The 121,896-nt window shown below is 41.4% G+C and overlaps 4 protein-coding genes across 7 annotated transcripts in view; 3 read left to right on the top strand and 1 right to left on the bottom strand.

Annotated features, from left to right (window-relative positions):
• Positions 1-11,801, top strand: part of LOC139459906 (uncharacterized) — a 17,557-nt gene extending 5,756 nt beyond the window's left edge. The window contains exons 2-9 of the mRNA XM_071241630.1: positions 1,779-1,971; positions 3,150-3,282; positions 3,537-3,644; positions 4,723-4,899; positions 6,654-6,814; positions 7,664-7,907; positions 9,032-9,128; positions 9,933-11,801. Coding sequence (XP_071097731.1) covers positions 1,779-1,971; positions 3,150-3,282; positions 3,537-3,644; positions 4,723-4,899; positions 6,654-6,814; positions 7,664-7,907; positions 9,032-9,128; positions 9,933-11,049 — 2,230 coding nt within the window. The 3' untranslated portion in view covers positions 11,050-11,801. The remainder of the gene's footprint in view (positions 1-1,778; positions 1,972-3,149; positions 3,283-3,536; positions 3,645-4,722; positions 4,900-6,653; positions 6,815-7,663; positions 7,908-9,031; positions 9,129-9,932) is intronic.
• A 7,123-nt stretch (positions 11,802-18,924) lies between these two features.
• On the top strand, positions 18,925-26,104 carry LOC139459319 (uncharacterized). Its single transcript, XM_071240773.1, has 4 exons — positions 18,925-19,009; positions 22,748-22,929; positions 23,986-24,099; positions 25,479-26,104. The coding sequence occupies exons 1-4, from the start codon at positions 18,934-18,936 to the stop codon at positions 25,527-25,529; spliced, it is 423 nt and encodes a 140-aa protein (XP_071096874.1). The 5' UTR covers positions 18,925-18,933; the 3' UTR covers positions 25,530-26,104.
• Positions 26,105-43,887: 17,783 nt separating this feature from the next.
• Positions 43,888-59,696, bottom strand: LOC139458691 (cation channel sperm-associated protein 1-like). Its single transcript, XM_071240104.1, has 3 exons — positions 59,567-59,696; positions 44,453-44,801; positions 43,888-44,155 (listed from the first exon to the last, which is right to left on the bottom strand). The coding sequence occupies exons 1-3, from the start codon at positions 59,694-59,696 to the stop codon at positions 43,888-43,890; spliced, it is 747 nt and encodes a 248-aa protein (XP_071096205.1).
• On the top strand, positions 49,869-105,988 carry LOC139459321 (uncharacterized). 4 transcript variants are annotated; one of them, XM_071240775.1, is made up of 3 exons: positions 49,869-50,035; positions 50,753-50,828; positions 104,140-105,988. In XM_071240775.1, exon 3 carries the CDS (start codon positions 104,298-104,300, stop codon positions 105,963-105,965), a length of 1,668 nt encoding a protein of 555 aa, XP_071096876.1. In that variant the 5' UTR covers positions 49,869-50,035; positions 50,753-50,828; positions 104,140-104,297; the 3' UTR covers positions 105,966-105,988. The 4 variants fall into 4 exon arrangements, with proteins under 4 accessions (XP_071096876.1, XP_071096875.1, XP_071096877.1 ...); XM_071240774.1 differs by lacking the exon at positions 50,753-50,828; XM_071240776.1 differs by lacking the exon at positions 50,753-50,828 and having other exon boundaries at positions 49,869-50,026.
• The last annotated feature ends 15,908 nt before the right edge of the window (positions 105,989-121,896 follow it).

Below are 121,896 nucleotides of genomic sequence, written 5' to 3' on the forward strand. Positions count from 1 at the left end.
CCATACAACATAATCCGTGTTATCAATCCCTTGTAAACACCTCGTGTTTTTCATCTTAACCTTGTGGCGGGGAAGCCTTGCAGGTAAAACGTTCACTCGTCACGCTGAAGGTCCGGGTTTGATTCCCCACAACGGTAAAACGTATGAATCAATTAGTTTCCCCTGTCGTTATATTGTTGAAATATTGCTAAATCACAAAATCTCACTCATCTTTACAGTTGTACTGGATCTTATGAGCATGTTCGGGCCGAACTTGGCAATTTTGCTTGGGGCATATGAGCTTTGTATGTACTGGAGAAAGCACGATGTATTAAGATTCCCATTGTTTCCATAAATGATAAAAACGTCAAACATTAGAGTAAGCGAATCGAGTTGGAGCTGCTTTTACTGAAATATTAACCATATAATAACCGAACAGTGTATGACAATGAGCTATCAATTCGTTATCTCGATAACGGATGTCTCCTTGTCAAGATGATCTCTCTACTACAGAGTTCTCCTTGTCAGGGATATCTCTATCACGGATCTCTCCTTAATTTCATGGAAATCTCTCTGTAACGGATCTCCCCTTAATTTCAAGGAAATCTCTCTATCACGGATCTCTCCTTAATTTCAAGGAAATCTCTCTGTAACAGATCTCTCCTTAATTTCAAGGAAATCCCTCTGTAACGGATATCTCCTTAATTTCAAGGAAATCTCTCTGTAACGGATCTCTCCTTAATTTCAAGGAAATCTCTCGATAACGGATCTCTCCTTAATTTCAAGGAAATCTCTCTGTAACGGATCTCTCCTTAATTTCAAGGAAATCTCTCTGTAACGGATCTCACCTTAATTTCAAGGAAATCTCTCTGTAACGGATCTTTCCTTAATTTCAAGGAAATCCCTCTGTGACGGATCTCTCCTTAATTTCAAGGAAATCCCTCTGTAACGGATATCTCCTTAGTTTCAAGGAAATCTCTCTGTAACGGATCTCTCCTTAATTTTAAGGAAATCTCTCGGTAACGGATCACTCTGTATTTTCAAGGATTTCTAATAAAGAAGTTCTCTCTATGACTCATCTCACTTATAAAGGAGCTCACTCCATCACTCCCTGTTTCTATCAAGGCGTTCTCTCAATCATGGCTCTATCCTTATCACAGATTTGTCTTTATCACGGATCCCTCTTTATCACGGATCTCTCTTTATCACGGATCACTCTTTATCACGGATCTCTCTTTATAACGGATCCTTCTTTATCACGGATCTCTCTTTATCACGGATCCCTCTTTATCACGGATCTCTCTTTATCACGGATCCCTCTTTATCACGGATCTCTCTTTATCACGGATCTCTCTTTATCACGGATCCCTCTTTATCACGGATCCCTCTTTATCACGGATCATTCTGTATCAAGGGGTTTTCTCTTTCACGGATCTCCCACTCTTTTACAGATCTCCCCCGCACTGTCGCGGGTCTATCCCTATCACACGAGTCTTGACATGTATTGTCAGAGGTGACAAGGTAGATCCTGATATACCAGCAGGAAGTATCGTTACAGATCCACCACATATTTGAAATCAAACCATAGCTTTCTAGCTTAAACCCAGATGGGAACGAATTGACCAGCTATTCCCTGGCTATGCTTACCCAATTGTCAATATTAAGAAGACACTTTACTACTGCTTCGTACTCATGCATTGTACACACATTAGAGTTTCGCAACAGGTGTCCCCTGACTGACGATATATGATTGACCTAGCTATACATGATATACATTTTACTGTGTTTCCTGTTTGCAGATGGGCACTATTCTTCGTGACGCTGCTGCACACGGGCTCAGGGCACGCTCACTACCGAGATAAAATACCCAACGGTCACAATGTCCCCAGCCCCTGCAAGCCCGGGGAGACGTGGGCAGGGGTGGGGCACAAGCTGATGGCGGGGGGCGGGGTCAGGAACACCTTCGGACAGGATTTTGCAGACAACGGCAAGGTGAGTGCAAGTTGTCGATGAAGTCCTGTGTGTGTGTGTGTGTGTGTGTTTTGGGGCCTGTGTGGGGTGTGGGGTGTGGGGGATGGTGGCAGTTGTGTGTGTATGTGTGTGTGTGTGTGTGTGTGTGTGTGTGTGTGTGTGTGTGTGTGTGTGTGTGTGTGTGTGTGTGTGTGTGTGTGTGTGTGTGTGTTTTGGGGATTAGGTGGGGGTGGGGGATGGTGGCTGTGGTGTGTTTGTGTGTGTGTTGGGGATTGGGTGGGGGGATGGTGGGGGTGGGGTTGGGGTTGGGGTTGGGGTTGGGGTTGGGGGCGAGACTGGTGACTTGCTGGGATGTTAGATAAAACATATCCCCATCCCACACGATGATATTAAATCGAAGGCCCCTAAAGCATGTATGATCGTCACAACATGCCACACAACCATTTGACCTACCCATAGTGACTTACAGATTATATTTCAGCACAGCTTCATTTGATTTCCATGACATGTTTGTTTTTGCAAGGTAGACACGGTTTGCCTCTGGCGGGTCTTAGGAAACTCGATGTGTACATTAAACATACAAAACACACACAACGCATCAGGCACCCATGGTTCGGCCGGGAAATACACACAGATATAAAAACAATTCAGACATCCAAATACCAGCCAAATATTCCTGACCCAATACGCTATGGTGACAATTATTACACTCACACCCGTCTTTATACCACTTACATTTCGGCCTCCATAATACCCGGGTCTATGCCAGCGACACAATTATGTAGTTTATTAGTGAAATATATAAGTCGGCGGGAATGAAACGGAGTGAATGAGTGAGTTGGCTTTAACGCCGCTTTATAATGGAGTGTCAGCTTAATGTGGGAGGAAAGCCCGAAGTGATGGAGGTTTCAGACGTTTACCACTTCAGTGAATCGTACGAGTACGGCTATGGTGCCAACAAACCTAGATATATAATCGGGGCGAACCGGGATTCGAACCCAAGATCATAGGTTTCTGGCGTGCCCAATGGACGCAACTCTGCACAGCGAATTGTGGCGCCTTAGACGACTCTCCTGCCCCGTGTATAAAAAAACTCTCTTCATAAGTTTAATTGCATTCCACATTGGTAAATTTTGAAGTTAGAGGATTCGTAAACCAAGCAATAAAACATCCAGTAAAAACGTTTTTTTTCACCCCAGGAATGGACAAGAGCGTTGTGTGAGAAAGATTCGGACAGTGACGGATTGACCAATGGTCAGGAACTGGGCGACCCCAACTGTACCTGGTCTCAGGGAATGACAAACCTCACCGGTTCAACGCTATCCCACCCAGGTGAGTGTGAGAGGTGTCACAAGACCTCGTTAAGGGGGTTGAAGCCTACCTTGAATCCCGAATACTATCTAATTTGTAACTCTCATTGCTCACCCCTGAATCCCGAATCACTTAACACAAACATCATAAGCAATGAGAAAAGGCTGCGATTCGGTGTTAAATTTCTCCCAAAATTTCGAAAATGAAAACATTATAAAACATACTTAAGCATACACCATTAAGTTGTTTCATATATTGAATCTCCGTACCCCCAGGTGTGTGTGACCCCTGGAACGACCCCAAGTGTCTGGCCAGAGACGAGAGTTGGGTACTGACGGCTTGTCAGGCTTCGGACTTCACCTGCAACGGCATCAATGACGTCAGTACGTATCCTCCCCACAGTTGGGCGGGGAATCAATTCTATATTTCTGCGGATGTTTTTCATCTCCCGACAGTCCTGTATTACCCTCCTGATCATCCTCGTTATTCATGTATGCACCCATTCATCCCGCTTGAGTATATACCACCCCACTCTGGAAGGAATAAGCAATGTCCATGCCACCCATTTGTTGTTAAGTTGATGCGATGATTATTATGACCCATAATATGACATGCTTTAGACTGACTATGGGCCCCATTCCACAGAGAGGTGTTATTGCTTCACCGATGGCAGCTATATTTCTTTAAACAGATTATGATATTCGTAGTTTACAACCGCTTCATTGAGTAGAGTGTTCTACAGGGTTATGTACCTTAGTCCTACCAAGATCTGCTTTCGTGGATTCTTATCAACACTCCAACACACACTGGTATACCTGTTCTCGTGGGTTTTACAAAAGTGGTACATCATCATTTTATTTTGGTGATAAGGCTTGAGGCCCTCACAGTTGTAAATAAATATTGGGGTGCCTGGGATTTTGTATTGAGATTAGATATTTGTTCAGCTACAGCTCCAAAATCCGATATCTAGAACTATGAGCCTCGAATGTTTGATTAAGAAATACACCTTGTAGTAAATGTTATTCTTGTGCAAAGCATTTTTTTTTTAACAATCTGAAGCATAATCATAAGTCCCAATCTTGTACACGCGTGCACCCGGTTACAGATACCTCCCCTTACCAACTTGAACACCCGTGCACCCGGTTACAGATACCTCCCCTTACCAACTTGAACAACCGTGCACCCGGTTACAGATACCTCCCCTTACCAACTTGAACACCCGTGCACCCGGTTACAGATACCTCCCCCGAACAACTAGTACACCAGTGCACCCGGTTACAGATACCTCCCCTTACCAACTTGAACACCCGTGCACCCGGTTACAGATACCTCCCCTTACCAACTTGAACACCCGTGCACCCGGTTACAGATACCTCCCCTTACCAACTTGAACACCCGTGCACCCGGTTACTGATAGTTTCGGAACATGCTTTGTAACATTGCGACCAATTTTCCATCTAGACGTGCGTAACATGGATTTGAGGATACCCAGGACTGCCGTGCCACCAGTTGAAACAACCTACATGTGTCAGATCTTCTCCATCCCCAACGACACCGACTACCACATCATTGCCAGCAAACCCATCATCGAAAACGTCAACATCATGCACCACGCCGTCATCTTCGGCTGCACTGAAGGTAATAATAAAGTCAACTAGTTTATTAGAGTGAAAACCGGGACAATGCGGGTTAGACAGATCCCAGCAACCTAAACTTGTCAGGAGTCAGGAGTTTAGCTGTGGGGCTTGTCAACTGATTTACATTCTTTTGGATTGTTAGTGTCGTATCACACACACACACACACACACACACACACACACACACACACACACACACACACACACACACACACACACACACACACACACACACACACACACACACACACACACACAAACGCACGCACGCACGCACACACACCAACACACACACACACACGCAAGCACGCACACCAACACACAAAGATACACACACACACAGATATACACACACACACACACAGAGATATACACACACGCGCGCGCGCGCGCACACACACACACACCAACACACACAGATACACACACACACAGATATACACACACACACACGCGCGCGCGCGCACACACACACAGATACACACACACGCACGCACACACACACACGCACAAACACACACACACACGAACACACACACACAGACACACACACACAGACAGACACACACACACTCACTCACTGACACACACACACACACACACACACACACAATCCACCGATTGTAGTCTTAGAACATCCAAAACAGACTTAGAAAAGCGTTCGAGAAACAATTATCTCTGTACACCCAAGCCATTTGAGCCATATTAAATACTGGTCTTAATCAGTAAGGGGGCATGGGTGGCCCAGTGGTCTAAGGCGCCGTGATTCGCTGTGCAGAGTTGCGTCCCTTGGGCACTCCAGAAACCTATGATTGTGGGTTCGAATCCCGGTTCGCCCCGATTATGTTTCTAGGTTTGTCAGCACCATACCCGTGCTCGTGGGTTTCACCGAAGTGGTAAACGTCTGAGACCTGCATCACTTCAGGCTTTCCTCCCACATTAAGCTGACACGCCGTGATATAACTGGAATACTGTTCAAAGTGGCGTTAAACCCAACTCACTCACTCACATAATCTGTAAATCAACCATTTGGAACAATACTCCAGGTGAAATATTACGCTGTTTAATAATTGTGTTGTGTGTGGATATGGCCTTCCTGACTTTAGAGAACTGACAGTATCTAACCGAAAAATGTATACTCAAATAACTATAGTATGTAGAGATACCTTGACAGATAGACCCCCAGTCAACGTTTACCAACGGCTGCAGCCAATCCTATTCCCTCTCACAAACACACACACACAAACACACTCTCTCTCTCACAACAAACTCCCTTTCTATCACTCACACACACACTCACACACACTCCCTCTGTCTCACTCACACTCACACACACAGAGGAAACATACCCACCGAGAGACACATACACAGAGGCACACACACAGACACACACTGAGACACACACACAGACACACATACACAAACACACCCATACACATTCACACTCACACACAGAGGCACAAACACACAGACACTCACACATACACACAGAGACACACATAGACAGACACATACACACACACGAACACACAAAGACACATGCACATGACATACACACAGAGACCCACACAGAGACACACATACAAACACACGTAACCACACAGACACACACCCAGTGACACACACCAAGACACACGCAGACAGACACACACCGACAGACGCACACACAGTCGCACAGACACACGCACACAGACAGACACACACACACGCACTCCTTCTTCATGAAGGAGGTTTGACCGTCTACTCCTCTTTCAGACGAACCTGAGTCCCTTGCCCCCTTTACTTGCGGCATGCTTCCTGGTGGGAGCTGTCGGGCCGTCACAAGTATCTGGACACTGGGCAGTTCAGGTGACTGCATACACGAGTCCGTGGGATTCAGGATGGGGGTACACGGCTTCAAGAAGTTAGCTGTTCAGGTAAGTTGCAGCTACTGCCATCTGTTGATAGGATATGTATATGCAATACTTGAATGAGTAAGTGAGCTAAGATTACGCTGCTTTGAACAACATTGCGGCTAAATCACGGCGTGTCAGGTCAATGTGGGAGAAGAGCTGGAAGTGGACCAGGTCGTTTACAACCATAGTGAAACCACTTCAGTCACTTAAAACACAAATTTCATACACAATAAAAGACACTATAAACCTTTCAAATAATATTGATCAAATGTATTGTTATTCCCTGGACAATGCAGTCCTCCTATTGAAAGAACAAGAAGTGAACATATATACCCGTTATTGTAAAAATGAATTATTCACTTCAAATAGAAGTAATATGTATTTCCCCCAATGAATCGACCGATCCAAACAACTCCGATCCTTGCCAAATATATTGAAAACAATATTGTGCTACGCAAATGTATTCATATTTATATTTCGACCCAACCTTTTAGAGAAGCATAAATCGGTAGAACATAAAACACAAATTGTAGACTGGTTCGGGCAGCAAGCTTGGCGCTTTGTGACATATCCGGTTTAAGGTGCGCATGCGTAACGTCCTTAATTATGGAATGTAAGTAAACATGGAAACATGTATCTTTGCTAGGGGCGAGAAAGCATAAACTTCTTATATGATATTAATTTTGGTCCAAACTATTTTACTTCACTATTTAACAACTGACAAACGATTCGACACTGAGAACCAATGAATGCCATGTTCAGTGTCATCCAGTCGCAGCCTACAAGAACTCGGCCAATGCCTACTTTTGTGCAGGTAGACCAGAGACCAGTCAACTGTCATTCTTTCTAACTCATTCACACTTTTCACAGCTGCATTGGAACAATCCCGAAAAGAGGAGTGACTATTTCGACCAATCAGGAATGACGATCTACTTCACCCCGGTCCTGCGAACTTATGATGCAGGTATCCTGACAACTGGCCAAGTGAACCTGCTGATCCCACCAGGAGAACCTAGTGTGAAGACCCTGGCCAGAACCCCCGGTGCATGTACCAACCGTTCCTTCACAGGGAGAATCTATGTAACAGCAACCCTGAACCACATGCATTACCTGGGTATGTGCTGTTATAATAATGATAATAGTAATGCTGATAATATTAATGCTTCAGATAAGGATGAAAATAACATCACCAATAGTAATATAAACAATGATGATGATAAGGAAGAGAATTTATGGATGTCGACTTCTTTATAATGAGGAACACAACGTTTCGGAGTATACATGTATGCTTACTCCTTTATCATCCTAATGAAGGAGTAGGATAGACTACGAAACGTTGTGTTCCTCATAATAAAGAAGTTGACATCCGTGAATTCCTTATGTGTATCACTTCTAAATGCCTTTCAAAGACTTGATAATGATAATAGTAATAAGAGTGATAAGAACGATGATGATCATAAACATAACGTTATCAGCAACAAACACAATATTACAATAGTTTCATAATAGCGGTGCGTACTCTACCACAAAATATTACAAAGGTCGCATCATTTTCTCTGGGGATCACTGAAGTAGTTCAAATATTATGTTGAAAAGTAAAGTAAACAAATATGCAGAATAAACGCGATCTTCCCTGATAACTCTCTTCACAGCTGAATATATTCGGCTACACCGATACCGCATCACTAATCTCGCTATAACGAAAGACTTCGCGCTTGTTTTGTCATTGTGTCGTTGTATCAGGCTCAGTTTTAAATTAAATTTATAAATCTCGAATCTACGTTTTAAACCTCCAAATTGAAAAACAACCCACTAGGTTCATCTTCTAAGTATTTGTTTGTAATTTGTTTTTGACGAACATATTTTGTAGTACTTTCAGAAACTACTTATAAATATTTGTGATGTATGTCATTCTGTATGCACCTCCATAATGGACAAGTGTGGTGGCCCAGTCGTTTAAAGTGCTGCAATTCGCTGTGCAGAGTTGCGGCCCTTTGGCGTGCAAGGAACATATGATCGTGGGTTCGAGTCCCAGTTCGTGCAGATAATGTTTATAGGTTTGTCAGCACCATACCCATGCTCGTAAGGTTCACCAAAGTGGCAAACGTCTGAGACCTGCATCACTTCGGACTTTCCCTCCACATCAGGCGAACATATATATCTGATACATCTGATACACTGTTCAAAATGGCTTTAAACCCAACTCACTCATTTATGTGCTAATTTGTAAATCGTCAGGAATCTCCCAATCTCTGGAGCTGTACAGGAATGGTGTCAAAGTCCGAGATGTTGCAAGTGACCCAAAATATAACTATGACAACCCACTATTTCACAAGTAAGTGATCACGTATGACTAGTAATTTAACTCTTTCAGATAATCAGTTTAAAAGTTAACACAGTGAAATGAAACCTCCTTAATTCAGATTACAGTGCCAATTAATTAGTCCGGTTTAACAGTTATCCGGAATAACGAGTTTTCGTTTCAGAGGAAGTTTCCCTTTTAACGTGCAAGTTCAGGCTCCATATACGTAACGTTCACTGGACCATATGGCTGCTGTTGGTCTCAGTTAAATCAGTAAAACAGAAGAGAAATGTTTGTTTTGGGCTTTCTTCACAGTATCTGGTACTTTTCCTTTAGCAAACATAATTTTTATTTAGTGTATAATTATAACTGATATAGCAGGGTAGTCCTAAGATGTTGTAATTGTAAGTAGTCCCTTAGGAGTGCCGGGATCCGCGGGTACCAAACCCGTGCTCAAGGGTTTCACTAATGTGAACTTACTAACCATGGTATAACTTAATACTGTTGACCCCAACTCATGCCTGTTGTCAATGGATATACTTCACAAGGCGATTATATTCTGGTATCTTTAGAAAAATGTGTAAAAACATAACAAGAAATCCTATCTGATATGATGAGGATCCGATAACCCAAATGACTCTAAATTAAGGCGTCGACCGTCAGTGTAAGTCGCTGTTGGGGATAAAGCTAATAGCACACATGGACGTAAATACCAAACACTGCTTTCGCGAACACCCCGTTAACACCACTGATTTTTGGTGATCCAGTCATACAATTTTCACCACCATGTCATCACAATATAAATGATATTGTTGATTGTAAATGTTTTATGAACAGATTCAGTGAACCCATTGAGATCCGACCTGGTGACGAGCTGAGGACGCATTGTGAGTTCGCATCCTCCAAGAAGTCTACGACAACAATGTTCGGTGCTGCGACGTCCGACGAGATGTGCTACAGTTTCATCACCTACTACCCTCAACAGAACTCCAACAGACCATTCCTCACCAACTTCAAGAGCATTCCGTACTGCATGCTTGACATTGAGGACACGTACGAAGGTTGTGCTTGGAGGACGATTTTAACCGACCCCGAATTATTGCAGCTTCATGGCCTTGTGGACACAAATTGCAACTTGTTTGAGAAGTGTTCGCCCGCATGTTACAACGCCATTCAGACAACAAAGCAGCACAAATGTTTCCAGGGCGATATATGGAAATATAACATCTATACACTGTTAAGGGCCAAGATCACGGTCACGTTTCTCATGAAGTTACGGTCGTGTGAGTGTGAAGACGTTGCACCCTCCTCAGCACCCCCTACAGCCCCCGACGCGGTCTCCAAGCCTGACAACAGCACCTGTGACTGGGCAGGCTTATATGTTCCATCGGTTAGAAACCCACTCGACACAATCTTCATCAACGTCACCGGCAGTTGTGCTGCTACGGGCGACTGTCTCCAGGAGTGTGTGCCTGCTGTCAGGGCTGCGAGGGAACATCCGTGCTTCCAGGGAGCTGAGTGGGAACACGGACGGCGCTACCTCTATGAAAGATCAAACTCCAAGACTCTGGAGTTTCTCTTGGACTTTGAATCCTGTAATTGCGAGTTGGGGATCGCTGCTACACCCCCTACTACACCTGCTACTACACCTCCTACTGAACCTGCTACTTCACCTACCACTGAACCTCCTACTTCAGCTGCTACTACACCTGCTACTACACCTGCTACTACACCTGCTACTGAACCTGCTACTTCACCTACCACTGAACCTCCTACTTCACCTCCTACTTCACCTGCTACTACACCTGCTACTACACCTGCTACTACACCTGCCACTACACCTGCTACTGAATCTGATACGAAACCTACAACGGGTGCAGTTTCATTTCAGTATAGTTATCATCACTTTGTTCTGATAACAATCATTTCCATCGTCAGTGTTCTTGCTTCGTGAAGAGATACGATAAACCAACTCGATATACCTGTAATGAGATCCAGTGACTAACCAAATGAGGTTATCTATCCAGATCTTTTTTCGATGCCATGCCTTCTATTTCCTATTTCCTCTTTCACGACATTCTTCAAATGCTGGTTGTTTACGTAAACAAGCTTGGCTTCATATAAACTGTGTAATACACATAATGACGTCCACACATCGTGTTTTATATATTACTGTAACGTTGTAACCACCCGCTTGTCAACTGCTGTTGTTACTGTAACTTCTTTCTCCTACCACTACAACTACTATTGCTACAACTACTACTACTGCTACTGTTACTACAACTACTACTACTGCTGCTGCTGCTGTTACTACATATTCTTCTCCAACTTCCTCTGTGACTACAACTTCTACACTTCTTTCTCCTACCACTACAACTACTATTGCCACAACTACTCCTAATACTCCTACCGCTGCTGCTGCTGTTACTACATACATGTATTCTACTCCAACTGCTACTGGTACTACAATTACTACTACTCCTACTGCTGCTGCTGCTGCGGCTGTTACTACATATTCTACTCCAAATGCTACTGTTACTACAACTTCTACTCCAGCCACTACTCCAACTGATATTAGTTTCACTCCTCATCCTCGTCCTATTACTACTGTCTACTATTTCTGCGACTACAACATCTCCTACTACTACGGCTACAGCAACTACTACTACTTCTACTATTATATTTTGTAATAAATATAATGACGTACATGCATGGTATTATCGTAATTACTATAACGTTGTCATTGCCAACGTGCCTTAGTAGTGATTTGAGATTCTCACACTCGCAATTTGCTTGTCCTGGACAAAAAGTTGGCATTGTTTGATCAATGCTCTGAAGCAATATCACGACACCGGAAATGGGCTTCACACATTGTACCCATGTCGGGAATCGAACCTGGGTCTTCGTCGTGACGAGCGAACGCTTTAACCACTAGGCTACCCGACCGCCTCTTCACAAGAAGTGGAACGGTACTGACATGAACATTTGGAAAAATGAATTGGTTTGTCATAAGATCAGTTGTGAACAAATGACTGTGCACATTTTCTCCCTGCACTTTTAATCTTCAGAAAGGCACGTGTGGCACTTGTAATGGGAGGCGCGTCGCTGGTAAGAAACTTTTTTAAAGTTCAAGGGCAATAGGTGATTCAGTTGATGTCTCCTTCTTTCTTGCTCTGGCAGTGAGGAGATCATGTAAGCATGCGTCCATTAACTGCTTTCGAATCATTGCCAAAATGTTCAGGGCGATCTGAAAACTCCTCATTCTGAACAGCGAGTGCTTGTCCTCATCTTCTACCACCTCAGCATCTTCTATTGGGGGACATTGAGAGTAAAGTCACATGTGATGACAATCTTTGTCTTATCGTTGTCATAACCTCTTTCAGGGGCGGACTAGTGGTTAAAGCGTTCGCTCGTCACGGGTTCGATTCCCAGCATGGGAACATTGTGTGAAGCCCATTTGTGGTGTCCCCAGCCGCGATATTGCTGGAATATTGCTAAAAGCGGCGTAAAACCCTACTCAATCACTCACTCACTCAATCAATCAGTCAGTTGGAGGTGCTTAAGCAGCAGTAGCGGAGAATCAGCCTGAGGCGCCACAGCATAAACGAGCACTTAAACTGGATTCAGCATTGGGTTCAGAAAAACCTGCATTATTGAGACTCGTTCGAAATAGAGCCTATGCCAGGTCAATTCTGTGATAATAAGTTGGATGGTGTTGTCATATTTGCTCTGTTCGTCTTTGCATTTCTTATGAAGAATGTTATGGTTGAGAACTTGTCAGAGATCCTTCACACCAACATATGCTGAACACATAACCTGTTGTTATGGAATGAGCTGCACGTGTAACCGCGCTGACCAAGTATTATTGGTTGAGTTTGTGAATTTTGTCGTTACCACCTAAAAACTATTGATGTGTTTTCCAATTATCTGTATTGGTTATTTTTATAACTTCTAGGAATAGTCTTACTTTTTTTATATTTACCAGAATAACTTATCACCTGTAAGTATTATTGGGTTGATATCTTGAAAGGTATACTTCAGAAATGTTTAACTTGACAAATGTCAGAATATAGACAGAAATCTGTCGTCACAGACGGCGATAGAAAAGCACCAAATTTAAATAAATAAAAGCGACACAATCACTGGCCATAACCATACGAAATCCCTCGTGAAAGCACATTGCCAAGCAATCATCCCATTGGAGATGGCGACATTTTGACGCTGAACTTTATTGGTGTGCGGGGGTCATGTGTCATTCGTACTTCAAATGTAGCTTTTTGACCTGCTCCCTTTATGTACCTACCGTCAGCTTGGTAACCTGATCCGGAGACATGTAGGTAAGGGGCACGCCCGTTTTGAACTTGGTGTCCATTAATGTGCCTATCTTGGCAATGTCAATCTTCATGCGCCACTCGTCTCCGTCACGTGACAGATGGAAGGTGTAGCTAAAGTTGCGAGTCATCTCCCTTTCTTCGTCACTCATACCTGGCATGGAGGTAGGGGAGACAATCAGTGAACCAAAACGTCACGCTTGATACACCACAAACACATGGTTCTTGGCGGTGGTGGTGAACATTATAGAGAAATACATACCTGGCATGGAGGTAGGGGAGACAATCAGTTAACCAAAACGTCACGCTTGATACACCACAAACACATGGTTCTTGGCGGTGGTGGTGAACATTATAGAGAAATACATACCTGGCATGGAGGTAGGGGAGACAATCAGTGAACCAAAACGTCACGCTTGATACACCACAAACACATGGTTCTTGACGGTGGTGGTGAACATTATAGAGAAATACATACCTGGCATGGAGGTAGGGGAGACAATCAGTTAACCAAAACGTCACGCTTGATACACCACAAACACATGGTTCTTGACGGTGGTGGTGAACATTATAGAGAAATACATACCTGGCATGGAGGTAGGGGAGACAATCAGTTAACCAAAACGTAACGCTTGATACACCACAAACACATGGTTCTTGACGGTGGTGGTGAACATTACAGAACCATACATACCTGTCGTTGTATTGCTCACATAGTGATACTTAAAGAATATGATGTTCATGTAACATGTCATTGATTTTGATATATGATAAGTTAATGTTGTACGTGTATGTGTATATTTTTTTCTCGAAATTCTGGATTCGCCTCTGAGTTAATATTCGTGTTGTGTGTGAGTGTGATTTTTGTGTGTCTTTGTCTGTGTGTGTGTGTGTGTGTTTCTGTGTGTGTGTGTGTGTGTGTGTTTCTGTGTGTGTGTCTGTATCTGTGCCTGTGTGTGTATCTATATGTCTGTGTGTATGTCTGTGTGTGTGTGTGAGTGAATGTGTGTCTGTGCTTGTGTCTGTGTGTCTTGATGTATGTGTCTGCGAGTGTGTGTCTCTGTATGTCTCTTTGTGTGCGTGTCTGTGTGTGTGAGTGAGCGTTTGTCTCTGTGTCTGCGAGTGCGTGTCTGTGTGTGTGTCTCTGTGTCTGTACGTGTGTGATTGTGTCTTTGTGTGTGTGTGTGTGTCTGTCTGCGAGTGGGTGTGAGTAACATGAAATTTCGTTCTATGAATGGAGCCGAACAGTTTCGTGTGATTTCAAAACACATTTGTTTCAAAGAATCCGTTATGTCCAACAATGTGTTTTTAATTGTTTTTGTGAAACCTGAGGACAATTTGTTTCAGGAACGAATTATATTGTCCCAGCATTTTTAGTGCAAGGCCAAGGGTTTAGCTCTAATGATGTTTTGCACTCTTACATGCGTTGTTGGGCTGGTTTTCTTTCCTTCACATTCGCAGCGTTTATCATATAATGGATACGTTATCGATACAATACACCATTCCAATAATCGTGGCATCATGATCCGATAAGTATGCACATGTGGTTATCTAAATACTCTGTGCAGAGTTGCGTCCCCTGGGCACGCCAGAAATCTGTGATTGTGGGTTCGAATCCCGATTCGGCCCGATAATGTTTCTAAGTTTGTCAGCACCATACCCGTGCTCATGGGTTTCACCGAAGTAGTAAACGTCTAAGATCTGCATCACTTCGGGCTTTCCTCCCACATTAAATTGGCACGCCGTGATATGACTGTTAAATATACTGTTAAATACTGTTAAAAGCGGCATTAAACACAACTCACTTACTCTCTCACACATCTAAATACTTGAAAGCTTCATATATGGATGCAATGGATAGGCTAACGTTCCCAATACGTTCAGATAGAGGCTTCCCAGTGTGTTGGAATCTGTAGACAAAATGTCTGCAAATAATTTGTCAATTGGCACTGTGTGATTAATGGTGCAGTTAACTTAAACATCGGATTCAAACGGGGTTACTAAAGTTACTGTTTTGAGTGAAACTACGTCTTGAACGTCGCGTATATTTAGTATGACATTAAATTGTTTTGTTTGTTTCTTGTCTAGCGCCACACCTAGCAATATTCTAGCTACATGGCGGCGGTCTGTAAATAATCGAGGCTGTACCAGCTTGTGACAGGCATCATGAACATCGACCTCCGCTACTGGGATACGACGACATGCATCAACAAAGCCACCCACCCTGACCACCCGACCCCGTTAGTCGCCTCTTACTTCAAGCATAGTCGTCTTTTACGGCAAGTATGGGTTGCTGAAGACCAATTCTCATCCGGTCTTCGCGGTTGACATTAAGTTGTCACCCTCGAGTGGTTCCGTGTAGTAAATATACTATATTAAGTATACAAAGGCTGGCGTTATACAAGTTATATTCCTCATATATCATATTTACGATACCGAAACACACTCGACTCATATTCTCACAATATCACACAAAATTATCATTTGAAATTGTGCAAACGGTTAGGTCTGACAGAGATGGGCTTTTGAACAGATATTTTCGGTGCGAGTCATCTAATGTGTAAACCCCAGAGTTGCTACCATCAAAGGGCCAGTCGGAAAGCAAAATCTTGAATTGATAGAATACCACAAAACTAGTGACTAAGTAATACAAATACATGTGTTTACCAAAGACCGATTTGAAATGCATCATGAATCACTATAATATCTTGAATCAATATTCACCTGCACGCTCGTGTCTATAATAGCAGTACAGTATAACGGAAACCTACCTACAGCTTCAGCAAACTCATCATGACCAGTGGTCAGCTCGGGCACCAGTGTCCAGTCTCCCACCATGGTCTCCATCTTGAAGGTATTCGGATCAACTGCAGTGAGTCGCTGTCTACACAGTTACCTCCCTTTATACCCGGGCTGCTGCTTATCAAACCATTGTCTCCACGCACTAATACCACGTGACTCACTCTCCCACCATGGTCTCCATCTTGAAGGTATTGAGGGTACATTTTGAAAATAATAAGAATGAAGTTCTGTATATGTTCAGAATACGTATGTATATTATTAAGAAGATAGATAATATATTGTTACAGGCCAATTAATTTAGTTCAATTGCATATGGTTTAATGATGAGCCCTTTTACAAGCCCATGTTTTAATATATATACTTGTTCATAAGAACTCCACAAAAGCTACACATTGGCGATACAAACTGTGCCAGCACCAAGGAAACCAATAATAGATTTTGCAATGCAAGAAACATATAATTACTTAAAAGTTAAAACATTTATCTGAATAGTAACTTTTCAGGTTTAAAAATATACACTTCGGACATTTTTCCTATTTGTTTTCGTTGGTAGAGAGAAATAGTGACAGTAGTGACTGGTATCTGGTGGGTGCAAACAGGTGTCGAGTCGCTGTCTCAGATCGCTTAGATTACATGACTCTAAAGATCACGACGGCGATACAGACCCAGTCCCTGAACCATATATATTAATTTCCCTTCAGCGCAGTCCTTACTGTAATTCTTTAATCCCAAATGAAACAAGCCTAGATGTTCAACAGGATCAGGCTTAAATTTCTTCTTTTAACAAAATAATATATTATATATATACTCAGAGACTAAGCTTTAGTCTCACCGTGAAGTACAACTACCCAAATTATCCCATGCAAGTCTAGATTTCTTCAGATTTCCTCAGACAGACTCTCTATGTTGCTATCGATATATATATCAAAAGACAATTCCGATTTATTTTTAAATATAGCGATTGTACGTGCGCATCAGAGGTTTGACGAAATCAGAGGCTATTCAATTTTAGAATGGCTACCTTTTGTTTGATACAGGAAAATTTCAAATGCTGATGACATAACTGCTCCTAAAGATGACAATAAACTGGTTGCCCAACGTCAGTCCCGATTAGCTAAAAGGTGATGCAATCGAAACTCACTCGACACACACATTTCAGAACGAAATGTTTCTTATTGGTGATGTTTATCTGTTTCCAACAACTCGCTGTACACACAGCCATTCGATTCACGAGGTGTAATCGCAAATAAAAGGTTCGCACGCAGTAGACAGAATACCACGCGCATCACTGGCACTACAGCTCACGAGATGAGGGGTGGGGTGTATGTAAAATCATACCCTCTGAAAAGAAATACTAAAAAATAACTTCGGCTATAATTTTGTGCCACATTCCCCGGGCTCACCCCCGACGCAAGGGAAGTATGTCAGAACATAACGTTACTGGTTTCCGTTATATTTAACAGCGGCGGTAATCTTGGTGTCATACGACTCGTGCACACGTGCGTCATCATGGTAGCAACACTCAAGGCTTTAGTAAACTCTCGAATGGTTTCAGGGTAGACATTTTTACGCCCCAGTTTAGTTTCTCACTTGTTCCCCGGTTTTGTTCAGGTGAATAATTGACTTGCCTTTGGGTGTGTTTGTGACGGGTGCCATGGTGGACAGGATACGCTCGCCTTTTCGCGGACACGTGATGTTATCACTATTTGATAGTGATTCATAGCACATGCTTTCAGCAGAAACTGTCAATGATGATGGAAAGGATTGTGTCGCTTTTATTTATATACAGATACTCTTAAAACCCGGGGCTGACGTTCCATCCACTAGACCACTACATTATGTGAAGCGAGGCGGTCGGGTAGCCTAGTGGTTAAAGCGTTCGCTCGTCACGCCGAAGACCCGGGCTCGATTCCCCACATGGGTACAATGTGTGAAGCCGATTTCTGGTGTCCCCCGCCGTGATATTGCTGGAATATTGCTAAGAGCGGCGAAAATAAAACTCACTCACTCACTCACTCACTCACTCACTCACTCACAATATGTGAAGCAAATGTCTGGTGTCACCCGCCGGGATAATGCTGGCCTAAAGTGTAAAACTCAACTCACTCACTCACTCACTCAACCAGCCACCCACTCAACCAGCCACCCACTCATTCATTCACCAATGAAGCCATTGAAAAAGTTTTAACGTTTTAGTCTTATAAGTTTTTTTGTTGAAAATGTAAGTCTTCCCAATAGATTCACAAAGTTGTCTCCCTTTGAAAACCCCAGCTGTTGCGCTGGACCCATTCCCTCCCAGTTGACGGCTTCATTACATAAAAAGGTATGTGGCAATGAAGCAAAACGCAGTTTTATGACACAATGGCCACACTGCTAATTTTAGTATTTAATGGCAGAAACACCTGTTGGGAAGTAGTATATATCTCGATAAACTAGACACGTTATTAAAATCAAATAATGTCGTTTCTGTGTTTAATGAACTCTGAATGTGTCATGTGGTACTAGAGAGTAGAAACAATGTATATCTCGGTGAAACTGGACAAGTTATTAAAATCAAATAAATACGTTTCTGTGTTTAATTAAATCTGAATGAGTCACGTGGTATGAGAGAGTGGAGACAATGATTTGATCAGCAGCAGCCCGGGTATAAAGGGAGGTAACTGTGTAGACAGCGACTCACTGCAGTTGATCCGAATACCTTCAAGATGGAGAACATGGTGGGAGACTGGACACTGGTGCCCGAGCTGACCACTGGTCATGATGAGTTTGCTGAAGCTGTAGGTAGGTATCCGTTTTACTGTACTGCTATATGTTTACATATTAGATGACTCGCACCGAAAATATCTGTTCAAAAGCCCATCTCTGTCAGATCTAACCGTTTGCACAATTTCAAATGATAATTTTGTGTGATATTGTGAGAATATGAGTCGAGTGTGTTTCGGTATCGTAAATATGATATATGAGGAATATAACTTGTATAACGCCAGCCTTTGTATACTTAATATAGCATATTTACTGCACGGAGACACACGAGGGTGACAATTTAATGTTAACCGCGTAGACCGGATGAGAGTTGGTCTTCAGCAACCCATACTTGCCGTAAAAGACGACTATGCTTGAAGTAAGAGGCGACTAACGGGGTCGGGTGGTCAGGGTGGGTGGCTTTGTTGATGCATGTCGTCGTATCCCAGTAGCGGAGGTCGATGTTCACGATGTTAATCACAATCTGGTCCAGACTCGATCATTTACAGACCGCCGCCATGTAGCTAGAGTATTGCTAGGTGTGGCGCTAGACAAGAAACAGACAAAACAATTTAATGTCATACTAAATATACGCGACGTTCAAGACGTAGCTTCACTCAATAAAGTAAATTTATTAACCCCGTTTGAATCCGATGTTTAAGTTAACTGCACCATTAATCACATAGTGCCAAATTATTTGCAGGCATTTTATCTACAGATTCCAACACACTGGGAAGCCTCTATCTGAACGTATTGGGAACGTTAGCCCATCCATTGTATCCATATATGAGGCTTTTAAGTATTTAGATGACCACATGTGCATATGTATCGGATCATGATGCCACGATTATCGGAATGGTGTATTATATCGAAAACGTATCCATTAAATGATAAACGCTGCGAAAGTGGGACGGAAAGAAAACCAAACCAACAACGCATGTAAGAGTGTTTTGCAAAACATCATTAGAGCTAAACCCTTGGCCTTGCCCTAAAAATGCTGGGACAATATTATTCGTTCCTGAAACAAATTGTCCTCAGGTTTCACAAAAACAATTAAAAACACATTGTTCGACATAATGGATTGCTTGCAACAAATGTGTTTTGAAATAACACGAAACTGTTCGGCTCCATTCACAGAACGAAATTTCATGTTACACCCACACCCACTCGCAGACAGACACAGACACAGACACAGACACAAACACAATCACACACGTACAGACACAGAGACACACACACTCACTTACACACCCACTCGCAGACAGACACAGACACAGACACACACACAAAGACACAATCACACACGTACAGACACAGAGACACACACACTCACTTACACACCCACTCGCAGACAGACATAGACACAGACACACACAAAGACACAATCACACACGTACAGACACAGAGACACACACACTCACTTACACACCCACTCGCAGACAGACACAGACACAGACACACACACAAAGACACAATCACACACGTACAGACACAGAGACACACACACTCACTTACACACCCACTCGCAGACAGACACAGACACAGACACACACACAAAGACACAATCACACACGTACAGACACAGAGACACACACACTCACTTACACACCCACTCGCAGACAGACATAGACACAGACACACACAAAGACACAATCACACACGTACAGACACAGAGACACACACACTCACTTACACACCCACTCGCAGACAGACACAGACACAGACACACACACAAAGACACAATCACACACGTACAGACACAGAGACACACACACTCACTTACACACCCACTCGCAGACAGACACAGACACAGACACACACACAAAGACACAATCACACACGTACAGACACAGAGACACACACACTCACTTACACACCCACTCGCAGACAGACATAGACACAGACACACACAAAGACACAATCACACACGTACAGACACAGAGACACACACACTCACTTACACACACACGCGCGGGCAGACACAGACACAGACACACACACAAAGACACAATCACACACGTACAGACACAGAGACACACACACTCACTTACACACACGCGCGCGGGCAGACACAGAGGCAAACGCTCACTCTCTCTCTCACACACACACACACACACACACACACACACACACACACACACAGAGAGACAGACACACACACACACACACACACACACACACACATACACACACTCGCAGACACATACACAAAGACACAATCACACACGTACAGACACAGAGACACACACACTCACTTACACACACACGCGCGGGCAGACACAGAGGCAAACGCTCACTCACACACACACACACACACACACACACAAACACACACACACACACACACACACAGACACACACTCGCAGACACATACACAAAGACACAGACACAAGCACAGACAGAGGCACACATTCACTCACTCACACACACACAGACATTCACACAGACATATACATACACACCCAGGCACAGACACAGAAACACACCCAGACACACACACAGAAATACAGAGACAAAGACACACACAAAAATCACACTCACACACAGCACGAATATTAACTCAGTGGCGAATCCAGAATTTTTGAAAAAATATACACATACACTCACAACATTAGCTTATCATATATCAAAATCAATGACATGTTACATGAACATCATATTCGTTAAGTATCACTATGTGAGCAATACAACGACGGGTATGTATGGTTCTATAATGTTCACCACAACCGTCAAGAACCATGTGTTTGTGGTGTATCAAGCGTGACGTTTTGATTAACTGATTGTCTCCCCTACCTCCATGCCAGGTATGTATTTCTCTATAATGTTCACCACAACCGTCAAGAACCATGTGTTTGTGGTGTATCAAGCGTGACGTTTTGGTTAACTGATTGTCTCCCCTACCTCCATGCCAGGTATGTATTTCTCTATAATGTTCACCACAACCGTCAAGAACCATGTGTTTGTGGTGTATCAAGCGTGACGTTTTGATTAACTGATTGTCTCCCCTACCTCCATGCCAGGTATGTATTTCTCTATAATGTTCACCACAACCGTCAAGAACCATGTGTTTGTGGTGTATCAAGCGTGACGTTTTGATTAACTGATTGTCTCCCCTACCTCCATGCCAGGTATGTATTTCTCTATAATGTTCACCACAACCGTCAAGAACCATGTGTTTGTGGTGTATCAAGCGTGACGTTTTGATTAACTGATTGTCTCCCTTACCTCCATGCCAGGTATGTATTTCTCTATAATGTTCACCACCACCGTCAAGAACCATGTGTTTGTGGTGTATCAAGCGTGACGTTTTGATTAACTGATTGTCTCCCCTACCTCCATGCCAGGTATGTATTTCTCTATAATGTTCACCACAACCGTCAAGAACCATGTGTTTGTGGTGTATCAAGCGTGACGTTTTGATTAACTGATTGTCTCCCCTACCTCCATGCCAGGTATGTATTTCTCTATAATGTTCACCACAACCGTCAAGAACCATGTGTTTGTGGTGTATCAAGCGTGACGTTTTGGTTAACTGATTGTCTCCCCTACCTCCATGTCAGGTATGTATTTCTCTATAATGTTCACCACCACCGTCAAGAACCATGTGTTTGTGGTGTATCAAGCGTGACGTTTTGGTTAACTGATTGTCTCCCCTACCTCCATGCCAGGTATGTATTTCTCTATAATGTTCACCACCACCGTCAAGAACCATGTGTTTGTGGTGTATCAAGCGTGACGTTTTGGTTAACTGATTGTCTCCCCTACCTCCATGCCAGGTATGAGTGACGAAGAGAGGGAGATGACTCGGAACTTTAGCTACACCTTCCATCTGTCACGTGACGGAGACGAGTGGCGCATGAAGATTGACATTGCCAAGATGGGCACATTAATGGACACCAAGTTCAAAACGGGCGTGCCCTTTACCTACATGTCTCCGGATCAGGTTACCAAGCTGACGGTAGGTCACATCTTTGTTATATAAGTACATAAAGGGAGCAGGTAAAAAAACTACATTTGAAGTACGAATGACACATGCCCCCCACACACCAATAAAGGTCAGCGTCAAAATGTCGCCATCTCCAATGGGATTATTCCTTGGCAATGTGCTTTCACGAGGGATTTCGTATGGTTATGGCCAGTGATTGTGTGGCTTTTATTTATTGAATGGCAATGATTCATGAACCTGCTGAATGAATGAGTTTGGTTTGACGCCGCTTTTATAAATATTTCAACAATATCATGACGTGGATAACATGAAATGAGCTTCACACATTGTACCCATGTCGGGAATCGAACCCCGTCCTTCGGCGTGACGGGCAAACGCTTAAACCACTCGGCTGCTCCACCGCCCCTAAAACTGCTTATTCAGCAAAGATTTTCAGGATGGTAGTTGACTGTTTTGTCCCACTCGTTTTGCTTACGATGGAGATGTCTTGTACAATATGTGTTTTTTCAGATGAACACTTGACTTGCCTTTGCATGTGTTTGGGAAGGGTGCCACTAGTGGTACACCTGGTATCATCAGTATTTGATAGTGATTCATGAACACATATTCTTTGAACCACTCAGTGGACTATTCTTTTAGTGGAGATTTGTCATTATTATGTCGCTTTTCTTTCATTTTCTGATGACAAATATAACTCTTCTGAGCTGTTATTTACTGGAACTGAAAACCCCCTGACAAATTTTCTGTGTAAACACTAGAACCTTATGCGTTCCCCACCTCCACCCTAAATATTGAATGGTATGTCCCTAACGAGATGATACCAAAACGAGTGAGTGAGTATGGTTTTACTCCGCTTCAGCAATATCAAGGTGGGGGTGCACTAGAAATATGCTTCACACAATGTACCTATGTGGGGAATCGAACCCGGGTCTTCGGCGTGACGAGCGAACGCTTTAACCACTAGGTTACCCCACCCCCCGTATACCAAATGTAAACAGCTAACTTCAGCGCACGAGTTGTCAGTCCCAGCAAACTGCGGGCCCCTAACATGTATGTGGTCTTCTCCAGGACGTTATAACGGTTCGGAACGGCCACCTCATGGAGAAGATGACGTCAGAGAAGGGCGGCCTGATCCGCCAATGGGATGTCGACACGTATCGAGAAGGGGACTTTCTCGTTGTGGTAAGTCAGCTGTTTCCACTTCCCTGTGGTTTGAATTTCTTTCTTCAAACAAGATTTGAGGGCACAGTGGACCAGTCGTGTGAGACATTGCAATTCACTGCGCAATAGTCGCGTCCCTTGGGCACGCCACAAAGTCTATTTGGATTCGAATTCCAGTTCTCTCAGATTATTTTCTAGATTTGTACTCACTCACTCACTCACATAATATTAGAGACAATATTGCCTTACCCAGGCAAACTTTCAAAGGTTAGTTAATGAGTAAGATAATACTGGCGTGTTTTTCCCCAGGGAAGTCTTGCCTAGGCAAGAGAGATAACTGACTATAAAAGTCCAGTTTCCAACCTTGCTAAACTAGGCTGGAATTATTGAGTAATATTTTGGTTGGTCTAACGAGTCTGCATGGTCCAATCAAAATCGACTCGATTACAGGATTTCCAGGGCACGCGTACTGACAACTGGGCAGGTACTTTCCAAATCCTTTTTTGCTTTCAATCAAGGTGCTCAAGTGATTTAATGCACTTCGTGAGGTAAGGTCATTTTATTATAAGGATCGTGATTTTTTATCAGAACGTCTTGACTGGGCGCCGCCATTTTGATATGAGAGAAGGAATCTAATTGGTGAATAGGAGAGACAGAGAAGGGACATAACCCGTAATCGCCACTTGTGGCGCTACGATCGAGGAACGAAAATCCTGCCCAGTATGGCAAGGGTGGAAACGGGACTTTTACAGTCAATTAACTCCCTTGCCTTGGAAAGATCCAGAGCACCGATCCAAAAAGCGATCTTAGCGCTACGACTATCTTAAGCAAGTGTTAAAGTATGGGAGTTACGATAACCTTAGCGCTAAGATGTCTTTGTGGAACGGGGCCCAGGCTAGTAAGTTTGACAGAGAATATTGCTCTGTATCAGCAAGTTTCAGTGGTTAGTTGGTGCGTTACATTATAGTGCTTCACGTCGATCAGGTATCCAAGGAAGGGGAAAATATGGTCTGCCTTCGCTGGTGATTTCGGGAAATCGCTAGAGCCTATGTGTTTGTCACATGAAGAAACCATGGCCTATGATTGCAATACATACCTGGTTTGTCATTTTGTCATTACCATGCCGTTCAACGATGCTCACACTATCGACCACATGTTTATGGTGGGACCGTGTAACAACGCTGCGTTTTGGACTTGAATGGAGTTGAGTCTATGAATACACTTACCGGTTGCACTATTTATTTGTTTTCAGGTTCAGTGTTTTGGACTTGAATTGAGTTGATTCCATGAATACACTTACCGGTTGCACTATTTGTTTGTTTTCAGGTTCAGTGTTTTGGACTTGAATTGAGTTGAGTCTATGAATACACTTACCGGTTGCACTATTTGTTTGTTTTCAGGTTCAGACCAAGGACGGCAAGTCCAAGACACAAAAGCTGAGACACCAATGATGTAATCCACAGACGCCTATGTCCCTAACCAACGTCTTGTGTAACGATGACGCAACGACAACAACGACAACGCAACGCTGACTCGGTTCAACACCAATAATTATCCTTGCGCTGACAATACTGTCACCAGTAATCACATATTGTGAGGATAATTCATTCACCAAAAGATTATATATTTGATGATAATTACTGAGTTTAGGTTTGACTGATAACTATGATCTGTCCAAATTCAAGATCCAGCAGCAAATAAGTAATGGTTGACTTATGGAACGAGTGTAGTGTAGTAGAGACTTGAATGAGGTGTGTTGGGACTGCCATTGTGTCTGAGCATACTCCCCCTGTAAACGCTTAAATCTAAAATTACAAAAATCTATGCTATTTTGAAAGTCCTGATATGCAAAACCACGAACGACATTTTTTATCGTCAGAATGGGTCAACTAAATATAGCATCTTCGTCTCGGCTCTGAAAATGCGGATCCGGAACCTAACCAAACATGCAAACATATGTTTAATTGTAACAAATGTTATATTTGGGAAACAAATAAAGTAAAGTACAGATTCTTGTACTTTTGGGGGTTGAACCCACACTTTCAGAGTGAGGCACCTAATCACCAGCACACAAAGTCAGCGACCTAACCCACTCAGCCACCGAGACTTCCACAGAAATGAAAGGCCGACAACTGGTAGTCTAGATCGCGTACTTTGTGTACCCCCTCTGACAAGCGTAAATTGGCACGGCTCCCATGGCAGAAAGCTATAAACACACAATGCCATTTAGAAAGTGATCAAATTTAACATACGTTATATTTGGGATAATACTTTCTTAGTAAAGTACATATTTTCGTACTTTGTGTGCTGGCGATTAGGTTCATCGCTCTGGCAGTGTGGGTACGAATCCCGGACGGGACTCAACCCAAAAAAGTACGAGAATCTGTACTTTACTAAGAAAGCGTTAACCTAAATATAACATTTGTTACATAATGTGTATAGTTCATTCCGTATCAATGACTTAAGTGACTGCATCACGTGGTTGCTATGAGACACGTGTGGCCGTGACAATGATAGGTGCCATTGGTCGCTGCGGGCATTTCTAAAATAATTGACGACATTACTTCCGGTTTGTATTTAGATGTCACCCCCTTGCTGAGCTGTGATTGTTCTAGTTGAAATAAAATCTTCATTTCTCAATAAAACTCAGAGTTATAATATGTCAGCCATCAATAGTCCTCGCCACTTGAAATATTAGGAGCCGGTGAGAATAGGTTCATTAAACACAGAAACGTCATTATTTGATTTTAATAACGTGTTTAGTTTCACCGAGATATATAATACTCCCCAACAGGTCATTAAATACAAAAAGTAGCAGTATGGCCATTGTGTCATAAAACTGCATTTTGCTTCATTGCAAGAATACCTTTTTATTTAATGAAGCCCGCAACTGGGAGGGAATGGGTCCAGTGCAACAGCTGGAATGTGAGTGATTGAGTGAGTGAGTGAGTGATGGGTGAGTGAGTGAGTGATTGGTGAGTGAGTGAGTGAGTGATGGGTGAGTGAGTGAGTGATGGGTGAGTGAGTGAGTGAGTGAGTGAGTGAGTGAGGTGAGTGAGTGAGTGAGTGAGTGAGTGAGTGAGTGATGGTTGAGTGAGTGAGTGAGGTGAGTGAGTGAGTGAGTGAGTGAGTGATGGTTGAGTGAGTGAGTGAGGTGAGTGAGTGAGTGAGTGAGTGAGTGATGGGTGAGTGAGTGAGTGAGTGATGGGTGAGTGAGTGAGTGAGTGAGTGAGTGAGTGAGTGATGTGCCTTCGACGTGACAAACGAACGCTTTAACCACTGGACAACCCCACCGCCCCATGGGAGAGGGAGAATTATTTATACCAGAGATTCTTCTTTTTTTTGCATGCATCATTACAATACCTTATTGCGTTTAGTAATAGTACATTCCTGAACTCATCAATAATGTCATCCTCTAAATCACTTTGGTGCTGTACCATCCAAATGTTAGAACGCCTGTCCAGTGGGCTAGTGGTCTAGTTGATAGAACGTCAGCCCAGGGTTTCCAAAGTATCTGTATATAAATAAAAGCGACACAATCCTTTCCATCATCATAGAAGTTTCTGCTGAAAGCATGTGCTATGAATCACTATCAAATAGTGATAACATCAGGTGTCGCGAAAAGGTGAGCGTATCCTGTCCACCATGGCACGCGTCACAAACACACCCAAAGGCAAGTCAATTATCCACCTGACAAAACACTGGAACAAGTCAAAATGCTAAACTGAAGCGTAAACAATGTCTATCCTGAAACCGTTCGAGAGAATAACTAAAGCCTTGAATCTTGTTACCATGATAAAAGAACTTTGTGCACGAGTCGTATGACGCCAAGATTACTGCCGCTGTTAAATAAAACGGAAACAAGTAACGTTATGTTCTGACATACTTCCCTTGCGTCGGGGGTGAGCCCGGGGAATGTGGCACAAAATTATAGCCGAAGTTATTTTTTCAGTATTTCTTTTCAGAGGGTATGATTTTACATACACCCCACCCCAACATCTCGTGAGCTGGTGTCAGTGATGCGCGTGGTATTCGGTCAGCTGCGTGCGAACCTTTTATTTGCGATTACACCTCGTGAATCGAATGGCTTAGTGTACATCGAGTTGTTGTACAGGTAACAGGAAGGTGGATGCAGATAAACATCATCACCAATATGAAACGTTGCGTTAATCATTCGTTCTGACATGTTTGTGTCGAGTGAGTTCCGATTGCTATCACCTTTTAGCTATTCGGGACTAACGTTGGACAACCAGTTTATTGTCATCTTTAGCAGAAGTTAGTAGGGTCATCAACATTTGAGACTTTCCTGAATCGAAACAAAAGATAATCGTTCTAAAATTGAGTATCCTCTGATTTCGCCAAACCTCTGATGCGCACGTAAAATCGCTATATCTTTAGCATTTTCCGTAAACTGACCATTGCGATTGAGAGAATGCAGGACAATGTTTCTTGTCAGATAGTAAGTTTTCTTGATTGAATAGAAAGAAAGCATCGTTTTCCTGAGTGAGTGAGTGAGTGAGTGAAGAGACAGCTAACTTTATGATACATCAGTCAACACAATTTGTGTCATAAGATGCGATTATCATAAACAAAATGACAACATACAAACGAGAGGGGTCAGTCGGAATTTCATTGTCGTATAAAATCGTATAAAACATTGTGTTAAGATTGAAATATGTGAGTGGTTCTCAGCTGAATCTCCACATATACAGGTGACAATGTGTGCTTATATATTCACGACAGGCTGAGAAAGTTACTTTTCTACATACCATGGAAGTCAGAGGAGAACGACCCGTGAACATCGATCCGTAAGATGTCGTAAAACATCTTGTCGAAAGAGGCGCCTAATAGGATCAGGTGGTCAGACTCGCTGACTTGGTTGATGCATGTCATCGTATCCAAACTGAGTGGATCGATGCTCGTGATGTCAATCACTTGATTATTTTACAGACCGCCGTCATGTAGCTGGAATATTGCTGAGTGCGGCGTTAAACAACAAACAGAGGGAGAGCGGCAGAGGTTGGCACACTCTTGGCACGGGGAAGTATTTGAAGTCGCCCAATAGACAACCATATACAAGATATGCACCAGCTGGCGTTATGGGATCGTTTGACACGCATCAAACGCATGCAGCATGACTTAGCCATACGATATGAAGAGTTGTCTACCTTAGGCCCTAGACAATCCAAGTTTCGCCCCGATACAATCCCATTAAAATCAGATCTTAGTTCTCGCAACCGCTAAACAAAGATCTGAAGACATCCCATTAGGGGTCACGTCAGAACGACCTTTCATCTGACCAATCAGAGCGTCGCTTACCAGATTATGAAAGTGACAGTTGTAATGTGATTTCTAATCATGCAACTTCGAAAACTTTAACACGGGGTATTCCGAACGATAGTTACGGGTTTAACGAGTGAATCCATACAATCTAGACCATCTATTAGCCATGCCAGAATGTTCTTTTGTTCAGGTTTCAAATTTGTAATCGAGAATTTGTCAAAATATGTTTCGAAGCGTAGTCGCCAATTTGAAATTAGTGCCGTAAAGCACGAGAAAGCTGCCTTCTGATTGGTCATTTCATTGGTCGGTCAAAGTTCGCGCAAGGTCGGTCTGACGTGACACGTAATGGGCTGTCCTCAGATCTTTGTTTAGCGGTAGCGAGAACTAAAATCTGATTTTAATGAGATTGGCCCCGATAATGCTTCTAGGTTTGTCGGCACCACAACCGTGGGTTTCATCAAAGTGGTGACCGTCTGAGACCTGCATTATTTCGGGCTTTTCTCCCACATCAAGCTGACTCGCTGAGGTGAATATTGTTTCAAACTGCGTTAGACCTCCTCAGCATCCCCGTGACGCGACATTGTGGTTATCAACGGCTTAATGTTCTGTGGTGTACATCAAACACTGCTATCCATTTGCTGCCAGAGGAACATGTTACTGAGGAAACACCACATATTTTATAACCAGATTCAGTGTGGTTCAGAACAGAACCTCCTCAAACTCTCAGAAGTCAAGCTTGCGGAACGCGTTCCCCATCCACCTACTCTCCACCGCCAGCGTTGCTTAACTTCATCTGATGACTACACACAGGACCACGCCCACATGTACGTTACAGTTGTATCATTAACCGAGTCTAGATATTGGGATGGAAGAGAAACATTTGAGGAACCACATAAATGCCAGTTACATGTAACAGACCCCGGAAGTATTACGGGTAAGAATAGGCGAGTAGGTGGATTTGGTGGTTAGGCTCAGTGACTTTGGTTGATAGCATGTCATCGTACTACTTCTCCAACGACGTAGAACGTTGCTCAGAGTATCAACCACTGGATTGTCTGGTCCAGACTCGATCATAGGGGTGTCGGGATAAATCGAAATATCGATAAACTGCTATTGGTAAGAACTTTAAGTCAATAAATCTATTGTTAAATCAGTTTCCGATCATTAGTTACGATTTCAGTTGTGAATATCGATAGTTTCGATTATATTTACAATATCAATAAAATACATGCAATGCTGTTCAAATTTGTTTTTCTTTTGATCCTGTGTGGTAGTAATTTAAAACATGGTAAAGTGGAAGTTTATTTTTCTTAAATTATTAGGCTAAAGAAAAAACAAATCAGTCATATCTCAAACTTTACTTCTTTTCTGTTTGGTTACCACATTCAAAGGAAACTTTAGTTCCAAAGTTTAATTCAACTCTAAAATACATATAAAATGATACACTGAAAACTATCGATATTTATCGGAATAGTTGCTTGCAATATCAATAGTTATCGCAATAGTTTCTTTCAATATCAATAGTTATCGCAATAGTGATTTCCAGACCAATGGTCACCCCTACTCGATTATTTACAACTCGCGGTGATATAGCTGAAATATTCAATGCAATAAATAACAAACAGACTCGCTTGACCAGGGACAGAGTAGATCGCCATGGTCATCGTCTCATCTGGTGTTCAGGGACCATTGCTCCACCTACGTTATCTAAAGGTCCCGTGAAGATCCGGGGTAGAATAGGTGTTCAGCAACCTATGCTTGCCGTAAAAGGCGACTGTGCTTGTCGTAAAAGGCGACTAACGGGATCGGGTGGTCAGGCTCGCTGACTTGGTTGATGCATGTCATCGATGTCAATCACTGGATTGTCTGGTCCAGACTCAATTATTTCTCAGACCGCCGCCATATGGCTGGAATATTGCTGAATGCGGCGTTAAACAACCAACCAACCAACCAACCAACGTTATCTTAAGGCGGACGTTGACATCACATATCGTTGCATTCAGACCATAGCCTCTTTCAGCCTTGCGTAATTTCATTGAAGACTGAGATTGAATCAGGTTAAATATTCACTAACAAGTTGACATCAAGGGTTGCAAATGTTAACAATATATGACATGGTCATGCAGGGGGTTCCAGGTTTTAAGGCTAAACGGAATGTCATGTTGTGTCTGATTTGTGCTCCCTCTTGATGTAGCACAAGCAAGCTATTGGTAAATTTAACATATTTCGTTCGGGTGATATCCCGTGGTTTTTAATCTTCAGAAGACCTCGAGCTACTGATATAAGTTCTCATAAAATCTCCTTTGATCTTTGTCCACGTTATTCAGCTAGTCACGTCCTACTGTCTCCTGAAGAAGATGAAATACTGTCACGTGTACGACAATAAGACATACTGTCCTCAAGTTGGTTCAACCATTAGGGCTGCAAAGATACAGGAAGGTCACGATACGATACGCATCTCGATATTCTGGTCACGATATGATACGTATCTCGATACGCAATGATAAAACAAGGGTTAAAGCATGTCAAGATTGAACCTTTCATGACAAACACAAGTCCAGATATACAATGAACACGTTTTAATAACAAGATAGTATAATGATGGTATTGAATTGCGTACTTCAGTTCGGATTTGCTGACTGGTATTTCCTGTGTTATGTGCTTGCGGTGATCAGCTGATAATGTTTTTTGTGATGGAGAAAAACATCTGTCAGTGTAAAACCTGAGCTTATTAAAAATGTAAGTACGTTTTTGTGAGCCATGCGTTACCGCGTGCCATAACCAAGTTAGCTGTTTATTGAAAGGCGATGAAACGCTGTATTTGAGATTTGCGTTCCGTATTGTAGTCGTATCGATAAATGGGCCCACGTTTATCGTATATCGTATCGTAGGTCAAGTATCGCGATGCATCGGAATATCGGTGTAACGGTACCGTTTTACCCTTATCAACCATACAGTCTTTTTCAGCATTGTTAAAATTAAGATAACGCTAGAAATTATCACAACGTTAGTGAAACGTGTGGTAATAAAGGTCTCCTCCCATTAGTAAGACAGCCCAGTTGTGAGACACCTCAAAACAACAATGTCATACCTGGTTGCACATGTTAATCAGGTAATTAACCCCTATCATGAAAATGGACTTGTCTTATTATAGACAAAAGAAATTACTCAAGATGCTTGATACCCTCTTTTACTTTATTTCATTCAACATTTTAATTCATCCATCCCTTAAATCCATTGTTTTAACATATTCGCCACTCGCCACTATTTCAGTTAAAGTTAATATCACAGTTCACATCACAGTTCACATCGAGGTCGTCACACTGACACAACCTTTATCCATCTTCAGAAGTTTGCCAACAGCATCCAAGAACTGGAGTGGTGTCTTGACACCCTGGGATAGCTGATCCTTCAGTCTGGAAAGTCGATTGTCGATTGCAGTGGAGCTACACCTAGGTCTAACTGAGATAGCTTGGTCTTCTCAGATTTCTCAATCTTCTTGATGATCTCGATGAACCTGTAGAGATTAGGATGACGATGATTCAGTGATGCATTGAGGCGATTGTGGAAACCCTCCAGGTTGTTGTTGGTCCTTGGGCAGAATGTCTGGTGATGGTTCCACAGCAAAAGAAGGAATCTGGCTTCATAATCCACCCAGTTTGTGACTATGTAGTCGTTGAATTCGTCAGCATTCGGTACATCGGGAGACTGGTTCATGGAGTCAATCCATGCATCCTGAACCTGTTGAAGAGGCAGCAGAGGCAAGGCAGCAGCTCGTCGGATCCACTGGAAGAAACACCCCGGAACACGCCGACTGAGCTGAAGGAGGGAAATATAGCTGCAGCCTCCGGATCATGTCTCAAGACCTCGTCGTTGTTGAGGGCTGGCATAGGAGTGGTTGGTTCTTCTCTTGCTCTCTTCCTTAAGCTGCCAAGGAACTGGATTCTGCTGGTGTATTCTGGTGGGTGGTTGTGTACAGTGAAATTTCTAACAAAATTTCCAACTGTTGTACATTTGCCAATGCAGGTCTTAACGGTACATCGCCAATGAGTACCAGTTTGTCTTACTTTGTTCTTGTAGTGGAGATATCCCTGAAAGAGGACCTGGAGAGTACCTCTTTGACTGCTAATGAACTCAACCTGCTGCAAACCTGCCATGATTGTGCATGAATTGTTCACAGACTAGGGGGGATTTATATGTGTAATAAGTAAGTTTTAACAAAACATGCATCTTCTCCTACTCTTATTAATTAATCCGCTAATCATGGGCTGTGACCATTGTTAAGTGGGTAGACTGGCTGTTTGTTTAATTAATCCCACCTACTCCACTGTCTTACAATGGGTGTCTCACTAATGGGATGTCTTACTAATGGGATGTAACCGTAATAAACCTTGGTTCATAAGATGCGTTCCAATAATTTATAGCTTTATCAAACACAGGATTGCTGACACACAATTTATTAAGATTTATGATTTCGAAGGCGCCGCGATTCGCTGTGCAGAGTTGCGTCCCTTGGGCACGCCAGAAACCTGCGATTGAGAGTTCGAATCCGGTCGCCCCGAAAATGTTTCTAGGTTTGTCAGCACCATACCAGTCCTCGAGGGTTTCACAGAAGTGGTAAACGTCTGAGACCTGCATAACTTCGGGCTTTCCTCCCATATTAAGCTGACTCGCCGTGAAATAACTGGAATACTGTTAAAAACACACTCATGAATTCGTACCACGGAACATGGCATACATGATAAAGTTGGCGTCAGGGGAATCTTATGTTACTTTTTGTAACTTCCACAGTGTACAGTGGCACATCACCTGGTTGAGCATCATCCTTAAATCGACACAGTTTCCTCCCCAAGTCTAGGGAGCAAAGTACCCGAACACCACTACAGCGTGTTTTGTTTGTTTGTTTGTTTGTTGTTTAACACCGCACTCAGCAATATTCCAGCTACATGACGGCGGTCTGTAAAATAATCGAGTCTGGAACAGACAATCCAGTGATTGACATCATGAGCCTGATCCACGCAATTCGGATACGATGACATGCATCGACCAAGTCAGCGAGCCTGACCACTCGAGCCCGTTAGTCACCTCTTACGACAAGCATAGTCGCCTTTTACGGCAAGCATGGGTTGCTGAAGACCTATTCGACCCCGGGTCTTCACGGGTCCACTACAGCGTGTACGGTGGCACTACAGCGTGTACGGTGGCTGAGCATAAACCGGGATTCGAACCAGCTTAGACTGAGCACCAGTCAGTAATAATCCCAGTATGGGTGCAGTCGAGTATATATACTAAACTGCTGAACATCCCCAGTGGCAGTGTTTGGCATCCTGACATTAACAATACGTAGCATCCACAACAAGCCAGATGCTATTATGTACAAATAATAAATGAAGGGAGGAATAGCCCCTGGAACATTATGGATTACCGTATTCGACGTAAACGCTCTCAAAATTAGAAATAGGGGGCTATTATTAGAATATTATTGTGGTAAAAATACAGAGCTGAAATATAAATTTCGTCTGACAGCCTGAAATGTTTATGTACGACAGATATATTTTTCCAGAATTTAATTGCCCATAATTAAGGGTGCATGTAACACACGAGTGCGTATTATACGCGAATAAATGAGTCTTGTGTACATCGATCAATCGGAAGCGGTGCAAATTGTGATTGTTCACTAGCCAGTATATTAGCAAATATCGCCGTGGGCGCTTATAAGAGCGGGGCGCTTATTACGTCAGTTACGAAACTGAGAAACCCTGTCCCTAGAGACGGTAAAAGGTTGTACACAAATTGTTTGGTAAAAAGACAATATAAGCAGTGAGTGATTTCAGAGTTCATTAAACACAGAAACGTCATTATTTGATTTTAATAACGTGTTTAGTTTCACCGAGATATATAATACTTCCCAACAGGTCATTAAATTCATAAATTAGCAGTATGGCCATTGTGTCATAAAACTGCATTTTGCTTCATTGCAAGAATACCTTTTTATTTAATGAAGCCCGCAACTTGGAGGGAATGAGTCCAGTGCAACAGATGGAATGTGAGTGAGTGAGTGAGTGGGATTGGGTGGGTGAGTGAGTGTGATTTAACACTGCTTTAAGCAATATTCCACGGCGGGGGACACACGAAATGGGCTTCACACATTGTACCCATTTGGGAAATCGACGGGTCATCGGCGTGACGAGCGAACCACCAGGCTACCCCACCGCCCCCTTAATCAAAGAGGCTACGAGCTGTCAGGAGGTGGTGTTGAGAGAGGAGGTAGAATATTCTCAGCTCAACAAAAATCCTAACTAGTCGATAACAATATTGCAATTGCGCATGATCGGAAATGCCAACTATCAACAAAAGTAACTAAAACGGAGACTGCTTCTCAAACGGAAATAGCATGCGGAAAATACATATGCGTTTAATATGCAAATGATAAACAAGTAAAAGATCCATATATGCAAATTGATCATGTGTTCCATAACAATGGAGCTGCTGTCACTTATATGTGTTACGCTATGCTCATAACAAAACGGGGCGGTCGGGTAGCCTAGTGGTTAAAGCGTACGCTCGTCACGCCGAAGACCCCGGTTCGATTCCCGACATGGGTACAATGTGTGAAGCCCATTTCTGGTGTCCCCCGCCGTGATATTGCTGGAATATTGCTAAAAACCATACTCACTCACTCACTCATAACAAAACGGAGATTACTTGGCATTAAGTTCGTACATGTCTGAAACAGATTACTTTTATAGACGTGGCACCTTCTAAAACACATCCACCTTCCCTACCCCGACAGATTTGAAAAAACAGTCATGAGAAACCACGCTCACATGATCCTGACGCGTCAATTCAAGTTACGCAACTCTGTGGCAAGTTTGACGCTGTGCAGAATGACGCCCGGCTAGTTGTGTTTGTCGATACAACATTCCCCGACTGATGTGAATCACCTGTCAGCACCATACACGTGCTCGTGAGTTTGATCAAAGTGGTAAACGTTAACGACGTGTGCCACTTCGGGCTTTTCCGCCACATTAAGCCGGCTCGTATCTGTCCGTAATTTTATAACAAGCTCGCAGGTTTGACGAGTAGACTGCACGCCTCGGTCGCATGTCCGTTAATTCTAGCTAATTGCTTACAGTGAGACACAGCAAAAACATGAAAAATGTGTTTGATTATTAACGACTATCAGAACACGTTCTTTGCATAAAGCTGTGGCATATATAGATTTGTTATGGTGAAACGCTTTGGTCTTAATCAGTATTCTGAAATATGATGGCTCTCTCATCCAGAAGTAGGGTGTGTATTGATTAATCTATGTATAGCCTAACACGGAGCCTCTCACAGCCTTTGATTGAGAAACATTCCAGGCATCATCATGATATCCTTTGTAACAAGTTGTCAGATAACTATCATCTGCCAGGTCACGTGATTTCACTTCACAATGCACGACAGATGAATCAGGTCACAAAAGGCGGCTTACTTGAAGATAATTTCACGGTTTCATCATCGTATGTTACGCGTCTCCATGGCAACAGATTAGAAGGAAGATCAAGGAGGGGGGTGGGGTGGGGGGGGATGTTCAATAATTCACGTTCACTTCATATTACATTGTCATAAGGTGGTCAGTTGCTGGGAAAATAGTCTTGAAAATAGCCAAGAACGGAGGGCGCGCGTGAGATTGAAGGCGATTATTACATTTGTTTCATCAATGATTGATAGGAGAAGACGACCGCATGCAACAATATTGAACTTGTGCTACTTAAATCTGATTGTTCTCAGGGAGGTGTTATGGTTAGACAAAATCATATATATACTTTCCTCTGAGGAGTTTTTTTCATCACTCAGCTGTCAATCATTTTTTATGCGACCGAGACGCTTGTGGCTCCGTTTCCTAATTAGGACAAAAACAACAACATTACGTTAACATAACACTGCGTTATCGGTAAATTCTAGATCATATATTTGATGGGATATGTTATAGGTCATTAGCCCACCTGATGTGGTGGAGTTGTGTCCCTGTATATTGCTGCTGGGATGCACTGGTTCGGTTTTTTGCGACGTGACACGTCTTGCTGTCGGCGTGTTTCAGCCAGGTGATGTCTTCGTGTGTTCGACCTCATTGAACTCATATCTTTTACTCTGATGAACTGCTCTCCAGTTGATATGACTTTCTCGTTTCCTCAGCTTGGCAACTTAAGATCAATACAAAAATTTACTATTGTGTTTATCAAGCACAGTGTTTCCCAAGAACCGTCTAATACAAACAGCTGACACTAAGCAGCATCGGTCATGAAACCAAACAAAAATCTATAAATTAATGATCCTCCGCCACTTCAATCAAAGCTAATTTGTACCACCTTGTCAATGTTTGATGAGCAGGCCCAGGATAAACATAGCCAGCGCAGCTGAAAATAGACCAGGCCTTACTATGTATAGGATTGCGTAAAGAAAGACACGCACACTACAGGCTCTCGCAGTAGTGCGCTCACTCGACACGGGTTCGATTCCCCACATGGGTACAATGTGTAAAGCCCATTTCTGGTGTCGATAGTGCTTGAATATTGATAAAAGCGACGTACTACCATACTCACCCACTCCATAGACATGAGGTCAGTGATTTCTTGTGGGATGACTGGGCTTCTGTCTACATATCAAGTAGACATGAGGTCGGTGATTTCTTGTAGGATGACTGGGCGTCTGTCTACATATCAAGTAGACATGAGGTCGGTGATTTCTTGTAGCATGACTGGGCTTCTGTCTACATATCAAGTAGACATCAGGTCGGCGATTTCTTGTTGGATGACTGGGCTTCTGTCTACAGATCAAGTAGACATCAGGTCGGCGATTTCTTGTAGGGTGACTGGGCTTCTGTCTACATATCAAGTAGACATGAGGTCGGTGATTTCTTGTAGGATGACTGGGCTTCTGTCTACATATCAAGTAGACATTAGGTCGGTGATTTCTTGTAGGATGACTGGGCTGCTGTCTACATATCAAGTAGACATTAGGTCGGTGATTTCTTGTAGGATGACTGAGCGTCTGTATACATATCAAGTAGACATTAGGTCGTCGATTTCTTGTAGGATGACTGGGCTCCTGTCTACATATCAAGTAGACATTAGGTCGGCGATTTCTTGAAGGATGACTGGGCTCCTGTCTACATATCAAGTAGACATGAGGTCGGTGATTTCTTGTAGGATGACTGGGCTCCTGTCTACATATCAAGTAGACATGCGGTCGGTGATTTCTTGTAGGATAACTGGGCTCCTGTCTACATATCAAGTAGACATGAGGTCGGCGATTTCGTGTAGGCTGCCACTGAACATACCATTCGTTGGTTCTGGGTATCGAATGAAAAGCGAAGAACAACCAACGTGAAATTTGTTCGTAAAATAATATTGCTCTGATTTCGTGGTTACAATGTGTGAATCTATGATGATCACTGCGTCGTTGATCTAGGGTTGTCATGCTATCAACCACTGACTTGTCTGACTCAGTCTCGATTATGTAAAGGGCGTCGTGATATAGCTGGTATGTTTCTGTTTCCCACCTTCGTGAAAACGTGTAAACTTCTCCTATTTCAACCTTACCAATGCAATGTGTGTTGTACATGTAAGTACCAAACGTCGGGTAGCCTAGTGGTTAAAGCGTTCGCTCGTCACACCGAAGACCCGGGTTCGATTCCCGACATGGGTACAATGTGTGAAGCCCATTTCTGGTGTCGTGATATTGCTGGAATATTGCTAAAAGCGGCGTAAAACCATACTCACTCACTCACCCACTCACCCAAACGTATTTGTTTAAATTTACAATGTCTCATTTTCATTTACATCAAAATATCTTATAACTGTCGTTATAATTTGTATTTTTTCCAGGTTTTATGTGCTTATCCCCTGTGCTAAAGATGGCCCTGATCGTGCCGTTATAATTTTAGCATTTATAGGACTCTCGTGTATTGCCACATCGGCAACGAAGATCGTCACTTAAATATGTTTTATGACGTCACTTATCACCGATTTATGTCGGGCATGCGCACCTGACCTAGTTGTTAGGGGTCGGCTATTACTTGAACGACGTGTTTACATAACCGTCAAAAACTTGCATGTTGGCCATGGTTTACAGCAGCGTGAATGACTGAAGTGGCCATCTGCTGACTGGAAGCAACACATGTTTGAGATATGATTCTAAATAACACCACAACAGTCCGAGATATGTGTCCTCTTGCCTGGTGTGGACCGAATGTATAAAAACTCAGGAATTGTATAATGTTTCAAATAATGATGCTGTGCGTGCGTGCGTGCGTGCGTGCGTGCGTGCGTGCGATAATGCTGAGTAATGCCGATTTTATAGCGCTAGCCCACTGAGATACCACATCGCAGTTTAACAGGAATACCCCACTCTGAGCAATATAGTCCTTGTTTTATCCCCTTGATTCAATTCTTTTGACGAGGGGGCACGTGTGGCCCAGTCGTCTAAGGCGCCGCGATTCGCTGTGCAGAGTTGCATCCCTTTGGCACACCAGAAACCTATGATTGTGGGTTCGAATCCCGGTTCGGCCCGATTATGTTTCTATGTTTGTCAGCAGCATACCCGTTCTCGTGTGTTTCACCGAAGTGGTAAACGTCTGAGACCTGCATCACTTCAGGCTTTCCTCCCACATTAAGCTGACTCGCCGCGATATAACTGGAATACTGTTAAAAGCGGCGTTAAATCCAACTCACCCACTCACTCACTCTTTTGACGACTTTTGTTATGACCCGGTCGGGGATCGAACCCCAAGCCTTCCGCTCTCCGCGCAGACTCTCTTTCCACTAGACCACGGTCAGGTTACGTGATACACTTACACTTGCTGTAGTAAAAGCGGCTGGAAGCGAATCTCCAAGTCCCACCTATCATTGACGTTAAAGCTTTGTTTGGACAATCAAACACGGGTGCGTATCGGGTGATGTTGCCATAGGAACATGCCCAACATGCGTCGGCAAAGTCAACAATGCACAAGGTCGCTTTGTTATATTAAACCTGGGAAAACAACCTTTAAATCAATGGGGTAGGGCTACCTTTATTACTTTATTACGTTTCTAGACCGCCTCCGTGGCCTAGTGGTAGAGCGTCCGCCCGGAGAGCGGAATGTCCGGGGTTCGATCACCAGCCGCGTCATCCCAAATGACGTTAAAAGATGGTGCTTGTTGTTACCCTGTCTGGCGCTCGGCATTAAGGGGCTAAAAGAAGGACTGGTCGGCTCGGAGTCAGTATACTGTGTCTGAGTGGGATATTCATGTTAAACTGCGGCATGGTATCTCAGTGAGCTAGCACTATAAATCGGCATCAGTCCAGACTAGTACAAGCAGCCACACAAACACACACACGTACATGCACGTCGCTATATAAGTGCAATACTCTTGGTCGCGACGTTAAACCCCATTTCATCTCATCTCATTTATTACGTTTCTAACAGGAGGCCATAAAAAGAAAATCCTCGAGCAGCGCTAAGGGATGGGATGGTCCTCCTGACTGCCTTCTCGAGAACGAAATACTAGTAAATGTTGAACAAAAAGAAAAATAATGTATAGTTTAGGGTTCAATACGTCCAATGTCATTGTCCGTACAGGGAGTGATTAGTCAAAGTCCCATGCAGCAATAAGCATGGTAAGTATTTATGTTTTTGATATATATTTGTTTCAGTTTAATCACGTGACACTCAACTTTCCACAAGTGCATGGAGGGATCACGGAGACCCCTGTGAACATAGCCGACGTTTTGTGGGCGTTTTCTGCAGAAGGACACTTTTATGCAGCCTGCAGCAACTGCACACCAAACAGCGGTTTGCTTACCGAGTTGGTTGCACTCTGGGATACCACCCAACTGGGGTGCGTTGCAAAGCGCCAATCGTTTGCAAGTGATGTACAGCTATTCGCCTTACAACGGGACGTTAACTTTCAGCCACTTACAGTCGTACCAATCGCTGATTGAGGTCGCGAAAACCAAATTGCGGCTGAGTTCCACCGCGGAACAAGAAATTCTTGAGTGGATCAACTGGGAAATGAGCACAGGTAGCTAACACACCATCATCCTCAGTCTGCTCCACATCTTCAAAGTAGTCAAAAAATAATCAGCTCGTCATCGAGCCTCTTCTGTTACGTTATTCATTAGGAGTGAGTGAGTGAGTATGTTTTTACGCCGCTTTTAGCAATATTCCAGCAATATCACGGCGGGGGACACAAGAAATGGGCTTTACAAATTGTACCCATGTCGGGAATCGAACCCGGGTCTTCGGCGTGACGAGCGAACGCTTTAACCACTAGGCTACCCGACCGCCCCGTTATTCATTAGGGCAAGGCAACCATGCGGTAGTTGCGCCGCAATTTTGGAGAGTGCGCAAGCGCTTCAAGCTGTTGCAGACCCCGCGAATTTGCTTACTCTAAGTGATTCGTGGCTTGCAACGCTCTCCTGGTTGTGTAATAGCCCATTATAGCGTAAATCAAAAAGTGAACTTTATCACTGGATGAAGTATTGTCCAATAACGTGGGACGCGTGACCGTTTCATTTCGCACACCTTGAGTGAGTGATTGAGTGGGTGGATGTGTGGGTGTGTGGGAGGATGAGTGAGTGAGTGAGTGAGTGAGTGAGTGAGCTGGAGAGCAAGCGCACAGATAGGTGCATTTAAGTTCGAAATAGGAAGGCCTCGAATCGCCCTGTCTCGCTCTTATAGAGGTACAGCCATGTCTTCTAGATATTTTTTCATCAAGAACTAGGTATCCATTTTTGAGAAGTGACAACTGTCATCAAACGGTGGACTAGCTCCTCACAGGGGAGCTCTCCGTGCCGGAGTTGACCATTACCCAACCATGGGAGGTCACTCCATTCCAAATTTCTCAATCGAACTACCATAATCAGAATAAAGTTACAAAATACACTGCCACAAAACACATGAGAATGAAAGGGACTCAGATCTCTTGTATTTAATAACGTCAACACACATTACGTGTTGTCAAGTTCAGGCGTTCTATAACCACAAACCCTCATCCTGATGCCCGGACATTTTAACATTTGAACCCCCGGACATCGAACTCTCAATAACACCCTCAAATCTGAAACCTAACAAACCGATAGTCCTGGAGTTTGGTTGGGTTAATAAAAACAAATCCCAGTTCTTTCGATAACGAACATGTGATAAACCATCATGTCTGCCACAGAACTGATCACATGCAAGACAATGGAAATTCCAGGGTCTATGGAAATGGCGCACTGTTCCATAACGTTAACGTTGGCCGACCTCAGCAAGGCGTCACGGAACTTTTCTTTCAGTGAAAATGCGTCTCCTTGTCCCAGCTATGGCATCGGAAGTGTGCATCGCAAAACAAATAATGTACGAATTGATGGTAGTTAGTTGAATACTGTCCAGGTTCGTTGATATTGTATTTTAGCTGGTTGTCATGGTAGTTGAAGCTTGACAACATCTTAATTCATACCTGCCCTTCAGAGTGTTGATAAACCAACAAATGAGGTCCCGGTGAGGATTTTTTTAATCATTTTTCATTGCAATTACTGCCTACACTATAATCACCAAATGCACATGTACATGGACCACCAAACCAAGGAGTTCTTTCTTTATATTCACAGAAAGTACTTGAAACAAGTCGAATTAGTACATTGTGGATTCTCAACACCTCAGTGGACACGTTGAGGACACTGTCGTCTAATGAGGGGCGGTCGGGTAGCCTAGTGGTTAAAGCGTTCGCTCGTCACGCCGAAGACCCGGGTTCGATTCCCGACATGGGTACAATGTGTGAAGCCCATTTCTTGTGTCCCCCGCCGTGATATTGCTGGAATATTGCTAAAAGCGGCGTAAAACCAAACTCACTCACTCACTCACTCACTGTCGTCCAATGGGGTTGTGTTTCAATGCATGTTCCCATCTGGATGTTTGCCTCCCACAGCCCCAAATCCTGGCGCATCCTTGCTGATCAACGTTTCCTTCATTGACAGGGATGGTTCGTGGTCAAAATATGGTATTGCCGTGATGACACTATATATTGCGTGTTTAATGCTCGATAGGTGGTACTTGTGGTGTTATTCGTGGTAGTAATCGCTGTGGTAGTTGTGTTGGTAGTTGTAGTGATGGAAGTCGTGGTGGTAGCTGTGATGGTAGTCGTGGTAGAAGCTGTGGTGGTGGTAGTCGTTGTGGTGGTAGTTGAAGTGGTAGTCTTTGTGGTAGTTGTAGTGGTAGTTGTGGTGGTAGTCGTGGTAGTAGCTGGGGTGGTAGTTGTGGTGGTAGTCGTTGTAGTGGTAGTTGTGGTGGTAGTCGTGGTGGTAGTTGTGGTGGTAGTCGTGGTGGTAGTCGTGGTAGTGGTAGTTGTGGTGGTAGTCGTGGTGGTAGTTGTGGTGGTAGTTGTGGTGGTAGTTGTTGGGGTAGTTGTGGTGGTAGTTGTTGTGGTAGTCGTGGTGGTAGTTGTGGTGGTAGTAGTTGAGGTAGTCGTGGTGGTAGTTGTGAAGGTAGTCGTGGTGGTAGTTGTGGTGGTAGTTGTGGCGTTAGTTGTGGTGGTAGTCGTGGTGGTAGTTGTGGTGGTAGTAGTTGAGGTAGTCGTGGTGGTAGTTGTGAAGGTAGTCGTGGTGGTAGTTGTGGTGGTAGTTGTGGCGGTAGTTGTGGTAGTTGTGATGGTAGTTGTGGTGGTAGTTTTGGGGGTAGTTGTGGTGGTAGTTGTGATGGTAGTTGTGGTGGTAGTTGTAGTGGTAGTGGTAGTTGTAGAAGCTGTGGTGGTAGGTGTGGTGGTAGTTGTGGTGGTAGTCGTGGTAGTAGCTGTGGTGGTAGTTGTGGTGTAGCCGTTGTGGTAGTTGTAGTGGTAATTGTGGGAGTAGTTGTGGTAGTCATGGTAATTGTGGTGGTAGTAGTAGTTGAGGAAGTAGCCCTGGCAAAAGCTGTGGAAGTTAGAGTTGTAGTAGCCATGGTAGTAGTTATGATGGTCGTTGTAGTATACGGGGAAGTAGTTGTGTGAGCGGTGGTGGTAGTCGCATTTGTTGTTGTGATAGTAGTCATGGCAGTAGTAGACGGGGTAGCTATGTGGTAGGTGCGGCAGGCATGGTAGAAGTTGTGTGCTAGTTGCGGTAGCAGCTGTGATGGTAGCCATAGTCGTAAGCGTCGTAGTTGTGGTTGTAGTCGAGGTAGTTCGTGTGGTAGAATCCGTGGTTGTAGATTTTAAAGACGTTACTATAGCAGTTGCAGTAGTCGCGGAAGTAAGCATGGTAGTTGTGGTAGTAGTTTCGGTTGTAGTTGTCGCTGTAGTATGCATGGTAGTAGTCGTTGTGGTAGGAGTCGTGGTAGTAAGCGTGGTAGTTGTGGTAGTAGGTGCGGTAGTAGTTGTAGTCGCGGTAGTATGCGTGGTAGTAGTCGTTGTGGTAGCAGTCGTGGTAGTAGTTGTGTAGTAACAGTAGTAGTAGTAATAGTACTAGTAGTTGCGGTAAAAACCTTGGTAGCAGTCACTGAAGTCTTTTTCGTGAAACCCTTGCGAACGAGCGTGATCCTGTCTCGGCCAAGGGTCACAACTCTGTATTACAAGCTCATCCGCTCGCCACGATGGCTATAGACAGACAAGGTCATGGTAACCTCTTGGGGCAAACGAAAACTTGCCGGTTACGTTTGCAAGAATGTCTGGTATTTTATTTCACTCAACCTTATGTCCAAATGTCACAAAGTGTAATATTTACTCATCAGGATTGGGAAATATATTCACTGTGTACATGAGGAATGTATAAGAACATCGTTATATCAAAACAATACTCAAAACCAAATGGATTTGCGAGTTAATTCCTAACAGCTAAGGGAGGTAACTCTTCACATGTTCCTCTGCGAATGTGCTCTTGATATTACGAATTTAAGCACACTGGAAACGTATGTTCATGTCGACGTGTGTAAGATAAACGCGTAAAAAAAACATATGCATGAGATAGTGGTGCACCGACCAGCTGCATACAGTATATGCTACCACGGATGTATTTTTCTGAATTGCTACGAGGGCTGTCTAAAAAGTTCTAAGCCTAACTGTGAAAGACCCGTACCAAGACCCTTCCAGGTTTACACACTTTTACCAGCGATGCTGCAAGGCCTGGATGCCGGTCAAGAAGAAATTTTCTTCAGCCACCCTTAAAAAGTCAAAGCGGAAATGACGTCATCATTACTAGGAAAATGGCGACCGGCTACTTCCTTTTTCATTTTGGGAAACAGGTGGAACTCTGACGGGGCCAAATCGGGTGAATAAGGGAGATGGTCAATGAGTTCGAAGCCACAATCATGGATCGATGACATGGCAACCACCGATTTGTGAACAGGAGCATTGTCTTGGTGGAACAGGACTCCTTTAGTGAGCATTCCCCGTCGCTTAGCTTTAATAGCTTCAAGCAACTGTCTCAGTAGGTCAGCATAATATCTTCCATTGATAGTCTAGCCTTTTTCAAGATAGTCAATCAGCAGAATACCCTTGGAATCCCAAAAGACTGAAGCCATCACCTTTCCAGCAGAAGGAACCGACTTGGCTTTTTGGGGGGGGCTTCCATTGTTTAGACTGTATTTTGGTTTCTGGTTGAACGTGATGAATTCAGGTCTAATCCATGGTTACAAATCGGGCCAAAAAATCACCGGGATCTGCTTCAAAACGGCATAAATTGTCACGATACGTCAGGAATCTGACACGTTTCTGATCTGCTGTCAAGAGCTTTGGCACCCATCTTGCAGAAACTTTTGTCATTCCCAACTCGTTGATGATAATGTGCTCAACCCTCTCACGAGAGATGCCCACAACACTGGCAATATGTCGAGTGGTCAATCGTCGATCAGTCATCACCATTTCATGCACCCGGGTAATGTTTTCCGGAATGGTTGCTGTTTAAGGCCTTCCTGGACGCGGGTCATCGTCAAGGCTCTCTCTGCCACGCTTGAATTCCGCAGCCCACTTCTTTACAGTGGAAATGGAGGGGGCATCATCCGCTTAAGCGGAGACCATGTCAGCATGTATCTGTGTTGGAGTTAGCCCTTTCAGTTGCAGGTACTTGATGACTGCCCTACAGCCATTTCTGGTGATTTCAAGGTTCACAAGATGGTCTGGTACAAAGACAATAATAACACTACAGTTGTAGTTCTTATGTCTATGATTCATTAAATGATTGTACTTGTTGGTGTAAAAGTTTGTTTCAATCCGATTGAGATATCCCACTTAGGCTTAGAACTTTTCAGCCAGCCCTCGTATCATTCAATGACACAATGGAACCACCCTGTTGCTATCTATTCGAATATTTGTGTACATGTAGGAAAGTCTGCGGCTGTGTGACATGTGGGTTTCGTGTGAAATATTAGGAATATTTGCTTTTTAAAACAAACAACATTTTTTAGCATCAATGCTATTCAGAAAGGGCTTTGAAAAATAGCATCTCGGAGATAACAGGAGGTTAAACGTTATTTAAGGTTCGGGGCGGGTGTTTAGTGCAATCCCTGTAGATTTTTAAGCTGTGAGCGTGCCAACTCAAGCTCGATCCCCATCATCGGCGAATCATTGTCTGGGGATTATCCGATGGCACGTGCAGGTGGCTATGTGAATACATTATCCGATGGCACGTGTAGGTGGCTATGTGAATACATTATCCGATGGCACGTGCATGTGGCTATGTGAATACATTATCCGATGGTGTGCTTACGTGATATCCTTTCTCAAGAGTGTGATATAGTACACGTTTGATCATTGAGCGAGGCCATCATATGGATGGAATGTTGCTCAGTGCGGCGTTAAACAATAAACAAATCATGCTCTAGCATACTCTAATCGATCAGTGAACGGGACGCAGCAGGTACCTCGCGAAGACGATTTTTGGGGGTAACGTACCTCTGGTTACGATTTCTGAAAGGGCTGATTGTGTGTCACCTTGCCTCGAGATCATGGTTTGTTGCTCATGTCGTCATCCACTGGTTTGCCTGGGCCATACTCGACCTACAGGCCGTCAAGGTTTATCTGGAACATTACATTCACTCGAAAGTTACCCCTTTTAAAATATCCTGCCGCTTTTAGGAATATTCCAGCAATATCAGTGCGGGGACACAAGAAATAGGCTTCACACATTGTGCCCATGTGGAGAATCGAACCCGGTTGGCGTAACGAGCGAACGCTGTTATCACTACCCCGCCGCCCTCTCTGTACTAGCATGTTAGCGAGTCTATATACTCACTGCTGAGCCTACTTATTACATAGACCAGGAGACGTAACACTGTAATCACACACCCTCATTCCTGGGAAATTACTAACATGAATAAATAATATTGCCATATTCGCAACACACGTTACATCTGTCACAATAAATTCTATTATCATACATGAACACCAGAGAACAATCAGTCTAGAATGTATTTAGAAAACGGACTCCATGGGGCGTACAAGACAAAGCAAGGATGAGAAAAGATATATAGATCTGTGGATATGAAAACCAGTGATGACAGCAAGTCGAAATGGGTAAGCATGTCCTGCTCTACCGGTAGCACCCCCCACTCACACAATGTGCTACAGACACGTTTGTTTTGTTTGTTAGTTTGTTGTTTAACGCCGCATTCAGCAATAGTACAGCTATATGACAGCAGTCTGTAAATAATCGAGTCTGGAACAGACAATCCAGTGACTGACATCATGAGCATCGATTTAGGTAATTTGGATACGATGACATCCATTAACCATGTCAGCGAATCTAACCACCCGATTCCGTTAGTCGCCTCTTACGACAAGCATGGTCGCCTTTTACGGCAAGCATGGGTTGCTGAAGACCTACTCTACCCGGATCTAGCGAGTGAGTGAGTTGGGTTTAACTCCGCTTTGAACAACATATCAATTGTACCATTGCGCGTCAGTTTGCTGCGTGTAGGAAAACCTGAAAGGGAAGGTCTTAGACATTTACACTGTTGGTGAAACCCACGAGCACGGGCATGGTGCTGACGAACTTAGAAACATACTCAGGGCGAGCCGGGATTCGAACTCACAGTTAGGTTCCTGGCGTGGCTAAGAGCTACAACTGTGCACAGCGAATTGTGACGCCTTACACCACTGGCCCCGAGTGCCCCCGAGTGCCTCCGAGTGCCCCCGAGTGCCCCCGGAGTTTCTCGAAAGGGTATTCATTACGACCTACTTCGTCATACAGAAAGGCTAATTAACGATATTTCATTTGTATGAGTAACACTGTTATCCTCGAATAAGAATTAAGAATTAAGAATTAAGAATTAAGAATTAAGAATTAAGAATTAAGAATTAAGAAATCCCTTTAAAAACAGTATGACATACAAAACACTCGTCATACGCGCGGTGCTGTCACCTGTAGTATGAAATAGGGGTTTCCAGGATAACGGGATCACGATTAACGGGGTTTCCAGGCTAACGAGTTCGCTTAATGAGTTTTCCTATAAGTTTTACTTGTGGGATTTACAGACAAACGGGGGTCCCGAAAAAAGGTTTTCTCAAGGGGGTTTCAGACTGATGTTTTTGGTTACTGACTAAAGCGAATTCAGCATCAAGGGGTTTCCTAATAACCCGATTTCACAGTATGTGACTCTTTCAGTTTAATCTGCATTGCAATAAATAAAAGCGACAAAACACTTTCCACATTAAATAGAAATCTCTGCCAAATGTAGAGTCGATTGTACGATTCCGACGATATCTTGAGCATGTGTTTTTGAACCATGATCAAATAGTCTTGATACCAGGTGCCCGCGAAAAGGTGAGCGTATCCTGCCCAACCGGTGGCAACCCTCACAAACACATGCAAAGGCAAGTCAATTGTTCACCTAAAGAATCACGGGAACATATGGTACAGGTCAAAATAGTGAAAGTGCATCGGACCTCATGTTTGTCACTGATGAGTCAAATTTCGAAATATATGTCCTCGATATATGTCTATCATAAAACTGTTTGAAACCTGAGGCTCTTTAAAATCTTGCTAGAAAGAGCTTGCTCGATTGTATCTCAAAAGTTGTGAAATGTAAACACCAAGGCTGGAGCTGTTGGAATATTGCTTGAAGGGGAAGTTGACTATTGGAAGGTTGAAGTCATCCCTCTTGCCATACAGTCTTGTGGAGAGTCTTCTGTCACTCTGAATCATTATAAATTTGAAACAGATGAGGCGGTCTCATTGGTCGGCTTTATTACTAGTTTAGGTCATAAAGTTTGTTGTTGTTGTTGTTGTTGTTGTTGTTGTTGTTGTTGTTGTTGAACCCTGCAATATACCAGCAGTCTGTAAATAATTGAATCTTGACCAGACAACCCAGTGACTACCGGAGGTGGACTCTTCAATGACAGATGCTTAACGAATCATGACTCAAGATATAGTAGATATCTCATTTATCCATCTACAGCGACCACAGATGAACTGTCCGTCCCAGCCCTTCACTACTGTAGTCGCTTGAATGACAAGAATGTCAATATTGGGAAACGTGTCAAGCTGTACATCCTGCAGAACCCCGTCAACACATACATTGGATAACACGTGGTGTTGCAATCCCTCCCTGACCAGGTTTTCCTTGTCACCCAGTCAGTGTATTTTGTAAAACTACAGATGAATGTGTTGTAGTTACCAAGGGAGGTTGGCGTAGTGTGTTCATCTTACAGCAGTTAAAGGCTGGAGTACTCTGTGACGTGAAGACACTGACGAGGTGTGGCTGGTAAGTTAACTTTCCTCGTGAGACCATTGACAGGGAGTGACAATGGGCAATATAGAAACAGGATCTGAGATAATATTAATGTTATCCTGTTGTGGCTGGTTTGACACGAAATATGCTTTTCCGTTGTTTGCTGTTGGTCTGCAAGACTAAGTGCGCCATGAAACTATTGCGAGTGTGTGTCGCTCGCAGTTTTCGCAGTACTCTCCAGCTCGCAAAACCTTCCAGATGTACATCACCATCGAATAACCGTTTCTTTTTTGTTTCATCTTAAGCCACCATCAAACATGGGTGTATACTTTCTTTTGTCCGTCAGTTTATACCTAGTGATTTAAGAGTATGTACCCATTGTACTTTGATCGAGTTTAAAGATGAATGTCATATGTTTTTTGCTGCAAATATAATGAAATTAATAAGAAAACTATACCGAACGATAATGTTATGTACATCTGAATAACGATAAATTATCTTAATCAATGGCAGGTACCATCTACAAGATAACTCGTAACCTTTTATGGTTTTCATGTTACGTCATTAAGTAATTCACCTACAGCTACGTACGTACAGTTGAATGATTGACTTGCCTTTGCAAGTGTTTGTGACGCGAACACCCGCTATTATCATTATTTGATAGTGATTCATAAATACGTGCTTGTGGTATAGTCAGTTATACATCACTTAACTGAAAAGATGCAGATGTTGCCATATTTGCCTATATAGATGGATTATGACACGTCGTCCCCGAGCCAGTGTCACGTTGTGATCATGAAAATTCAAAGAAGGACCACACCCCCAGGTGAGTGACTCACTCGTACCAGTACCCGTAACGTGACATGAATGGCTTCTACTAGCTTGCATAATATCCCACAATATAGAATTGAAATAAAAGGCAGACAGGGCTATAAACGGTATATTTTTGTAAAAATAGTTACAGTGAAATCACTTTCATTCAGATGGTTGTGATTTTAATAACGTAGCCCAGATTAACAATGTACCGGATTATTAATCATAAGTATAGCATACATGTATTGTAGAGATTCCATAAGTAACGGTCCGATAGATGGGGTGTCTGGAATAACAGGGTTTGCACTATGTTGTTCAGATGTGTCCCACAACGACATAGGAATCTCTCTATTACCAGTGATTGGAAAGGTTTTCACCGGAATATTAAATCAGAGAATCAATAGCTTCCTCAGCTGTAACCTATTTGACATAATTACATTCTGTCAGTCTCAGTTTGTCGAGCTAACTTGTGGAGTTACTCAGGAATCTGTTTTAGGGCCGGTCATTTCACTCTGTATACGTGTCCGCTTGGCGACATTATGAGTCAATACAAGTCTTCCATCACTTTTATGCCGATGATTCACAGCTGATGAACAGGCTTTCATTGGACAAGTCACCACAGCAAGCTGCTGTGAGGAACATGGAAACTTGTATATCCGATGTTAAGCTCTGGATGTCTAGTAACAAGTTGCAGCTGAATGAGAATACGTATGGTTACTGTACCATATAATGAAGGGGTCGCCTTGAAACATGTGCAGCAATCTGTTGGCCTGGGAACGATGTTATTAGATGAATATACGATATCACAGAACTTTCCCAATGCACAAATATACGATACGATAAAACGATTCTATTACACGAATATACGATATATAGGAACGTATATATTACATGAACATACGATGTGAAGGAAAGGTGCTATTACAGGAATATGCGCTATGATGGAACAATTCTATCACACTATATACGACACGATGGAACGAGACTATTACACGAGTACACGATATGATGGAACGATTCTTTGTGCTTCCGAGATGCTGGCGAGACTCAAACAAACCCTGATCAGAAAACCTTGTTTTTTTGTTACGTGTGTCAATAAAACACAAACTTAGAGCATACATACTTACTGGAATATCAACAATTTTACATTTTTGTCAGCAGTTGAGAGTTTATATTTTACGTCTATTCAGCAATTTTGGAGCTCTTCGCGTCTATTACAATATTATTGAATAACAGAGCTACCTTTTCTTTCTAGAAATGTTACAGAATGGAAATATTGATACACTTTTATTTCAAAAGGACACGGTATGATGTTGATGAGAATCATCTTCGTAACCTTTACCTCAAATACTGGGTTCGACCTAATAGGAGCTTGTTATCTTTCTTCCGAACATTCGCCCCAACACATATCCCAAAACGTTATTAGCAATCTATATGACTGTACACATTATCTTGAGGATTATATAAGTATCTGCTACATAATAGTGGATTATACAAGCTACATAACAGTTGATTACATTAACTATAGTGTCTGCTACATAATAGTGGATTATACAAGCTACATAACAGTTGATTACATTAGCTATAGTGTCTGCTACATAATAGTGGATTATACAAGCTACATAACAGTTGATTACATTAGTGTCTGCTACATAATAGTGGATTATACAAGCTACATAACAGTTGATTACATTAGTGTCTGCTTCATAATAGTGGATTATACAAGAATCTGCTACATAATATTGGATTACATAATTTAGCATCTACTACATAACAGTGGAATTATACAAGCTACATAACAGTTGATTACATTAGTGTCTGCTACATTATAGTGAATTATACAAGCTACATAACAGTTGATTACATTAGTGTCTGCTACATAATAGTGGATTATACAAGCTACATAACAGTTGATTACATTAGCTATAGTGTCTGCTACATAATAGTGGATTATACAAGCTACATAACAGTTGATTACATTAGTGTCTGCTACATAATAGTGGATTATACAAGAATCTGCTACATAATAGTGGATTACATAATTTAGCATCTACTACATAACAGTGGAATTATACAAGCTACATAACAGTTGATTACATTAGTGTCTGCTGCATTATAGTGGATTATACAAGCTACATAACAGTTGATTACATTAGTGTCTGCTGCATTATAGTGGACTATACTAGCTACATAACAGTTGATTACATTAGTGTCTGCTACATTATAGTGAATTATACAAGCTACATAACAGTTGATTACATTAGTGTCTACTACATTATATTGGATTATACAAGCTACATAACAGTTGATTCCATTAGTGTCTGCTACATAATAGTGGATTATACAAGCTACAAAACAGTTGATTACATTAGTGTCTGCTACATAATAGTGGATTATACAAGCTACAAAACAGTTGATTACATTAGTGTCTACTACATTATATTGGATTATACAAGCTACATAACAGTTGATTACATTAGTGTCTACTACATTATATTGGATTATACAAGCTACATAACAGTTGATTACATTAGTGTCTGCTACATAATAGTGGATTATACAAGCTACATAACAGTTGATTACATTAGTGTCTACTACATTATATTGGATTATACAAGCTACATAACAGTTGATTCCATTAGTGTCTCCTACATAATAGTGGATTATACAAGCTACAAAACAGTTGATTACATTAGTGTCTCCTACATAATAGTGGATTATACAAGCTACAAAACAGTTGATTACATTAGTGTCTTCTACATAATAGTGGATTATACAAGCTACATAACAGTTGATTACATTAGTGTCTGCTACATTATAGTGGATTATACAAGCTACATAACAGTTGATTACATTAGTGTCTGCTACATTATAGTGGATTATACAAGCTACATAACAGTTGATTACATTAGTGTCTGCTACATTATAGTGGATTATACAAGCTACATAACAGTTGATTACATTAGTGTCTGCTACATTATAGTGGATTATACAAGCTACATAACAGTTGATTACATTAGTGTCTGCTACATTATAGTGGATTATATAACCATCTGCTACACAATAGTTGATAATAGTGGATTAGATTAGTATCTGCTACATGATAGTGGATTATACAAGCTACATAACAGTTGATTACATTAGTGTCTGCTACATTATAGTGGATTATACAAGCTACATAACAGTTGATTACATTAGTGTCTGCTACATAACAGTGGATTATACAAGCTACATAACAGTTGATTACATTAGTGTCTGCTACATTATAGTGGATTATATAACCATCTGCTACACAATAGTTGATAATAGTTGATTATACAAGTATCTGCTACATGATAGTGGATTATACAAGTATCTGCTACATAATAGTGGATTACAGAACTAGTTGCTGCACAAAAGTGGAGTTCATAAGTATTTGCGACATGATAGTGGATTACATAACTATCTGCTTCATCATACAAAATATATTTACCATAACGGACATTCGTCACGTAGTTCATGATTCATTCATCAAAACCTCCGCCCTAATTAGTCACCTTACAGTACGTACATTGTATACTGTAGTTGAGGAACAATAACGGCATTATTGAGTGGGTGAGTGAGTGAGTGAGTTGGGTTTAACGCCGCTTTTAACAGCATTCCAGTTATAGCGCGGCGTGTCAGCCTAATGTGGGAGGAAAGCCCGAAGTGATGCAGGCCTCAGACGTTCCACGAGCACGGGTATGGTACTGACAAATCTAGAAACATAATCGGGGCGAACCGGGATTCGAACCAACAATCATAGGTTTCATTATTGAGAGGTCATTCAGATAGTAAGAGATAAAAGTATTAAAAAAACCGAGTGCAGTTCAGTTGCATCCTGAATTAGCCGTAGTATACCCACAATGACTGTTACTTGTCACGTGCACGGGCTAAACCACTGCTGGCATTCAGGCATGTGTTTTGGGTTGTTTCTCCATCTTCTTCAATCTTGCATGTTTCATTGTCTTTTGATAGTTTTTGTCGGCTTATCCAGTTTCATAACGTCACCAAATCAGTGTGAAATAGGCATAAACTGCATTTTCTGTAACATTTCTGCACACTTTCAACATGCTCAGACCTGTTGGCGGTTGTTGGTATAATTATGTTCATGTATGACGCGCTACATATCTAGGTGACCCTTCAATCATGACGCTGAGTATATATTCAAATGTAGCATCTGTACTAGCGCAACCCCCCCCCCCCCCCCCCCCCCCCCCACACACACACACACCCACACACCCACACCCACACCCACACCTTTGATATAAGTACCATAACAGGTGTGTCCCCCATCTGTGCTACATTGTGAGTTAATAGCATATTTCATTTTGAATTGTTCATCAAATGACAATTTGTTGTCACGATATGGAAGATAATACAATCGCATGACACTATTAACAACATTCACAACACCATGTCACATGTCTCCTGGTCGTTTGTGTGAAGTTTATTAAACAGATTGCAAAAGAAGTAAATTGAAACACTTCTGTTGTCAGCGTAAGTGTCAATTGTCTAGTGGGTTCTACCGGTAGGGCAGGACAGACTCATCCTTATCGCGAACACCTGGTGTCCACACGTATTTTCAATCCATTCAATGGAATCTGTTCGGTGGATAATCGAGACTGGTTGTCCTCTAGCTTTGATGTTTTATTATTAAGTATATGCCCCAAACTAAAACTTTAGTTATTTCATTGGAGTATCGCCCACATTTACCAGAGGAACACCAGCGTTCCTTTAGTTAAGATGGCCGTTCATGTACGCTGCAAATCGATCTCTTTATTTGTGAATTGTTCAGGTACGTACCTAAATATAAATTGTCAATGCAAGAGAATAACCAGTCTAGATTATCCGCCGAAACAGATTCAATTTGGCGTACAGGGCATGAAAACTGTATGATCGGACCACTGGACCATAGAGATGACACCAGTTGTTCGCGAAGAGGGTACGCATGTCCTGCTCTACCGGTAGCACCCGCTCTTCACTCAATTTACATAAAAACTAAGTATTTATTGACTGACGCCGTACAGCCGTGCTCCTACAAACAAACCAGGTAATTAGGTGATCGATGAACCAAGAGAAACCAGAACATATGAGCGCGGTCTAAAATATACTACTAACACTTACAGGAAAATAAATAACTTTAAAAAGGCAAAATGGTATGTGGAGGCTTATGATACAAGACCTTTGAACACAGTAGCTGGAGAGAGTACTGCCACCATTTTCGTTTATCTTTGATTCGATTCAGTCTGCCTTTATCATGGACGTACATGAAGTATGATATAAAGTTCTCAATACATTCACATTTCATGTTATAATTAGAACCTGTTAAAACAAATCATACCTCAAATTCGAATTTTGAAGATTCAGATGGCATGAATATACTCGGATTGTCTGTTTTCATCTGATAATAGTAATATTATTTATTGAAGATCTGACATGGAGACTTCAAGACATATTAGATAAATCTATACAAGGATCCTTTATGGTAAAATCGTTAGATACGTTAATGAGGAAACGTAATCGTATTCTTAGAATACAAAATTGATAAAATGGAAATCGAAATTCAGATTGGGTGACATTTATGCGAGAATATATATTAATATCGTCAGTCACAATATGCTCATGACTCAATAACAGAGATTACCGTTAATAGTTCCAATGTTATAAGATCTGGTGGCGATTAGTTAAGACGTAGTATTGTATCAATGTCAAAACGCACACCGGTTTTGTATCAAAGATTATTTTATGACGAATGTCCTAAATGGATTCTTCGCAGACCAATCGAGAGTCCTTCCTAATCCTGTATGATGATAGGTAATTGTATATCAAAAGGAAGCTACTAAAACGTTAATCCCGAATAGTTTGAAAACGTCTTGATCAGATATGAGTACAGATAAAATAACAAAACATAAAAGGGAATCAACTTCAAATGGTAATCAAGCCAAGATAAAATATATGTATCGGTACAAATTATTTTAATGGAACAATCTGGATTGCTCATATTTCACAAAGAAAAACAAACCGAAATTTTCATGTCTTTATTTCTCACAATATAAGTTTTCAAAACTTGACATGGACCGGTTGTCTTTGTCAGTCAAAAGGACCTAATTAAATTCCAGGAGAAAATAATTTTCTTGCTTGTAAACAAATGGTACTATGTGCTTGTTTAGTGTCTGATAAATATTGGCCATGTTGTTTTTTGAGTGAATAAGGCTTTTCACTTCCTCGTCCTATTTAAGTGGGGACCGCCTCCGTGGTCTAGTGGTAGATCTTCCGCCCGGAGAGCGGAAGGTCCGAGTTCGATCCCCGGCCGCGTCATACCAAAAGACGTTAAAAGATGGTACTTGTTGTTACCCTGTCTGGTGCTCGGCATTAAGGGGCTAAAACAAGGACTGGTCGGCTCGGTGTCAGTATATTGTGTCTGAGGGGGGTTTCCATGTTAAACTGCGGCATGGTATCTCAGTGAGCTAGCACTATTAATCGGCATCAGTCCGGACTAGAACAAGCAGCCACACAAACACACACACGTACATTCACGTCGCTATATAAGTGCAATAATCTTGGACGCGACGCTAAACCCCATTTCACCTCACCTCCGATTTAATACATATGGCTGTTCACTTCCTCGTCCTTTGACAGGATGCACATTGTAACCAGACATCCATCACCGGATACTAGTACATCATTTTGTTGACTCGCTATATAATATTTCTACTTCAATATACAATGCATAATTATTCACCTTCTGTCAAAATATTGCTTATTTAGAAAACAGCATTCTTCTGAAATAGAGAAATTTAAGGAAAATTAATCACAGTGTGTAACATTACATGCTACATGTACTTTAGAACAATCTTGAAGGCATCAATTCATCTGATAGGTCTAAAACTCAAACAGTATATTCTGTGTAAACAGTAATTTCAACAGATGCATCAATTTAATGACAGTGTACTACAGCTCTTTATTCACTCTTGTTTTAATGAAACACGTTTTGATATTTGTATTACCGGTATGTATTTAATCATGAAATACTTTGTTTAGTCTGACCATGCTGAAAACATACGTTCGCTAGAGTGTAATAAATAAGATTTTTATTAAAATCAGGTAAAATATAACGTTTTGTCACACCTACAGTCAGTCTGCCTCATGACACTATGGTTTTGAAGGTCATGAAGATCACAAAGAAAATATAAGACTTGAATTTATTTTGTCAAATGAAATGTTTATCTCTTCTTGTGGTTTCTTAAAATTGATATCTTGACTTGAAAATATTAACTTTGTCAGATCACAAGATGAGATAAATTCATGCTATCATCGTTACTTGACAAGGGAAGCAAATTTCTTCTATGTATTTATATTTTTTTATATTTCTCGTTTTGATTGAATTATAAAAATTATCAAAATTATCAGACCACTTGACTTGACTGAAATAAACTAAAGTTCTAAAGATTGTTAACAATAGTAAAATATTACATCATAACAATATCATAATTGCAAAATGACACAGTAAGCACAACTATATTCTTACATATAAATTGATATGATTAATAATCAATAATATATGGCAATTGCTTGCACAAAAGAAATCAGTTTGTTTTAAAAGTTTGAAAATATGTTTGTGGACATAAAACCAGATGGGTTTCACAATTAAACAAAGGGAATAAATGAGTTATGATTGCTATACGCATGGGAATTAAAAATAATTCTGTTTATACTTTAAGTTTATATTGTCAATATCAATTTAGCATTTGAAATATTTGAATACAAACTGTTAAAGAGTTATCTGTTTCTGTAAATTATATAAAGATCACATGTAGATTGAACATTTACTGGCCATTATTTAGTTGGATTTTTGTTCATTTCATGACATGATTAATTTGGTACAGTAAAGTAAATATCCTTTTGGTAGAAATATTGTTTACAAAATTGCAGATCAAACTGTACTTTACTTCAAATATTTACACACCCTTTATGTAATAATTCAGTTGAACTATTACACCTCATGGTATCTAATCTGTCAACATTGACAATCAAAATAACAACTGTTCACAATCACAGCAGCAGAAGTAGACCTAGAGGTCTAATATTTTATTGGAATGCATTTGAGTCCATTACAATTTACATGAAATACGCAACTGATGCAAAATTCTGATTTGTTACTATTGTAAATTATCAGTAGGTTACAATTTGATACATTATATCAACATATCAATTTAGTTAGTTTCTGAAATATATCTAGATATGGTCAAAAGGTCAATATTTCGACTTCAAATACAACCCACAAAGTTATTTAAACTCACAGTAAATAGTTTGGCTTAATGGTGTGTAAACAATGAATTATTCTTTACAAGATATCAGTAGCATTTGTATTAAGTCTGTTCAGCTACCATAAACTGCACTGGGAGTTACCAGGTGGTCGTGGATATTTTAAATTGAAATCACAACAGAACGGCCAGACTCAAATTTATATCGGTAAGGAGACCAGATAACAGTAGAATAGTTTGTCAATGATAAGAATAAGAATAATGTTCAATACTTACGATAAATGTACCGGGATGGTTAAATTGTCACAGTTTGTCCCGATTGCGTGCCTTGTTGACATCTCCATGTGTTTCATGTGCTATCCAGCCTTCACCTTCTGCTCTCCAAGCCTCGATTTCAAACCGGAAGTAGCGAAGTGTGAAAAAGGTCAATACCTGAAGCGTAAGTTAAACTTCTTGGCCATATTACCTTGTTTTGACTTTGCTAATCCGAACAGAAATTCCGATTCATATGCATAAAGAAACTTATCCGCAAGAAGGGGGCCATCATTGGTCCCCATGGGGATGCCTACTTCTGGCCTAAATTTCTCGACCCACATATTTTCCGTCAGTAACCCCGATGTTGATCTTCCATGTATTGCAACGTGCACTACTGATGATCCATTACCGTCTGTGAATTTAAATCTGGAAGAAGTTCGTGATATTCTTCTATCTGTAGATACCACTCAGACAATAGTTTCAGGTGGTGAAGGTAATAAGTTACTTAAATTAACAGCGACTTGTCCAGTTCCGTCCTTGACCAAATTATTCAAGTTTCCATATAGTGTACATGAATTCTCAAACTAAGGACTAGTAGCACTCACAAGCTGCTTAGCCAAATGTTTGAACAGTGTGTGTTTAATTTCCTCAAGGAGAACAAACTGCTGACGAACTTACAATCTGGATTTAATGTCAGGTGGCACAACCGGATATCAGCTCAAGTACCTATATAACTGTATTGCTAGGACATAAGGGGAAAGAGATGAGAGGTATCATTTAACATTCGTAAAATCAATGTTTGCGATAACACTATTCAGTGTTGTATGGAAAGTAGGGGATGCCCGACATATATTTAGGCAATCACTGTGTCATGGTAAGGTACTGAATAACTGCCACCTAGGGATATTACAAGTCACAGGTCATCCCTGATTCTTGGACAATGGGCAGTAAGAGGGGCAGCAGCAAAACACTGCTCACTTAACTGAATATTGTCTTAATGTCTTTGTTTCTTATTGAATATTGTGCTGATAATTTTGACAAATCTATAATAATGAAATGCTTCACAGCGGAAAATATAATGAAACTTCCTAGATTCGACAGCTATTTGATACCAAATGTAATTTTAAGGGGACCCGTTCTATTATATCTAGAAGTTCGTAGCCCCATACCTCGGATCCGATTAACAGTATGGTTAATACCATGACCGTTGTATTAGTTAATGGGAAATGCGTGTCGATCAAGTACGTGCCATAAATTCAAGCGACATTGTACGATTCCGAACTTATCACGAGACTGTGTTTGTGAATCATTGTCAAATAGTGGTGACATAGTGGAAACAATACGCGAAATCGTGCATGCACAGAACGAAAAATTTGAACACGGCATTAAGCAATCCGCATGCGCAGAACGATTGATTTCAGTACTTCCGCTAAGAGCTTCGAGTACAGCATCAACCTCGGGCCTGTAATCTAACACCGGTTATAACGGCAACTTTAGTCAAAATAATTAGGAAAGCGCAAGGCTCAGGAATGTCTGAGTATAGGAAAAGGATAATATTAGAACCCCCAATCACCAGATCCGAACTTTTTGAAAGCATCAATGCCAAGAAACATAATAAATTAGCTGGCCTTGGTGACATCTATAGAAGCCATTGAGTGCTAGAATGGGTAAAATGTTACAATCCATGCACAGTAATGTAAAGGCTTGTGCTCGTTCAAACAACAGAGTATCTGGTATATGTGTTGCTTCATTGGTGTGTGGCAAGAGTGTATGCTTTGTCTCTTTTTGTTTAAGTTTTTTATAAACGAATTGGTTACTGAAATGGAACAAAATTGTCGTTTATTTAATTTATTTATATTTTTCTACTTCTATTTGCGGAAGACCTTATTGTGTTTGGCAATACTGTCAACAACATACAAATGAAGTTGAATATCTTGCATGATGACTGTTGTAAATGGAAAATGCCAGTCAATCTATCGAAAACAAAAATAGTTGTTTTTCAAATATAGGGGAGGGTTATCCCGTTATAAAAAAAATCTGTCATGGTGGAAATGCGTATGAAGTAGTTACTGGATACAGTTATCTTGGCTTGTATTGTAGCAATAGATTACTGAGGTCGATTGCTTAAATACTATTGCAATTCAAGCAAGAAAGGTGTTCATGGTCCTGTTAATTAGTATACATTCCTTGAAACCATATTCGCCTGACTTTTACTTCAAATGTTTTGATACAAAGATAACACCAATACTTTTGTAAGGGGCTGAAATATGGGGTTCAGTGGCTGAAATATGGGGTCAGTGGCTGATATATGGAGTTCAGTGGCTGAAATATGGGGTTCAGTGACATAGAACTGGCAGATGTTATATTCAGTCGCTCGCAGTTTTAAAATGTGTCAAGTATTGGCTGTGTCTTTATAATATACAGGAATCTCGTTTATCCCCCCCCCCCCCCCTCCCCCTCCCCACCAGAAAATGTTACAAGGCCACGTAAATTGGGTAACGAACTTAAAACTGTTATTTTCAGATTACGATTTGGTGATGTCTGGTGCTTTCAAACATGTAGTAATAAAACCGCATTTTAAAATACGTCAGCGGTTTAAAACTTTTTTTTTCAGGTTTTGCAGAGTGATCTATGCGAAAGCCCCCAAATGGCTTATTATGCACAGTTTAAAACATCCATGATTCTGGTGTATGCTTACCTCTCATATCCGTGATACTGCAACAAAATGTCCATTGTTTTTTGCCTAAAGCTCTGTTAATGGACCATTCTAACAACACCATCATCTACAACTTGGTCTGATCTGCTTGGGCTGAGTCCTCCTTTCCGTCGTTACGGTATTAGGATAGTAACGAGGTTACCTTGCAGAGTATCGAAAAATAACCTTTGTAAAACAGTAAGTTTGATAAAATTCGGTCAAAAGGGTTAGGGGTCATAAACCCTTTTATGAAGCCTGAACATAACAACCAGGTGGTCGTTGTAGAGGTGAGGTGAGGTGAGGTGAGGTGAGGTGAAATGGGGTTTAACGTCGCGTCCAAGATTATTGCACGTATATAGCGACGTGAATGTAAGTGTGTGTGTGGCTGCTTGTTCTAGTCCGGACTGATGCCGATTTATAGTGCTAGCTCACTCAAATACCATGCCGCAGTTTAACACGAATACCCCACTCAGACACATGATACTGACTCCGAGCCGACCAGTCCTTGTTTTAGCCCCTTAATGCCGAGCGCCAGACAGGGTAACAACAAGTACCATCTTTTAACGTCTTTTGGTATGACGCGGCCGGGGATCGAACCCCGGACCTTCCGCTCTCCGGGCGGACGCTCTACCACTAGACCACGGAGGCGGTCTCGTTGTAGAGAGGGAATATATAAATGATTAGTCATTTGCATATCTAGAAAAAGTAACGATCGATTAAATCTGCGAAGTTTCATGAAAGTTCGATAAGTATTATGTCATAGTGATAATAATGATATAAAAAAAATTATTATCTATCACTTCAACCCATAATTTAAACTTTTTTACATTAAGAATATTTTTTACATTGGGAGTTGTAACAAGAGTGAACCCGCAACCCTTAATGTAAAATAGTTTTACATTAAGAGTAATATTTACATTAAGGGTTGTAACAAAGCTGCGTTTAGAAGCACCTCTGAAATAACGTTAACGGATCTATTAATAACATCACCAGGTTCCACAAGGCCATGGCCAAATACTTTCTTCACTGACTACTTGTTGTAAAAGGACCATGTTTGTTCGGTAATATATCACTACACTGCCTATTGACCATGATCAAGTCGTTTATACATTACCTGAAATATGTCTACACTTAACTATACTAAAAAGAGTGTTGTGTTTTCTCTATGAGGTTTGGACACATGACCCTGGTTAATCATTGTGACGACGCACGACCCGCTTGGGACAGTGTGGACTTGACGTAGATACCGGCTGAGGTGTGAGCAGAAGTTGGCTTTTTCTCTCACGTTAGAATGATTGTCCGAACTGCTGCCTCCTGCACTATCAGATTGACTCATCATGTCATTTATTTGTAAACCTGCAACAATATAAGTCTTCGTCGCCCAAAGTGAAATGGCCCTCTGATGCTCATCCTGTCAACTTGGCCCACGCGCGAGTGTGTATTTAGATCTGCTTTTAATTTTGAATGGTCAGCTTGTTTAAAGCAAATACGACCTTTCGTCACAGCACGTACGCTGCACTAAGCGTTGTTTGGGCTGTGACTGAATCGTTATCTACAGCTGCATCACATAAATCGTAGTCCACCACGTTGCAACGTCCGGCTTTATTTTATTATCGATGGAATTTCATATATTCTGTTCCTTGTATGTTGTGATTATTATACGTGCATATTTTTAACATATATTTTTACTTTCATGCGAAGAGAGGTAATGTTTTAACATGTATATACCATAGTCTCCACTAATTCTACAAGAACGGCTTGTGTACATATGTATTCAAACATGTCCATACTATTGCTGTACATAGGGGAGACTTAAAGTAACTGACCGTCTGTCTATCCACTTTCAACTCAGACGATGATCAGTTTAGTCGTCATATATCAGAAATAGCCGACATATGGGTATACAATTCACGACAATATTAGAAACACTACATGGAGACGATCTGAAAACAACATTATGTAGCCAAAATTTGATTGTTTACCGATACAGATTTCTTTTGAAATGGAAATATGTTTAAAGCAAACACGAGCTTTCTTCTCAGCACGTACGTTGTGCTAAGTGTTTGGACTGTGACTGAATCTTTATCAACAACTGCATCACATAAATCGTAGTCCACCACGTTGCAACGTAGGCGTGTCGTATGACCAGTATTAACAACCGACGCGCGTCCAGTTTACCAATAATACTTCGTAAGGATGTATTTTAAACGAACAACTTTTAAAAATGTGCTTGTGAAACCACCGGTCCCACATGTCAGCTGCTGTGGGGGGATGGGACAGATTCTCCTGCGTTGATTTTATTTCATCGGGCAAAGAAAGCAGTTTCAGAGGAGCAAAACTTACACGACTCCATGTGGCAATTTACCCTCCGTTATATGCGTCAATACTTTTACAGAAGATAATATCCCCGTGAAGATCTGAGTTAGAAACGTTCTTCAGCAAACCATGCTTGTCGTAAGAGGCGACTTACGGGATCAGGAGGTCAGTCTGATTTGGTTGAAGCATGTTTACCCTAACTGCGTAGATCGGTGCTCAAGATGTGAATCGCTGGATTATCTGGTCCAGATTCAATTATTTACAGACAGTCGCCATACAGCTGGAATAGTGCTGGATGCGGCGTGAAAACAACAAACAAACAAACAGAAGACACTAACCTGGTCGGGATCCAGGCTCATACACACTGTAGGACCCCAGAGTCCCCGGGGCTCTATTGCATTACGTAAAAGAATCGACAAAATCGATCTGGTGGTCAGGTTTCATATTCATGACTTGTTTTGTAGTCCATTGTGCGTCGTCGAGCTCCTACAGTGTGATACGCTGCTCATAATATCAATCCCTGGTTTGTCTGGCCCAGACTTCATTTACTACAGGCCGCGATTCAGCTGAATATTCATGAGGGGCATCAAACAAATAAACAAACAAACAACAATCTCTCGACAACACATGCCGCTGGGTTTTTTAGTCACGTGGTTAAAAGAATGTCCTTGTAACAGCTTGATGGTCAACACCCAAGATAGCATAATAACCCTCTCGAGAATGATCGTTATTGGCCTTTCGAATTCTCTACCGCTCCTTTTCATCCAGCCCTATAGCGAGCGCGTTGCGGTATACCGAGGCACGCTGCCAGACAGTGACATACAGCCGGGCTGGTCGTCACTCTCGCGACCTGCACTCTACGCAGCACACCTGACTATATTCCTCCAGGTAAGCACTTCATGTTGTTGATGTTTTACAAAACGCGCGTTACGCTGAAAACCATGATGTTATGGTTACGAAAGTACAATCACAGTGTTAGTAAATCATTGTTGATACAGAGCTGGTCGTTATAATGCGGTCTATATATTCAGATGGATATTTATTTATGACTAAAGCCAAAACCGTTACTCTACCGCATACATGTTTGATATTGAACATAATTCAACATTTGATCGGAACAGGTACATAACTTAAAATCGCTCTGTTTCATAAACAATACATTGATTGTAAGAAATATCATGACACTTCAGATAGTGACTAAATCTGTATCGCGTGACAGTACATGATGCCACGATGCTAAAATGCTGACGGGATTCAAGTCTCGAATGATAAGCGTTCCTATATACTATGAGGGATGCTAATATACATGTAATTGCTAGGTGTAGGGGTGGAACGATCAGGTAGCCACGCAGTTAAAGCGTTAATTCGTCATGCCGAAAATATGGGTTCGATGCACAAATGTTAGTGTGTTTTGGATTGCTTACAGTGGCGTAAAACTATATTATTATCGTAACTGTCGTTAACACTATGTTGGCATACGTATTCTATTAACCACATATAGAGTAATGCACAATATATAATTCATTGACCCTGTTACACATATATCGCATGTTTTTTTTGTAAATAATCTTTATGTTGATTTGTTCAGCTAATATTTTGCATGCTTATGGAAAAGGTTCCTATATTTTGTCGTCTTTTTAGAACACAGTTGAAATATTGGCCAAAAAAACAAACATCCTACCCACTTAACCACAACATACTTTTCATAGTGTTAAAGGGGCGGTCGGGTAGCCTAGTGGTTAAAGCGTTCCTCGTCACGCCGAAGACCCGGGTTCGATTTCCGACATGGGTACAATGTGTGAAGATTTCTTTTGTCGCCCGCCGTGAATATTGCTAAAAGCTCAGAGCACTTACCCACTCATAGTGTTAATGGTATAAAAGTTATGTTATTTAGGCAGGTGTATAAGAACCAAGAGTTATGGCAGGATAAAGGGAAATAGTTGCTTTCACAAATTAATGCTCAGCAGTTCCGTGTTCAACCAAGAGTTTAACGCTCAACCAAACAGAAGATGATAACACCTTCCACGTCGCGCACGATGAAGCAGATGACGGTGACGATGACGGTGATACTAGGTGTCACGACAGCAATGGCACATCAACGTCGAGGGTGCCTGAAGGATGGGTTACTAGACAAACCCCGCGGCAGCAGGTTGGAGCGTGTGATTAATCATGCAGGATCTTACGTTTCCTGCTGGTGTAACTTGACATAATGTAAAGTATATGGTTAATATATTCCGGTATATAACCTGTTTACCTTCAGCGTGAACAGTGGCGTGTGGTTGGTGCTGTTGGTGGTTTTGTAAATGCTTTTAATTTGATAATCCCATTCTCATCCTCCTTTCCAGGGTATTGGATCTCCATTCTATCATACTTAATACCATGGGCCCATTCAACATGATATAACAGGGCTATTGCTGAATGTGGCGTAAAATATTTCACACTCAATTTTGAGAAAGACAACATAATATTTCAATTAACCGATGTATTTGCTAACAGTAACAAAAAATCGTGTGTACTTGCTACTCAGTGTGGACGGTGTTTTTAACACCGACTGATCTTCAGCGACCCGTTCATATAACGAGGGGGCGCTCGGGTAGCCTAGTGGTTAAAGCGTTCGCTCGTCACGCCGAAGATCCGGGTTCGATTCCCGACATGGGTACAATGTGTGAAGCCCATTTCTGGTGTCCCCCGCCGTGATATTGATGGAATATTGCTAAGAGCGGCGTAAAACCATACTCACTCACTCACTCATATAACGAGTATGTCCACCGCTAGGCTGCCTATTACGCGCAATGGAAACAATTTGGATGGATAATCGAGACTGGTTATTCTCTGGCGTTGACGTTTTTGATGTGTCATCGTGATTAACCTCTTCACAGAATTTATGGTCAAATTTCATATTTATGGACATAAACTGACGGTGCAAAGAAACCTTACTTCAGTTGGAAATCGCTCTAGTTTACAAACCAAGAAAATATGATGCATGAAGTGAAATGCATTGAAAAGATCAAAATCTCAACGAAATTATCGTTTTAGATGACGGCCATACAGCCTTCCATATTGGCATGACAGTTGCCCGAATTGAGTTCGGGTAGCAAAAACAAGAATTCAACGTTATGGGCAAAGAGCATGTTCATCGAAAATTGCTCAAGTTAAATGACGCGGCACATTAACAGCGTGTATGACACATGCTACAACCCGATCCGATTACCTCTATTGATGCCCAGAAACGAACCTGTGATGGATACATATGTCATTAATGTCATACTTTGTCACTTTAAAAGTCGTTTATGTTGTAGTTTGACTATTATATGTTAACATTTTATTTCGCAATCGAAATGGGGAGACCATGGAATACTTCCCAACACTCTTGTCGGCTCCGCGAACACCCGTGTCGGGTTATTCCGCACGTTCTTGTCGGGCCATTCCGAACACTCTTGTCGAGCTATTCCGAACACGCTTGTCGGGCCATTCCGAACACTCTTCTCGAGCTATTCCGAACGCGCTTGTCGTGCTATTCCGAAAAGTTTGTGAGCTGTTTTTTCTGATTTTTGTTTTGGCCGAAGTAACATTGATTCACTGTGACATCTTTAGTTTTCTTCATGTTCAGTAAGTTGTTATTATGTACAGATTAAAATAAAAAATGCAGCAAAGAGGGTTTGGGTGATCCTGGCACAGTCAGGCTGGTTATGCTCATCATCAGCTCAGGGCCCTTGCCCCCTCTACACGCAGCCCAGACAGCGAATGGGACTTCCCCCAGGAAGCGCTGCCTAGTTACACCCACCGAAAACGTTTCGGAGAAGACTCCCCAACACTGCAGCCTTCTGCATTACCCAGATTGTCAGAAGGGCTGTATTCCTGGTAGCAAACTCAGGTACTCTCCCATTTTCAGTCAACAGATTGGGAGGTACCAAACCTAAGGCACAGAGAACAATGGGGAGTCGGACAACTTGGTACTTGGGATGCAAGCGTGACATTTCGAAAGCGAGGTCTGCATATTTGCCTTGTTTTTCAATCACATTAGTGTCAAAAGGGATTTACGTATCATTTTCTATGACGCCCTCTACATATTCCATGGATGGACCTATGTGCCAAAACCACAAGCATGGCGAGCCACACCATCATAAGATACTGTGTTTGTGCCAAAGCTGGGCATCCATTGACAATGTGTTGGACAGTCTCATTAAATTCATTACATAATCCACATTTCATATTTACATTTTGATGCAAAATCGCACATTGGCGGCCTCCAGGGGGAAGTGACTGGTCCTAAGCAGAAAGCCTTCTGTTTCACTTTTCAGGCCAGTAGATTTCATCTAGCGAAGGACTCTGCAGGGTTGCTTATCCCCTCAACACACTGCACATAAATTCGATGCAGTTGTTCAAATAGCATCTTCTTGAAAAACTGAGTCTGGCTGATTTGATATGGCACTTCGCTTGGTTGACACTCATTTCTGTACCGTCCAGCAGTACAGAACCATCAACATAATCAACACCGACATTGAGATTATGTCCCACATACAGAAAAGGATTATCAGACAAATAAATGTGTGCAAACGTGCACAATAAAATTCTATCATGAACAGCCTCCACGTTAATCAAACCACGCCCTCCCATTATGATTGGTAAATATATTAAGCGATTAAGGGAAGTGCGAGGGTTGATCTTTTGTCTGAAATGATTCTTCGTGTGAGGGTGTCAGTACCCTGAATTTCTTGTTTCGTCCAAGATCATTTTTGACTTAGTTGGTATAAGCAAACCCTTTCAGGATTCGAACATTTTCGAAAATGGGTTTACAACAGACTTGGACACCCCGGCTTACGAGAGTTTCGTAGCTGCGATACCCTGCAAGTGGTGCCTACATTTGACGGATTTGCTTAAAGGAAACCCTTTGAGGATTCGAACATGGACTTTGTGTGCAGTGTTACTTGGAGCCCGCCATTGCTGCTTGCAGCTTCAATTATTATGATTATGATTATGATTATTATTAAACTTTGTCCTTGTTCCTGTAATGAAATTTAATTAATATAGTTAGTTTCAGTATTTGCAACATGCATGGCGAATATTTCACAAGGCGTCTTAAATAAAAGGAGTAAATGCACATATTTTAACAATTTCGGGAAGTATTTGTTCCGAAAAACGCATAGGCGTCAATATAATGAGATTTCTACACGAGTGTCTATCAGATACCATTGATCTTACAACGAGTTGTTTCAAAACGTATCTAACGAGCGAAAGCGAGTTAGATACGCTTTGTAACAACGAGTTGTAAGATCAATGGTATCTGACAGGCACGAGTACAGTCATCTGTTTCTTACACACCCTTAAATCGCATCGGATCGGATCGATGCATTTTGTATATTCTCATGATAGCAGTGGCGCATTAATACATAACACCATTGTCATAAGTGACGTCGTTCCATATACTGCTTACTACTCATAAATAATGTGACCCTACACAAAAAGGTTTCCGCCATATCTGTGGATTATCAAGGCGATGATGATAATGCAAACAAGAGAAAAACAAAGAACACGCTGGATGCCGAGTTAAAAGTTTACACCTCAAAGAAATTACCAAATATGTGCAACAATGTTTACTTCAGTATGACATCACTACCGGTGACCAACTTTTGCAAAATGGCGTGTACACTGACAACAGTACGCGTGATTTCCAGAGGAGGATTTTCGTTGATTAAGGGACCGTATACACATAAATTTGTCACGTAAGACACAGAAACATTCTGACAATCTGCGAACTGTTATTTGTTTACCATTTTCTTCAATGTAACAAAGAGAATTAGTCAGAAATGCAGATAACTACCGTCGTTGTTGTGCGTGATTTAGCGTCAGTCATGGCGTCACACTTGTACGGTTTCTATTGAATTTACCACATCATTGTAATGTTTATATTTGAAATTCCATTATTAGTGCAACGAAACTCTTCCCATGAATATTCTCAAACGCGTGATCGAGCCTATGCATGCAACAATTACACGAAAGTACCTCTAAACATGCAATACAGTGTAAAATCTACATTACATTACTGTTTACAAGTACAGTTTTCCAAGCACAGTGTTCGTTTCCACACCTAATTCATTTCGCATGATTTCATCTAGATAATTTGCATTGGTGACAAATTCGTCATTTGTTTCTAAAATATATGAGGAATTCAGGGATGCATGTATAGCATCTGACTTTGAAATAAACCTGGCGTCTCATAACCGACATTTTGTTAACACAATCCAATATGGCTGAACGTACACTTTGGCGTTCGTGAATGCGTATTTTCCAAAACATTCCAAACGATTCTCGGCTTATCAGCGACGTTTCAGAATTATCATTAGTGATTTGATACCCGTGATCACTAATATGCTATTTTTCTACTTTAATTATTCGAGTAAATATCCAATATGTAGAATTCAAAACACGGAGTAAATAACGCCGGGAATTGTGATTTTGCTAGATTTGTACCTAATTTTCAGAAGTCACTTTCAGTAATTTTGCTTTGCCTAAAATGACAGCAAATGATAAACAGAAGAGTGAATTCAAAACTGTGAAGTGTATTAGTTTGCGCGATGTATTTTGAATTTTTTTCGACTTTGAAGTGAGGGTTGAAGAGGAGGGACATGTGTGTCGTTGTGGCATCCAGGGGGTTCATTACACTCTAAAAAATGATCACGTTGACATAACAGAAGATAATGTAACTGATAATAATAACAAACAAACTCGCAGACGAGGACGAGTTTGTTTATTATCATTATTATCAATTATTACACAGTCCCGTTGTTCAACAAGGCGTAGGTGAACATTCGACTGGAGCACGAGCAATTTATGAATTATGACTTACAATCAGAAAAGTAGTCCGTCATCATCTGACCTCAGGTCATCACCATGAAGTAGCCAATCACGGGCCTGGAATTCGATCTCAGACATCTGTTTGATACCAGTTATCTTAAATCGGTTTCTCATCCACAGGTGTGTAAGAAATAGTTATCTCGTTTTTGCAAATTTAGTCATATGGGGATGTGTCATGTATAGAATGGGACAGTCATCGGTTAAAGCGGTCGCATTGTATTACCGACAACCGATCGGCTTCTCATCATTTGTTTGTTAACTTTTCAAAAGATACAAACAAACATACATTGATGAAACATATTCTCTTTCCAAGTGATATTTATAGACAGAAGGTAATGCGATTTGTATATTATTTTAGATTAGTTAAAGATTTAAAATTGAAACACTTTCGCTTATGCTCAGCACATACTGCTGGATTGGCGGTCGGGTAGCCTTGTAGTTAAAGCGTTCGATCGTCACGCCGAAGACCCGGGTTCGATTCCCGAAATGGGTACAATGTGTGAAGCCCATTTGTTGTGTCCCCCGCCGTGATATTGCTGGAATATTGCTAAAAGCGGCGTAAAACCTCACTCACTGACACACAAATTGCTAGTCTGCAGTTCTTATGTACGTGGCCATGGGTCTGTTATATATGTCTCGACACGATGAGGTATTCATGAGCAGTGTCCCTGTACATTCACGTTGGGAGCGCCTCCGTGGTCTAGTGGTAGAACGCCGCCCGGAAAGCGGAATGTCCGGGGTTCGATCCCCGGCGGCGTCATACCAAAATACGTTAAAAGATAGTTGTTGTTACCCTGTCTGGCGCTCGGCATTAAGGGGCTAAAACGAGGACTGGTCGGCTCGGAGTCAGTATACAGCGTCCGGGAGGGGTATTCATGTTAAACTGCGGCATGGTATCTCAGTGAGCTAGCACTATAAAAATCCGCATCAGTCCGGACTAGTACAAGCAGCCACACACAGACGTACATGCACGTCGCTATATAAGTGCAATTGTCTTGGACGCGACGTTAAACCCCAATCACCTCACGTCGCATTCACGTTACAACTGTGTTGCCCTCTGTCACTGTTACTTTAAAATCTATAATAACAATATTTATGTATTTTTTGATGAGGCGTGCTGTTATTTCATGGAAGACAAATCTGGGAGGGCAAGTAATTACTCATGGAATTACGTATTTCAACATGGACAGTAGTGAATCAAATACTGCTGTTATTTACACATATTATTTCCGCGGTATAATAGGGCAATGCAAACACAGTTTTAAAAGATTAAAATATCATTTGGCCTTTCATTATAATTTAAGTATCGGCCAACATAGATTTACGTGACTTGTGAGAAATTAAATGACATTGTCGTGCCTGATACATGACGTTCAAGGTGCCCTTCGGTCATCAGTGTGCATCAAGCTCCTCCCCAGCGCGTGACACCTTCGTTACACTCTCAGAAACATCACTGCCACCAGTGTGGGCGCGGTCATTACAAGAATCTTGAAATTTGCCCCCTGACCCCAAATATAGTAACGTTTATACTTTTGTTTATTTTATTTTTGCCATCATATTTCATTTTGAAAAGGTTTACGACTGGGCATGTTTTCCAGGGGGCACACACCCACACCCCCCCACACCCCCTTTTTTTTTTAAAAAGCTGTACCCGCCCATGGGTAATTATAAGTGTGCTCGGCGTCACTTGTCAGCGATAGTGTAGAGAGTTCTGTGAATGGGCTATCGCTGTGAGGAGCTTGAATGTACATCGTGGAAGGGAAAGCACTCTCATCAAAGCCGTGAGATTAACGCCCTTGATCTTCTAGATCTACACAAGGTCACGGTCGTACATTAAGAAAGATGATCGACATGCCCCATCTGACAAGTTCCTGATGAAAAAGTAAGCTGTTCCGTAAAATAATGTTTGGAGTTTTGTCTCTTTTATCAACTTATTAGGTTTGAAGAACGAGTGCGCTTGGACAATGTGACTCGCTCACTCCTTGAAACATTGATCGTGTTTTTAGAGCAGGACACGTTTCCAACGTTGACAATTCTTGTTCTTCATTAGATACATATATTGTCCGACTGCACATGCTATGCTGTTCTCCCTGCGCTATAATATTACAAGTGTGTACATCGGAATCTACATTAAGGATTTTCTCTACGATAATATTGATGTTCAGCATTTCTGTGAGACTCATTCGAATTCTGACACCTGCGAATAATCGAATAGAGACACGCATGTCGTGTAGTGTGTTTCTTTCGGTGGATTATAAAACATAAACCTGCGCGATAATATTACAAGTGTGTAGATCTTCTACGGACTGTACATTTAGGGTTTTCTCTACGAGATATTGATATAAAGAATTTCTGTGAGACTATTTAACATTTCTGTTTTGTCCAGACTTGGCGTGTTTTAGTTGATATTTTCGAAGCAGAAGTTAACTTTGATCGCGTACCATCGTACCTCGACCGCGTGGATCATGGCTTACAAATCAATTACTGGTTTGCCTTGTGATGTCTCGATCATGTCCGAGCAGCCGTCATATAAGTGGAATATTGCCCAGTGTGTGTTAAATAACAAACACGCTTCGTTATTCAAAGTTGTTCAAATCTAAGGTGTTAAGACATTTTGCTAAGTAAACACTATGTGCTGGACATAAATGTATACACTGGTAGCTCTGGTATAGTTGGTAGTTAACTGATTTAATTGTGTGAGAGTAACATACTAGTCTCTTAGAGGTTTAATAAGCCAGATTATATGTACGTCACCCATTTAGGTAATTTAAAACTCAGATTATTTATTACACTAAGTTTTCATTCACAAGTTCTGTCAGAATTTAATACTGATCATGTTAGGAAAGCTTTCTTTTATGCGAGAGGTTTCTTTAACAATTTTCGAAATAAACCGTTCGAATTTTTTATGTATTTGCGTTATTTTTTGTGGAAAACAAACCATCATATATTTGTGAATGTTTACTGAGGAATCGTTTATTTTCTAGCAACCTTTATTTTTGTGTGCTCAGTTGTCTCTTAATATAATAAAAGTATGTGACACGGATCTGACTTAACACAGAGGTGTGTGTAGGGGTATCTCAGAGAACCAGGTAGCCATCCACGTATAAATAATTGCAACTAAATCCGCTTTAGGTATGTAACCACTGCCCTTATTTGTATATTTATAATCCATCTACACATATTCACCCGTTAATATGGTAATATAGCAACGTTAACATCATTGTTAAAGCACCAGCTATGGAAGTTGATTGTCTCTATATGTGTCAGTGCGAGCTAGTATACATTGAGGGGCGGTCGGGTAGCCTAGTGGTTAAAGCGTTCGCTCGTCACGCCGAAGACCCGAGTTCGATTCCCGACATGGGTACAATGTGTGAAGCCCATTTGTGGTGTCCCCCGCCGTGATATTGCTGGAATATTGCTAAAAGCGGCGTAAAATCATACTCACTCATTCACTAGTATACATTGAATATATACCCAAGAGCAATGTCCGACAAAGTCATATTTAGAGATAGTTAATGTAAACTAATACTTGGTACACAAACTAAACTAAACTCAGCTCAGCAGACAAAGACCTCAACTGTTTACTTTTGACATGGGCCATGATTTGTTTGTTTGTTTGTTGTTTAACGCCACACTCAGCAATATTCCAGGTATATGACGGCGGTCTGTTTGTAGGTTACGGAAACATGGCATCACGAAAAAAGCAATTCTCCGTGATAAAGCGTTTGGTGTTTGAATGGATTTTTTGTAATGAAACGGGTTGTTTTGTTTTTGTAATTTATCATGAAGCCGCCCGCGTCACATGATGCACTGTCTTCATCAGCTGTTGAACGCCAACAGCCACAGCTTTATCCGTTTTGGCACCTGTACTTTAATGTTCTGTGATCAGTCAATGTACATGATTACAGTCACATGTTGTTGTGTTAGCCAGTAGTGATTTTGACATGTAGTTATTTGGGCAGGATATCGCGATGTGAGATGTGACCCGTCTCACCTGACCCGTGGGGCTTCCAGGTAAGAATGAACCTGCTTGTTGTAAGAGGCGACTAAATGGACCGGGTAGTTAGCTCGGTAACTTGGTGCGTTGTGTGGCCCTGTGCACCGACGGCGTCGACCGTTGCTCTTATTATCAATCACTGGATTGTCTGACCAATATCTATTTACAGGTTTATGTCACACAGCGTGGATATGATTGACAACGTGTTAATCAACAACAAACAACAACAGAAATACGAGCGTCCGTGTTTAACAGAATTGTGAAACGCAGAATAAAATATTTTTAAGAATTCACTTTCACTTACAAAGTGAAAGTCAATTCTTATAATTTATTATCACAATTTCTTACCTCAAAGGATGTAGGCCTAGATCTATACACAATTGTATTTACTACGTGTGACTTCATGTTTACACTGACAGCCATACAACAACCAGCTATATCGCGGAGTAAAATAGTTCCTCAAAAAGAGAGGTGACATGGGCGTATGGATGCACAGCTTGCTCTTTATTAACATCTTACGCAACACATTTGTTCAAATAATATCACCATTAGATAAGACAGGTCTGTTTAGAACAACTTCAGTAAGTCAGTCACGATGACAGCGCGTCATAATACATTTACATCAAGTACAAGACTTAAAAATGGCCGACACGATAAACGTGACGGGGGAGATTTCGGAATATGTTGATGAACCCTTAGGCGGTTACAGGTTTTAGTCATCATTGATCAATTGGCTGATCATTGAAAGTAGATTAAAGATGTGTCGAATAGGCACTAAGGTAAATTCATATATTGCTGTAGACTCACTGGCAGCCTAGACACGGATCGAGTCGATACTACGATAGTTCAGTGCATTTCTTCGTTTTGTTCTCTAGGCTGGGTCGTAGCGAGAATATTCGTGAACGATCGTGCAGTCAAACTCTGACGTTTTTCAATGTAAACTAAAACGCCGAGTTCAAGATTAAAGGGTCAAAATGATCAGAAAAAACGCTTATGTGTGTTTTCGTGCTAGGGAATTCCCAGGGGTTTCCCCAGGAATGTGGAAGTAGTCCGTCAGTGTTTACGTCATTTAAAGAACACGGTCTCGTGAAAAACGTATGAACGTCAAATTGTGTCGTTTATTTAAGGATTGACTGTGTATTTTTTCGGTTCATTGAGGTATGAATCGAAAAACCGATGTGCAAACTGTATGAATCCGCTACGCGGATTCTTACAAAAGTTTGCACATCGGTTTTTCGATTCATACCTCAATGAACCGAAAAAAATACACAGTCAATGCTTATAATTAAATTCGACAACGTAAAACATGTTTTATCTACAATAGTTTAACCCAAAACAGTTGCATATATCAAAACAGACAAAAATGATGAACATTCCAGGTGTAGGAATATATACAGTGGCGTGACATGAATCAGGTGATCGTTTAATTTATGTACATAACTTGACACGCCTACACAGTCAGTAGCCAATCAACGGAGAGTGGGATTAAAACAATGTTCATTTGACCTGTCAATTAAGGCAAGAGGCGAAAAGACTTGCAACAGTCAGACTGTAACGAACCGGAAGAAATATGTCCGAGAGAAGGCGGCTGTTTCAAATAACATGGTCATTTACTGCGTGATTCTAACATTACTTCTCTGATCACGGTAAAACAGTTGGAGAAATGCTAGTTAGAAATGAAACGCGAAGACATGAAAGTTGAACCGAGGCGAGCGGGAAAAAAACTGGCGAGCGAGCCTGCACGTTTGCTGTTTCATTCATTCTCGGCCTTCGGTTTCAAAGGGTAGTTTGGACAATGAATAATGCATGAAAGTCGCTAAATGTTCTGTGCATGACGATACACGTGAGCAGAAAGGGAATTCCCTCGACTGTAATATTGTGATTCCCCGACATTCCGCAGTAATAAAAGTAGTGCGCAGCGGTGGGCGTGGCTTAATTCTTTACATTCATTGGGAAATGATTGCAATAACACGTGACCAATTCAGCTAATCAGAATGCAGGAATTTCCATGAACACAACGAAAATTTAATTATACACTTATGAACGTCAATTTCACGGTCATGTGACCGACCTCTCGTTCAATGGAAAAGCCGTATATCGTGTAAACTTCAAATTAAAAAATTATACACTTATGAACGTCAATTTCGCGGTCAGAGGACCAACCTCTCGTCCAATTGAAAAGCCGTATATCGTGCAAACTTCAAATTGAAAAAAAAATAATGGTGCCTGAATTTTTCTGATTTGAAATGGAATAGGTCATTTATGGAAAAAAAAAGAAGTATGCTTCTGAATGTTGAAACAAAAGAAATAGCGTGCCATAGTAAATATAATGAGTTTTTCTTGAAGTTTAAAATAAATCATGTTTTGCAGCTGATATATGTGAGCCAGAAACCTATGATTCTGGGTTCGAATCCCTACTCGCACTGTTTACATTCCTGCTATTGTCAGCACCACGCTCGTGCTTGTGGGTTCCAAAAGTGGTAAGTGTCCCAGACATGCATCACTTCAAGCCTTGCTCTCACATAAAGCTTACACGTAGTGGTATAACTGAAAAGTGGCGTTAAACTAAAGTCACTCTCTCGGGCGTGTACTGGGTCAGTGATCTAGCGTTGAATTTACACTTTGAGTACAGACTTGCATGTTCACCCTATGTCAGTTAAACAACACTAACATATACAGAATTGGTTTATTCTGTGACTTTTTTTTACATCTACCGTAGTCGACGTAATAAGCGCCAAGGGCGCTCTCAAAATTAGAAATAGGGGGCGCTTATTAGAATATTATTTTGGGTTGAAAGATCGTAAATTTCGTGGTTTATGCTAACAGCCAGAAATGTTTACATACGACAGATATATTTTTCAAGAATTTAATTGCCCATAATTAAGGGTGATATAACACAAGAGTGCGTATTATTCACGAATAAATAAGTCTTGTGTACATTGATCAATCGGAAGGGGTGCTGATTTGGATTGTTCACTCGCCAATATATTAGCAAATGGGCTAATGGGCGCCGTGGGCGCTTATTACGTAGAATACGACAGTATGTATATAGTGACATGGCCAGTCAACTTAAATTCGACAGCTGTCTTGGATTAGCAAATGGGCTAATGGGCGCCGTGGGCGCTTATTACGTAGAATACGACAGTATATATATAGTGACATGGCCAGTCAACTTAAATTCGACAGCTGTCTTGGATTTTCTAATGGCAGCCATTTTTCTCGAAATCGTTTCAGGCTGTTTTTATCTCTTCATCAACATTTGACACCAGATATCGTTGGTTCATGTTACAGCTATATCTCTCATATGTTAGTTCTCACTATACAGCTCGATGTCTCCTATCAATTAATACCAGATGCCATATTCAATATTTGCCCTATATCACGACTGACTTTGTTGCTCATTGTTCTTGGACGTAAAATGAATTTATGTTTCCCGGAAATTGATTTATTGGTCCTCACATTTCCCATTCCCATGCACAGTTGGGTGCACATATTTATTGACCGAAGGCATGCTCACCTGTATGCTTAATTATTGTTAACTGATATTTTATCAGCCAGATATTTTTAGAGTTGCGGGAAGCAACGTGCATCTGGAAAATTCGAACATAATGTACTGCAGGCTATTGCATAAAGTTGTGAATATTTCAATAATTGTATTTCCCGATGTTTTAAGAAGGTTTGTGTGTTTATGAAGAATAGTTTTCCCGTCTTAGCAGCAAATTTATAAACACTGAAAATGAAAATATCATCTTTTAGAGTTTTCTAAATCCATAATCTTTTCTTACCCATATGTTAAATAAAAACAAATATGCAGAAACAAATAAGCGTATTGCTAATTTTACAACATTTGTTTCCTGACGCGACAATCATTCTACCTGTAAGACAGTGATTGATATTATGAAAAGTGCCACACCGTCGGGCGCTAGTCAACGAGCCTGACCACAAGATCCACTTAAGTCGCCTCGTTCCAAAAGAAAAGGTTTCTGGCGACCAATTTTGGTCGCAAAAATAATAAAAATAAAAATGTCCTATTAATAATGTTTGTGTTTCTACTGATAGTAGATTAATGTGTACCATATCAGATAATGAGTTGTTGAAACGCGACACTCTAAATCAAGGTAAATGTCAATGGTTCAATGAGGATTTCTCCCAAGTCATCAAATCTCATTGTAATGTGATCTTTACGGAAGGTGAATGCGATACTCACGTCGTAGGGGTATGTATAAGAAAGAGTAATACACATTTCTAGCTGTGTCCTATTAAAATCTAAGCATTAAGACTGAGTGACAAAAGCAACTCCACAAGACTGTATGACAAGAGGGATGACTTCAACTTTCCAATAGTCAACTTCCCGTTCATGTCGAGCAATATTCCAGCAGCTCCAGCCTTGGTATTTACATTTCACAACTTTTGAAATACAGTCGAGCATGCTCTATCTACCAAGATTTCAAAAAGCGTCACGCGTCTCTGGCTCAGAAGTTCTTTAGCTGCCGGGCAGTATTCCTGTAGCTCCAGCTCTTGGTGTCTACGTTTAACCACTTTTAAAGTACAATCGAGCATTCTCTTTCCACCGCCCCTAAAAAGAGCGTCATACGACTCTTGCTTAAGAGGTGTTACTTCAGCATTCAGATCCCCGTTAGGCTTTCAAACAGTTTTTATGCCATTCATGTTGCGGAGATGTCCAAATCTGACACAACAGTGACAAAAAATGAGGTCTGCTGCAATTCCAAATTTTGACTTGTACCATACGATCCCGTTTTTTCCAGGTGTATAAATTACTTGCCATTGTATGCGTTTGTGGCGGGTGCTGAACATCAGGACACTGATCTGGCCTCATTGGGAACATAGCGATGTATGCAGCTTATTATAGCACATTCAGGACCGTTTCATGTAACAGTTTCCATGATCAATTAGTGCCATTCAGATGTTTTCCTTTTTGGATGTTTATATTCTATTAAAATGGACGTCATTGAAAAACAACGGGGGATAGTCGGATAGTGCCAGATCACTCGACCCTGTTGGTTTGAGGTTAGACACGTTTCTCGTCTTCATCACGTGACCCAGTTGGTTAAAGAGATTGTACACGTGTCTCGTCCGCATCACCTGACTCTGTTGGTTAAAGGGTTTATACTCGTGTCTCCTGTGTCTCCTGTTGGTTAAAGGGGTTATACACGTGTCTCCTGTGCGAATCACCTGACCCTGTTGGTTAAAGAGGTTATACACGTGTCTCCTGTGCGAATCACCTGACCCTGTTGGTTAAAGAGGTTATACACGTGTCTCCTGTGCAAATCACCTGACCCTGTTGGTTAAAGAGGTTATACACGTGTCTCCTGTGCGAATCACCTGACCCTGTTGGTTAAAGAGGTTATACACGTGTCTCCTGTGCGAATCACCTGACCCTGTTGGTTAAAGAGGTTATACACGTGTCTCGTTCGCATCACCTGACCCTGTTGGTTAAAGAGTTTATACACGTGTCTCGTCCGCATCACTTGACCCTGTTGGTTAAAGAGGTTATACACGTGTCTCGTCCGCATCACTTGACCCTGTTGGTTAAAGAGGTTATACACGTGTCTCATGTGCGAATCACCTGACCCTGTTGGTTAGAAGTTATACACGTGTCTCGTCCGCATCACTTGACCCTGTTGGTTAAAGAGGTTATACACGTGTCTCGTCACCTGCGCAGATCTGTTCACTTCTGCTTTAGAACCAATTGATGTTGAAACCACGGGAAAATTCACATTTGTTGTGGTATAAAATCGATGCCGAATATGGCTGCTGGCGGGTGTTATGTGATTGCAACCTAAACACCATATTTCTGTGTTATATAAACCATGCATTTGGCCTCACTGATTCATTGTTATAAGAACCAAACTATATATATTTACCTGTCGTCAACTGTTTGACCAAAATGGATCAGTGATATTCAATGGCATGTCAATGTTATTAAGGACATATGTGTAACCTCAACGAGACCTACACATCACTTTCCTATAATCTGAGTATTATGTTTAACTATTGATAGTCACGATGTTGCTGAAATATTGCCGATGTGACTTAAAATTGTACTCACTCACACTATAATCTGAAATGTACGTTGTGATAATTCCTACTTACGTCATGGCAAAACGTCGTGGGACTCCTTGAGTATGTGTGTGTGGTGTTAAAATACAGGGAATCAATTCTTCATGTACATGAACACTTATGCTGTCGTAATTGTCCTGACTACGCATTTAATGGCAATTTGTAACCACATCTGGTCGTGTGTGCATAAAAAATGCCATTATACATCGATACTCCGTAATTTAACTGTTAGCCTGATGCATTGCGTTCCAATTTGTAAACAGAAAACGTTTCGATGTTAAGGAAATGTTGACAGTTCCAGTTTGAAGACATCACCATGATGGGGTTGTCACTTTTCTTGCCCAGAACGCCCACTGTGTAATCGGCTACAACGAACGTTCAGATGCTGCTAAGAACGCCTCGAAACTCTCCCTCAGCTCAACTCCCCGGGGGATATCCCAGACGTTCAACATGACCTTTGACACTCGGCTAAATGCCTCCCTCGCACGTGCTGTGTGATATGCATAATTAATGACAAGCTGATTAGTGCGCATGAGTAGACTAGTGCATCTCTAGTGTAAATAGCTCTTCAGTTTGAAGCGAGGAGGCGTCCTGGCATCTAGCGCTGTAATCATGTGGTACCAGTTTACTCGTTTATTGGGAACGATGACCTCGGCAACGAGGTAAGTGGCGGAGTTGCACAATATACAATAATTGCTTGTGTGTTTTATCTATCCAGTTATTTTGTTAGCTAGGTGACAATCCGGGATATGAGGGGTTATAACGAAACAAATTATGAATCGTTTCCTTAACCGTTTGTCTTGATAGTGGAACCTTTATAAGCATTGAGGTTCACCATGTACGATATACCAGTAAGGGTTTGATGAGACACAGGAGATTCGCTCTTCCGTTATTGATGAAGAGTAATGTAAGTCGTTTTCCGACGTGTTTGTGTGTACACATGAGGCTACGGATGCTAACATGTTTAACTTTCTGTGTAATCCAGCCATCGAATTCTGTGTGCTTAGCGTCTTGAAGTGATCCCGATTGAGTACATATTGATTTATGCCGTAGCTCTTGGACATTGACTTGTTTGAATTTTTGGCTTAAAACAGTATACAGCTTGAACAGTATTGTTTGTTTGTTGTTTAACGCCGCACTCAGCAATATTCCAGCTACATGACGGTGGTCTGTAAATAATCGAGTCTGGACAAACAATCCAGTGATTGACATCATGAGCATCGATCCACGCAATTGGGATCGCTGACATGCATCAACCAAGTCAGCGAGCCTGACCACTCGATCCTTTAGTCGCCTGTTACGACATTCAAAGTCGCCTTGTACGGTAAGCATGGGTTGCTGAAGACCTATTCTACCCCGGATCTTCATGGGTCGCTTGAACAGTATTTCTGGTACATCTCAGCATGTGCGTGTGCACTAGTCCTATAGTCCTTGCCAAACTGCCCAATAGTAAAGGTATCCTAAGGACTAGTAGAATGTTGACATTTTTAAAGGTTTTGCTATATGCTATCATTATAAGGACTAGTGGACTGAAACTGTTAGTTTCTACCGCTGCGATATACGATACACGTGGGCCCATTTATCGATACGCCACCATACGGAACGCAAATCTCAAGTACAGCGTCTCCTCACTATTGTGCTTTTCAATAAACCGCTAACTTGGTTATAGCGCGCGGTAACGCATGGCTCCCAAAAACGTGCTTACATTTTTAATAAGCTCAGGTTTCACACTGTCTTAGTTTTTCCCCATCTCAAAAAACATTATCAACTGATCACCGCAAGCACATAACACCGGAAATACCAGTCAGCAAATCCGAACTGAAGTACGCAATTCAATACCATCATTATACTATCTTGTTATTAAAACGTGTTCATTGTATATCTGGACTTGTGTTTGTAATATATTTTATTATTTTTTTTCACAATTTCATTTAATATTGTTTTCATTAAGTTAGGTGAAATCGTGTGTGAAGCAACCACGATCAGATTACCGCTTTTGACGCATTGGAACGAACTTTAGTTGCTAGAGAATGGATACATATATTCTATACTTTGACTCGTTAAAAGTCATATTTGTGGCAATTTGGCTAATATATGTCAACAAAACGTTTTCGCAATCGAAATACATGTGGCGCGGGAAGTCCCTACGGTGACTGGTCAAATAGTTCCATACGTAAAAATATCATGCAACAGCAATCACCAGTACCAAAATTATACGCTTGTAGTTTTACAATTTTAAATAATTATGACTGTACCAAAATCATGAAAGGTTCAATCTTGACATGTCTTGTTTTTTATCATTGCGTATCGAGATACGTATCGTATCGTGACCAGAATATCGAGATGCGTATCGTATCGTGACCTTCCTGTATCGTTGCAGCCCATGTGTCTGCTGCATACCGTGTATGTCTCTATGTTTGTGTGTAATGACTACATTAAAATACATGAAGTCAACACCAGTAAAATTCAAGCCATCACAAAAACTGTAAAATGACGATTGTCATCCTCGGTTGTCTAGGTTATTATTTCTTCATTCTATAATGAGCCATAATCGTCGGTAAACGGCACGGATCTGCATTATTCCAGGCTTCCCTCTCACTTGAAGATGACACACGGTGGAACAACTGAATTACTGTTGAAAATATTCACTCACTCCTTTTCTGCCATGTTCTGAGCGGTGTGCTAGTCAAGCCGCAGACCCGGGTTCAATTCCCCACATGGGTACAATGTGTGAAGCCCATTTCTTGCATCCCCCGTCATGATATTGCTGGAATATTGCTGAAAGCCGCGTAAAGCCATACTCGGTCTCTCTGTCATGTTCGATGTCCTGGTACTATTCTCTACTCTCTTTAATCGTCAGGATATGGCTGAAATATTGCCGATGTGACGTAAAGCATTAACTCACTCACTCACTTCTCTCTTTAAAGTCCTATTTAAATTTAACGACTTGAATGAAACAGCAACCCAATCCAATTACAACGTACCAGAGAAATGCTGTACGATAGAAGTGTTGTCAGATATGGAGAATGTGACGTCACTTCCGGAACGAAGCCATGGTAGTGAATCAGTATATATCATAACCGATTACACCAGATGTCCAAGGATGGTTTGTCGCAAGAACCAGCTTATGTGTGGTTACAGTGCTTGACTTATGATAAAGTCAACGAATAAATGTGCGTCCCACCATACACTGATGGGTGTTTCGCTGATGCTCTGAAACACTTATTTAAATGTGGGCGGTGGGGTAGTCTTGTGGTTAAAGCGTTCGCTCGTCATGCCGAAGTCCTGGGTTTGATTCCCCACATGGGTACAATGTGTGAAACCTATTTCTGGTGTCCGCCGTTGTGATAATGCTGGAATATTGCTAAAAGCGGCGTAAAAACATACCCCCTCACTTATTTAAATGGTCCAGCTTCCTTCGATGGGATGATGATGTAATATCGCTGACTGTTGCACAATGTATAATATGATAGCCAGTCAATGACATGATCGCTTTCAGCAGTAGTTGTAGTAGTAGTAGTAGTAGTAGTGTCATTGTACTTCGACTGCACGATAGGCCCGCCGCCCCAACTGAAAAACAACTGCAAAAGAAATAAATAATACATAAAAAGATTTTTTTTAATTTTTTTTTTTTTATTATCTCTCCCACTAGTAATATAGACGTCATCCCATAACAACATCATTATCAGTGATTCAAGAAGCCAGCTGCAGTTTTAACTCTACGGCAGAAATAAATAAATGATTGACATAGCTATTTATTTTTATTTCGACGGACCTTGTGTGAAAGAGATGGAGTAAATCCTTGATTATTATTAAATATAATTAAGAAAGCGTGGCCTTAATACAAAGCTGGCATTTTGCTGACTTTCATCGGTAAGGTAGCTGGGGATGACGGAAGGTCGTTTTTCATCATTACTGTAAATCTTGGGCATGTTCAGTTCTCCCATCAATAAACAATATTCAATAAGCAAAGTAGTCATTTTACTGACGTATACTTAGCCTCCCTCCGTGTGTCCCATGATAACATAGCCACCGTTCCGGCGTAGTGTATGCGACATCACGTTACCCAGCGGGGTCATCCAAAGTATTATAAACCAGACCATGAACTCCTGAGTCACTGATGCTGAAATTGGTTCAACAAACCACATCACTCTGGGCATTAAACCAGGGTGTGGTTAAAGCGGTCGTGCGTGATACGTAAAACAGGCTAGATTCACTGTTTGTAGATGACGAAGTCTGCAGTTTTCTCTTGGCATTTAGAGTGACGCCATATTACATATCGATAAAACAAACCCTGCAAGTACTTCGCCTTTTGTTGAATTGTCTTCCTTATATATTCTAGCTGATAACTGAAGATCAAAACTGAATTTATTTGTATTTACGACAACAGCTAACAGCTAAAATGATAATTTTCAAGTATTGTAAATACAAATAAATTCAGTTTTAATCTTCAATTCTAAGCGTTAAAAGTTTTATTTTTAACTATCTGTCGTTTGAGACAGCAACAAGGTCCATGTACAGATGACAAAATGACGCGGAATTGAGAGACTGAAATATAGCTTTGTCTAAAGTGATGCATTCACGTAACGTGTTATGTAAATTAGGACAGGAGAAACCAACTGTGACATTTACGTGAATTATTACTGACTAAACAGGTTATTAATCTAGTTGCAAATGAAGTTTTGTGCTACAAAGTGACGCATTGTCACACTGCAAAAACTTACCAGTGAATCCCCACTGCCTGCTCCTCGTCGTCAAGTGTTGTTTCGTACATGTCTTGAGTTATGCAACAAGAGCGTGACACATTCTGGGTCCCGATGACCTGTCATAGCTCTGTAAGGTCTGTGTCGTGACGCTGAGTGGTATTCCCAGTTTTACCTTTAATGTTATTTTTCATTGATGCTGGGATGGCTAAGGCCACCGGCCAAATCAGTATGAAATATGTTAATATCCAGGAACACTACTACAAATTATCAGATAAAAAAAACCCCAAAAAATCTTCTCCAACAGTTCTTTAGATGTACAGCAGGGTCTGTAATGAATTTTGTACCATTTCGGAACGGTTTACTAGCCTGCGTTATCATGATTTTAAAAAGTCGAGCAAACGCTTTAACCACGAAGCTAACCAACCGTCCCATATGAAAATAACGTCAACGCCAGATTATAGCTAGTCCTGAGACCCGTGAAGATCCGGGTAGAATAGGTCTTCAGCAACCCATGCTTGTTGTATGCTTGTCGTAAGAGGCGACTAACGAGATCGGGTGGTCAGGCTCGCTGGCTTGGTTGATGCATGTCAACAATCCCAAATGCATGGATCGATGCTCATGATGTCAATCACGGGATTGTTTGGCCCAGACTCGATTATTTACAGACCGCCGCTGTTGAGTGCGGCGTTAAACAAACAAACAAACATGAATATCCACCAAAACAGATGATATGGGGCGTAAAAAGGCGAAACAGGGTCGAAACTTGTATGAATGGATCAACAACACTGAAAAACAATGATCTCACCAGATGTTCGGGAAAAGTCTCTCCAAGTATGCCCTCAGCGACGTCAGGGAATCAATACGAGCTGTGAACTGACCACTGACGTCAAACAGTCAACACTTGCAGCTGCATTATGTGAAGGCAGGGAGTCTACACAGACATGCGTCGACTCCCTGTGAAAGTAATCCTGATCACACTCCATCCTACTTCTACTGTATGATGGACACACTAAGTTGTCTGTACTTCCGTATGTATTCACGGTGAGCGGGAAACGTGTAGTGAAGGTGGACATGCTACAATAAAACATGAATATAACCCTGACACAGATTTTCAAATTGTCGAAGAAAGAGCTTGCTCGATTGTACTTCAAAAGTTGTGAAATGTAGCAATCAAGGCTGGAGGTGCAGGAACATTACACGCCGTGAAGGAAATGTTGACCATTGGAAAGTTGAAGTCATCCTTCTTGTCATACATTCTTTAGGTTATTGCTTTTGTCACGCTGAATCGTGATGAAAAGATATTTGTCTAAATGCGGTTGCAGTGGTCTCTTGTTTCTAGTACAAGTGGTAAATCAGTAGTACATAATCTGCTTTAGGCGTGTGGATGGACAGACCATATATTGTATGACACAGCTGCTTTAGGCGCATAGATGGACAGACAATATATTGTATGACACTGCTACTTTAGGCGTATAGATGAACAGACCATATATTGTGTGAAACAGCTGCTTTAGGCGCATAGATGAACAGACCATATATTGCATGACACTGCCACATTAGGCGTATAGATAGACAGACCATATATTGTATGACACTGCTGCTTTAGTCGTGTAGATGGACAGATCATATATTGTATGAAACTGATTCTTGGGGCATATAGATGGACAAACCATATATTGTATGACACTGCTGCTTTAGGCGTACAGATGGACAGATCATATATTGTATGACACTGCTGCTTTAGTCGTGTAGATGGACAGATCATATATTGTATGAAACTGATTCTTGGGGCATATAGATGGACAAACCATATATTGTATGACACTGCTGCTTTAGGCGTATAGATGGACAGATCATATATTGTATGACACTGCTGCTTTAGTCGTGTAGATGGACAGATCATATATTGTATGACACTGCTGCTTTAGTCGTGTAGATGGACAGATCATATATTGTATGACACTGCTGCTTTAGTCGTGTAGATGGACAGATCATATATTGTATGAAACTGATTCTTGGGGCATACAGATGGACAAACCATATATTGTATGACACTGCTGCTTTAGGCGTATAGATGGACAGATCATATATTGTACGACACTGCTGCTTTAGGCGTGTAAATGGACAGATCATATATTGTATGAAACTGATTCTTGGGGCATATAGATGGACAAACCATATATTTTTGACACAGCTGCCTTGTGTGTATACATGGACAGATCATATATTGTTTGACACAGCTGCCTTGTGTGTATACATGGACAGACCATATATTGTTTGACACAGCTGCCTTGTGTGTAGACATGGACAGACCATATATTGTTTGACACAGCTGCCTTGTGTGTAGACATGGACAAACCATATATTGTTTGACACAGCTGCCTTGTGTGTATACATGGACAGATCATATATTGTTTGACACAGCTGCCTTGTGTGTATACATGGACAGACCATATATTGTTTGACACAGCTGCCTTGTGTGTAGACATGGACAGACCATATATTGTTTGACACAGCTGCCTTGTGTGTAGACATGGACAAACCATATATTGTTTGACACAGCTGCCTTGTGTGTATACATGGACAGACCATATATTGTTTGACACAGCTGCCTTGTGTGTAGACATGGACAGACCATATATTGTTTGACACAGCTGCCTTGTGTGTATACATAGACAGACCATATATTGTTTGACACAGCTGCCTTGTGTGTAGACATGGACAGACCATATATTGTTTGACACAGCTGCCTTGTGTGTATACATGGACAGACCATATATTGTTTGACACAGCTGCCTTGTGTGTATACATAGACAGACCATATATTGTTTGACACAGCTGCCTTGTGTGTAGACATGGACAGACCATATATTGTTTGACACAGCTGCCTTGTGTGTATACATGGACAGACCATATATTGTTTGAAACAGTTGTTTCCAGAGGCGTATACACGGGCAAGTCATTGAGTGTAAACTGCATTTATAATCTCTGTGCAATGAAACCCGTCGATACCTTTGACATTGTTCCTGGTTTGGCAACATAGTTTGTGAAGTAATGTCCATTTTACATGTGTAGACTTTAGCAGTGATGGTCTACATTGTGGGGTGTCCGGATTCACAAGATCCATCTTTTCACATTTGTTTTAAATCTATATAGGCTGCTATTCTAACCCATAATCCACACGGGGGTTAGCTGAATGTTCCAAACACAGATTAATCGTCTTAGTGTCCATAACAACAGGATCCTCACAAACGTGGAACACCAATACAATACCTCCATAAATCCCCCTTTCTACAATTCCAACAAGTAACCTCCACAACAGCCACTTAAATAAAGACAGTCTTAAACGGACTTTTTATTGCATTTGCTGTCATTTATCAGGTTTATTGTTCATGTAATTTACGATGACGTACGCCCCAGGGCACCAACATGTCAGTTAAACTCTGACCGAGCTAGCAAGTCTGTGCCTACCCATTAAACGCTTGGGTTCAGTATATTATGCCATGCATTGTTTTCCCGCCGAGAAACGGAAGATGTGCATGGAGATGCGTGCATCCCTGTCCTCCGTCCGTTTTCTGTTTCCGGAGCAGAGGCAGTTTATTGTTGAAACTTGCTATACAGATCAGTCTAGTGGTGAACTGGTGCCTTTTGATAATTTGGAATTTGGTTTTTATATTACAGTAAAATACGGTTATAACGAACTCAAAGCGACTACTAATTTTAGTGGGGGGCACGGGTGGCCCAGTCGTCTAAGGCGCCGCGATTCGCTGTGCAGAGTTGCGTCCCTTGGGCACGCCAGAAACCTATGATTGTGGGTTCGAATCCCGGTTCGCCCCAATTATGTTTCTAGGTTTGTCAGCACCATACCCGTGCTTGTAGGTTTCACCGAAGTGGTAAACGTCTGAGACCTGCATCACTTTGGGCTTTCCTCACACATTAAGCTGACCCGCCGTGATATAACTGGAATAATGTTAAAAGCGGCGTTAAACCCAACTCACTCACTTATTTTAGTTCGTTATAACGGTAGTTCGTTATAAGCATATATACAGCATAACTACAGCAAAAAGTCGGGACCAAACTCCAAAACCGTGGAATTTTTCAGTATGAAACTTGCTAAACAGCTCAGTCTAGTGGTGAACTGGTGACTTTTGATAATGCCTCCGAATTGCACCAGATCGAGGGGACATGTGATCGGATGACTTGTTTTATTGTTCTTGTTGCAATGATGATGAGCAGTTGTTGTCCGTCACATTCACTGCAAAGAAAATAGACACACTTACAACTTTGTAGTATGACTCCATTTTGTTTATTAGTTACGTGGGGCGGTCCGGTAGCCTAGTGGTTAAAACGTTCGCTGGAGACGCCAAAAACCCGGGTTCAATTCCCGACATGGGCACAATGTGTTAAGCCCATTTCTGGTGTCCCCCGCCGTGAGGCCCACATTTTCAAATACAATGAGGCACATTGAACATTGTGTTGTATGGGCGTACCTCGGGAATGTTTGAAATTTTCACATGAAGGGCCCATTGCCAGAAAATTCCTAGAGTGAACCTCTGTATCTGCTGTATCTAAAAATGTCAATAAAAAACTTACTCGATAGTTTCTTCAATCGTAACAGTTGTCAATCTAAACACTCGCAACACTGCATGACATCACTTACTGTGCATTACTGATTCCTATTGCACTGCGTGGAGCTTTGCACTGCATTTTCTATACCTGATTGTCAAGTCGTATTCGGTGATCTACATCAAGTCATTAGCCGTATTATTTTTTGTCACTTAAATCCTAGCAGAAATCAAAGACGTACATGTATGTGCATCCGTGCAGAAATCAAGAGAAAAAAACAATCACGGGTCCAATTTCAAAACACAAGCAAATTTCGATTTTGGAATGACAAAACTAAACCTAAATGAATATACATACAACTCCCATCCACAAATTTCAGATCACAAACGATCGTATTTTAGATGAGATGCGCCTAGACTTCAGATAAGACAGCACTGTCTTTTTATGAACGTATACCCTCTTGAGAATGGCCAGCGTGTATGAATTACGTACGAATTTGAACTATTTCTAGTGGCCAAACAGCAAGATGGAGATTTTTTTAAGAATATGCTACGACATGTTTGCTTCCAGATTTGTCCATATTTATTGAAAACTGTGAATTAATCATTCAAATGTAACTCATGAACATCGTGAATGTCAACAATTTCAACTTTCGGTTACTCGTAAACATTTTCTGGCAAACATGCCGCCTTCTGCAGAAAATAAATGACTTAATTGTTGCTAATTTAAACAAAAAGGTGAGCCTGGAGCAAAAATCAATGTATAATGAACTGTCACTTCTGATTAATTAAAAAAGTTGATATTGATAAGATTTTATTTGATACGGTCAGACACCCGGTCTTTGATACAGTACACAATGCAGACACTACAATTAAGACAGTGAAATTGACGAACGCATTGGAATGTAAAATATATATTTTTTACCAACAAACTGTAACACCATTTACAACTGTCGCTATTAATATATTAAATTACGATCTTAACAGACATTGTCGAACACCTATGAATTGTTTGTTCGCAAATAATTCCACCTAAAGTTGAAAATGAACTGAAATATACGGAACCGCAAAAGAAATGTCACCATGGATAGATATACGAGAAACCTTATTTGTCCAAACACTGTAAACATACTTTGAGACATATTAAAAATATGAAACTTGGCAAAACTGATCGTCAAGGTTGAAATAAAAGTGTGCAATGTTTTTAAAGTGAAACATAACACTAGTCTCTGGGAAAATGGCATCACAAGTCAGTATCTCATGTGTCCGCCATGTGCCTTGATGACTGCCGTGCAACGTTGATACATGGAATGGATGAGGCGGTTGATGAAGGCCATAGACACTCTAGCCCACACTCTGAGGAACGCCTGACGCAGTTCAGCTGCAGTTGCCGGCCTTGGTCGGACGTCATTCAGCCGTCTTTGAATCTCGTCAAACAGGTGCTCAATGGGATTTAAATCAGGACTGAAGGCAGGCCACTGCATGGTTCCGATGCCATTCTGCTGGAGGAAGTCTCTCGCACTCTGGGCTCGGGCGTTATCATGCTGAAACTCTTGGTTGCAGCGACGTGCCAAATGAGGTATGACGTGTGGTCTCAAGACTTGATCAATGTACCGAGCTGCTGTGACACCATTGCCTCTCCCTGGACCGATGTTCTAGAAGACCACAGGGCCGACCCTCTGTGCAAGACCAATTCCACCCCACACCGTGATGCTCGGACCACCCCACGAGTCTCTCTCAACAACACAAGCATCCGAATAACGTTTGACACGACGTCACCAGACTCTCTCTCTCTCCCACTGATGACGTGGAGTCAAAATTGGTCCTCGGTGTGGCCTGTGACAGTGGAGGTGTCTGCTCGTCAATCGTCGACGCACGGTGTCCACACTTATGTGTCGCTGCTGTGTCCCCATAGTCTGTCGGGCAGTTTCCGAAGCAGTGACAAAGCGATCTTGTAGATGCTGTCGCACAATCTGACGATCATGACGTCGGGTGGTGACCCTTGGTCTTCCACTATGTGGTAGGTCATCTGTAGTGTCGGTGGTCTGGTACCGCTGCTCGAGCTTGTACATGGTCCTTACATGGACTTGAAATGCATTGGCTACTTGCCGGGCGGTTTGTCCAACTTGCAATCGTCCAAGGGCTGATGTCTTTCTTGGCACGTGGTAGCAATTCAATAACGAATGAATGTTATCAAATCTGGGTGGACTTTTATAGGGCAAAAGATGGGGGAATGCATGTGTATTTCAATTTGCACGGAACTCACGTGCATAGTGTTACCATGGCCGTTGCCGTGATGCGTTTGGGCGATCAGTTTTATTGTCATCTGCTTTGTTCTTTGTATCATCAAATTTCATTTTTCCGGACAAGGTAATGTTAAATTTTAGAAACTTTGACAAGAATTACCCAGATATTGAAATGACAACTTTTCATGCAATGTTACTTGGGGTGACGTTTCTTTTGCGGTTCAGTATACATAAATATTAATGTCTTTTCTCCTAAAGTGGACAAATATAAATACTAATGCATATTTTTTTTTATACTAATGCTCATATTTTTAAATATTCACAGTGGAATAATTGATGTTCGAAAATATCGGAGGATGTATCTATATAATCTAGTAACATTAATTACAACATAATTGAGTCACAAATACGGTAAAAACATAGGTAAAACATTCAAGGTTAATCCTTGTATGGTGCTGATGTAGTGCAAGTACATGACTCTTTTTATGGACAGCAACTTCTTTTCTTCTTTATCACGTGACAAAGAATAAATGAAGTTGCTTTCCATAAAAAGTGTCAGGTATTCATGTTTCCCAACTTTTAAATTCATATCAAAGACTAACTTAATGTGGCACTATCATGTTTTGACTGGCTATAACGCCAAGGACGTGGTGCGTATCTGGATACGTGTGAACTTGGCAAATTATATATGATGTATGGATAGTTCACGTAACACATGGTGGAAGATTTACAACCGAATACCTTTTAAGGTCATTTATCGGTATGTATAGTATGTATGTGTGTATTTGTAGATGACTTTTACATTTGCATCATGATATTCTTTGCAATATTAGGTACAATTAAGCGAATTAATTATCTTATTTTATGTACAGTATACTTTTATTGTTTATAATGACCTTGAAGGAAGGGATAGGCTTTGTCTGTTGGCCATTCACATTCCTTTATATGTAGTCGTCATTTGGTCTGTCCGTCTGTCCGTCTGTCCGCCCGTCCGCCCGTATTTCGTTTACGGCTTGAAAACCATGAAGGATTTTTCATCCAAACTTGCTACATGTATTAACCAGGGGTTGTAGTGGTGCCTTTTGCTGTATAGGAATTTTTTTTAATATTCATTTTTCATGTTTCCATGGAAATAGTTAGAGTTTTCTTAAACAGAGGTAGGTGTCATTTCCCGAGCTGAACTAAAACACTATTCAACATTTTTCATCCAATGACATTAATCAGGGTTTGAAGTGGTACCTTTTTCTATTTAGGTATTTTAAAAATGTACCTTTTTCCCGTGTTCATGGCATCATGTTTGATTTTGACTCATAGTGGTATATATTGCCCGGACCATATCTCTAAAACTAATAGGTATTCTTTCATGACACTTTACACACACGCACGCACGCACCAGGTTGTCAACTGGTGCCTTTTGCTATTTAGGGATTTGTAGAATTTATATTTTTCCATTTACATGGCAAAAAGTTTGACTTTAACTCTGTTCATATTGGTGTCTACTTGACATAGATATACAAAGTTCCGAATCCCAATTCCATGGTATTGTTTTAATATCTTAATAACTACTCTATACGGACGGATAGATTAGCTAGAAATTCTCTCATCAAGTTGGACTTATAGTAAGTCATATGACTTGTTCTTTCGAATTTGTCGGGGCCGGGGGGATTTGTCATCTTCTTATGACGCAAGTTGGAAATAGATATAGGACGTCATATAAAATGTACAGTAAAGTACGGTTATAACGAACTCAAAGGGACTACTAATTTTAGTTCGTTATAACCGTAGTTCGTTACAAGCATACATACAGCATAACTACAGCAAATAGTCGGGACCAAAAAGTAAGTTCGTTATATCCGTCAGTTCGTTTTAAGCGTGTTCGTTATAACCGTAGTTTACTGTATATGACACTGGTTATGTCGCACCGGTTAACATGTGATGAAATCATGTACTACTCAAAAGAAGTTACAGAACGCCGATGTAACTACAGTTATACTTTCATGACTGTTAGGTACTGCAAGACCCACCCTATAAATTGTTAAGGGTAGTATCGAAGCAGATGTAACGCCGGTATAATGTTTTCAAAATGATTTTAAAGAAAAAACATGGTGGCATTATATTGAATACATGAACATCGTTATAACGCATACGTATCCCCTTTGGCCAATGTGGCGTTATATGGAGTATATCAAAATGGCATTAACGTAAATGTATTCACTGGCATTATATCGAGCGTACTAAAATGGTTGTAACGCAAATGTATCCTCTTGAAACATATGACAGTATAGTTAGTATACAATATACAATAATGCGAATAACGCCATGTGTCAGCATGTGGCATTACAAGCAACAACTCAGCACGTGACTGCACGGATAGAGACCCTGTGACACTCCTGGTGTTCTCGGAATGCTCGGGGCATGCACTCAAGGTCAAGGTTGTGGTTGACAGGGCAGTCACCTGTCACGCGGTGACGCGCGCACATTGCTAGGAATGAACAGGTGAAGAGTCGAAGGGAAAGAAATTTTGCATCCACACAAGTTAATTAAATCGTGTTAGTGTTCCGTTCTCTCATCAACAAACAATACACAACAAGCAGTGCATTCGTTTTACTGATGTGGAATTGTATACACATATTTACCATCCGTCCGTGTGTCCCATATTATCATTGCCACTCTCAAAGAGACCGCGCCGGCGCTGTTTATGCGACATCACGTAACCTGGGCGGGGTTATGCAAATGAACAGACGCACATTCCGTAGTTCCAGTCAGCCGTTTCATCTGGTTCATATTACATATACAATGACAGGCATCAACCAAGTCAGCGAGCCTGACCACCCGATCCCGTTAGTCGCCTCTTACTAGAAACATAGTCGCCTTTTACGACAATCATGGGTTGTTGAAGACCTAAGTAGTAGTAGAAGTAGTAGTAGTAGTAGTAGTAGAGTGGAGGTAGAAGTAGTAGTAGTAGTAGAGTGGAGGTAGAAGTAGTAGCAGTAGTAGTAGTAGTAGTAGTAGTTGTAGTAGAGTGGAGGAAGTAGTAGTAGTAGTAGTAGTAGTAGTAGTAGTAGTAGTAGTGAGTGAGTTAAAATCTAACGTCGCATCGGCACTATCGCAGCCATATAGCGACAGTTGTAGTAGTAGTAGTAGTAGTAGTAGTAGTAGTAGTAGAGTGGAGGTAGAAGTAGTAGTACTAGTAGTAGTGATGGTAGTGGTAGCGGTGATAGTGGTCGTAGTGGTGGTGGTGGTAGTAGTATGATTGTAATTAATTGAATGTGCAGGTAGCATTACTGAGTTTAACAATTACTCCGTGTCATTAGTCTCATAATTATATAAGATAAACCCTGAAGACGGGGGCTGACCTAAATATCAGCCTCTTTATGCTGTCAATGCAACGTTTGTGTGAAGATGTTTGTGTCGTTATCACGCCAGTTGGGGGCCTGTGTTGTCTAGGCCAAACCTGGCTACGCTTCTATGTTTGGGCGCATCATACCTATGAACGTGGGTTTCACCAAAGTAGTAGAGACCGGCATCAGTTCTCACTATGATCCACATGAAGCTTAGACGCCATGTTATTACCGAAATTTGTTAAACCAAACAACCTCTCTGCGCCAATTTAATGTATTCAGAGTGAGTGAGTGAGTGAGTGAGTTGGGTTTAATGCCGCTTTTAACATTATTCCAGTTATATCACGGCGTGTCAGCTTAATGTGGTAGGAAAGCCCGAAGTGATGCAGGTCTCAGACGTTTACCACTTCGGTGAAACCCACGAGCACGGGTATGGTGCTGACAAACCTAGAAACATAATTGGGGCGAACCGGGATTGGAACCCACAATCATAGGTTTCTGGCGTGTCCAGGGGACGCAATTCTGCACAGCGAATCGCGGCGCCTTAGACGACTGGGCCACCTGTGCCCCCTAATGTATTCAGAAAACACAGTATTGGGATTCGTCGTCAAATGTGAAGCTACACGAAGGCACTTTATCCATATACAGTAAACTACGTTTATAACGAATACCCTTATAACGAACTGACGGATATAACGAACATATTTTTGGTCCCGGACAGCAGCTGCATATATGCTGTATATATGCTTATGACGAACTACGGTTATATCGAACTAAAATCAGTAGTCCCTTCGAGTTCGTTATAACCGTAGTTTAATGTAATATATCCATGATATACGTGGCCGCAATTGACAGACTGCATGTCCTCCATCGTACCTCTTGCCCAGCACGAACTGATTGCCCTCTCTCATTGGTCATATCACCCGAACTTCAAAGGTCAAGGCTGACCGATAAAACTCATTTAATTGGTCACTCGTGTAACCCTCAGACAACAAGGGTCAGGGAAGACTGACCAAACACTCCGCTTTGCATGCGAGGGATCGCCGCATGACCGCATTAGTTATGGTAAGTGCTGTGTGAAATCCCTTTGTGACAATCATCCTTATTGCGTATAGCCTTAGGCCCCAAACCTGCACGCTAAGACATTGTGTACGTTATAATGTGTATACATAGTGAATACCTGACACTTTTTATTGATAACAACTTCTTTCAGTATTTGCCATACATAAAAAGTAGCAGGTTTTCGTATTCTTCCAACTTCTAATTGAAATGTCTATCAAAGACGCCTTTGCATGTTTAGTGTTGAAAACAAAGAGTTGTCACAATTTCTGATTTTTAGATACGCGTTGAAGAGGATTTTGAGACATACACATTGTAGGCTATTTCATTGACACTTTATTTATCTTTTCTGATTGTGCTTCTAAAGTGGATTTCACGTTTGAGGCTAGGCGTGCCTATGTTTAGTGAAAATAAATACAATTTTATTACAAGACGTGTTAGCATGTCATCGTATCCCAATTGCGTGGATCGATGCTCATGATGTCAATCACTGGATTGTCCAAACTCGATTATTTACAGACCGCCGTCATATAGCTTGAATATTGCTAAGTGCGGCGTTGAACAAAAAAAAAAAATAAAAAAACTTGACCAATTGTCAGTTATGTAGTTCATTTGTAGTTCTTATGAATTAGTAATAATAAACAGTGCATCTGATATGAATTATGTCATACGTTGTAGAATAAACAAACATGTTTTTGTGAAGTGTGCCATCACTATCATCACTGTTTGACAGTGATTCATAAACACATGGTCATGATATAGTCGGAATCGTACACTCGACTCTGCTTTTCGCAGTGATTTATTGAGAATATGGAACGGGTTTTGTCGCTTTTTTTTTAGTTGTCATTTACTGCCGACTTCTACTGGACAGTAGAAGAAAGAACGTGTAAAATACAAGTCAGTCTAATCAGGATGTAGATATTTCCCTGGCAGTTACATGTGTTGAAAACAGCTACAATTGTGCATGTAATTGTGAATATATGTTTGAACAATGATATCTCACCAGAGGCGGTATGGTTTTACGTCGTTTTTAGCAATATTCCAGCAATATCACGGCGGGGGTCACCAGAAATGGGCTTCATACATTGTACCCAAGTCGAGAATGGAACCCGGGTCTTCGGCATGACGAGAGAACGCTATAACCACTAGGCTACCCGACCGCCCGATATCTGATCAGACACTTGGTACCGTGTGTATGACAATAGAGTGACTGGGTATGTTTTTTCATAGTTTTAGCAAGATTCCAGCACTAGTGTGGCGGGGAACATCAGAAATGTGCTTCACACATTGTACCTGTGTGGGGAATCGATGTACATGTATGGGAAGGGCGGTCGGGTAGCCTAGTAGTTCGCACGTCTCGCTGAAGACCCGGGTTCGATTCCCGACATGGGTACAGTGTGTGAAGCCCATTTCTGGTGTTCCGTGATATTGCTGGAATATTGCTAAAAGCGGCGTAAAACCGAACTCACTCACCCATGGGAACGTCTCTTCTTGACTTCATTCCATGGCATCTGCTTACAAGTTTTACATTTTGCGTTCGTGTTTATTTCTTTATCAAACATGTGCATATACAGGCCCTCTATGTCCATGTTTGTCATGCAGGGAAACTGTTTCTGTGAATTCACAATTACTTAATAAATGACGTTGACATAGTGTTGAAGTGGTCGTAGTTAATCCTTTAATCCCTCTTTAAAGCAGTCTCTTATCTTTTAACAACACATGCGGTATATATTTCGTTTCGAAATGATAAATTGAAAAAATAAAAGCATGTGTTATACAGTAAATCTTTTCTCTTCTCCAACCAGGTTTGCACATTTTGGCTGTAAAAGGTACAATATCTGGTCATGGTTTTACGCCGCTTTTAGCGATATTCCAGCAAAATAACAGCTGGGGGCACAATGAGAAATGGGCTTCACACAATGCATTCATGTCGGGAATCGAACAGGGGCCTTCGGCATGACGAGCGAACGCTATAACCACTACGCTACCCCACCGGTCCGGACATAAACAAAATCACTAAAACTCGTACACACGTTGACACTGAGTAGAAATAGTAAACGAAGTTGAGTTAAAGCTGGCAGTGGAAACACACGCGTAACATATTATATTTCAGTTTTTACAGATTGAAGATCGGGACTTAGGCAATAATTACTACAAAGTAACATATTTGGAAAATGTCTACACGTTATGAGAAATATGTACAGAATATCAAGCCCCGGGTTCGATTCTCGACATGGGTACAATGTGTGAAGCCCATTTCTGGTGTTCAGTGATATTGCTGGAATATTGCTAAAAGCGGCGTGGTTCCTGTAATGGTAAGTTTACAAGTTTATTTTCATGTAAATGTGGAGTTAGACAAGGAGAAAACCTGTCGCCTGTCTTATTCGCAATAGTTTTTTTATTAAATAATATCGAAGCGGCACTTGTACATGATTCAAGTACAGGTGTCCAATTAAAACCAGATGAATTCTATGATCGAATCGAAAATATTATCACGATATTTGTATTGTTGTATGCAGATGATGCAGGGCTATTAATGACAAATGATAATGATCTACAACAGAAGAAACAATTGTATACAGCGACCTAAGTGTAAATAAGAGGTCAGTCTATAGTGAACATACAACTGATACGTGTAAACGTTGTAGTGCGGGGCTTTCCGTGACGTCATACCATATCCATAGTGGGGCCTGATTCTCCGTTACCCTGGGAACCCGCATATCCTGAATATACTCATCGATTACCTGACTGTTACAGAGCGTACTCGGGGGACATAGATGAAGCTAAATTATGTTTATTATTAATAAGCATCAAGATGGTATCAGTTGCGTGGTTTAATCAAATCGCCTTTCCATCAATTGCATTATTTACCTGGGAACGCTGACACATTGACAAAATGTAGGCCTTGTTTCCATAATAATGCTCAGTCGAGGTTAAATTATCGTGCAAGAGGGATGCATGCTATTAGGACGCATACGAAATACATTTGCAACTTTCCACAAATTACTTTCTCAGGACACTTTTGAACTTACAAAAAAAGTATAATATTGGTATTCATCATGACGATCCCATGAATGACCATTAATCAAGATAAACAATTGAACTTATTAAAGACCAGCGCGATCATTTAGAATTAGAGGCACGTGTTGCGTAACGTTCATCCTTCGGGGTATCCCTGAAGGGACTAATACCCGTCCCCTGGGTGTGAATTACTCCAGCCCCGAGGCAAGCTTAACATCAAACCGCTTCAGACACAATGCGGTTCCTACCTGGTCCAATACAGGTAAAAACAAAACGCCATCCACGCTATGTTAACTGACAGCGTCCCCATTGATGTGACGGGTGATGGATGTCTCGGCCCAGCGGCTATAAACACAGGGTGACCTGGCGGCGATTGGCTTGATTGCAGTGCTTTGACAGATCGTCTGTGTGTGTGAGGATATAAGCTGGCACAGCCTCAGTGTCAGATCACGCCCGTCGTCTTCAAACAGCCGTGAGGTGCTCCAGAAGCATGTTGGTGATCTGTGAGAAAAGTTAAATCATGTTCTGATGGAACATTTGTCATATGTAGGTAAGAGAATGGGTGTATAATGTGAAATATAGGCCACACAAGTTATCGTGATCGTATTCTTAATCTGTTATGAGTATTTAGAAACAGTTTACTCTTTTCCCTTGTTTCTGTGGTGTTAATTTGGGATGGAGATGTTTTATGAGGATTTTATGTTCTGTTGTTGACTTTTAAATCACCTCAGATACAAATTCCGCCTGGTAATTTTTGTGTTGTCGACCAGGGCCCCGTTCCACAAAGCGATCTTAGCACTAAGGTGATCGTAAGTCCTATACTCTAACATATGTTTACGATCATCGTAGCGCTAAGATCGCTTTGAGGAACGGGGCCCAGGGCTACAACATTCATGGCCTCGGCAATGCTCACAAAACGTTTGACGGTAGACACCTTGAAGACATTTCCAAATTTGACGCATCAGTGACAGAAATGGTGTCCGATGTAATTCCCTATTTTGACGTGTGCCATATGTTCCCGTTATTTTTCAGGTAAACAATTGACTTGGTGTTGCATGTGTTTGTGACGGGTGCCACCTGTGGGACAAGGTATGCGCACCTTCTATCATTACTAACTGACAGTGATTCCTAACCACGCGCTCACGGTGTAGTCGGAGTTACCATACTTCGCTTATCAGTACGTAACAACCGATAAACAGGTATTACTAATGCATGAGAGCTACGACTTACACATTGTGAAATACGGTCAGGATTGGAGACCTGTCTACTTAAGTGCACATGTACTAAACGTTTCTTGGATGCGGTGGTCCATACCCGCCACTGGTGAGATCATTTTTCACTGTATGGTTCTATATTTCATCTGGCGGCCGCCACATATTTCCAACGGTGAGATCATTTTTCACCCTATGCCTCAGAGTAGTCTATATTTTGCCAGATATTTTTCGTTTCAAATTGGCATACTACGTGTGACCAGAATTACTTCCAGATCAGTGCCCTGGCAATCAACAGGTTGGAGATTAATCCCTAAGACTGAGCTTTGATAGATTGAGCCAGATACAAATGTAGAGGCATACAGTGAAAAATGATCTCACCAGTGGCGGGTATGGGCCACCGTACTTTGACGTTTGGTCCTGATTGATCGTTATGTTAATGTAATGAAAATATGTGTCTGATGTGATGATCAAGTAAACATGACTAACCTTGCCATACTGATAATATCGTCCGGTACCAGTTGAGAGAACAGTTGTATTTAAAAAAAATAAATATTATATTTACATTAAAAGGTCATTGATTTTGCAAAGGTTGTCCAACTTACAACGCCCTTCCCATAAACATAACAGTGACAGCGGACAGTGGTGTAAATATTAAACCTTGAAATACATAACATGCATGCAAAGTGCGATGCTTCCCTGGAAATAGTAACATTAATAATTAATAAAATGACATAGAATATAGCTGTGATTAGATGTTGTTTAAGGTAAGACAATAAATGTAAAATAAGAAATGTCTTAGAGTAAAGATTGTAGTAAATAAAATCGTGAAAGGAATACTTTTGTTGACATAGTATATTTCGAAGATAGTTCTATTGCTATACAACTTTATTACAATGAATGCGACGTTTCGGCGTTATCAAGCAAGTGATGAACGGACATGTGAAGTAGAAAGCTTTTTCACATTTCTGTACATCACTTGCTTGATAAGGGTGTTAGTATCTATATCGCATCTATTATAGTAAGAAGTAACTGTTGTATCTCCCTAGATCATCATACCAACATCTCAATGCCACTTAAAGGTGATGGAGTATATTTTACACGCTTTTAAATATAGAGATGTTATGTATTAATAAACGGTTTAGTTCTGACGTCGTTAATCTGGGAAGCCTACCTTCAAAGGGTCTTCGTTTATAGCGTACTTGTGTATGTTAGGAATCATATTCCGAAACGTCATAATCTGGATATTTGTCGGACGATTTCTTTTAACATTTCTTGTTTAACGCCGCAATATTCAAGCCATATGACGGCTACCTGTGATTTGACGGAATCAGTGATTGATATCGAAAGCATTCCACAATCAATCAACCTCGTTACCAGGCCTGACCATGCGCTCCCTGTAGTTTCCTCTTGCGACAAGCATAGGTTGCCCAGGGCCTGATATGACCCGGAATCCCCCCGAGGCGTCTCTGCAGAAGTCAAAGGTCACAAAACAGCCCCTTCTCGGAAGCTGAAACTGTAAGGTCACCAGGGTTGGTTGGTTGGTTGGTTGGTTGGTTGTTTAACGCCGCACTCAGCAATATTCCAGCTATATGACGGCGATCTGTAAATAATCGAGTCTGGACCAGACAATCCAGTGATTGATATCATGAGCATCGATCCACCCAATTTGGATCGATGACATGCATCAACCAAGTCAGCGAGCCTGACCACCCGATCCCGTTAGTCGCCTTTTACGACAAGCATAGTCACCTTTTACGGCAAGCATGGGTTGCTGAAGACCTATTCTACCCCGGAATCTTCACGGGTCTATGGTCACCAGGGAGAAGGGTCACCAGGGAGAGGATGAAGCATGATGCACACTGTTTGGTTAACTCAAAGACTTATGATGATGATGATGATGATGATGATGTACAGATTAAAATAAAAATGCAGCAAAGAGGGTTTGGGTGATCCTGGCAGTCAGGCTGGTTATTATTATTATTATTATTATTATTATTATTATTATTATTATTATTAGCGTAAACAATCCAGAACAAGGCCGTGCCATGTGCCTAGTGACACCTCTTCCCTCTAGCCTGGGGGCTCTGCGCCTCCTGACGGTTTGTTAGGACGTGTGGGGCATTCCTACATACCCATTACTTGTTATATCCGGAACGGTATCAAAGGGACTCCATTGTAAACTTGAGATTGTTATGTCCTTGTCTTGTCAGTTGGTATGAGTGAGTGAGTGAGTGAGTTGTGTTTTAATGCCGCTTTTAACAATATTCCAGTCATATCACGGCATGTCAGCTTAATGTGGGAGGAAAGCCCGAAGTGATGCAGGTCTCAGACAGTTGGTATGAGGCCCCAGAGTAGGGGAATATGGAATAAAATGTTTCGATGTGCTTAAGCTAGTGAGTGCCTTGGGTTTAATGCCGCTTTTAACAGTATTCCAGTTATGTCACGGTGTGTCAGCTTAATGTGTGACGAAAGCCCGAAGTGATGCAGATTTCAGACGTTTGCCAAATTGCATTTGGCGTTTCTGGACCCATTCTTTGTTGATTCATCGCGACTACAGTTTTGTTTTTTTTGTTTTGGTTTGTTGTTTAACGCCGCACTCAGCAATATTCCAGCTATATGACGGGCTATATCATCGCTACTATAACACTGTTAAGACACCGTGTACTATGCTTGTTCGTTCTGTTTCAGGGCACCGTATGACGACGACACACGAGAATGGTGAGATAGACACTGCCTAAGAAAAGGTGCCTCTGAGGGTTGATCCAGACAGTATTTCCGTGTTAGTGCTGTTGCATATGTGAGGATTGTGTGTCCAGATTCATTCTTTGTGCATCTAGACATCAGTCATGATGCCAGGTAAACGAACATTCCGCCTCATCTTCTTCATCATTATCGGGGGGATGCTGACCTTTGGTGCTCAACGAATCATGTATAGTTCGCCCAAACTGGACATAAATATTACCGAAATGACTCAACAAAAGTCACATAAACCTGTTCCAGTTATACCAAAAGCTCCCCCAATTGTGCCTTTACCGGGGGGCAATATGCAACAGCCTCAGCAGCAAAGCGCAGTACCAAGTGTTCCAAACCAACCACCCCAGCAGCTTCCAGTCAATATGAACAACCACAACATGAATCTCCAGGCTCTCAACTCTCTGGCCCAGACGTTGATGCAATATCCGCGGGGAAATGCGTATCAGCAGCAACCTTATCTGCAGTATGCTCAGGCTCCTCAGATGGATCCTGCTCAACAGAACTCCAGGATGTCACTTCTGAATCAGTTCGTTCAGTCAAGAAACATGATGCAGCAAGGATCTGTTCCTAGTGTGCTCGGCGCTCAGGGGTATCAGCACAACCCAACTCCTAATATGCCGGGACCGTACAATATGGCGGGTCAACAAATCATGCCTGCGGCTGATCAACAAATCATGCCTGCGGCTGATCAACAAATCATGCCTGTGGCTGGTCAACAAATCATGCCTGTGGCTGGACAACAAAATATACCCGCGAGTGGTCAACAAACTATGCATATGGCAGGAGCACAAATTCCTAACAATATGGCTGGTCAACAAAGTTTGCAGATGACCGGTGTGCCTAACCCAAACATAGGTGATCAACAAAATATTCCCCTCGTTACGTCGCCCAAAGTGATGGATGTCAGTCAGCAAGTGCCCGTTCAGACTGGGCCAGAGACAACTATTCTCCGGTGGAACGGCAGTGGATGGACCCAGCTTCACCAGTTCTGTGCAGGCACTCTGAATCTCAAACGGACCATGCTTAAGTCCCCGGTAGGTAATGCTGTCATCTACATCCACGATCTCAAGGACGATAAATGGGTCTCGGGGTCTCTGAAGCTTCACGGACTTTGGGATCTGCCTGATGTCAAGGTCATGATTGAAAACCTCCGCAGCGACCCTGAAATGGGCTTCATCGACATCGGGTCCCACGTCGGTACTTTTTCCATCGTTGCCGCCCTCATGGGTAAGAAGGTAGTTGCAGTGGACCCTCTTGTAGCGAACGTCATCAGGTTCTGTAAGTCTGTCCAGGACAATAGGTTCACTGACAAAATCACAATATTTTACACAGCAATCTCCGACAGCTATAAGAAAGTGTCCTTCGTTAAGGACATTGGGAACATAGGAGGTACGCGTATAAAAACAGCGCCTTCCAATGTCAACACGTCTAATGTGTATGACCCTAACTTTATAGACACAGTTCGCCTTGATGACTTAGTGCCTCATATACCATTTAAAAGAGCCTTTATCAAGATGGATGTTGAGGAACATGAATACCAAGTGATAACTTCAGGTGTTAAGTTCTTCCAGCAGATAGACGTTCGAGGGATTCTGATGGAGTGGATGTGGCAGAGGACGGGCCCAAATGGACTACGACTTAGAGACTATTTGTTAGCTTTAGGCTTTGCTCCATTCAGGGTGGATGGAAGTTCGGCGTTGCCTATAGATCAATATAAATTATGGCCAAATGATGTCTTGTGGATGAAATCGAAATCATGAATGTATAAAATGTTTTACTTTCACACTGTCGTAACGTTGTTTGTGCTGCTATGAATATTTAAGGTTACCTCATCTCCGTTATGCATTAAACATATAGTTACCTTAAAAGGATGATTTGTAAATATGATACAGTGAGATGCCACCTACTTGGATGTCCGGACATCCCAGATTCCTTATGGGTAAGACAGGTTCATTATGGGTATAGCAGATACTCATTATGGGTATAGCAGATATTCATTATGGGTATAGCAGATATTCATTATGGGTATAGCAGATACTCATTATGGGTATAGCAGATATTCATTATGGGTATAGCAGATATTCATTATGAGTATAGCAGATATTCATTATGGGTATAGCAGATATTCATTATGAGTATAGCAGATATTCATTATGGGTATAGCAGATACTCATTATGGGTATAGCAGATATTCATTATGGGTATAGCAGATATTCATTATGAGTATAGCAGATACTCATTATGGGTATAGCAGAGATTCCTCACGGGTATGGCAGAGATGCATTATGGATATGGCAGAAATTCCTAATGGGTATGGCAGATTCCTTATGGGTATTAGAGATTCCTTATGGGTATTAGAGATTCCTTATGGGTATGGCAGAGATTTCTGATGGGTATGGCAGAGATTCCTTATGGGTATGGCAGAGATTTCTGATGGGTATGGCAGAGATTTCTGATGGGTATGGCAGAGATTCCTTATGGGTATGGCAGGGATTTCTGATGGGTATGACAGAGATTTCTGATGGGTATGACAGAGATTCCTTACGTGGATAGCAGAGATTTCTGATGGGTATGACAGATTCCTTATGGGTATGGCAGGGATTTCTGATGGGTAGGACAGAGATTTCTGATGGGTATGGCAGAGATTCCTTATGGGTATGGCAGAGATTTCTGATGGGTATGACAGAGATTCATTATAGGTATGGCAGAGATTCCTCAAAGGTATGACAGAGATTCCTCATTGGTATGACAGATTCCTCATTGGTATGGCAGAGATTCCTTTAGGGTATGGAAAGGGTTTTGTCGCTTTTATGTTACAAATATTCCTGATATTACACATATTATTCATAGATCAGATACTTCTACAAACCCGTTATGCCGGAGAGTAAAGATCCCAGTGAAATCGTCCAAAATGACAACATTTCCAGATCAACTCGTCATGGGTTTTAAAAGTTTATGAATTATATAACAAAATGTTAGTTTTGTTCAAATTCCTCCCTGGAATCCTTAGCAAAAGTTCAATTTCGGCGAATACAAAAATATGCTTGTGAAGGTACGTGAAGAAAGAGATGTGTTTGAAGATCATAAACATAGCTGGTCAGGGATGCCGGTCGGAGAACGCGCATTGGGCACATATTTAATAACAGGGCGATCGGCAGCCCCTGAGTTGGGACAAATAGAAAAACAACCCTCTCTTTTTAAACAAGGGGAATTACAGCAAAGTGAGTGAGTGAGTGAGTGAGTTTGGTTTTACGCAGCTTTTAGCAATATTCCAGCAATATCACGGCGGGGGACACCAGAAATGGGCTTCACACATTGTACCCATGTCGGGAATCGAACCCGGGTCTTCGGCGTGACGAGCGAACGCTTTAACCACTAGGCTACCCGACCGCCCCTACAGCAAAGGAATGTCCCAGTCACATCACGGTGGAGTACACACTGAATGGGCTTCGCACGGTGTACCAATGAAGGGACTCGATCAAGAAAACTATTTAACCACTTTACTGCCACACTGTCCTGTTTGGGGTGAGTTTGTCTTTCAGAAACATCCAAAAACTAAAGTAGATACAATTTATGGATAACAACTCCTTTAATACTGTAAAGGCGACGTTTCCGTACAGATCATTATACTGTTGTCAAGCACGGTATAATGATCCATACCGAAACGTCATTACCGTATTAAAGAAGTAAGGATAAGAATTTATGGATGAACAACTTCTTTATTACAATTAAGAGCGACGTTTCGGTGTAGGTTCTAACACCGTTATCAAGCAAGTGATTTACAGAGTGCAGTAAGCAAGTATATATACACGTAGGAGGCAATGTTTATACAGTAGGGTAGATATTGTATACTGGAGTAGCGAAGCCTGCTGTCATATATCTTACTAGTAGATTGTTATGTGCATAGGTGTTTGTTCAGCACAAAATCGAAAATATTTTAATGCACGTCTATTGTGTTTTTTGTCAATGAAGTGGCAGCAGCCTGTTAAAGCCTTTGTACAAATATGAAACACGACGTTTATTGATGATTTTAAGCGTGTGATTGTACGCGTACACAGAAGGAAACATCTGACCCTGTTTGTTTGATGTTTCCGTCGCCCCGCGTAAATACAATGTGTGAAGACTTGTATAAATTTTACATTGCATAAACAGTTTTAAAAACTTCAACCGAAAAAGGTCCTTTCTGTTTGCACCCGGGCCTTTGTGGGGTATGCAGCTTTAGAATTGGTTTCCAGCAAGTAACGCTGATCGTAAGAGGCGATCTGGTGGCTTGGTTGATGCATGCCATCGTAATCCAATAGCGTGGGGCGGTGCTCATAGTATCAAACACTGGATTATCTGGTCCAGATTATATACAGGTTGTCGTTAAATAGCTTGAATATTGCTCAACGTGGCGTTGAAAACTAACCGAATAAAATAGATACAGTGATGACACTAGAATATATCTAATTCGTTCGCTGTGAAGAGTTGCACCCCTTAGGAGTGCCAGAAACAGATACTCGAGGTTTCGGGAATCCCTCTTATTACGTTTCTAGGTACACGTGATCGTTGGTTTCGCCGATGTGGTAAGCAGCTAAGATCTGCATCACATCAGGCATTCCTCCCACATCAATCCGACATGCCGTGAATTAACTGAAATACTCCCACATCAATCCGACATGCCGTGAATTAACTGAAATACCCCCACATCAAGCCGACATGCCGTGATATAACTGAAATACCCCCACATCAAGCCGACATGCCGCCAATTAACTGAAATACCCCCATATCAAGCCGACATCCCGTGAATTAACTGAAAAACCTCCACATCAAGCCGACATGCCATGATATAACTGAAATACTCCCATATCAAGCCGACATGCCGTGATATAACTGAAATACACCTAAATTACGCCGACATGTCGTGAATTAACTGAAATACCCCCACATCAAGCCGACATGCCATGATATAACTGAAATACTCCCATATCAAGCCGACATGCCGTGATATAACTGAAATACACCTAAATTACGCCGACATGCCGTGAATTAACTGAAATACCCCCATATCAAGCCGACATGCCATGATATAACTGAAATACCCCCATATCAAGCCGACATGCCATGATATAACTGAAATACCCCCATATCAAGCCGACATGCCGTGAATTAACTGAAATACCCCCACATCAAGCCGACATGCCGTGAATTAACTGAAATACCCCCATATCAAGCCGACATGCCGTGAATTAACTGAAATACCCCCATATCAAGCCGACATGCCATGATATAACTGAAATACACCTACATCAAGCCGACATGCCGTGAATTAACTGAAATACCCCCATATCAAGCCGACATGCCGTGAATTAACTGAAATACCCCCATATCAAGCCGACATGCCATGATATAAGTGAAATACACCTACATCAAGCCGACATGCCGTGAATTAACTGAAATACCCCCACATCAAGCCGACATGCCGTGAATTAACTGGAAAAAACCCACATCAAGCCGACATGCCGTGATATAACTGAAATACACCCACATCAAGCCGACATGCCGTGAATTAACTGAAATACCCCCATATCAAGCTGACATGCCGTGATATAACTGAAATACCTCCACATCAAGCCGACATGCCGTGATATAGCTGAAACACTCCCACATCAAGCCGACATGCCGTGATATAACTGAAATACTCACACATCATTGTATCATGACGTGACATAACTGAAATACTCCATCCAGTCGATACACCGTGATATAACTGAAATACTCCCACATCAAGCTGACACGCCATTATATAACTGAAATACTCCATCAAGCCGACATGCCGTGACATAGCAGTAATACACTGCCGTGATATATTTGAATTTAGCCGACGATTATCCCACATCAAGCCGATACACCGTGATAACTGAAATATACCCACATAAAAATGACACGCCATGTTATACCTGAAATAACCCGCCATCAATCCAATATGCCGTGATATAACAGAAATACCCCCATATAAAGCCGACATGCCGTGATATAACTGAAATAACCCATATCAAGCCGACATGCCGTGAATTAACTGAAATACCCCCATATCAAGCCGACATGCCGTGATAAAACTGAAATACACCTACATCAAGCCGACATGCCGTGAATTAACTGAAATACCCCCACATCAAGCCGACATGCCGTGAATTAACTGAAATACCCCCATATCAAGCCGACATGCCGTGAATTAACTGAAATACCCCCATATCAAGCCGACATGTGAATTAACTGAAATACCCCCATATCAAGCCGACATGCCGTGATATAACTGAAATACACCCACATCAAGCCGACATGCCATGAATTAACTGAAATACCCCCATATCAAGCTGACATGACGTGATATAACTGAAATACTCCCACATCAAGCTGACATGACGTGATATAACTGAAATACCCCCACATCAAGCCGACATGCCGTGATATAACTGAAATACTCACACATCATTGTATCATGACGTGATATAACTGAAATACTCCCACATCAAGCTGACACGCCATTATATAACTGAAATACTCCATCAAGCCGACATGCCGTGACATAGCAGTAATACACTGCCGTGATATATTTGAATTAAGCCGACAAATAATCCCACATCAAGCCGATACACCGTGATAACTGAAATATACCCACATAAAAATGACACGCCATGTTATACCTGAAATAACCCGCCATCAATCCTATATGCCGTGATATAACAGAAATACTACCACATCAAACGACATGCCGTGATATAACAGAAATACCACCACGACAAGCCGACACTCCACGATTTAACTGAAATACTCCAACATCAAGCTGACACGACGTGATATAACAGACATACTACCACAGCAAGCCAACATGAGCTGATATAACAGAAATACTCCCACATCAGGACGACATGATGTGATACAACAGAAATACCCCTCAATCAAGCCGATATGGCGTGATATAACTGAAATACTCCCACATGAAGCCGACACTGTGATATAACTGAAATACCCCCACATCAAGCTGATACCCCATACTATAACTGAAATACTCCATCCAGCCGACACGCCGTGATATATTTGAATTACCCCCACATCAGGACGACGTGATGTAATACAACAGAAATACCCCTAAAAGAAGCCGATATGGCGTGATATAACTGAAATACTCCATCCAGCCGACATGCCGTGATATAACTGAAGTACTCCAACATAAAGCTAGCACTGTGACATAACTGAAATACTCCCACATCAAGCTGATACCCCATACAATAACTGAAATACTCCATCCAGCCGACACGCCGTGATATATTTGAATTACCCCCACATCAGGACGACATGCAGTGACATAACAAAAATACTTCCACATCAAGCCGACACGCCGTGATATAAATGAATTTCTGCCACATAAGCCGACACTCCCTGATTTAACTGAAAAACCCCCACATGAAGACGACACTGTGATACAACTGAAATACTTCCACACCAAGCCGACTCGCCCTGATATAACTGAAGTACACCAACATCAAACTGAGACGCCATGAGATAACTGAAATACTCCCACATCAAGCCGACACTCCGTGATATAAATTAAATACTCCCACGTCAAGCTGACAAGTCATTATATAACTGAAATACACCATCCAGACGATACACCGTGATATAACTGAAATACGCCTACATGCCGTGATATGACTGAAACATTGTTCAACTAACTCGCACATTACATGGGCGTTCACATGCAAATGTGTGTCAAGGTTGCATCATATACCAAACCACACCCGTCTTTGAAATCTTCTCATTGAGCTGCAACATTGACGCTGTTAATCAAACTGTAGTTATACCGAATTTGTAAGTTTGAGTGTTTTCTTTGAACCCAACCCAACGAATGTCACAAACAATAGCTGTTCATGACTATGAACATCAAGAACAATGCTGTTACATAATTGAAAAGTAAAGTAACGGGCCTAGCTTAAATCCCAAAGGGTCAAGTGTTTAATGGGTTCACATATGATTGTCAGCTCGGTCAGAGTTTGAGTGACAGCTTGGTGCCCTGGGGCGTATGCTGTGGTAAATTACGCGTATAAATAGTGGGGCGATAAACCTGATAAATGACTGCATAAATAGCTGCATCTGTCTTTAACAGAAATGTTAAACAGTAATATAATCCCCGTTTAAAAGTGTCTTTTGTTTAGGTAGCTGCTATTAAGGCCACATATTGGAATGGTATTTAGAGGGATTAAGGGAGCTATTGTATTGATTGTCATTGAGGCCAAATATTGGAATGGTATTTAGAGGGATTAACCCTTTCGCCCCAACTGCCCGATTTATCGGGCAGCATAAACCGTGTCCCAGAACCCGGCTGCCCGAAAAATCGGGCGAGAACTGTCCAAGCCCCACACCCGGCTGCCCGATAAATCGGGCGGCGCGAGCGTGTTTACAAAATCGCTCTTTCTACTTCCTTTCTCGTGTGTAATCTCGTTCTAAATATGGAAACGAGATATACACGTGATTGACACGTCATTCTATGGAATTTCCCCGTCTTTTTGGCGCGAAAATCGCGGATGTCACCTGTTTTCGCGACAGGTATTTTTCTCGCTTGAATCGTAAATCAAGCGTAATGGCGGCCAACTACGATTCGGATAGCGATCAGATGATTAACAACGACTCTATCGGGAATAATAATGTGTTTGAATTGAATAATTTAAGCGAAGGGGAGAGGGAATTTCGCGAATATTTTGGTGAAGATTTTGACGGTTTCGACGAGGTGTCCCCCCCGCCAACTTTCAAGAATGGGAGTGGCAGAGGGACCACAACAGTGGAGACATGAGGGATTTTGAAGAGGCGACCGGACTCAAGAATATATATATATATTGACACGTACGGTGAGTGAAGAGTCATGCTATTGATTTTTTCCAACTGTTTTACAATGATTCTGTGTTTGAACGGATTATCAGTGCGACGAATGAGAATGCAGCCTACACGTGAACGAGCGATCACAACAACAACAAAGGTGAGTGGCATGACGTATTTGTTTCTTTTTTTTTTTAAATTATTTTTCTGATCGCAATCCGAATTGTAGTTTGCCGGTTTGTCGTATGTCCTTATATTTCGCTCAATTTGAATAAAATTTATTTCTATAATCATGTTTGTTCTCTTGTTTTTTTACATCTTAATTTAAATTTTAGTAACTGTATAAATTATTTATTTATTAATTGATTTAATAAAGTACTGATTTAATTTATTATGCAGTTGTAAATAGCAGTGTATTGTAAATATGTTATCACAACTTTTATATTTGCAGAACTTGAATTTACGATCTTTCTGTCCTTTTACAATCTTTCCCTCTTCAGATCAATCTGTGATATCTTCTCTGTGATGTCATTCTTATAGTAGCTGTGGTTCAATGTTCATGTAATGTGATAAATTACTTTTTAAAAACTTAAATACTTAATTTTTGTTTCAAATCCTGAAAAAGAACAAAATAAATCAAATATTTGTTTTTACCTGTGTTAACGAGTTTACCTGCGTTAACAAGTTTACCTGTGTTAACGAGTTTACCTAAGAGACTGTAGGTGTATCATAAGTAATATGTGACATCAGTATAGAAAACAAAGTCAGTACCAAGAGTTGTAAACTTGTTTATTTGTTTACAGATGTGCATGAAGAGAATTTACCTGTAACACCTGCGATTACCTGTGCCGTCCAAGATGACAAGACCACTGTGTTATGTTTACCTTGTATCTGTGATTTAGTTTTGTGATTTTTAATACAATTTGAGCCAAAATTCATTGTCTGTTTTCATTTTTTCAGTGTTTTCAAGTTTTATTTCACTTGTAAACACCTGTAATTAGATAATGACAACGGTTAGAGACAATAACAACAAAGAATATTAAAGTATACTTAATCCTCTTTACAATGGTATATGATCAATGTATATTAAAAGCAAGTTTCTGGTAGAAAAAGTGCATCAAAAATGATGGTGTGATTTTCTAATAATACTGCCAGGGAGGCCAGTGTACAGGCCTTGTCAGTGTCAGGGACTGCAGGGTTTCAAGGGACATAACTCTGGGGCAGCCAGTGATGAAAGAGTTAAGGGAGCTATTGTATTGATTGTCATTGAGGCCACATATTGGAATGGTATTTAGAGGGATTAAGGGAGCTATTGTATTGATTGTCATTGAGGCCAAATATTGGAATGGTATTTAGAGGGATTAAGGGAGCTATTGTATTGATTGTCATTGAGGCCAAATATTGGAATGGTATTTAGAGGGATTAAGGGAGATATTGTATTGATTGTCATTGAGGCCAAATATTGGAATGGTAGTTAGAGGGATTAAGGGAGCTATTGTATTGATTGTCATTGAGGCCACATATTGGAATGGTATTTAGAGGGATTAAGGGAGCTATTGTATTGATTGTCATTGAGGCCAAATATTGGAATGGTAGTTAGAGGGATTAAGGGAGCTATTGTATTGATTGTCATTGAGGCCACATATTGGAATGGTATTTAGAGGGATTAAGGGAGCTATTGTATTGATTGTCATTGAGGCCAAATATTGGAATGGTAGTTAGAGGGATTAAGGGAGCTATTGTATTGATTGTCATTGAGGCCACATATTGGAATGGTATTTAGAGGGATTAAGGGAGCTATTGTATTGATTGTCATTGAGGCCAAATATTGGAATGGTAGTTAGAGGGATTAAGGGAGCTATTGTATTGATTGTCATTGAGGCCAAATATTGGAATGGTAGTTAGAGGGATTAAAGGAACTATTGTATTGATTGTCATTGAGGCCAAATATTGGAATGGTAGTTAGAGGGATTAAGGGAGCTATTGTATTGATTGTCATTGAGGCCAAATATTGGAATGGTAGTTAGAGGGATTAAGGGAGCTATTGTATTGATTGTCATTGAGGCCAAATATTGGAATGGTAGTTAGAGGGATTAAGGGAGCTATTGTATTGATTGTCATTGAGGCCAAATATTGGAATGGTAGTTAGAGGGATTAAGGAGCTATTGTATTGACTGTCATTGAGGCCAAATATTGGAATGGTAGTTAGAGGGATTAAGGGAGCTATTGTATTGATTGTCATTGAAGCCAAATATTGGAATGGTAGTTAGAGGGATTAAGGGAGCTATTGTATTGACTGTCATTGAGGCCACATATTGGAATGGTAGTTAGAGGGATTAAGGGAGATATTGTATTGATTGTCATTGAGGCCACATATTGGAATGGTAGTTAGAGGGATTAAGGGAGTTGTACCCTCGTTAATTCGGTCCCCGCTACTCTAGAAACGTGGACGATGTATGTTTGGAACGTGTTCCCATAGCAAACGTACGTGCTGATTCTGTGTTGGAATAACACCCAAGGAACCTATGCTTTTCCTCAAAGAGTGTAGAAAGATCTGGTAGCCAGGCTCGGTGACTTGGTTGACTGGGTACAACGCAGGGCGTTGCTCATAATATCAGTCACTAGTTTGTGAGGTCCAGACTAGATCATAGTCTTGGATATTGCTGCGAAACATCATAAAAATAATTGTTCTTGGAACAGAGTTGTGGAGAGTATCATCTTCATTGGCGTAATAGCAACAAGGCAGTATTATTTAGAACACTAACCTTAATAGTTCATATTGCCAAGATTATTGATTGTAACTTGCTAAACCTATCCATCTGACATCAGTCATGCCGATTGACTTGTCGCGCGTTGAGAAAAGTAACAAGGGTTTTCACAAACAGACAACCTGGTTGATCTCGCATGAGAAAAGGGAAAACTTTGAAGCTTGTAAATATTAAACATCAACTCCAGAGAATAACGAGTCTAAATCATCCACCGAAACAGCTTCCATTGGGCGTAAAACGCAAAATAGCGGTGAAACTGTATGAATTGATGACTGGACATCAGATATGACACCAGGTGTTTGTAAAAAGGGTACGGATGTCCTGCCCTTCCGGTAACATTAACTCGTCAAACATTTTTTTTTTTTAAATGTATGTATTTTTGTCTGGCGCCGTTGCAGCAGTACTCCTGCCATGCGACGGCGGCATGTGAACCAGATAATCAAGTGATAGACCAGATATTCAGTCAAACACATTATCTATATTGTTTCATCCTTGATCCTTATCTGTACAATGTGACCCCTGAATAAGAATACGATATGATCAGGGTTTGAGATATAAAGTGACATAGTCACAAACGCGCTTTAGGAACAAGCCAATATGTACAGTGTTGCTATGGTGACATGCTAACAGTAATATATATGTACTGCGTTGCCACGGTTACATCAGAACAGGATGTAAATATTTATGATCGATTAAAACAGTATTGTAAGATACAAATACATGTATCTCTCTCTCTCGACCCACAGTTCACTCAGCTTGAGTTGATGTCTAAAATCCGGGGTAGAATAGGTCTTCAGCAACACAGTAAATGGCGACTGTGCTTGTCGTAAGAGGCGACTAACGGGATCGGGTGGTCAGCCTCGCTGACTTGGTTGATGCATGTAATCGTATCTGGTCTGGTATTATTTACAGAAAACCGTCATATACCTGGAATATTGTTTAGTGCGGCGTTAAACAACAAACAAACAACAATGATGTCTAAAAATGATAAAAAATGTTCGTAGCTGAAATATCAGAGGAAGATAAGTTCAATGTTACAGATTTTGTGAAGCATATTTGTCTGAAGATACTATTTGATGTTTAGGTTAACTTAATAATGTATGTCAAACAAATACCTTCATTTTGACACCCAAATGTCTCGTCCTAATGACTGTTAAGATCTTAAATACACACCAGCGGAGCTTTACATTTAGTAAAGATGAAGATTAAAATTATTTACGTGTCAGCCAGATTCAGGTCAAGGTCAAGGTTGCATTGATTACGATTTATTACGTATTCATGTCCAGCAATATCACGAGATGTTTAAACATGAGACTTTATAACCAATGGATTAACATGGAGAGATATTCACATATATCCCCACTCCCCCCGACACACACACACACACACACACACACACTTGACTGGTTGTTAGTTTTGTCACACACACACACACACACACACACACACACACACACACACACACACACACACAGACAGACAAGCCAAATTCAAGACCATTAACTCCATTTAATATTAAGGACTATATGAGTGGGTGAGTGAGTGAGTATGGTTTTACGGCGCTCTTAGCAATATCCCAGCAATATATCAGCGGGGGACAGCAGAAATGAACTTCAATCATGTGGGGAATCGAACCCGAGTCTTCGGCGTGACGAGTGAGCGCTTTGACTACGAGGCTACCCCACCTCAGGACGATGTAACTTTCCCTTCTCCAAAGAATCACTATGCCAGCACGTTGTTCGCTTATCGAACCTCAGAGCACTCTATATATCGAAGATGTCTAGTCAACAAAGTACTACTGTATGTTACAGTCTTGAGTAGTTTCACTCTTATCCATGACCTATGCCTGTTGGTTTGAATCCCGTGTCGCCGATTATGTTTCTAGGTTTGTCAGCACCATACCCGTGCTCGTGGGTTTCAACAATGTGGTAAACTTCTGAGACCTGCATCACTCCAAGCTTCTAACTCACGCTCACACGCCATGATATAACTAGAGTGAGTGAGTGAGTATGGTTTTACGCCGCTTTTAGCAATATTCCAGCAATATCACGGCGGGGGACACCAGAAATGAGCTTCACACATTGTACCCATGTCGGGAATCGAACCCGGGTCTCTACGGCGTGACGAGCGAACGCTTTAACCACTAGGCTACCCGACCGCCACTGATATAACTGGAATACTGTTAAATGTGTTGAACCATATTCAATCACGCATTTATCCGTGACTATGATAAGAAACATTAAAGCACGTTATTGATAACGTTCACCTTTCCCTTTTGTCCAATACAAATATTGGCTCGTCCCCAACACGACCGACCCGTTAAGATCCGGGATAGAATAGGTCTACAGCAACCCATGTTTTCCGTAACAGGTGACTATGCTTGTCGTAAAAGGCGACTAACGGGATCGGGTGGTCAGGCTCGCCGACTTGGTTGATGCATATCATCGTATCCCAATTGCATGGATCGATGCTCATGATGTCAATCACTGGACTGTCTGGTCCAGACTCGATTATTTAAAGACCGCCGTCATATAGCTGTAATATTGCTGAGTGCGGCGTTAAACAACAAACAACAAAAAACAAACTTCACCCACCTGCTTTGCAACACGTCAATATGAGAAACACTTTGTAGTCGCGATACTGCTGGAATAAGGCTATTACCAGCGAAAAACAAGACTCACTCAGCATGAATTACATATTCAGAAACCAATATCTGTATCTTTGTAATTTGCAGCAATTGTTAAACACCAAGTTCAGTGAGACCCCATCCTTTCCTGTCATGAAAAAACGCTCAGACCCCTGGGGCGTCGAGGACAGAGAAGCCAGCTGGAAGTTAAGTATCAGTTCCCGGCACAGGATGAAGGCTATACATAATATATAGCACGGCAGCGTGGTGGTAATCACCGTCTTGTCGGATCATAGATGGAGCGGGGTTATTATCGGAGGTCATTTCCTTTGTCTTGTTGAATTACTGTGAAATAACCCCTGTCCGCCGATAGATGAATATTTCACGAGGGTATTGATTTCCACTGTTAGCGCGGTTGATGTGTAAGAAATTATCAGAAAAGTTCCAAATCTTAAAATTTCACGAGGTATTTGGCATCAAGCCGACGTACGGAGCTATACAAGCCTGGAGGATTACGCTGACCGGGGGGCCATCTCACCTGTCTCAGCTTGGCATGGGACATCTTGGTGTTATAGGTATAACGCCCAGTACTCAGAATAAATTTTATATCCACGTGCCTTGTGATACCTGGCGGACGCACATGTACATGGATGTGCTCTGAAAAGAAGTCCAGATAACCCGTACCTCGTAGTAGAATGTAAATAACGCCGCATCACCTGTTCCCTACACGGTTTTCATCATTCTCAACAATCAATCGTGACTCTCAAGATCCGGGTTAGAATATTATAGGTCTTCAGCAACCCATACTTGCCGTAAAAGGCGACTATGCTTGTCGTAAGAGGCGACTGGCGGGATCGGGTCAGGCTCGCTGATTTGGTTCATGCATGTCATCGTATCCCAATTTGGTAGATCGATGCTCTTGATGTCAATCACTGAATTATCTGGTCCAGACTCCAGATTATTTACAGACAGCCGTCACATAGCTGGATTATTGCTGAGAGCGGCGTTAACCAACCAACCAATAAAAATAAATCGTGGGCCCGCCATGCTTCCCCGAGACACTGAGCTCTGTATGAGTGCAGACACTGGTGGTGGTATGGTGTCTTTGATTTCCTGTAGACTATGCGAACATTTACTCTGCAATCATTGTAGATGTATTCATGTATTTACCAACTGCCGCATTTTATAGTGAGTGAGTGAGTGAGTATGGTTTTACGCCGCTTTTAGCAATATTCCAGCAATATCACGGCGGGGGACACCAGAAATGGGCTTCACACATTGTTCCCATGTCGGGAATCGAACCCGGGTCTTAGACGTGACGAGCGAACGCTTTAACCACTAGGCTACCCGACCGCCCCGCCGCATTTTATACAATTCTGTAACTCTTTGTAGTGTACCCTGTAGCGAATTCACAATGACCGACCTCTCTGAACGAGGCTACCCTGAACTTAATCTGATGTCAAAGCCTACGCTTCAGATGAAAATAAAATTGCTTTCTTTCAAACTGTCACTCATCGATGACGCCACTATGTCCGGTGTTCAATGACTTTTCAAGCAAATTGTTTATTTTTTAAAAGAGAAGCCGTGATTATATGAGTCGGTTACGAATCCTTGGTGCGGGGGTGTTCTTCATTATCAACACACAGGATGTGTACTATTCCAGTGTCCAGGGTGACTCGGTTGTCTGATGTGTTGGCGTCATTCGTTATCCAAATACATGTAGAGTGTGATGTTCCGCTGTACAGATGAATTAACCTTGTAAAGATTGCACAGTTTACAAGACATACTTTTCATGCGGAATCATGACAGGCGAGCGTCTGTCGCCAAATGTATTAATACCAGTCACGCACGGTAAACAACACTTCAATCATGACCATTCAGACAGTACCCGCGGTTCCCGCGCATCCAGGACGAGGGGTGACCTACCCCGAGCCCCACCCGAAAGATGAGGAGCATCCTTGTGAAAAAGCCCAGACATGCTCCGGCCAAGACGCAATAATCCTGCTTACACAACACCGGCATTTATTGTTTCTAAAAGTTGTTTTTTACTGGGTAACGGGCAGATTGTGAGGACGTTCTGTAAAACCCCATTGATGTAACCAGACAGACAGACAGACAGACAGACAGACAGATTATTAGGGTCTCACCTCATGTACAGCAATATATACATAAAATGATATACATCTATTATCAAAGTACACAAGCCATTCTAAAAGAATTGCGAGAGACCATATATAAAACCGGTTATACATAATATATAAGTAGAAATAAAGTAGAAATGCATGATAAACTCAAGAATATAAAAGCCCTCTTCGCCGGTTTAAGATTATATACAAGGTTTTGGCCGAAATTAAAACTAAGCTAGTAAATGACTGTAAAACACACATCTTATCAATATCAGACAGAGAGTTGTATTGCGGTAATAGTGGCGGTGCGTTCTGCTCTAGCTTGTACCTCAGGTCTGAATAAACTGCACAATGTAAAAGGACATGTGTCTCATGTCCGATGCAGTTGTCACAAAAGGGGCATTACCGTTGTTGAATGGACAGTCCTTCATATCGGCCCGTTTCAATACGTATGGGGGCGACACCACAGCGAAATTTACTTAATGCACTCCTGAAGTTTGGGGGCATGTTAACTTGAGTATAAGGTTCCATACAGTAATCTTGTTTCAAAAGACCATAAGTTCTCAATTTTCTCGAATGTTGTCTCTCCATGCTACAGTTAATATGCATTAATAACACTATCGATGACATTCTTGGATATACAAGTTTCAACGTTGTAGGAATTATTCGACCTTCTGTAGTTCCATATGTTAAATCTTGATACACGGTAATTGTCCAGTAAGATGAATAATCTTCTGTTCTATCTATCCACATTCACGTTCACCAATCTTCTCCACTGACGTAACACGGCTTTCCACAGATTGACACACATAGGGGTCCAGCCCATGCCCATTTATATAATTAATGTATTTCAATATTAGGGTTGAAAATTTTATAAAAGGTCGATTATTACTTATATTGTTGTGCCAAAACGAGATCATTCTCTTATATATGAGTATACTTATTGGAAATCTCCCAAATTCACCATACAACATATAGTCGGGTGTTGAGTTTCTAGGATTGAAGGCAAGTTTAATTAATTTCAAAAGTACTCTTTCCAATACTGAATGGTTTTCGTATCCCTAAGTTTCACAACCATAGGTTAGAATAGGCAAGATTAGAACATCAAAGGCTTTGAGAAGGCAATCAACAGGTAGATTTAAATTCACTCCTTTCCCAAGCGCCTTTAACGTGATTGCTAGATAATTAATATACACATTGAAAAGTAATGGAGACGGCAGACAACCCTGTTTAACACCACAATGTATTTCAAATCAGTCTGTTTTAAAACCATTTATTCTCACACAACTCCAGACGTTTGTATATAAATCACGTAATA

This window comes from Haliotis cracherodii, unplaced genomic scaffold, assembly GCF_022045235.1.
Source record: "Haliotis cracherodii isolate W230 unplaced genomic scaffold, xgHalCrac1.p SCAF_13, whole genome shotgun sequence".
Lineage (NCBI taxonomy): Eukaryota > Metazoa > Mollusca > Gastropoda > Lepetellida > Haliotidae > Haliotis > Haliotis cracherodii.

What these genes read in the sequence shown, in the direction of transcription:
- LOC139459319 (XM_071240773.1), top strand. Translation starts at nt 18,934, where the DNA reads ATGGAGAACATGGTGGGAGACTGGACACTGGTGCCCGAGCTGACCACT. An exon ending in TGAGTTTGCTGAAGCTGTAG is followed by an intron (nt 19,010 to 22,747) that starts GTAGGTATCCGT and finishes CCTCCATGCCAG; the next exon opens with GTATGAGTGACGAAGAGAGG. An exon ending in AAGGGGACTTTCTCGTTGTG is followed by an intron (nt 24,100 to 25,478) that starts GTAAGTCAGCTG and finishes GTTTGTTTTCAG; the next exon opens with GTTCAGACCAAGGACGGCAA.
- LOC139458691 (XM_071240104.1), bottom strand. Translation starts at nt 59,696, where the DNA reads ATGTGGGTCGAGAAATTTAGGCCAGAAGTAGGCATCCCCATGGGGACC. An exon ending in ATTAGCAAAGTCAAAACAAG is followed by an intron (nt 44,802 to 59,566) that starts GTAATATGGCCA and finishes CGCAACTACTAG; the next exon opens with TACTATTACTACTACTACTG. An exon ending in CACAGCTGCTACCGCAACTA is followed by an intron (nt 44,156 to 44,452) that starts GCACACAACTTC and finishes CTACCACCACAG; the next exon opens with CTACTACCACGACTACCACC.
- LOC139459321 (XM_071240775.1), top strand. Translation starts at nt 104,298, where the DNA reads ATGATGCCAGGTAAACGAACATTCCGCCTCATCTTCTTCATCATTATC.